The sequence below is a fragment of the Poromitra crassiceps genome (assembly GCF_964638095.1).
Source record: "Poromitra crassiceps genome assembly, contig: HAP1_SCAFFOLD_287, whole genome shotgun sequence".
NCBI classification, from domain to species: Eukaryota; Metazoa; Chordata; class Actinopteri; order Beryciformes; family Melamphaidae; genus Poromitra; species Poromitra crassiceps.
In genome coordinates, this window is record NW_028152113.1 from 6058 (window position 1) to 141669 (window position 135612).

The window sequence follows — 135612 nt, forward strand, 5'->3', positions numbered from 1 at the left end:
ACCACATGTCAATCACATGTGGCATTTCAAAATCACATGTGACTTCCACATGTGGCTTGACATGTGAACATCCACATGTGATATTAAAACATGTGGTTGAGTCACACGAAACGTGTGTCCAAAAACCACATATTTCAAAATCACATGTGATTTCCACATGTGACTTTTTCGTAAGGGTAGTCCCAACGTATTTTTTGGCAGTGAACGGAGAGTACCATGTGACTGTTTCAATAGATTTAATTTCTGGCCAATGGTAGTAATGATTAGTCAGAGTGAGAGTGTTTGAATCATGGATAACAATGGGCGAAGGGCACTGTTCTCTTATTTATTTAGGATACTTTTTTTGCTGTATCCAATTACTTACTGCTAAGTTTTCCCATCACCAAAAGACAGAAACTTAGCAGGAGGTAAATACAATAATGAAAATCAAAGTTTAAAATAGCCACAAACAAACCAAATCAAATGATATCTAAAAGCAAGATGATGTATTGACTATATATATAAATACGTAACCAAACATAACAACAGAGACTGTACAGTATTGACTATATATATAAATAACATAACATAGACTGCATTGACTATAGAAATAAAATAACAGAGACTGTCTTGACTATATACTGTATACATAAATACTTACCCTACTGGCAGGCTCAAGGAACCTCTTCATGGTCCAGCTGAGAGCAGGGGAACCCTCTCCCTGCTTTGCCTTCACTGTTGGGGAGGGACTCTTGGAAGGGACTCCTGCAGATTCAGGCAATGTAAAACAAATCCTGATGAGTTTGATACCCAAAACTAAACAACAACCCTGAACTGACCTCTAGCATTCCATTAAATGTAAGTTGAACATTGCATTTCAGCAGCCAAAATAACCTATAAAAACATGATTGAGCAAGAGTAAATAAAAGAGTGAGACGAAGTAAAGACCTAAAGTGTGAGATGAGTGTCCGTCCTTGCTCATGTTGTCCCTGTGTGTGGATCGAGCTATAACATGGTCCATCTCCTGCTCTGATACCTGGGGAAAGACAAGTCAAACTCACACATACACTAACAAAAATACCTGGGGAAAGACAGGCCAAACTCACACATACACTAACAAAAATACCTGGGGAAAGACAGGCCAAACTCACACATACACTAACAAAAATACCTGGGGAAAGACAGGCCAAACTCACACATACACTAACAAAAATACCTGGGGAAAGACAAGTCAAACTCATGCATACACTAACAAAAATACCTGGGGAAAGACAGGCCAAACTCACACATACACTAGCAAAAATACCTGGGGAAAGACAGGCCAAACTCACACATACACTAACAAAAATACCTGGGGAAAGACAGGCCAAACTCACACATACACTAACAAAAATACCTGGGGAAAGACAGGCCAAACTCACACATACACTAACAAAAATACCTGGGGAAAGACAGGCCAAACTCACACATACACTAACAAAAATACCTGGGGAAAGACAAGTCAAACTCACACATACACTAACAAAAATACTTGGGGAAAGACAGGCCAAACTCACACATACACTAACAAAAATACCTGGGGAAAGACAGGCCAAACTCACACATACACTAACAAAAATACCTGGGGAAAGACAGGCCAAACTCACACATACACTAACAAAAATACCTGGGGAAAGACAGGCCAAACTCACACATACACTAACAAAAATACCTGGGGAAAGACAGGCCAAACTCACACATACACTAACAAAAATATGTGGGGAAAGACAGGCCAAACTCACGCATACACTAACAAAAATACCTGGGGAAAGACAGGCCAAACTCACACATACACTAACAAAGATACCTGGGGAAAGACAGGCCAAACTCACACATACACTAACAAAAATACCTGGGGAAAGACAGGCCAAACTCACACATACACTAACAAAAATACCTGGGGAAAGACAGGCCAAACTCACACATACACTAACAAAAATACCTGGGGAAAGACAGGCCAAACTCACACATACACTAACAACAAGAACGACCGCAACGTGGACTTATGCCTCCGCCATTAGTTAATTCTTAAGTCCAAATCACCATTTGAGGCAAATTGGAAGAAATTCCCTCAAGGCACTCCTGAGATGTTGCGTTACAGAGCTTGGAAATTGGGTGTGTGAGGTCACAGTGACCTTGAACTTTGACCACCAAAATGTAATCAGTTCATCCTTGAGTCCAAGTGGACGTTTGAGGCAAATTCGAAGAAATTCCATCAAGACATTCCTGAGATATCGCATTGACAAGCTTGAAAATAGCATTCGAGAGGTCACAGTGACCTTGACCTTTGATAACCAAAATGGAATCAGTTCATCCTTGCGTCCAAGTCGATGTTTGAGCCAAATCAGAAGAAATTCTATCAAGCCGTTCTTGAGATATTGCGTTAACCAACTTGGGAATGGCGTTCGTGAGGTCACAGTGACCTTGAAGTTTGACCACCAAAATGTAATCAGTTCATCCTTGAGGCCAAGTTAATGTTTGAGGCAAATTTTATGAAATTCCGTCAAGGCATTCCTGAGATATGGCATTAACAAGCTTGAAAATGGCGTTGGAGAGGGCACAGTGACCTTGACCTTTGATCACCAAAATGTAATCCTTTCATCCTTGCGCCCAAGTCGATGTTTGAGCCAAATTGGCAGAAATTCCATCAAGCCGTTCTTGAGATAACGCTTTAACGAACTTGGGAATGGCATTCGTGAGGTCACAGTGACCTTGACCTTTGACCTTTGACCATGAAAATCTAATCAGTTCATCCTTGAGTCCAAGTCAATGTTTGAGGCAAATTTGATGAAACTCCGTCAAAACATTTCTGAGATGTTGCGCTAACAAGCTTGAAAATGGCGATCGAGAGGTCACAGTGACCTTGGCCTTTGACCTTTGACCACCAAAATCTAATCGGATCATCCTTCAGTCTAAGTCGATGTTTGAGGCAAATTTGATGAAATTCCATCAAGGTGTTCCTCAGATATCGCGTTTACTCATTGGCTGCCAGCCACTTCTGGAAAACGGATGCTCCCAGTGCCAGCCCTTTCAGAGCATTTTCAGTGATTTCTCAAGACCCACAGAATATTGTGTGATATTACTATGTAAACACCGAACACGCCCAAAGAACGATGAGACTCTCTTGTATCATCAGCAAAAAAAAGTTTATTGATATAATTTTCCGTTCTTTAGTTATCAGCAGTAGAAGATAGGTTGGTTTCACCAAAAACAGACGCTTCAAACTAGAAGCTGAGATAATGAGCCTTTTGTGAAATGAAGCATTTCAAGCACATCACTGACTCTGAAGCTAATATTTTCTGATGTAGTGACACCTCAAAAATAATTTCCTTCAATAAAACAGCGAAAACAAAGGAATTTTGATGGCAAAATAATATTTTTTAGCTGCAACCAGCAGCGCTGGCCCCTGCGTGCGCAGACCCTACACCTTCTTGCTGGTCTTGATTTACTGCTGGTGGGCATCAGGTATTCTAGCTTGTGTTTGCCAATCTGTCCATCGAGCCTGCTGTCTGGGTGGGTGTTGTGTGGTGCCCTGCGTGCCCCACCCCCCTCGGCTGCAGGCTCCTCCTCCGTGGGAGTGTCTCTGGTGGCTCTGCTCGGGTCTCTGCTGCCTGCGTCAGGCGACGGATCTTTGCATGCTGGAGCTGGCAGAAACTCACTCCCACACTAACACACAGCCTGCATGCCGTTGCTGGCAGAGACTCATCCCCACACTGACACACAGCCTGCATGCTGGAGCTTGGAGAAACTCACCCCCGTGCGCTGCAGCGGGCGTCTGTTTTCGGATCCCTCCGCCGTTTTTGTGCGCCCTCCCAGCGCGACACCGAAAAGCCAAAGGTTTGGCTTTTCGCCAGGGTTTGGCTTTTCGGTGTCGGGTGCTCCTTTTCTGGCGGCTGATCGTGTGGAGGGACTGTCGCAGCGGAGATGGAGGGGCTCAGTTGTGGGAGCGGATTGGCTGCTGTTCGCAGCTAACGTTGGCTCCAGCCAGAGCAATCTGTGCCGCTCTGGCTCCAGCATGCATCGGTTTCCCTTTCATCACGGCATCTTTGCTGTTTTTCCTCGCCCTTCTCTAATCTGGAGAGCACTGTCGCCACCTAATGGGTCCGTAAAATAGCTTATACACCTTCAACATCCCCCATATTTTTACAGGAGATGCATCAGGCTTTGATCCACGTCCCACCGTCAAAAAACGCAATTGACGTCTTTAGACGTCATTGGCACTCTACGTTACTATTTGAATTGACGTCTTTAGACGTCATTGGCACTCAATGAGTTAATGAACATCGTACAGACGGACATACGTACGTACGTACGTACGGATGGACAACCCGGATCCATAATGCCTCCGGCCTGGCTATTGCCGGCAGAGGCATAAAAATACCTGGGGAAAGACAGGCCAAACTCACACATACACTAACAAAAATACCTGGGGATAGAAAAGCCAAACTCACGCATACACTAACAAAAATACCTGGGGATAGAAAAGCCAAACTCACGCATACACTAACAAAAATACCTGGGGCTAGAAAAGCCAAACTCACGCATACACTAACAAAAATACCTGGGGAAAGACAGGCCAAACTCACACATACACTAACAAAAATACCTGGGGATAGACAGGCCAAACTCACACATACACTAACAAAAATACCTGGGGATAGACAAGCCAAACTCACACATACACTAACAAAAATAGCACCAGTGGCTCCTGCATTACATTAGCTACTAGAGGAAACACTGGGATCTCATCAACATGCAACAAGATCCCTGTGGAGCATTTGTTGCTGAATCCAGACCTACTAGCTATGTGTACCTAATAAATTGGAAATATGAAGGGAGAATTAGTAAATGTATGAGACATGGAGCACATTGTACCTTGGGGTTGGGATGTCTGCTGATAATGAGGCTGACTGGTCCAGGGCCACATTCACTGAGGACGGCATAGGCTTCGCTCAGAGCGGCATGACGAAGACTGACCGAGTCCACCTCCAACACCTGGTCTCCACGACTACACACAAGCAGGAATGTCAGCACAGCACTGCCAAAGACTACATGTCCAATTCCAGGGTATATGCAGGAATCCTGAAGTTAAATTCAATATTTTTTAAGACCTTTTCAATATACCGGTATTTTAAAACCTCAACACCACTTCCATCACATCAGTGATAGGGATGTAAATCACACGTTTAATCACAATCTAATAATATATAGGTTATTTACCTCAATGCCACTTTCGTCACATCAGCGATAGGGGGGTAAATCACAAGTTTCATCACGATACAATAATCTATAGATTATTTGGCCAACGATATGATATTTGCTGATATCACAGTCTGCCACAATACAATTTTGATTCAATTCAGGGGTCCAAGGCACGTGCAGAGGATGTTAGAGGGGCAGGGGCAGGGGCTCATTGTATCGGGGGTGCGTTGTGGAGAAGCGTGCATCTGTCTTGTGTTGTTAACGGGAGCGCATCTCCACCAGTCAATTTTCATGATGAGCTGGGAAAATTCCTGTTAAAACTTTCAAAATAATATTACTTAAAGTCCCTGGAAACCAGAAATATTTTATTATTATTTAGCATTTTGAGTTCATCACATCACAGGAATCTATGTTAATAAGCCACCAGCCAAATTTGAACGATGATGAACGTCGCAAAGTATATAAATTTAGGTTTGACAACTCATGAGAATCAATTATATTTTAGAGTGTATTTTCTCCCGCGGACTGTGTGGGCGTGTCCCGTCTGCAGCAGAAATGTCCCTCTCTCAGACCTCTCTCCTCTGCTCCGAGAGGGAGAGAGGAGAGAGAGAGAAGGAAATAGAGATTGTGTGTGTGTGTGTGTGTGTGTGTGTGTGTGTGTGTGTTCGCGCGTTGCTCCCATAGACTGTAAAAATAAGGTTGCTCCGCGCAGCGCATAGCGTACTGACTGACGGTCATCTGTCTATCTGTCTATCTGTCTGCACGCGCGCACACACACACTGACACACACACAGCAGCGCCACAGCAGGCAGAGGAGAGAGCTCTCCCTCTCAAGGTTCCTACACACCGCCGACGAGTCTAAGCGATAAACTCGCAGATAGACAGATAGATACATAGATAGACAGATAGATAGATAGATAGATAGATAGATGTTGGTTCTTAAAAGAGCCTTTGTGTTGATGCAATGCGTAGTTAGCTAGCTGCAAAAAGGTGTGGGACCACTAGAACTCTGAAGAGAGATGGAGGCAGAATGTGCGGGACTGCGGGTTGCGCGCGCGTACAAAGGTTATATAGAGCTTATGACGTCATAAGCTCCTGCATTTTAGCACCTCGCGCACTGCTCTCTTCAATGAGGAAGTATCTTGTAGAATCTTGTAGAAAAGTGTTGATTTTAAGGCTTTGGGTTGAAAGTAATGCATAATAATTTCGGAGGCACATAATTACTAACATAAGACCCTAAATAACATAGTTAGAACGTTTTTGTGGATTTTGGTTTCCAGGGACTTTAAACAAAAGTAAATAGCTTATTGATGGACGTTGGATGAGAAAAAGGTATTTCAACGAACAAAGCAGCAAACCTTGTATCAAAATACTCCTGATGTTAAGATTACGAGTGAAACTGTGGCTGTAAAGCATTACACAATATTAATATTAATGCCAATGTTACAATAAGGGTTTTATTTTGAAAGCCCTAAAGCAGATGATTCATGTACAAATACATGCTTCACAATCACTAATATACAGCCAATATGCTACTAATATGCATGCTAAAAAGCAACTTGTTACAGTGAATATTTGTACCTTAAAACTACTACTACCCCCCCCCCCCCCCCACACACACACACACACACACACAAACACAAAAGGGGGGGGGGAGCCAGCATATAAATTGTATCATCACTGCTTGGTCACATACACACACACACACACACACACACACACACACACACACACACATTATATAGAAAATGGTATAGAAACTATAGAAAATGCGCTGCGACAAGGATGACTTGCTTATTGAGCATGTGCATTAGTATGCCACCTTTTTCTCCATATTTCTGCCCTGGGGGCAGCATTCATTTTTGCCCAACTTTCCAGAGCTACTATGAGGAACAGCATGGATTGTGCTGAGAAATAACTATGAATCAACATCAACACTGGTAAGTAGTAGCAAACAGCGCTAGACTTTAGAAAATGTGAAGTATCCCTTTAAAAGGTCCTATCCGTAAGTTCTAACTATTACTGACACTGGTGGCCATTAGAGTAACTGCAGGCAGTGTGTGAACGAGCTGACGCGCGGGCACCATACTCGCATGCACACAAGCAGCTGCATGGCAACAGCAGACTGTTGGTTGCTTTGTAACTCATAAAGAAAACGGCAACCTGGACAATTTATCGGTCAGATCAGCCTCGAGATGCCCAGGAAGGATTCTCGATGAATTATCGGACACTATTGTGGCATGTTTGGTCGTGTTTTGGCTTGCATTGGCTGCGGGGAAATGCATAAAGATATTCATGTTAGCGTGAGCCAGGAACTACCCTGCTTCCCCAGTATTATACGGTACCATCTAATGCCTGGAGTTGACCAAACTGAACAGTCAAACAATGTTCGCATAACAGTAACGTTAGGCATATTTACGACTGTTACATTCATTACCCACACAATACGGTAACGCTATTAGTGGAGCTGGGTGGTAATTTCTATAAATGTAAATCAATATTAGTTAGCCGCGATTAGCATCAAGCTAACATTATAATAATGTGCAGTCTCACTGCAGCTAACTGCATTCAGAGCCTGCTCCCCCGGTACCATCTAATGCCTGGAGTTGACCAAACTGAACAGTCAAACAATGTTCCATAAGCATAACAGTAACATTAAAGGAGAATTTCGTTTTTTTTTAACCTGGACCCATCTCCTGGCATTAATTGTGATTTGGCCACTCACCCAGCGATCTCCGCTGCGTTTCTGGCCGTCCTAGCGTTGTTTTGAGATCAATAGCGTCCAAGTCAGTCGTAAAATGGAGCTGATTTGGGGCCAAGTGTGAGCCTGTCTTTCCTGCATCTAAATAGCTATTTTTATTCCCGTTTTAGCCGCATATCGCCATAATCTGATCCGTCAACATCCACCATAGTGATATTTCCCCCCAGGCTATTTCCTGGTCTCTCCCAGGGACCAAATTACCTCAAACGTGATCTCGGTCACCAAGTCTCGTGAAGTCCCGCGATACTTTCCTGCCGACTGGTCAACTAAACAGGTAGGACGCTTTGCGGTGGTGGTTTTAGCGTAACCTATGTGGGGTTTGGCGTAACCTATGTGGGATTCGAAATAACGAAGGTTATGCCAAACCCCACATAGGTTACGCTAAAACCACCACCGCAAAGCGTCCGACCTGTAGTTGACCAGTCGGCAGGAAAGTATCGCGGGACTTCACGAGACTTGGTGACCGAGATCACGTTTGAGGTAATTTGGTCCCTGGGAGAGACCAGGAAATAGCCTGGGGGGAAATATCACTATGGTGGATGTTGACGGATCAGATTATGGCGATATGTGGCGAAAACGGGAATAAAAATAGCTATTTAGATGCAGGAAAGACAGGCTCACACTTGGCCCCAAATCAGCTCCATTTTACGACTGTCTTGGACGCTATTGATCTCAAAACAACGCTAGGACGGCCAGAAACGCCGCGGAGATCGCTGGGTGAGTGGCCAAATCATAATTAATGCCAGGAGATGGGTCCAGGTTAAAAAAAACCGAAATTCTCCTTTAAGCATATTTATGACATTATTTACATTCCTGACAGACCGCCGCCAGGTGGTGAGAGTGGGCAACCTCACCTCCTCCCCACTGACCATCAGCATAGGAGTGCCCCAGGGGTGCGTCTCCAGCCCCTTCTGGTACGACCTCTACACCCACGACTGCGTGGCGACTCAATATTCGAACACCATCGTGAAGTTTGCAGATGACACAGCAGTCGTGGGGCTGATCTCCAAGAGCGACGAGACGGCCTACAGAAAGGAGGTGGGGGCCCTGGAACAATGGTGCCAGGACAACCACCTCTCTCTGAACATCTCCAAGACCAAGGAGATCATTGTAGACTACAGGAGGGGGGGGGGGGCACACACCTCCCAATCACCATCAACGGCACAGTGGTGGACAGGGTGGACAGCTTCAAGTACCTGGGAGTCAACATCCACCAGGACCTGACATGGGCCAGCCACACCGCCACTGTTGTCAAAAAGGCCCAACAGCGACTACACGGACTCAGGCGCCTAAAGAAATTTGGGCTAAGGCCAGAACTCCTCAGGGACTTCTACAGAGGCACCATTGAAAGCCTGCTGACTGGCTGCTTCACCACCTGGGAACTGTACCACCATGGACCGCAGGGCGCTAAGAAGAGTGAGGCGCGCGGCCCAGCACGTAACAGGATGTGAGCTGCCAGAACTGCAGGAACAGTATAATCAGCAGTGCCTCAGGAGGTCCCTGAAGATCATCAAAGACACAAACCATCCCCACAACAGCCTGTGCTCCCTGTTACCCTCAGGGAGGAGATACAGGGTCCCAAAAGCACGCACAAATCGCTTGAGGGACAGTTTCTTCCCGCAAGCCACGAGACTCCTTAACATACACAAATAGTGTAGTAGCTGTACTGTACCGTACTGTAGCTGCTACCATTACGTATGTCTAATGTTTAATTGTATGTTTAATTAGGTATATGCTATTTGCACCTGTGCAAACAGAACGTCAACTATGTTTAAGTATGTCTAAAGTATGCACATGCCATATGCACCTATGTGCAGTGAATATGCCACTGTCTCTGACTTGTCTTATCACTACACTGCCTTATTGCTTGTTGTGTGTCTTGTTGTTTTCCTGCACCCATATGCCCTGTTATTTTTGTACTATGTTGTAAACAGAGTCCACAGCACAAGAATTTCACACGTGATACTTGTACTACGGAGTGACAATAAAATCTTGAATCTTGAAAAAAAAAACTTCATTATCAACACGTTATTAGTGGGGCTGGGTGGTAATTTCTATAAATGTAAATCTATTAGTATAGCATCAAGCTAACGTTATAATATTAGTCAGTCTCACCACCACAGCTAATGCAGTCAGTCAAACAATGTTCCATGACCATAAGCATAACGGTAGTAACATTAGGCATATTTGCGACTGTTGCATTACTTCACACAAGACGGTAATGTTATTAGCGGTTTTTGACCAGGTGGTAAATCCATTAGCAAGCAGCTAACGTTATCGGCCAAAACAACATTACAGCTGCTACAAGCAACAAGGTCCCTCCATGAACCAAAAACACAGCCCAGACTCTAGTTTCCCCCGATGTCGGTCACATTGCTACTGTCCGGCCAGACGGGCTTCACTAGATAAATATATTTCTACAACAGCATGAGTGAATACTGGATTCTGATTGGCTAGCAACAGTGGTAAATAGGCCAACAATCTACAGTTCGGCTCCAACCGCAGTATCACTCCGCTCCCTGATGAATGAAGAACACCTGTGCTGACTCCGCCCACTGTTAGCCTGTCAGTCTACAAATCTCTAACAAGGAAATGTCCGATTTCGTAGTAACGTTTGATTTACTGGGTGGATTGAGTTTTGAGCAGTGGTTAGATGAAGATGAAGGTGAAGTGAACAAAGAACGACATGGTGAAATTGGGGAGAGAGAACTGGCTGAGCTTGAGTTGTCACGGAGTGAACCTGGGACGTCAATGGAACTATATTCTGTGGCGGAAGGATAAATGTATTCGCCGAGTGCCATAAACCCTGTACCAGTGGTAAATGTGGCCACAACCCCCTTCCTCGAGTGGTAAATTTCTTAAATTTCTTTTTGCGTGGACTTTTTGCTGGAGTCTATGTTGTTGTTTGTTTTTGCTGGAAGCTAGCGACGAATGTAATGTTAGCCACTTCCTGTTGGTATATTTCGTGTGAGTTTCCACAAGATGACTTTCTCTACCACCTTTGTACATCAACACATACAGTATGCCGCTTTAAGGCCCAATTATGCTCAACGTTAAATATGGATACCCATACGGCTCTGTCCGCACCCTGCGTTCATTTCATGTGTAATTCTGCATGTTTTCCGAAAGCTAAGTATGTACTCGCTTTTGGTAGTACCTGTTGGTTTTCCACTGCAAATAGTACCCCCTCAATGTGCCCACCCCCTACAACTGGTTGTGAAAAGTATTGCCTCAGCTTGCAGGTACTTGCCCAATGGAAAACCAAAAAAGGCGAGGCGAGGCGAGATGAGCCAGTACCATGCAGTTGAAATGCATCTATACCAGTGGTTCTCAGTTTGAGAACTACTTGGGCTGGAAGATCATCTGAAAAGTGCAACCTGGGTCAAAAGTCAAATATTTACTGCTGAGCACACCGAAAGCCACCGAAAATATGATCATGTGTACCAATCTTAATGAATCAAAGTGGAAAGACTAAATTGTGAGCATGAGAGAGTTTTGTGTTTTGTTTGAGTGCATCTTGTGTATCTGTTTTCAGATTTGATTGAATTGTCCTGAAGCGCCGACTCTTACCTGAGCCGGCCGTCCATCTTGGCCACAGAGCCGGGGGCTAGGCTGTGGATGTAGATGCCAGGAGCAGAACGCTCCAGGGTCAGGCAGCAGGCACCGATGCCCAGGCCAACACCCGGCTCTGCAACATCAACACACAGAGACGCAGGAAATCACAGATGGGAAGTAACTAATTAGAATCAGAATCAGAATCACTTTTATTGCCACAGTATGCAAGTTATATACGAGGAATTTGTCTTAGTGTCTGTATGCAGCGTAGGGGTCACATCAATATACAGAGATAAGAAGTAGGAAGATAACTAAAGACAATCACAAAGTTGCAAGTGCAATCAAATCGAGTAAATATATACAATATGTACATGAGCGGTGAAGTGTTCTGTGGATAATAAATATGAATTTACGTTGAATTTACATGAGATTTACAGACTGAGTTAAATAGACGTTAAATAGGCAGTGGATTTACATGAATTTACAGTCGGAGTTAAATAAGAGTTTACATTGAATGTACATGAAATTTACAGTCCCAGTTAAACAGGCATTAAATTAGATATGAGTTACAGTTTATGGGGGAGGAGTTCAGTTGAGTTTAGGAGGAGGTAGTGAGTTTGTGTGTGTGTGTGGGGGGGGTTGTTGGTGAGGTCCTTGGCGGAAGGGGTTTCCGGGCCTTGTTGGTGAGGCTGATGGCGGTTGGGAAGAAGCTGGTCTTGTGGCAAATACTTTGTTACTGTACTTAACTCATTGAGTGCCAGCCACTTTTGGAGAACGGACGCTCCCAGTGCCAGAGTTTCAGAGCGTTTTCAGTGATTTCTCGAGGCCCACAGAATATTGTGTGATATTACTATGTAAACACCGAACACGCACAAAGAACGAGGAGACTCTATTGTATCATCAGCAAAAAAAGTTTATTGATACCATTTTCCGTTCTTTAGTTATGAGCCGGAGAAGATAGGTTGTTTTCAGCAAAAACAGGCGTTTCAAATTAGAAGCTGAGATATTCAGCCTTTTGTGAAATTAAGCATTTCAAGCACATTCACTGACTCTGAAGCTAATATTTTCTGACCTGAAACATCTGAACAGTAATTTCTTTCAATAAACAGCACTCACACCCCCCTCAACTCCAAACTCCTCCTCCGTGGGAGTGTCTCTGGTGGCTCTGCTCGCTCTGCTGGCTGCTGCGTGTGTCAGGCGAGTCTCTGCTGCCTGCTATGGCAGGCTCTGCTGCCTTACGGATCCACGTTCGGATGGCGGCCGCTCGTCGGGGGAGTCTGGATCGGGCTCGCGTTCGTCTGCGTTTCTGGGGTTTCGGTTGTGAGCTGGGATGAAGCTGCGTCCGATTATAGGCTTTCTGCTGCGCGTTTCAAAGTGCGCTGCACCCAGTCTATTTTCGGAGCGCTCAGCCTTGTGCGCCGGCTCCCAGCGCGACACTGAAAAGCCAAACCATTCTCATGAGAATGGTTTGGCTTTGGTTTTATTTTCTGGCGGCTAATTGTGTGGAGAAACTATGCAGCAGAGACAGAGGGGCTCATTTGTGGGAGCGGATTGACTGCTGTTCGCAGCTAACGTTGGCTCCAGGCAGCCAGAGCAATCTGTGCCGCTCTGGCTCATGCATCGGTTTCTCTTTCATCACGGGGCTTTTTCTGCTTTTTTTCCTCAACTTTCTCTAATCTGGAGAGCACTGTCGCCACCTAATGGGTCCGTAAAATAGGTTATACACCTTCAATAGCTACAATATTTTTACAGGAGATGCACGAGGCTTTGATCCACGTCCCACCGTCAAAAAACGCAATTGACGACTTTAGTCGTCTTTGGCACTCTACGTTACTATTCGAATTGACGACTATACTCGTCCTTGGCACTCAATGAGTTAAGTAGGATTTTCAGTTATCTGTACTTTACTGAATATTTATTTTTCTGAAAACTTTTTACTTTTCCTCTCTACATTTTAACACAAATATGTGTACTTTCTGCTCTTAAAATTTTCAAAAAAGGTTTGTTACTTTTGTTTTAATGCCCGACTGACAAAAACCATGTAATGTTGTTTGTCTCTCTCGTATAGCGTTCTCCCAGGAGGGGCGGGTGCGTGGAGCCGAAATCCTACAGTTCCCACAATGCACTGGGCTCGCGTGGCCTTAGATTCCACGCCCACGCCTCAGGCATTTGGCTGATATCAAACTCCAGTAGGTGGCGGTAATGCACATATATGTTTGCCAACCGCCATAAAACTCAAAGAAGAAGAAGAAGAAGGCTTCAACATAAAAACATTATGAGAAGAAGAATAAATCAAAAATAAAATTGCCTCCAAATTGCACCAAATTTAAACCGAAGTATATATGTCGGGAGATGTCTTCAAAAAAAAAAAATCATGCATTTTAAGGCATTTTCCAAGGAGTTACGCGCATCTGATATTGTAACTATTTCATGTAAAAATGTGTAAAAACGGGTACATTGCTCAGCGTTGATTTTGTTACTAGATGTAAAATTTGACGAGCTTTCCAATGCCGCCAGTCCCATGTCTGTCCGTGCTTCCGTTTCCGAGATATGGTCTCTTTGCAAGGAGCTATGGAAAGCTAATATTAGCTACCATAGGCTAGGCGGTGGAAAAAGATGGCTGCCTTTTGTTTTTCTTCAAGACCTCTGAAGGGGCGTGGAGGACCTCTAGAGGCGGGACCATGGCAGCACAGGCCCACAAGTAGTGTAGTTCATAGGTGCTCGACTTCCGCAAGGCGGACTTGGCCCAGATGACGCAAAACGCGTCGGCTGGGCCAAAAAATATGTGAGAGATGGTTGATAGCTTTGGCTGTGAAAAACCAATTTCAAAAATTTCAACGGATTCGAAAACCTTAGGGGCGTGAGATTTAATATATATTCATATTCCCCACGGAAAAGCCGTCCTTTAAACTGCAGTGAGATTTGAGGAGCATAATAATATTGAATAATATATATGGAGACAGATGGGGATGAAAGAGGAATTGGAGCATGAAAGGGAAGCTTGTGATTTGTTTACTGCAGTTCTCCAATCAGGACGATGTGAATAATTCTACGCTTAAAAGGCGTGGTTTGTTTTTTGCTCTGGACTTTATTAGTTAGTTAGTGACCTTTATTTAACCAGGAATAAAAACTCATTGAGATTCAGAATCTCTTTTGCAAGGGGGTCCTGGCCAGGACAGCAGCACAAATAGTTTCACATAAAATAAACGTAGAGAAAAAAAAGCAAAAACATAAAACCAGTTACAGAACTGAGTGCAAGCCACATCATTACATCATAAGCATCATAAGCATAAGCATTTATTCGTAATGGACTTGCCTCTTTCTTTCCCTGGAACTGTGAATTAGTGGCTGACTAGCAGAATACCTTCCTGCAGTGACGGGTCGTTGTTTGTATTTATTTAGTTTGTTTTTATATTTTTATATTTTTTATATTTAAATGTTGATAAATTAAACTGAAAATTCAGGTTACAAGGGTGCACCCAAGATACTATAGATTTACCCAGAAAATGATATAGTAAACTTGAAATCAATTGCTATTTTTTTTATATCAAAGCACCATTGTTGATATTATTGTCTTTTTTCTGTCTTTGGTACCAACAACGTTGTTCAAATCCTTTTATTTATTTTTATTAATACAAGAACATGGCATATTTCACATTAACTCTTGTCTCTGAGTCTCATTTAAACATTCCACTGTGCTCCAGTAGACGAAATGGTCAATTCCATTATATATTACAGTTTGCAGCATTACCTATCAGCTTTTATATTATTATAATAGTCAAGTCAAGTCAAGTTTATTTGTATAGCACATTTCATACACAGAGGCAATTCAAAGTGCTTCACATAAAATGGTTGACAGGAAAAGAAAAGAAAAGAAAAGAAGAGAATAAAATGGACATTTAAAAGCATCACAACAAAACTTAAAAAAAAGAGTATAAAAAGTGCATTAAGCAACAGGCGCAGCAGTTGCAAAAAGAGCTAAAAACTTATAGAGGACTCATTGGGTTTGCATAGTAGCTGTCAGCAGTTAAAAGCGACGGTAAACATAAAAGTCTTTAGTCTATTTTTAAAATAGGTGTTACAGAGACACACAGAGAAAACCAGAAAGGACTAGAACCCAACTGATGCATCAGCTCATATCTCCTGTGTCATTTGAACACACCACAAACACGATGGTCAACTAGCATGTAGCTACGTGCTGCACCTGGGTGACACCTGATTCACGAAACAACTAGCATGTAGCTACGTGCTGCACCTGGGTGACACCTGATTCATGAAACAACTAGCATGTAGCTACGTGCTGCACCTGGGTGACACCTGATTCACGAAACAACTAGCATGTAGCTACGTGCTGCACCTGGGTGACACCTGATTCACGAAACAACTAGCATGTAGCTACGTGCTGCACCTGGGTGACACCTGATTCATCAAACAACTAGCATTTAGCTACGTGCTGCACCTGGGTGACACCTGATTCATCAAACAACTAGCATGTAGCTACGTGCTGCACCTGGGTGACACCTGATTCACGAAACAACTAGCATGTAGCTACGTGCTGCACCTGGGTGACACCTGATTCACGAAACAACTAGCATGTAGCTACGTGCTGCACCTGGGTGACACCTGATTCATGAAACAACTAGCATGTAGCTACGTGCTGCACCTGGGTGACACCTGATTCATGAAACAACTAGCATTTAGCTACGTGCTGCACCTGGGTGACACCTGATTCATGAAACAACTAGCATTTAGCTACGTGCTGCACCTGGGTGACACCTGATTCATCAAACAACTAGCATGTAGCTACGTGCTGCACCTGGGTGACACCTGATTCACGAAACAACTAGCATTTAGCTACGTGCTGCACCTGGGTGACACCTGATTCATGAAACAACTAGCATGTAGCTACGTGCTGCACCTGGGTGACACCTGATTCACGAAACAACTAGCATGTAGCTACGTGCTGCATCTGGGTGACACCTGATTCACGAAACAACTAGCATGTAGCTACGTGCTGCACCTGGGTGACACCTGATTCACGAAACAACTAGCATGTAGCTACGTGCTGCACCTGGGTGACACCTGATTCACGAAACAACTAGCATGTAGCTACGTGCTGCACCTGGGTGACACCTGATTCACGAAACAACTAGCATGTAGCTACGTGCTGCACCTGGGTGACACCTGATTCATGAAACAACTAGCATGTAGCTACGTGCTGCACCTGGGTGACACCTGATTCATCAAACAACTAGCATTTAGCTACGTGCTGCACCTGGGTGACACCTGATTCATCAAACAACTAGCATGTAGCTACGTGCTGCACCTGGGTGACACCTGATTCATGAAACAAAGCAGCATTTGCCTACCCATTTCGCTCACTTAAACGGTTTCGTAATATAGCTACTTCTAATCAAGAATGTCTGATAAAAAGTTGCAAATGGCATTGGCGTTTGTCAGCCCTTGTCTGGTGTTTTGCTTGTGGGAGAACAAAGGAAGAGACAGAGGTATTGTGCAGCGAGAGGGTCGAGGGGCTTTCGCAAAGGCACGTTGTTGTCGAACGTTTTGGCATGATCAGATGAGCTAAAGTTGGAAAATGAGCAGAGTGTTTTGTGTGTGACTCCTCTCTTCTCCTCTCTGACCAGCCAATCAGTGATTTCTCTATCCCTGACCAGCCAATCAGTGATTTCTCTCACCAACGACGATCCAACATGAATCAGCCAGAAAAGCCACCGACAAGCCGCCATCAAAGCCGACAAGAGACGACACACCGCAAATACTAGAGCGACTGACGCCCAGACATGAGGGTTAAACATAGCCTAGTCCAGACTCCTTACATGTTAGTCACTAGTGATTGGTTGGGAAAAAGTCAACCCCCCCACACAGAAAATGTATAACATGGAGGCAATGTCAGACTGAATAATAATGTTCTAGAGCAGGGGTTCCCAACCTTTTTTGTGCCAAGGACCGGTAGATACATGGAAAAAAAAGTTGCGGACCGGTTGTCAATTTTAATGGTTTTAGTTACATATATATTTACTCACCAGTACATACATACAGTACAACACAAAAGGCTGTTATTTACCCTTTGTCGCCCCCACAAAGGGTAAATAACAGCCTTTTGTGTTGTACTGTTATGTAGCCTACAGTATTTATGTTTTTGTTTCAACTACAAACATAAATAAACGTCAACTTGAAACTATGTTTCAACTACCACACACAGCCTATAATATCGTAGCCTATGTATTTTTTTAATTTTTATTTATTTTCTACCGGGTACCAAATGCATTGTGGCCCAGTACCGGTCCGCGGCCCAGTGGTTGGGGACCACTGTTCTAGGGTGACCAGATGTCCCAGTTTTCCGGGTTAGGGTTAGGTGTTTTTCCCCCAGCTGGTGACTCTAACTCTCTAGACAGCATTATATTTCCATGGCAGGTCCAATGACTGTCATTTTGAAATGACTGAAATGACCTACCTACTGTCTTAAGTATGAGTGAACTCTCCGAGAATTCCGATGTCTCAATGGCTTATGGGAGACACTTACTTGTACAGTGAAATGTTGTTTGTGTATTTCTACGGTGTATTGCTTTTATACCTACATGTTTGCTATGTGGTTTTTATGCTTGCTGCAGCACAAATCGCCCTTTTTGTGAAAAATAATAAACTTGAACCTTGAACCGACTGTATATCGAAGGAGATCATTGTTTCAGTTAACAAAGACTGAAATTATTACAGGTTGCAAAGTCATATAATTATTGATTTACTTGGTCCAAAGATGTTATTTATATGTTTGTCTCGTCGCTATTTGGGTGGGCATGTCTGACTTCTGACTGGCTGAACCTGATGTTGTTGGCACTGACTGTCTAATTGAGTGCTCTGTAATAAGCCATCAATGTGTCATAGATAGATAAATAAATAGATAGATAGATGGATGTGGGCTTAAATCAGGAATTATCACAAGAGAAGACTCTCACTCTCACTCTGTACTCACAACCCTAATTTGGATAACTTGAGATTCTAACCTTTATTAAGGGTGACCTCCATGATGATACAGTCTTTGGGCCCAGGGCCTTGGACCCTGCGGCCGTCAACCTCTTCACACCCTGATGGGATGGGTGTTCCCCCACTGGCGTTGGAGTTGGGTGAGCTGGAGCGGCTGAGGAGGGTGGGGGTCGGACAGGGTGTCAGGCTAGGGCTGCGGAGGCGAGTCCGGACTGTCAATGTCACCACGCCCTTTTTTAGTTGCTGTGAGAAGGCACAGGAAGTTAAATCAGGCTCACCACCATCTTTTTTAGGTGCTGTGGGAAGACACATAAGGTTAAATCAATCAATCAATCATCAGTATGCCTAAACCGGAAGGGGGCGTAACTTTGGCTCTCTATAGAGCTACACAGTCACGTGATGATTTATTCCGCTTTTTATTTTTTGTTTTTGCGCCAAGTGAAATGTTTTACGATTCACTAGGTTGCTGGTTGGCTTGGTTCCACCCTCAAAACTTGTTATATAAGGATTTTTCTAAATGTCTATGGATAAAATGAATGGGGAACTCTTTCACATGACTGGTCTATAGAGTACCGCAGGGATGACTTATTTTTGTAGGCTTACCCAGAAGTCCCTGCAGTTCCGGCTCTTACGTGTAAAAATCGAATGGGATTTTTGGAAGGGAATTTTGGTTAAATGCATGAAATTATGTTAACAAAAGTTTATGAAACAGCTAACTTTGTGTTCAACAAGATAATCTTCACAAATGAGGACCACTACTACTGCTACTTGCTGAATAGCATTGTTTACAACTGTTGTATAAAGCAATATCACGCTCAAGCTCGTGCTGTTGTATATCAGCATAGCTGTGGTTATGTTTACAGCCGTGCTGATCTACAGTACAACAGCACTTTCTCTCGTGTGATATTCACTTGACTTCACTTACATCTACCTAATAAAGGCAAAAGATGCCAGAAAATAATAATAATAAAATATTCTCCTCCTCCAAGAAAGATGGTTTATAAGAAGCTTTCTTATGAAGTTAACACTTTTTTTCCCATCCATCCATCTTCAACCGCTTATCTGGAGCCAGATCGTGGAGGTAGCAGATCCAGCAGGGGACCCCAAACTTCCCTTTCCCAGGCCACATTAACCAGCTCTGACTGGGGGATCCCAAGGCATTCCCAGGCCAGTGTGGAGATGTAATCCCTCCACCTGGTGCTCGGTCTGCCCCATGGCCTCCGCCCAGCTGGACATGCCTGGAAAACCTCCCTAGGGAGGCGACCAGGACGCATCCTTACTAGATGCCTGAACCACCTCAACTGGCTCCTTTCTATCAGGAGGATCTACTCTGAAGGGAAAATTATGCTCGTGCGAAATCGACGGCGCTGACTGCGCCGAGGGGGTCGCCGCAGCTGGGCGTCCTATCGGCGCAGCTCGGGGTAGGGGGCGTGCAGCTCCTCGAAAATGTCACTCTGAGCCGTCTAGCGCCGTCAACTCTTTGTTGTGAGGAATGAGGAAATGCCATTTCCTCATTTAACAGTGCTTGTCCCTCATCTAGCAAAGCCTTCTGCAGGCTCACCGGGACAATAAAATGTTCCCCCACCGACATGATTGCAAGTTCTTGGTAAACGACACGATAACGTTTTGGACGTGTTTTGAACGAGTTACGTTCGAGTATGCACAGTCTCGCTGTCGCCGCTCGGCGGCGGCACGGCTCCAAGTCGTGGCTGCGCAAAACCATGCCGGGCGCTTGAGTCTCGCCATTGTTACCATAGAATTGAATTACGAACAGGAACCATTATAAAAGAAATGCCAAGATAACACTGCGAAACAGAAATGCCAAAGATCAAGGGCCCTATCTTGGTACAGGCGCTATCCCCTATTTGCACTTGTGCACCTGTTTGTGCGTGCCCAGTGCAATTACTCGCGGGGGAGCATAACTCATCACAACAACGGGCGCAAACACAGATTAGAGGTGTGCCAAATCCTTTCTGCATGGGGCAAGCAGGATTTGGGCGGTGTTAACCACCAGAATTATTCACAGGTGTGGCCTGGCAATGCCTGGGCGTCAATCAAACCAGATTCCCGTCTTGCAGTCCCTGTAATATAGTTTGCGTGAGGCATGCTGTAATTCTCCCCATGTGTAATTTGGATAGGTGTAGGCCTATTGACTGTATATAGTATCCCAATCTCATAACGACACCATCACATCATATACCTGTTAAAACATCTGTGTTTTGATGCAATTCGGGTTATTTTGTTGACTGGGGTGGGACAATAGAAACGTGTTTGCAGCGGGTAAACGTTGGAGACAAAATAAAAGATTGGAGGATTTACAGTGGACTCAATTAAAACTCGGCGAAACATTGAGCTGCCGACTCCTGCTGAGGACAGAGAGAGATGGAGAGAGCTTGTGACAGATCGGCTCTGTTGCCAACGACCCTCCAGGTTGATAGCAGGTAAAGGTGAATAGCCTATTGCAAGTAGGCTACAATGTACAAGTTTTCTAAATTCATTTACCATAACCCCTCCTGGCAATGTGATAAAAGTTTCTCAGTGAATTATAGTTGATTGCCTCAGCGAATAATCTGCTGGTTACCCAATTTTAGCAGCAGAATTTGTATCTGTCTGTATTTTTTATTATGTTTTGTATTCTGTATATTTTTTTATTGTGATGTACTATGGACCGCCTCTGTGTCTGGAATAAAGTGTTGATTGATTGATTGATGTCCTGGCGTGGCACATCCGTGCGTAATGACGTTTCTGCGCTGTGCAGCGCGAAGATTATGGTGCGCTCAAGCGCAGCGAGTGTTTTAGCGCCTAAGAGGTGCTTCTCAAAGCTCTTAGCACAAAGTAATTGCACGCTGCTGACGATAGGATAATGCCATCTATCCCCACATTTTAGCACGCATTTGAGCACGCCTATGCCCAGTACAATTATAACAGGCATGCGCTTGTGCCCGCCCCCAATTTGCATTGCGCGCAGGGTTAAACGAGCGCAAGCGCTAAATTACCACTTTTGCGAAGATAGGGCCCCAAAAGTCCTAAATGACATGTCAGCAGACATGCTTTCATCAGGGTATACAACTATCCCCCCCTTTTCACTGTCTTTCTGAGTGAGAAACCATTGCCAAATGTTCTTCTAACAGTATTAGAATTCTTCCTAAACTACTTATCTTGGCATCATGGTGGTAGTGATGGCAAAGAGGTGGTTTACCTTGAAGGTCTGGATGGCCTGTTGATGTGTAAGTCCTTGAAGAGACTCTCCATTTACTTCCAGAAGCTCATCTCCTATAAGATAAGAATTGGATTGAGAGAGATAGTTATAGATATAGTTATAGATAGATCAATCAACTGTTAATTAATTGTTGTATATGTGTTGACATATCAATTGTATAGCCTATTATCGTGCTCGATTCCTAGGCTCACCCACTGCGCGGGCTCGCCTGCCCTGCAGCTCGCCGAGCTGGCCCTGCAGCTCACATACGCAGCTCAGTCGCGCAGCGGCAGCTCGATCGCTGTGCGGGCTCACTTGCTCCCTTGCCCACCTTGCAGCTCACCCGCTGTGCAGGCTCACTTGCTCTTATGACATCACTGATGATGTCACAACTGTGCATCACTGATGACATCACCATTGCTCTTATGACATCACTGATGATGTCACAATGCCTATGATGTCATCAACGATGTCACAATGCACAATTGCTCAAGTGACATCACTGATGACATCACTTTCAGGACTTTATGAGATCACTGATGTCATCATCACGGATGACATCACTGATGACATCATCACTGATGATGACATCATCACTGATGGCATCACTGGTGATATCACATCATTAGGTGATTAAGGCAATCACCTAATTAAAAAATCCGGCTCCGTCACCCGCACGGGTGAAAGTTTCAGCCCGATCGCACGTGAAACGGCATAGCTGTGGCCGGGACAAAAAAAAACAAAAAAAACAGACATTGCCCACTTGCTCCCGTTTAATATAGGAGGATCACTGTCATTTGGATTTGTTGACTTTGCTTTGGCAATATGTACTTTCGTATTTCATACCAATAAAGCACCCTTTCATTGAAAAAGATAGAGAAGAGAGATGGTCATAGTGAGTGGGCCAGGTGGAAATGGACAATCTGCTTTGCTACATGCTTCCTCAATGCCCTTTAAAGATATCGGAGAGAAAACTAGCAGTTACCCTCTTTCAGCCGCCCGTCAGCTGCTGCAGCTCCGTTAGGGAAAATGGTCTTGACGAAAATCCCCATTCGACCACGTGCCGAGTCCTGCCCACCAACGATACTGAAGCCCAGGCCCTACACAACAGTTCAAAGGTCAATGAAACAAGAAAACAATAGCAACTGCACACCTAATAGAAGGTCCCCACTCATGACATTCGCATACCAGAAACTGTTGATGAAAGGGTTACATAATAATAATAATAATAATGATAATAATAAACTTTATTTGTATAGCACAATTCATGCATGAGATGCAGCACAAAGTGTTTAACATCAAAAGCAAACAACAGTATTTATAAAAAGGGAAAAAAGCAATAAAGCACAATAACAACAGCAACAACAACAACAAGGAAACAGAAAAAGCAATTATGAAAAGATGTGTCTTAAGATTTCGCTTGATTTAGATTTAGAGCCCCTGAGACTCTCTGGCAGACTGTTCCACAACTTAGAGGCGTAATAAACAAATGCTGCCTCACCGTGCCTCTTGGTCCTGACCTTAGAAACAACCAAGAGATTAGAGTCAGAGGACCTAAGAGACCTAGCAAGCACATACATCTTAAGCAGGTCAGAGGGCAGAGCCATTTAGCAATTTAAAAATCAATAAAATAATTTTAAAATTGATTCTGTAACACGGGCAACCAGTGTAGAGCTTTCACGATTCGGGTAATGTGAGCTCTGTATGGTTTTTGTGAGAACCCATGCTGCTGCGTTTTGCACGAGCTGTAACCGACTAGATGTTTTCTTAGGCAGACCAGACAGTAGCGCATTACAATAGTCCAACCTACTGGAAATAAAAGCATGTATACATTTTTCTGTGTCTGTCTGGGAGAGAAACGGTTTAACTCTGGTGGTAATATTCCTCAAATGGTAGGACACTTTAGTCACATTCCTAATGTGACCTTCCAAATTTAGCTCAGAGTCCATGATGACACCAAGGTTTTTGACCTGCTCCTTGGTATTCAATCCAAGTAATTGTAGCTGTTAAGACAATTTTTCCCTTTCAGCTTTTGTACCCAAAGACCATAATTTCTTTATTTAGCTGTAGAAGGTTTTCCGACACCCACAGACCAATATCTGCGATACATGCAATTAAGTCGCCGACAGCGGTGTAGTCGTTTGAGCCTACAGAGATATATAGCTGAGTATCATCTGCATAATTATCGAAGTTGATGTTGTGATTTCTAATAATATTGCTGAGTGGTAACATACACAGATTAAAAATAATTGTACCTAGGATCGAACCCTGCCACGTCAGGTCATCCATGAATCTAAAAATCTCATTTTTATTGTAAAAGATAGGGAGGGCTTAGCCCTCCTAGCCCGTTGATATCAGCCATCCCTGTCTATGATAATAGAGCTCAACACAAATGGCATACATTGTTTTGAAGGACAGCTGAGCTTGATGCAGCCTACTGTCAGGAGTCTGGAGATAATGCCCATACAGACAGAAAGACAGACACACAGACACAGACAGGCAGGCAAGCAGGTAGACAGACAGACAGACAAGCACGTGGGCAGTATGACAGACAGGCAGACAGAAGTGTGCAACCACCTTGCCCTGGCCTTTCATCACCACTATATTGGAGATAGCATCCACACAGACAAAGAGAGAGGCAGACAGACAGACAGGCAGGCAGACAGAGAGGCAGACAGACAGACAGGCAGGCAGGCAGACAGACAGACAGACAGGCAGGCAGGCAGACAGGCAGACAGGCAGACAGACAGACAGGCAGACAGACAGACAGACAGACAGGCAGACAGGCAGACAGACAGGCAGGCAGGCAGACAGGCAGACAGACAGACAGACAGACAGACAGACAGACAGACAGACAGGCAGGCAGGCAGGCAGACAGACAGACAGAAGTGCACACTCACCTTGCCCTGGCCTTTCATCAACACTATATTGGAGATAATGGATGGCTGGGCCAGTCGCCATGGCGACTCGACTTGAACAGTGCTCAGGGAACGAGCTGATTTCTTAATTATTTGATATTCCTAAAAGAGAGATAAAAACAAGCATGAGAAAACAGGCATGGAGCATGCAGCAATGTCATTTTTCAGGCATTTTTAAATGTAGAATTCCAACCTATTGGAATGGAAGACTTTTTGTTTTGCTGCCTTGCACTGCCAATCCCTGGTGGATTTGGCACTTTATTTTGTTGCAGCTGCGGATGGGTGCAGTGGAATATTACTAGCCGGCTTCCCTCACTGTTGGGATATTGGATACAGACAGCCACTCTGGCTCTGGCTCTCCTCCTGTCTTTTTGTCTCCATTTCTCCATTAGCCTCTCATTAATACAGCGATTAGCACAGCCACTGTTACCATGGTAGTCAGGGGGCAGGATGAGTGGTCATTGATGTGTGTGTGTGTGTGTGGGGGGGGGGGGGGGGGGAGTGAAAATGACAGAAAGCTGTGTAGTATGTGATGACTTGGGTTGGATTCATACTCCTTTACCAAAAAATTATGTGGAAAAATGTTTGCCACTTAAAGGAGAATTACGTTTTTTTACAACCTGGACCTTATTTCCAGCTTTAATTATTATTTTTAACTCACCCTGAAGGTTTTATATATACTGTATATATATATATATATACAGTATATATATATATATATACATATATATTAGGATGCACCGATCGATCGGCACGTGACCGGAAATGGCCGATTTCCACGTGATCGGCCTCGACCGGTGATCTGCGCCGGTCACTCTAAATAGCCGTTTCTGTGAGCCGATTTTCACGTGACGTGCGCGCACCCGAAAGCAGCGAGACCGAGACGGATGAGTTGCAGCCAAAACAAAAGCAGCCACTACACACATGCCACAGATGTCTTCGTCGGTGCGGAAATGTTTCACCGTCAGTGAAGACGATACAAAGCTTGCAGTTTGTCACACATGCAAGTCGAAAATAAACCGCGGAGGGGCAGGGTAGGTTGGAGTCCACTCCAGTCTGAGCAGCTCGCTTTACCCCACCGCAGTCACCGGCCCCTCTTCCCCGACCAGCTGCAGTCCACATCACTGCTGCTGCTGCTATCTGACAGTCACGTTGTAACGTGGATACAGGAGAGGACTATTTGTTGCGTATTGCGAATATAATAATAACACGCATCGGACCAGTGTGCAAGGTTTTCTGTGCGAGATGATTTTTTTTCGAATGGCGGATAAAAAAGAACTGACTTCATTTCCTCATCTACTCAATACAGCCAAATCCACAACTGTAGAGTGGGCATGGCTTCGAAGGTCGCTGGGCTCCAGACCTATAGGCTATAAACTCCTTGTCCAGGGATAACATTTTGACGTTTATTTATTTTGTTTATTTGGCAGGGACATAATATACAAAAAAAACATTAAACACCATAGGGGAAGATATGCTTTGTAACAGATTTAGTGAGATCGTCCTACCTCATGCAAATGATAAGAAATGTGACATGAATGTTAATTTTCTATTAAAGCAAAGTAAAAAAAAAAAAAAAACGTCAAAAAATAACCCGTCAATTATTGTTCTTAGAAAGAAAATCGGAATCGGCCAAAATCGGTATCGGGCTTTTCAGGGTGAGTTAAACATCATAGTTAACTCATTGAGTGCCAATGACGACAATCGTCGTCAATTCGTTTACTAACGTAGAGTGCCAATGACGACGATTGTCGTCAATTGCGTTTTTTGACGGTGGGACGTGGATCAATGCCTAATACATCTCCTGTAAAATTTTGGGGCATGTTGAATGTGTATAACCTATTTTACCGACCCATTAGGTGGCGACAGTGCTCTCCAGATTAGAGAAAGTTGAGTAAAAACAGCAGCAGAAAAAGCCGTGATGAAACCATTCTCATGAGAATGGTTTGGCTTTTCGCTGTCGCGCTGGGAGCCGGCGCACAACGGTGGGGGGCTCCGAAAATAGACTCTGGGTGCAGCACACTTTGAAACGCGCAGCAGAAAGCCCAGAAAGCCCAGAATCGGACGCAGCTTCATCCCAGCTCACAACCGAAACCCCAGAAACGAGCGAGCCCGATCCAGACTCCCCCGACGAGCGGCCGTCCTCCGAACGTGGATCCGCAAGCAGCAGAGACTCGCCTGACAAGCAGCACAGCAAGCAGAGCCACCAGAGACACACCCACAGAGGAGGAGTTTGCAGTAGAGGGGGGTGGGGGTGCTGTTATATTGAAGGAAATTACTGTTCAGATGTTTCAGGTCAGAAAATATTAGCTTCAGAGTCAGTGATTTGCTTGAAATGCTTAATTTCACAAAAGGCTCAATATCTCAGCTTCTAGATGGAAACGCATGTTTTTGCTGTTTTTGACCTATCTTCTCCGGCTGATAACTAAAGAACGGAAAATGATATCAATAAACTTTTTTTTGCTGCTGATACAATAGAGTCTCATCGTTCTTTGTGCGTGTTCGGTGTTTACATAGTAATATCACACAATATTCTGTGGGCCTCGAGAAATCACTGAAAACGCTCTGAAACTCTGGCACTGGGAGCGTCCGTTCTCCAAAAGTGGCTGGCACTCAATGAGTTAAAGCTGGAAATGAGGTCCAGATTGTAAAAACCGTAATTCTACTTTAATCCACAAAGTAGACATTTTATTTTGTAATATGAAACAAAATGTTATAATAACAATAATAAGTAATTATTTGTACGGTAATTACTGTACATTGTATTATGGAAGTTCCATCTAAAGCCCTTTTCAGACATGCAGTGAACTCCTGAAGATATCCAGACATTACTCGGATGAGGTGTATATGTATGAACACAATTATCCGTTGTGAGCACGCGGTCATGCTAACGGATTTGAACCACCCAAACCCCTAGTACTATGTCCATGTCACTCACAGAGCAGCTCATGTTTGAAAACATTTAACTCATTGAGTGCCAATGATGACTTTAGTCGTCAATTCAAGATTCAAGATTCAAGATTCAAGATTCAGAGCCAATGACGACTTTAGTCGTCAATTCAAGATTCAAGATTCAAGATTCAAGATTCAAGATTCAAGATTCAATTCTGATAGTAACGTTGAGTGCCAATGACGACTAAAGTCGTCAATTGCGTTTTTTGACGGTGGGACGTGGATCAAAGCCAGATCCATCTCCTGTAAAATTTTGGGGCATGTTGAATGTGTATAACCTATTTTACCGACCCATTAGGTGGCGACAGTGCTCTCCAGATTAGAGAAAGTTGAGGAAAAAAAAGCAGAAAAAGCCCTGTGATGAAAGAGAAACCGATGCATGAGCCAGAGCGGCACAGATTGCTCTGGCTGCCTGGTGCCAACGTTAGCTGCGAACAGCATTCAATCCGCTCCCACAAATGTCTCTGTCTCTGCTGCATAGCTTCTCCACACGATTAGCCGCCAGAAAATAAAACCAAAGCCAAACCATTCTCATGAGAATGGTTTGGCTTTTCAGTGTCGCGCTGGGAGCCGGCGCACAAGGCTTTCTAGGAAATCGTGTGGAGATAGATAGAAGCATAAGAGCTCAGTTGTGAGCGCGGATGCAGCCGAGCCCACTCTCCGCTGTAAACAGAGCAATATATACGGCTCTGGCAGAAAGCATGCATCGGTTTCCACTTTCATCACGGCTTTCTCCGCTGTCTCCTGTACAAAGTAAAGGATCTGAGGTGGGTGGAGCAGCTCCTGTGACGATGTTTAAGGTGGCGCCGTGTGATCCCTTGAAGGGATTCATGCTCACTGGCTAGGTACGACCTTAAACAGCAGAATTATGGAATAATATGAATTATGATTTTAGGACGTCCACAGACGTCCTTGGCACTCCTCGTTACTTTTTTTTAGGACGTCCACAGACGTCCTTGGCACTCAATGTGTTAAAAGTCGACTTTGGCCAGCGAATTTCGAATAGTGTTTTTGCTAGAAATGCCCATCCCTACCACCTAACAAAAGAAAGTTTCGAGAGGAGTGGAGGTTTGGCGATAGCGGCGTTTCAAGAGACTGGCTACAGTATGATGCTGGGGCTGTAGTGATGAGTTGTTCCGTGTGCCGCAAGTATGCCAAAAAGAAAAATAGAAACAACACGTTTGTCATCGGTAGTAAATCAATGAAGCTGGAAGCCGTTCGTGACCATGAACAGAGCCAGTGTCACATTGGCTGCAACGAGGAGAAGTAGAGAGAGGGTGAGGAGTCTGAGGACCAGGCTAAAAACAAAAGGCGACAGAGCCTTCGAAGTGACAGCCCCGAAGCTCTGGAATGCCCTCCCCCCTGATCTGAGAGCCGCTCGCTCTGAGCTCTCGTTTAAAAAACTATTAAAGACCCACCTGTTTAGACAGGCCTTTTAGTCATTCCTAGCCATTGTTTTTACCTGTTCATGCTCTGTATATGTTCTTATGTTTTTGCCTTTTTCTTGTATTATTCCTGCACTTATATTTCTGTGTTGCTATTTTAATGTGTAAAGCACTCTGTGCATTCGTGCTGAGAAGGGTGCTATATAAATAAAATTTTACTTTACTTTACTTAGGAGTTATGTTTACAAAACCTTCAAATTTACTTCTGTTCTGTTAAATCCTGCAAAGAGGGTAGAGAGTGAGGAGTCTGATGATGTTTAACATTAGGTTACAATTTAAGCTCAAGATTGACTTGACATGTATTGATAAGATTGACTTGACATGTATTGATTAATCAATCATCAATCAATATATTAAAAATAATTAGCTTCAAATTTTACTCTGGCCTCTTATTTAAGTGTGTATTATTCAACGTAATACCTTATCTACTTCAAATGTACTGAAAAAAATGTATATATATGGATATATGTGACACAAAAATGCATTTTTTTTTTGGCCGGTAAGAAATATGCTTGGCGGGTAGATTTTTTCCATCTACCCGCCACTGGCCGGTGGGTCAAAAAAATTCGGGCCCTGCATGGGCGGCTGTAGCTCAGGAGGTAGAGCGGGTCGTCCACTAATCACTTTGGATAAAAGAGGTCGATGGTTCGATTCCCGCCTCCTCCAGTCTGCATGTCGAACTGTCCTTGAGCAAGATACTGAACCCCAAATTGCTCCCGTTGGTGTGCCAGCACCCTGCGTGGTAGCCTGCCGCCATCGGTGTATGAATGGGTGAATGTACCTACTGATTGTAAAGCGCTTTGGATAAAAGCGCTATATGCAGGCCATTTACCATTTACAATTTACCATTATGTTCCTGTGCAATTTCATTTTGTTTCATAGTTAATGTTATGTGGCTGGATTATTTGGAAGAGAAAGAGTAAAAGTAAAAGATGAATGGTTTCTTTTCCTCCGGGTCTGCCTGTTTGAATAAAAAATGCTACAAGAACATGATGGTGTTGCATTTAGGCTATATGGTATTCGCCAGCTGGTATGGGTCATTAATGCTTGTTAAGGGGTTGTGCAAACTGGACGTGTGTATTTGAGAAGCCCATGCCTCTCTGCAATTCATTCTCTATGGTAAAGATGCGCTAGGAGCGCTCCTCTTTCAAGGACCGGATCTGGCATTTAAGCGCTCCTGGGGCCAGTTGCACCAACAGGGCTTAAGACTGGGTATAAGCTAAGTCGGTAATAACTTTACGACCTAACAGTTACGCCCAGGGCCGCGGGAAGTCATTTTGAACAGGGGGTGCTGAGGGGGAGGGACTTTGACGTTTTTTTTTTTACATTTTTTGCCATATTTAGAGGAATATAATTTACCGTAAAATACCAATTATTAGCCCTGGCGTTAATTGACAAAATATGTAGCCAGACCCCACGTCAATATGGGACCTGTGGCAGTTTGGGACCTGCTTTAATTATTTTTGTACAAAAATATTGCTCAGCAAAGATTGTAAATAGTATGAAATTGTCTATTTAAACCATTTATTTTAATCAGTTGGCTACAGCCCCCCACACGATTGCTTGTCTATGGGGAGAGCCGCGCCTCCCTCTCAGCGCAGCAGAGCACATTGCATGCCAGTTCTGGCCTGCAGCCTACATGAAATCAAATAAAATTTGAGCTGAACTGTGACCTACCGGTATTTACCACTAAACTTTCTCCGCTGAAGGTGAGAGAACATGATCATCATGTGAGCAGATTATTTGTTGCATCATCGCTGCCTCCTCCGCTGGCAGGGGAAACATTATAGCCTACTCACATTTCTCAATCAGAGATGTCGGATTTGTAGGCCTACAAAAATCTTCAGAAAATGCCTACACAATTTTCATAACTGTCAGGTGTTGCTGGAAAACGAATTTTTAAAAAGTTCATCACTCACGGAGCCTACCCTCTTCAGTAGCGCACATGTGAAAGTGCCGTGAAATACCAATTAGAAGCTGACTTCTATGCCCGCTGGCAGGGAAACATACCATAGGCACATTTCTCAAAATAATTATTACACCAGAGATGTCGGTTTTAGTGTATAAAAATCTTCAGGAAATGCCTACACAATTTTCAGAATCATCAGATGTTGACAGAAAACGAATTTTGATCAGCAAGTTTTGTGCATGTGTTTTTTTTCCTCGTTGTTCCTCGTTTCCTCGTTGTCTTCATTGTGTTTGGGAGATGCATTCAACAGGATGTTGCAAAGGTAAAAAGAAAACATTGAAAAAACTAACCGGGCGTCAAATTGGAACCTGCTTTTATGTACAAAATATGTATCCAGACGGCGCTTATATATGGGACCCGCGGCAATTTGGAAGTCGGCTTCTAATTGGTATTTTACGGTAATTAAATTAAATAATAATTAAAGATTATTATTAAATTAAAGATTTAATAAAGATAAAGATAATTATTAAAGATTATTATTATTAATTAAAGATTAAACAATTCGTATTGGTTGTCTTTCCATAGGCTACATAAAACATAGGCCTACAATAACAATAATACAGTACTGACCAAAAAAGCAGCAACTGCATAGCCAGGTCTCTAAAACACTTAATGCCTAATACAAAAGCTATTCAATTGCACAATAAATTGCTCAAGATATCAAAAAAATCAAAAAACGCTCTCAACTCAACCAATAACTGGGTGCTAAATCCTACAATGTCAAGAATAAAAGAGAAGAGGATAGCACTCCAAGTTAAACTTTTTATTGCCTGGAATAAATTGCTCACAATAATGCCACAACATTGCAATACACAGTCCAAAAGCGCATTGTGCACAGCACACAAGGAGAAGGGACACTTTCCCCAGCTGGATAAGGATATCTGCTTTTAAAAGTCTCAGGCCCTGAATAAGTGGTCAACTTTAACTTACTCATCACTTCAAAAAATATTAATTCGATCATTTAACGAACTCAAACATACTCCATGGTTAAAATAAATCAAACAATAAATAAATAAAATAAATAAACAAAACGAAAAACCATATAGTCAAATAAAGTTTATAGCCTATAATTCAACCAGCCAAAATTAGGCTACTGCCCTGCTGCATCAGCAGTTCCTGCGCACCAATTCTGAATTGGTTCACTATATTAAAGAAATTAAAATCAAAGTTATAATACAGTGTTAGCGGGATCAGTGTGATATTAAAATGTACAAGTGAAATTAACATTAAACTGATGAGCGCCGGCGTGCGCCGCAGCATTACACCTGACTGACCAAATGTAAATCAAAACACACAGGGCGCATTTGCGCACACAAGAACATAAATCCAAATAGGCTATGCACTTTTTATCTTTCTTTTCTTTTTAAAGCAAAGCATGTAGGTTACAAGCTATTGATGGGCACAGACAACAGCTCCAAATGCCTATTGCGCATGCAACATAAAACTGCATACACGTTTTTCTTTTTCAAGCAATGTTACAAGGGGTATTGATTGATTGTCAACTGAATATTAAACTGCTCCGCGGCAGCTTATTACACACCAAATGTCTTACTTTGAGTTGTGGGCGTGGGCCAGGTGTTCAGTGGGCAGGTGCTACAGGTGTAGCCTCACTAGCGGCCTGTGGTAATAATCCAAATGTGGCCTTGCGCTCAGGGGTTATGGAAATGAAGGCTCTCATGAGGGCATGGATGTCCAATGAGTTCAAAATGTCATTGTGGACATGCATCAGTGCGAGGTGACTCAGTCTCTTCTGGGTCATGGTGTTGCGTAACCATGTTTTCAAGCGACGCAAGGTAGAGAAGGTCCGTTCGGATGAGGCCACGGAGATGGGCAGGCACAGACATAACTCTATGAGTTTTTCAGCTTCTGTAAACAGGGATCTTGCTTGTGGATGGATCTTGGAGAGGCATGTTGCTACATCTTGAACTGTGACACAACGAGACTCTCTGGTGACATCGCCAAGCATTCTGAGCTGGAGATCAAGGCGGGCTGCGTCCAGCTCCTTGGGGAGGTGAAGGGGCTCCAAATCAACTGTTTCACTTTTCCCCTCTGCTGCCTCTATAACTGCCCTCTCTCGGTTCGCTGCTACTGTCATACTCTCCTGATCAAATCTTCTCTTCAGCTCCGCTGACACCAAATCAACGGCCTCGTAAAAGCTACGTCGCCAAATCACTGTTGCTGCGTCGTGCGCAACTGCCTCTGGCTCTGTGGTTTGGCGAAAGCGAGCGGGTTCTGCTCACTCTTGGAGTGGTGTCTGGCATTTTCAGGCCCATTTGTGAGCCACGGGTTTCAACCTGGCGGACCATGTCATCCACGACGGCATCATCCCGGAGTTTGGCTATGCGTACTTTGAGCACATTTGCGCATTCAAGCGCACCGAGGGCACTTGCTTTGGGACTCTGCAGAGTCTTGGCGACTATTTCACATGGATCGAACAGTGCATGGCAGCAGAGAAGACCGAACAATGTTCTCCCTTTTAGAGCCTGTTTGTGTAGTCCAGCGATCTTTGCCCTGCCCTCCCCTCTGACACTCTTGTCATCTTTTAGCGTATTCAGTGTGGCCAGGAGAGTGCTGTATGAGGAACATACGCGTTTGATTGCTGAAGCGCGGACGCACCACCTGGTCGGGCACAGGCCAAGGATGTTGACAGCCTCCTCGTCGCAGCCAAAAAGCGACTGATAAAGCTGTTTTCGCTTTGACGATTCTCTAATCACAACAGAAACGCCTTGCACAAAGTTCAAAGTGTCGGCCACAAGACTGACTTCACGTGTGACTTCTTGGAGAATCAAGTCCAGTGAGTGGTTGCTGCAGTGCACATAGAGTGACTGAGGGCTTACTTCTTTAAGCCGAGCCTGAACTCCAGAAAAACACCCGGACATGTTGCTTGCTCCATCAAAGCAATATCCTGCAAGGCGTTCAATAGGGATATTCAGCCTTAAAAATATGTCCTTGATGCATGTGAAAAGAGTTTCCCCAGTGCTGTCAGGAGCATTATAAAATCCCAAAAATACGCAATGGGGCTCCAGGCTGCTACTTTCAACAAATTGCAGATTGCATGAAAACTGCTCCATAGTGCTCATGTCAGTCGTGCCATCTGCAGTTAATCCATAAAATCTGCATTTAGATGAACGGGTTACAATATCCCTCTGGATAGCATGGGCAAACTGTTGAATGATTTCGTTTTGTACTTTATCAGACATCCAATTGTCTCTTTTTTGAATCCATTGCCGTTCTTCTGGACGCTCATATGCACGCTCAATCATTAGTTCATAAAGTATTCCATCACGTGTTGTGTCACCCCTGAAGGCGATTCCCTTGCTGCCCAGGAATCTGATCGTTCTGAAAAGCATCTCCAAAACGTGTCGCGCAATGCCTTGCTGTTTGTCAGCAGCATCAGACAAAAGGGCATTGATGGGTACATTACACAAAGCAGCATGCCTTTCTATTGCATCGGTGTGCAACTTAGATCTCTCGTGCTCTTTGAATTTTTCAATTGCTTTACGCCAGTTTGTAAAGCCTCTCTTCAGGAAGGGATTGTCTGCCCTAAAACTGTCTTCAGCAATCAGTTTTTTTTCCACTGCTTTCACACAAGTAAAACACACAACGTGATCACTCTCCGCCACGTAATGAAGCCACTTCCATTTCGAAAACCAAGTTGCTGTGAATGCACGGCTGAAAGTTTCTTTCCCAAAACGTCTGGCAGGAAAATTGTAGTCGGATGGCTGGAAAGGCTCTTCAAATCCTGCCAAGTCAGCTTGACAGCTAGGTGGAGGTGCTGGTGGCGGAGGTCTGGCTGGACCGCAGGTGGGCTCCACGTTGACATTGGCCGCAGTGCGAGGCCTGATCCTCGGGGTGTTGTCACCTGTGCTCTCCGAGCAGCTACAACCAGGCGAAACCGATGGAGTACTGGTCGAGCTGTTTTCCTGGGCTCGCTGGTGCTGGACTTCACCAGCTGTGCTCTTTTTAGAAGCTGGTTGTTTACCAAAAAAATCTACAATACGTTTTTGTGTCATTATTTGTGACAGATTTTTTGTTTGCGATCATTTAGCTACAGCAGGAAATGCTCCGTTTCAACACGTGCGCACCGCGCATGCGCGCTTCTTCTTCTTCTCTAGCCTATAGCATGTAACTTCCTTGATTGGAAGGTTGATCTATTCTATTTAAATAGGCTACATTTTCAGTATATCAATAATGCAATCATTTCCCAAACAAGAAAGGAACACAGTGCACTGCAAAAAAAAAAAAGAAAAAAAAAAAAAAGAAAAAAATATTTAATCAAAAAATCATAAAAATCATCTCTCGTTACTAGGGGGTGCTGCAGCACCTGCAGCACCCCTACTTCCCGCTGCGCTGGTTACGCCAGTTGCACCAAGAGGGCTTAAGCCTTCTTTTGACTAAGCCCAGGCGTAACTCTTACGCCTGGCCAGGAGGAGGCGTAAAGTGCCTGTGACTGTAACAGAGATCTCCGTGGTAGTCTATCAGCGGAGACCTGCTGTGATTGAGTCCTCACGGTCCTCATCGTCGTCAAGTCGCCTTCGAAGCATGACGTGCGATTATAACAAACTAGTTGTGTGGCTTAGCCTTCCCAAATGTTGAGGGAACGTTACATTCAATTTCATTCAGACTGCCTGGCAGTCAATCGCCGCCATTTTCCCCCAGAGCTTCCACAGGAGGAGGGAGGGTGGGACGAGGGAGGGTGTAGTGACGCACATACAGTAGTGGCCATATGGCACAGTGACGCTCCAAGCAGGTCGCGAGGCACATTTTTGGGCCAATCAGGGGGCATTCCCCGGCAATTCACATGGACGCGCTTTGCTATGCCCGACATAGTTACGACCAGGCATAAACCGTGTTGGTGCAACCGGCATAAATCCACTCTTAAGACTGGTTTTAACAACGACCGGCATAGGAGTTATGACCAGGCATAACTAAGCCCTGTTGGTGCAACTGGCCCCTGGTGGCTAGTGTTTTTGGGCGGAGCGCTCTGGGCGTCTCAAGCTGAGAAAAGTTGAACATTTGGAGGAAAGCGCGCTGCTCGTCATGTCACTCCTCCTACCCCTTCTCCTGGCAGAGGGATCTTCAAACTCCGCTGCTCCCATAATTGCCGATAATCTGGCTTTCATGTTTACAGTGTGAACAATCAACAACAACAAACAGACGAAACTACTGTATCTGGCTACCGTCCATTTGACCGCTGTGCCCTGCGTGCGACGGCAGAGAAAACAAAACAAAACAGAAAGGGCGCTCCATGCGCTGTCATCTGTGCGTGTTGGAAGCGCTCTGGGCATGATTTCCAAAGCATTCTGATGTGAAAAACACGTTCCCAGTGTGCACGGCCGCTAAGGCTCTCAATGTGATTCTCCATGGATGTGCCCTAGTGGCCCTTGAAGCCACCCTAAGAGCAACATCTGTTCACTTCCGCATCCAGAACATCCAGAATGATGCGTTTTGCAACTGATTTATGTTTCCATCATTATTTGATGTCAGTTTTGTGAGTGCGGCAGCCTACTCCGGAGAGTAACTCTGAACCATGACAAGTGGCGGTAGCATCAGTGGAATGGAGGTTAGCCTACCTAAGGGGTCCTTCGGTGTTTGTGGCCAGCTCAGGCCATGAATGGTAGCGCTCCGTCTTGGCGAGTACTATGCTGTTCATTTCTTTACATAAAACAAATAAGATGGAACTCCTACCAAACATAATGTTACACTAGAAAAGTAGCCGCGGTCTTCTGTTTGGAATCACATGGGAAGAGCGAACACCGGTTCCCCAGTCTATGTATCCTTCTGTTTGAGTCACTCCCTTAGCTAATGCCCCTTTGTGATGACACAGCCACAGGACAGACTGTACATACTGTACTTTACCATGACATAACTAACTGTAACACTAGAGTAATATGATCAAATGTTTCATGTCCTCTTTCACTCCAGACAAGTGATGTGTCACTCACCTGTCGCACGCCGGCAGTGTCGAGCTGTTGCGGTAGGGAGTGTTTGCGTCGAGCAGGTGTCGGCTTCCCTGCCATGTCACAGCTAGCCTCATCATTCTCCACCATCAGCTCGTCATCCGCACCCACTGACCCCCCAGACGACTGCCCCCCCCTAGCCCACAAAACAGGCATCAGAATCAGAATTTATTGGCCAAGTATGAAGCTTCTTGCAGACATTTTTGTTTTGCAAAGAGCTTTCTCATGTGCTGTCATTTTCTTGTCCTCTGCATTTTTTGGTGAAACTTTGTTGTTAACACATTGAGTGCCAGCCGTTTTTTCAATGCTGTAGGTAAGTTGTGCCAGGTTTTTTTTTTGAGGATTCTGGCTCATTTTACAAGAGCCGAGGATTCTTTTCTGTTAAGACTTCGTGAACACCAATCATCTAAAAAGAACTAATAGAATGTGTGCTTTCTCTGTCTAAAAGAGTTAGTTTGTAGAGTTAGTAGTTATGTAGATATTAGCCGTTGAGTACAGCATGGTTTCAGAGATTTTCAGAGAGTTTTGAGATAAATGGATTTTTAGAACCACCTCACGTGCCTGTGATTATGGGTGCCCTTGGACAAGTCTGTATACTGTTTTGTGTGTGTGTGTGTGTGTGTGTCTGTGTGTGTGTGTGTGTGTGTGTGTGTGTGTGTGTGTGTCTCCAAACTCCTCCCTCCGTAGGTGTGGCTTTGCAGTGTTTTGTCACAGGCGAGTTTCTGTTGCCTCACAGATCCCAAAAAAATAGAAGGGAATCGCAGGAGCGGGGAAGAGGAGAGGCGAGGGGGGGGGGGGGTTAGACACGGGAGAGAAATTCCTTCGCGATCCCCTTCTTCCAATCTTGAGGCAGCCTACTCCGCTCTGCTGCTGCTCCTCTGGGCTGCTGCTGCTGGCGGCTCTCGGGCGAGTCTGGAAACAGGCTCGTTCGTTTCTTGAGGTGTCGGCTGAGAGCTTTGAAGAAGCTTTTGCGATTCTGGTCTTATTTATGCGCAAAGGTACTCGAGTGTGTGTGTGTGTGTGTGCGCGCATGCGCGTGTGTGTGTGTGTGTGTGTGTGTGTGTGTGTGTGTGTGAAATCGAAAGAGTTTTCGCCCAGCTATTTCCTTGAAAATTAGAATGGCTTTCTCCCGCGGACTGGCTTTCTCTCTGTCTGGAGAGAACTGTCGCCACTTAGTGGTCGGTAAAATAGATTATACACATTCTCTTCCTCCAATATTGATATAGAAGACGTAAAAGGGGTTGATTGATGTCCCACCGTCAAAAATTTTTTTTTTTTATGTAAGACGAGATATCTCGTCTTTGGCACTCAACGGTTGGATTATGTAAGACGAGATATCTCGTCCATGGCACTCAACGTGTTAAGTTTGTTCTTGTTTTTCTGTCTCTTAGTTTAAGTGTTTCGCTATTCCTAGCCATCGAAACTTGACCTGTTTAAAACCTGTTAATTGCTCACAGCCTGGCCTGAGGTGGCCAGCCACTGTGGTTAGACGCTGATTCCTGGAAGGTGTGGCCTGACTCCCTGTTGAACCAGTATTTCTCAGCATAGTCAGTCTAGAGCGGCAGCTCTAGCAGCAGCCTCTGGGCACGAAGACTCTGGGCACAAAGGGAGTCTATCCCGTCTCGTCTCTTTCGGGCTGGCACACAGGAACGGGGTCCGGGACCAGGATCGATAATGTTGGTCACGGGTTTGACTACGGCGAACAACTCATCCATGTTCGCTCTGCCCTGCAGCAAGGCGACCAGCTCGTGCAGCGCGCCGAGGGGCGTTTCAATGGCGTTTCTCCTCTCTGCAACGGGAAGCGTTTCTCCGTTTTCTGTTTTTCCTCCTGCTCCATTTCAAAACAACAGCTGGGGTAGTTGTTTGTTCACGTGTTGTCGGCTTGCCTTTGAGGCCAGGTACCTGATACCATGTCACAGGCTGGGGAAGTCTTTGAACTACGCACTGCACTAATAAAAACAAAAACACGTCAAACACGTCTTTGGCGGGGAGGCACATTCTTGATAAGACGTTAAAGACGTCTTTGGCCATGAATGAGTTAAGAAAACTGAGACCATCTCAGCTCATGCTCTATCTCAATCCCTCCACTTTCTAGCCCTCACAGATACCTAGATCATACCTGAAAACACTGCACTCTCTGCTGCTTACTCTTTCTCTCACACCCCTAGAGCCTCATGGTCGCGGGGGGAGGCACAGGTCTCCTCATCTCTCCCAAATGGACGGACACTGTCACTCCTCTCTCTTATTTCTCTATATCCTCTTTTGAGTCCCATGCAGTTGCCGTATCCCTACCTATCAAGCTCAACATTGTGGTAATCTACCGCCCGCCTGGTCCGCTTGGTGAATTCCTCGATGAAATGGACACCCTCCTCTCCGTCTTTCCTGAGAATGGTACGTCACTCATTCTTCTGGGTGATTTCAACATCCAGCCGGTAACCTTGCAATCTCTGCCTTTCCTTAACTTCTTCTCATCCTTCGACCTCTACCTCTCTCAATCTCCTCCAACTCACAAAGCAGGGAATGTGCTTGACCTGGTCTTCACCTGCTCCACCTCCAACCTCACTGTGACTCCTCTTCCTGTATCCGACCATCACTTTATAACCTTCTCCCTTCCCATCTCCCAACCCACCTCCCACCCATCACGCCCTCACTCTATCACCCCCCGACGCAACCTAAAAACTATCTCACCTAACTCCCTCTCTTCTGCTGTACTCTCCCTGCTTCCCTCAGCCGAGCAGTTCTCTCTCCTGTCCACTGAGGAGGCTTCCACTACTCTTCTATCCTCTCGCTCCTCCGCTCTTGATTCCCTCTGCCCACTCACCACTAAGCCTGCCCGATCCTCTCCCCCTGCTCCTTGGTTGACTGAAGCTCTGCAAACTCATCGAACAGAGCGAGAGGAAATGGAGAAATCGTTTCTATTGTCCCACCCCAGTCAACAAAATAATCCGAATTGCATCAAAACACAGATGTTTTTAACAGGTATATGATGTGATGGTGTCGTTATGAAATAGGGATAATATATACAGTCAATAGGCCTACACCTATCCAAATTACGCATGGCGAGAATTACAGCATGCCTCACACAAACTGTATTACAGGGACTGCAAGACGGGAATCTGGTTTGTTTGATGTAACGCCCAGGTATTGGCAGGCCACAGCTGTGAATAATTCTGGTAGTTAACACCGCCCAAATCCCGTTTGCACTGTGCATAAATGATTTGGCACACCTCTAATCTCCACTTGCGCCCGTTGTTGTGATGAGTTATGCTCCCCTGTGAGTAATTGCATCCCCACCATATTTTGTGGCTGTTTTAACTTAAAAAGAGGGAGGTCACGTCTACCCAAACAAATATATCATTTTTAAACAATTATGTTTCTGTATAAATCATTACAATATGCTCCCGTGAGGTGGGGATGCGTTTAGCTGCTGCCGGGGGATGCAAAACTCAGCATAACACCTGGACACTAGCGCAAGGTGGACTGCAAACTTCCCTGCCTTAAGGCACGCGCAAACAGGTGCACAAGCGCAAATAGGGGATATCGCCTGTACCAAGATAGAGCCCTGGGTTGCTAGAGGCTTTAAGTTCCAGGATATTTCATACAATAGCTGTTTTAGAATTTAACACCTTGATTGCCAGCGACGAGTGTACTCGTCAAACACAATCCAGCTGTTAACTGCCAGCGACGAGTGTACTCATCAAAAAAATCGATTTTTTTTTTTTGACGGTAGGTTGTGCATCTAAGCCTTTTACATCTCTTATATAGGTATTGGACGTGTACAACGTGTACAACCCATTCCACCGACCCACTAAGTGGCGACAAGGAAGGAGGAAGGGAAGCAAAAAGCAGTGTGACTGAAGCCATTCTCATGAAGGTGGATTGGCGAAGGCGCTTTCATTTTCGCGCTGATTGCTGGCGGTGCGGGATTGCAGATTTGCATAGTGGATTGCGGGTGGGACACACTTTGAAACACGCAGCATAATATGACCAGAATCGCAAAAGCTTCATCAAAGCCCTCAACCAAAACTCCAAGACGCGAGCGAGTCCAACCAGACTTCCTCAAAGAGCGGCCGCACAGACAGGCACACACCCGCACAGCAGCAGCAAAGCAATGGTGACAAGCGGGGACTGCCCCCTAGTCCGACACCAAATTGGAAACAAATCCCATTCTAAAAGGCTTTTAGAATGGGATTTTCAACCCATTCTTTTTTGTTTCTTTTTCGCTATAATTTAGAGTAATTTAATTTCTATTCAGAAATTTATTTGAGAGGTCGAGAGTATGAGAAAGTGCATTTGCAAAGGTAGGAAAGTGCTTGTGACACCGCTGCAGCAAAAAAGAAAGCCCACAGGAGGGAGGAGTTGAGCAGAGGGAAGTTTACTGCTGTTATGGAGGAAATTACTGTTCAAACTATTGTTTAGGTCTTACTGATGCCAAAAATGAATGGTTAAAGTGACTGTTCTATCGAATTTCACAAAAAGCCGTTTATCTCTAAATATTTTTTCTGATGCTGAAACCATGCTGTATTCAAGTGCTAATGCTTACATAACTACTAACTCTACAAACTAACTCTTTTAGACAGAGAAAGCACACATTCTATTAGTTCTTTTTAGATGATTGGTGTTCACGAAGTCGTAACAGAAGAGAAACCTCGGCTCTTGTAAAATGAGCCTAGAATCCTCAAAAAAAAAACTGGCAGAAGCTACCTACAGCAAGAAAAAAACGGCTGGCAGTCAATGTGTTAAGTCATAAAATCAATATGATGCAGATAGGCAAAAGACACTATCTAACATTGAATCAGAGTTAAAAGTGCTAAATCTAAAACGTAGTGAATTCCTAGTGCATAGAGCTAGGCAATCCAGTTACCTAGATGGTAGCAGTCCAAGCTTTTTGCTGGCAAGTAAAATTTGGATGAATGAACGACTAGCTGACATTCTGACTATAATGAGCAATGATGGTATCTTACTTAATGACCCACTTCTAATTAATCGTGAATTTCAGCTTTTCTATAAAACCTTATACACATCTGAATTGGATGCACCAACAAAGGAATTGGAAACCTTTTTTTCAGGCTTGAATCTACCTAAACTTACAGCCAATGACATGATCTTTCTGGACTCTCCTATAACATTACAAGAACTATACGACTCTTTAAAACTTATGGAAACAAGGAAAATCACCAGGATGGGATGGCCTCCCTCCAGAATTGTATTTGTATTTTTAGGATGACCTTGGCCCATTGCTGTTGGATATGATATACACAGCTATTACTCAAGGGGGTTTCCATAGAGACGTAAATACTGCCATTATTTCATTGTTACATAAGAAAGGAAAAGACCCCACTTTATGTTCCAGTTATAGACCCTTATCACTTATAAATGCAGATATCAAACTATATGCCAAGGTATTATCCCGTCGACTTGAGTCAGTACTACCAACAGTAGTACATCCCGACCAAACAGGTTTTGTGAAACATAGGTTATCATCTGATAATATCCACCGTCTTCTCCATATTATCCATGGCGCATCCAATCAGCAGTCACCTTGTGCAGTGATGTCAGTCGACGCTGAAAAAGCGTTCGACAGGCTTGAATGGCCTTATCTTTGGTACACAATGAATAATATGGGATTCGGTGATACTTTTATGAAAATGTTAAAAATATTGTATCATAATCCTATGGCAATGGTCCTAACAGGTAATCAGTGCTCTCCACAATTCCCTATTGCACGTGGCACAAGACAGGGTTGTCCCGCCTCTGCACATTTATTTGCAATTTCCCTCGAGCCATTAGCCCAAAAAATTAGACTATCTGAGGCAGTGAAACCAATAATAATTAATAATTCACATCATAAAATATCTTTATATGCTGACGATGTATTATGTTTCATGGACCAAGTACCTACAACACTCCCAGTTGTCCTGGATTTATTTACAAAATTTAGTGCAATATCTGGCTATAAAATTAACCTCACTAAGTCACTAATACTACCCTTGAATGCAGCAATGACAGATTTGGACATATGTACAGAGATTCCGATTGTACAAAACTTTAGATACCTGGGAATAGATATACACCCATCTTTAGAGAGAATTATAACTCAAAACTATAGAAGCTTGCTCAATTCTATAAAGGTGAATATGGACAAATGGGCCAATTTAACATTATCCTTGGCTGAACGTATCTCAATATTGAAAATGAATATTCTGCCAAGAGTAAACTTTTTCGCTAGTATGCTTCCACTGTCACCACCTGTTAGATTTTGGGACAAACTTCAAGGTTGTGTCTCAAAATACATTTGGAAAGATCAGTTCCCTAGAATTAGAACAACTATATAAACGATTAAACGATTTTCAGACGGCAGCCCGTCTTTATTGTCACACAACACACTACAACACATGCACGGAGGGCCACAACACACACATGCTGACGGTGGCCGGTGAAATTTGTCCTCTGCATTTAACCCATCCTGGCTTTGTCCTTTCCTCCTGGGGCAGGCCAGGAGCAGTGGTCGCTTTCTCGTACAGCGCCCGGGGACCGACTTCGGATGTTGTCGTCACTGGTCGGATGACGATGACGATCTGATCTTCTGCATGTTTTTAGTGGGGGGGGTTATATACGGAGGAACCCCCCTGGGGGAGCACGGGGAGAACATGCAAACTCCACACAGACAGAAAGGCCCTTACGACGAGATACCCCACCTGGGCAGTAGGCACTGAAGATATGGGGGGGAACACAACCACAGCGCCCGCAGTGTCCCAGGCGAAAATCGAACTCAGGACCTTCTGACTGCGAGGCGACAGCTCTACCACTGAGCCACCGTGCCCCTATTATAGCATGATAGAATGTCTGGAGGTCTAAATGTGCCAAACTTTGAAATGTACTATTATGCCTTCATGCTTCGCCCTTTAAAGAATTGGTTCAATAATAACTCTAAGGTGTCGTGGGCAGAGATTGAAAAACAAATAGTGTCACCACTTGTACTTAAAGATGCTCTGTTTTCTGATTTATCTGACCACTACTGTCTTGAACACTTTAGTCCAATTGTTGCTCACTCTATTCATATATGGAACTGTGTAGAAAAGCTTGGCGATTGGGGATAGATCTGGCACCTCGATATGCCAATATTCAGGAATAACCACTTGAACATTGGAGAGAAACCCATCTATTTCCCACAGTGGCAGAATCAAGGGATTCATACCTTACCGGATGTTATGAATGATGAAGGATTAAAGTCCTTCCTAGAGTTAAAAAGAGATTTTAATTTGTCTGGTTCATCTTTTTTTTCTATTTGCAACTCCGGGCGGCTATGCGCACTTGTGGTGTGCCATGGAATCAGCCTCTCAAAATACACCCAATGGTGGAAATGCTTAAAACTCCCCAGCCTGGGGTGGGTTTTGTGTCACATGTATATAAAAAGATGCAACACAATACTCAAAGCTATATGGGAATTGTTAAAGTCTGGAATATTGATTTGAAAGATTATGGACTGATAATAGACTGGAAAAGAGTATGGAGGAACATTTCTGCTACTTCCCGCAATTATAATAATCAACTGTTACATTATAAAATGATTCATAGATTATATCTATCACCTAGAAAGTATTGCCAATTACAGATAACTACCACCCTTTTTGCTTGCTATGTCCACAAAAGTCAATTGGCACCTACATCCATATGTTTAGGGAATGCTCAGGTGTGAGATCATTTTGGGTACAGATTGCACTGATATCATTGGCTCTAAAATACCCTGTTTACCCAATGTTATGTTGTTAAATGATGATTCCTCCCTCAATATGTCTGGTAAAACAAAAAAAATATTTTTCTCTGGCCTTACAGCTGCAAAGAAGATTCTGGTAATGAGATGGAAACCACCCCACGTCCTTAAAGTACAGTAGATCAGTGGAGTCTTTATTTCATAGTACTCTTGTTTTAGAATCATCCATAGCAAGGGTTAGGGTTAGGGTAAATGGTGCAAAAAGGGAAACAATTGAAGCTCTTACAGATGCAATCGAATTAGTAAAACGATATAGCCTACGTCGAGTGGTGTAAAGTGTATCATATTGTATAGCGTGCTTGCATGCATGTGTATATCTGCACTTTATATGTGATTGTATGTATGCTCTTTTATATGTTTTGGTGTGTACAGGAGATGGTGAATGGGGAAGGGGAATGAAAGCAGCCAACATGTTAATGTGAATGTTATATCTATAATGTCATAATAAAAATTTGGTCATAAAAAAAAAAGAATTTAAGTCATTACATATTCAATAAAGCTATAATTGCATACACATAATTAATGGTATGAGTTATTAGACATGGACAGGCAATAGGCAGACACTATCTACAGACAGACAGCTTATCTGTCGTGGCATTGAGAAGGTCAAGGTGTACATAGGTCCAAGCAGATTTCACCCTCTGCCCCACAGCAACATGTCATATCACATGTGGCTGACCTTGCTGCCACACACAGAAACATTAGATCATCCCCGCCCCCTTGTGCCTCTCCTCTCTGCTCTCCTCTTCTCTCTCTCCTTCTCAGGTGTCCTTCATTGACCTGATGTACACCCCCGCCGCTGCAGCCCTAGGTCCGGTCATCATCGTCCCAGCTACCTGTCGTCACTCTAGGCCATCTACCCACTACTCCTTCTCCTGTCTGACACCCTGACACCCCGGGCTCATCATCACCACCGACCCCTATCCTCATCATCCTGGTCACCTGTCGTCACTCCGGCCTACCTACCCACTACTCCTTCGCCTGCCTGCCCAGGGGAAGGGGGGGGACATCCTCCCTCCCCCTTCCCCTGGCCTCATCATCACCTCCGACCCCTATCCTCCCCTCCTCTCCTCTTAATCGATGTCACCAATGCGGACTCATGGATTCCTCAGATCATCCTCGTGGAACTCCCAATCTTTTTACCCCTTTTTCACCTAGCTAATTACGGTAGCTAGTATTCTCTGAACCTACGGACACTTAAAGACTATACGAACACTTAAAGACTATATCTTCTATTTCTTTTTGGACTCTACTTTTTACATTTTCAACTCTCTTCCCTGATCTATTCCTTTTGTTGGACTCCTTTTTACATTTTCAATTTTCTGTTGTTTTGTAAATTTTATTTCCATAATCTGAAACTCTGTAAATGGTTTAGCCCGGCATCTCTCGGCTTGTCTCGGAGGGGGGTTCTCAGATGGGGTCCATAGCTGGACCCCTACAGTACATCGGCCTCACAAGGTCCTCCTTGTCCTCCTCAGCCAAGTCACTGAGGCAATCCATGTGGCAATCCATGTGGTGGAAAGGTTTTCTTGCGTGCACTGGGGGTGAGGGGGTGCCGCTGTGCCCCGGCCTGGCCTTCTCTCCCACGCCTTATGTGTGTGGGGGCCGGGGGCCAGGGTGGGGGGCATCGGTGCACACCATCACTGGTCGAGGGCTGCCGGTAGGTTAGAATAGCTTAGGTAGGCGATAGATTAGCTACAGCCTAACTATAGGCTGACCTGTTATAGTGTTCAGGCAAAGTTCGGACTAGAGCAGAATAGGACAGGCCAGACTAGGCTGTAGATTAGCTAGATCCCCTGTGTCCTAGTTAGTTCTGGTTAATGTCTAGAGTAGTCAGTTTGTCTGATCTTCTCCCCCCCTCTCTTTCTCTTTCCCCCTTCCCCTGCTCCTTCCCCACTTCCCCCTTCCTGTTCTCTCCTCTCCCACATTTCCCATTCCCTCCCCACCTCCTCTCTTTCCATGCTCTCTCCTCCCCCACATCCCACCGCTCTCCCCCCTCCCCTGTCCCTCCTCTTTCTCCCCTCCCCTGCTCCTTCCCCTCCTCCTCTCCTCCCCAATTTTCCCCATTCCCTGCCACTTTCTGATCTCTCCTCTCTCACATTCCCCCTGCTCTCCCTCCCCTGCACCCTCCCACCTCTCCTTCTCCGTTTTCTCCTCCCCCACATTTCCCATTCTCTCCCCACCTCCTCCCTCTTCCTGCTCTCTCCTCCCCCACATCCCCCCGCTCTCCCTCCCTCCTCCCCTCTCCTGCTCTCTCCTCTATCCCCCTTCCCCCACTATTCTAAAGCATAGTACCCATTCTACTCCAAAGCATGGCACCCATTCTATCCCCTCCCACTATTCCGCCACTATTTTAAAGCATGGCACCCATTCTACCCTAAAGCGAGGCACCCATAAGCTCTATATGTGAACATGTGTTATTTGGCAAAGGGATTCACAACTAAAGGCCTGCAGCAAATTAAGTTAAGCATAGTTTGGTTGCTAAGAAATCGACATATGTCCGTTTGCAAAATGTGTGTCTATATTTCTCTATCATATGATTGTTCGATGTGTTATTATTACTACTGTAATTTGTTACTGTTGTGTCAGCTAGCCCTCCTTTCCCTGTTCTCTCCATATAGTCTCTCATACTCCCCCTGCTCTCCCTCCCTACATCCTCCCGTTCCCGAACACCCCCCCCCCTCCACTTTTCTAAAGCATGGCATCCATTCAATTTTAAAGCATGGCACCCATTCTCTTTCTTTCCCCTTTCCCCTGCTACTTTCCCCAACTCTCCTTCTCCGTTCTCTCCTCCCCCACATTTCCCATTCTCTCCCCACCTCCTCCCTCTCCCTGCTCTCTTCTCCCCCACATCCCCCCGCTCTCCCTCCCCTCTCCTGCTCTCTCCTCTTGCTCCTTCCCCACCTCCTATACTCTCCAACATTTCCCATTCCCTCCCCACCCCATCACTCTCTCACATTCCCACTGCTCTCCTCCCTTCTCCTGCTCTCTCCTCTGCTCTATCCTATATTTCTATATTTTCTATATTTCTCTATCAATTGTTCAATGTGTTATCTTTATTCTGTAATTTGCTACTGTTGTGTCAGCTAGAATTAGCTAGACATATTCTCTGTGAAGCCCTCTGGGACATGCTTGTGAATTAGGGCTATACAAATAAACTTGACTTGACTTGAAAGTACATGACAAGTGTTACATCTTTACTGCATTCTATGACCATCTGTACTCTATACATCATGTACAATGTGATACTTGCAGTCCTCCTGTAATTAAAGTGTAACTTACCCCCAAAACACTTTTTTTCAGCTTTTAACCAATATGACTTTGGGGGTGGTGTGTGAAGAATTCTGTTCAGAATTTCCACATTTGAGACCAAACTGTTACCATTGTACCATTTGTATCATGTATTTCAGCTGCATAAGTGATCTCTATGGGTTCAACACTGCTTTTTTTTTGCCCTCAAAACTGCACAAAATGTGGTACAAGCTGACGTCACGTTGTACCCAAAGACTATGGGATTTCAAGATAGAAACTCCCCTACTCGCCCTGTACCCTTTCCCGGCTCCTCACAACTCCAAGCCTATTCCCATGATGTCACAAGCATTTTCCTACCAATATGGCACTACAATACACACAGCTCATTGGCTGTTTGTGTCACTTGACCTGTTAATCACCTGTTAATTGATTACAATCGCCTGTTATTTTCCTACCAAGATGGCCATGTGGTGATGTAACACAATACTATCAATAAACGCCACTATAATCATAAAGGGAAGAAAATGGCATTGTGTTACTGTAAATCATTCCCAACCTTTTTCATAGTAAGGAGCCCTAATTGAGTTCATATTGGGGCAATGGACCCCCAACCTCTGCAGAAGAGACGAGAGGAGCTGTGCCTGAACTTTGCACTCAAACTCCAAAGGTCCACAGATTTCTCAAGCTGGCTCCCACCAACGTGCGCTGAGAGAGAAGGAGCAAGGACAAGACAAGGAGCACGGCTGAGAGACATCAAGTGTAAAACAGAGCGCTACAAAAAGAGTCCTATACCGTCCATGGTCAGATTGCTGAATGGACACAAATAAGAGCAATCCTGTGTTACTGTGTTTCTGGCTTTACTGTGATTTTTAGATATTGAACGAATTTTAATATTTAATATGTATTGTGCACTGCAATTCAGTTTGCTCATTTTAAACTGCCAGAGTGCATTTTGATGACACATGTATTTAAATGTGTAAATAAAGGACATATATTTGGTCTCTCAGATGCAAATCAGTTTATTTTTTATTTTTTATGTAGCCTAAATATGATTTTGTCCAGAATTCCATATATATTAGGTTGAGAGATAACAGAGAATCCTGGAATCCTCTCATCCTCATCATTGCCACATTATCCACGACAGGACCACTGGTGGTCACCGGACCCCACATTGAGAACCACTCAACCACTTTGATTGTGCAGAGAGGAGAGAGAGAGGACTCGTCTGTGCCCCTTTTTCACAAAGTGCAGCTCTGCCCCTGTCTGTGACTAGCGGCTTGTCTAGTCGTATGTAGCAGTTCACGCAAACAGATGCGGGATTCCCGCAATCCTGTACCCAATTTCAGACACTGATTGTGCAGAAAGGGGGGGGGGGGCGTCGCCTGGGCGCACACCAGCGATTTTTGTTTGTGTTTGTTTGTTGTTGTTTTGTGAGGGCTACAGCCAAACTGGCGCCACAGGCAGGAGGCTGTTTCGCCTGTACTGTAGGGTGAGCAGCAGGGGCCTGAGGGGGAGAATGTTCCGTGGCCCGCTGCGGCTCTGCTCTGCGCTCGTGAGGAAAAAGCAGAGGTGCACTACACTTTTTGTCAAGAATCACGAAAAAGGGAGAAACGAAAATTAAAAAAGGACTTCATGGCGGTGTAGAGGATAAGTTGGACAAGGGAATAACGTGGAGAAGTCTCCCATTGTGATTACATGAGCGTGTTGAGAGCGGGGGGTTTTGTCCTGAGTATTGTGCTGTGCTGCGATAACCAGGCTCGCGTCACTAGGCTCTTTTAATGATACTTAAATGGGAGTCAATGGAGTCAATTTCTAGTTCGCCACTGATTCACTGAATGACCAAATTGATATAACTTTCAACCATTTTGAGCAACACTGTTTCCATACAGGCCACCAGCTAGTTGTGGATATTTATAAAGATTTTGGAGCTCTCATATAACAATAACAATGCCGTCTGAGGACAGCCAAAGAGTATAGTGAGACAAGAGCAGACGTTAATTTCTTGGTTTTTCCCATAGGTTTTTTCAAATCAAGCAGCATGCCGTTTTGTTACATATCTGGGGGGGTAAGTCCCCCTTTAAGTTTTTTAAGACAACTTCCCGACTCCTGGCTTCATTCAATTTGTTTCATATTGGCTGAAAATGTTGTTGATTATGCGGGATGAGAAGTGAGAAATTAATTTCCATTACAATAGCAGAATCCTTTTTGGGGCTATAAAGACCCCATTTAGAAAGGTTCTTAAAGTACCAACCTTGGGAGCGGCTGCAGAGCTTCATGGGTGTGGGGCTGCGACAGGGTCCTTTAGGTGCCTCTCCCCAGCCTGGTTCTTCGAGCTTCTCCAGGTCGCTCAGCTGCCAAGACAAAAACAAGTCAAGGCTTTACTAGTATCAACGCCAGACCCATGAGAGTTCTTAGGCTGTTAAACTAGGTTACTGCATGCTGCAGATCTCTCTCTGGGTCTGGGACACTCCTCTCACCAAACTGGGAATGGAATCCAGGCCAGTGATTGGCAAAATCAGTTACGACTTTGCGATCAAGGAGGCCCACCCACCCTGAGACTGCCCATCTAGATTGCTCCTTCAAAATTGAGCATTTCGAACCACTCTCTCATTGGTGCTACTACCTGTCACTCATTCAGTCTCAAACCCCTACACCCAAAATAGGCGTTCCAGCGCAATGTGTTAGAAAAAGGGGCCTTGGGTGCTCTAAATTGTAATGCCAGCAAATAGCTGGTCTTAGCGCAAACAACCCCACTACGCCAGGCGTACGCCTGAGCGCAGACAGTATTCTCCGTGCAGTGCAGGAAATCCTTGCTTGGAGACATACGCAGGGCATGGATGTATCTCTCTCTCTCCAACACTTCGTGCACGCAGACACTCTTCCCTCCTCAGAATGCCACATTGATTTTCAACTATAGCCTACATTGCAGAAAAAACACATCTTGATTTAAAAATGAGAATTCGTTTGTCTGGTTTTATTAGGCTACATAATTCTCGACCATACAGGTCTGTGGTGTAACATTAGATTACTTTAGGTAGGAGAGGGTAGGAGAAAATAAAAAGCAAATGTTGATCTTTTCCAACCATTATACGTTTAATAGCACCGCAATAGCCCTCTCCACTTCCCTCGTTGGGGGGAGAGAGAGAGAGACACGGGGCATACTGCCTCACCTCGTAATAGCCAGGAACCTATAGGCCTAGCTACAAAAGTTAACTGTTGAAAATTCGATGTCTGGTTGTGTCACGAGTAGCCTACAGCTGAAGTCCCTCTCGCCATCAAGCAGACGGAAGCATGTGTCTTTATGTGCGCCAAGGGGAAAATGACGGACTAAATTGGTGGGATTCGATGTATATATTAATTAATTAATTAATTAATAAAATAGAAACAAATAGAAAATAGCTGATTAATAAAATGTGTGCTGGTGGAACGAAATTCAACTTCAAATAGAGCAGCATCACTCATCGCGGCTCTCAGTACACTGCGTAATTAAGCATGCAGTATAGCCCCGCAGCGGAGATGCAGGAGAAGAGAGCCTGAAAAGGGATAAGCATACGTCCATACAGACGTTTGGGCAGTAGCCCTTTTTCAGCGTGTGAAATGGCAATACTACACAGCTGATTCACAAGTGGGCATGAGCACGTTATTTGATTTCTATGCATGACAGCCTCACATCTCTCTCTCTCTCCCTCTCCCCATCTAGGCTATCTTTTCTCTCTCCCTCTTTCTCTCTCTCACTCTAGTCTCTCTCAGTGAGGAGGAAGCTGCTGACGTGACGCTGTGGTTTTATGGGCATGACCACACCTCCACAATGCTTTTGGGCATAAACACGCCTATACGGAGATGTTAGGAATTTCGTTGCCGAGCCATTTGCCGAAAACTGAGCTAGGGTTAGGGTTAGGGTTGGAAAATGAGATTTTTTCCCGGTGCTCGGATTGGCTCGCGCATGGTGTCGTTGGATTCCTGGTCGAAAAGGGAGCCAAAAAAAAGTGGGGCACTTTTCAGGTAGAAAAGTGGCTGTACCCACCAAGGTATGAGTACACATGAGTAGAGTTTACAGAACATTAATTTGAAAAAAAGGGGGGGGGGAACAACCCCATCATCACAAGAAATGTAAACAGATATGTTGACATATTTTTTTCATTCTCATACTTTTTAAGCGGTACACCCTCTATGCGTGATTTTGCTCGTATGCACCTGTAGGTCAGCAGTTGACCTGGGCAAATCCATGTTGTGCTAAAAAGTGTAGTCACCTCTAGGTCTTCCACAGTCCATAATGTCCCTTTAACTTCCACAATACCATAATGTACTTTTAACTTCCACAGTACCTAATGTCCCTTTAACTTCCGCAGTACCATAATGTCCCTTCAACTTCTACAATTCCATACTGTCCTTTAACTTCCACAGTACCATAATGTCCCTTTAACTTCCACAGTACCATAATATCCCTTCAACTTCTACAATACCATAATGTCCCTTTAACTTCTACAGTACCATAATGTCCCTTTAACTTCAACAGTACCATAATGTCCCTTTAACTTCTACAGTACCATAATGTAATTTAACTTCCACAGTACCATGATGTCCTTTAACTTCCACAGTGCCATAATGTCCCTTTAACTTCCACAGTACCATAATGTCCCTTTAACTTCCACAGTACCATAATGTACCTTTAACTTCCACAGTACCATAATGTCCTTTAACTTCCATAGTACCATAATGTACCTTTAACTTCCACAGTACCATGATGTCCCTTTAACTTCTACAGTACCATAATGTCCCTTTAACTTCCACAGTACCATACTGTCCCTTTAACTTCCACAGTACCATAATGTACCTTTAACTTCCACAGTACCATAATGTCCTTTAACTTCCATAGTACCATAATGTACCTTTAACGTCCACAGTATCATAATGTCCCTTTAACTTCTACAGTACCATAATGTCCCTTTAACTTCTACAGTACCATAATGTCATTTAACTTCCACAGTACCATAATGTCCCTTTAAATTCCACAGTACCATAATGTCCCTTTAACTTCTACAGTACCATAATGTCATTTAACTTCCACAGTACCATGATGTCCTTTAACTTCCACAGTGCCATAATGTCCCTTTAACTTCCACAGTACCATAATGTCCCTTTAACTTCCACAGTACCATGATGTCCCTTTAACTTCCACAGTACCATAATGTCCCTTTAACTTCCACAGTACCATAATGTCTCTTTAACTTCCACAGTACCATGATGTCCCTTTAACTTCCACAGTGCCATAATGCCATTTAACTTCCACAGTACCATGATGTCCCTTTAACTTCCACAGTACCATAATGTCTCTTTAACTTCCACAGTACCATGATGTCCCTTTAACTTCCACAGTGCCATAATATCATTTAACTTCCACAGTACCATGATGTCCCTTTAACTTCCACAATACCATAATGTACTTTTAACTTCCACAGTACCTAATGTCCCTTTAACTTCCGCAGTACCATAATGTCCCTTCAACTTCTACAATTCCATACTGTCCTTTAACTTCCACAGTACCATAATGTCCCTTTAACTTCCACAGTACCATAATATCCCTTCAACTTCTACAATACCATAATGTCCCTTTAACTTCTACAGTACCATAATGTCCCTTTAACTTCAACAGTACCATAATGTCCCTTTAACTTCTACAGTACCATAATGTAATTTAACTCCCACAGTACCATGATGTCCTTTAACTTCCACAGTGCCATAATGTCCCTTTAACTTCCACAGTACCATAATGTCCCTTTAACTTCCACAGTACCATAATGTACCTTTAACTTCCACAGTACCATAATGTCCTTTAACTTCCATAGTACCATAATGTACCTTTAACTTCCACAGTACCATGATGTCCCTTTAACTTCTACAGTACCATAATGTCCCTTTAACTTCCACAGTACCATACTGTCCCTTTAACTTCCACAGTACCATAATGTACCTTTAACTTCCACAGTACCATAATGTCCTTTAACTTCCATAGTACCATAATGTACCTTTAACGTCCACAGTATCATAATGTCCCTTTAACTTCTACAGTACCATAATGTCCCTTTAACTTCTACAGTACCATAATGTCATTTAACTTCCACAGTACCATAATGTCCCTTTAAATTCCACAGTACCATAATGTCCCTTTAACTTCTACAGTACCATAATGTCATTTAACTTCCACAGTACCATGATGTCCTTTAACTTCCACAGTGCCATAATGTCCCTTTAACTTCCACAGTACCATAATGTCCCTTTAACTTCCACAGTACCATGATGTCCCTTTAACTTCCACAGTACCATAATGTCCCTTTAACTTCCACAGTACCATAATGTCTCTTTAACTTCCACAGTACCATGATGTCCCTTTAACTTCCACAGTGCCATAATGCCATTTAACTTCCACAGTACCATGATGTCCCTTTAACTTCCACAGTACCATAATGTCTCTTTAACTTCCACAGTACCATGATGTCCCTTTAACTTCCACAGTGCCATAATATCATTTAACTTCCACAGTACCATGATGTCCCTTTAACTCATTCACCGCCAAAGACGTCTTTGACGTGTTATCAGGAATAGCCATCCACGCCAAAGACGTGTTTGACGTGTTTTTGTTTTTATTAGTACAGCGCATAGTTCAAAGACTTCCCCAGCCTGTGACATGTTATCAGGTCCCTAGCCTCAAAGAAAAAGCCGACAACACGCGATCAAACACATACCGCAGCTGTTGTTTTGAAATGAGCAGGAGCAAAAACAGAAAACAGAGAAACGCGCTTCCTTGTGCACAGAGGAGAAACGCCATTGAAACACACCCCTCGGCGCGCTGCACGAGCTGATCGGCTTGCTGCAGGGCAGTGGACATCGATCGTTCGCGGTAGTCAAACCCGTGACCAACATGATCGATCCTGGTCCCTGGACCCCGTTACTGTGTCCCAGCCCGAAAGAGACGAGACGGAGTCACAACTGTGTGAGGAGGAGAACAGCAGCCTCGCCACAGAAATGGCTTTCACACAGAGCAAAGCAGCACGGCCACTTTCCTGTCGAGGGCGAGGAAGACTGGATTCCAATGCGACAGGACCCGGATGATCTCGCGGTAAGGAGTGTGTGTGTGTGTGTGTGTGTGTGTGTGTGTGTGTGTGAGAGAGAGACTAGACTGATCTCTGCATTCTATTCTATGATCACACTCACTCACACTGAGTAAACTGTATTGTTGAATGTAAAAAAAGCACTTCATGTATATATATATATATATATATATATATATATATTTGTCATTTGTGTCATAACAAATAATATTTACATGTCTGATGTCAATACAGTTCAAAATAAAAGAATTGAGAGTGAGTTCTGCCTGAGATTGTGTGATTTACAAAAATGCCATTTTCTGCAATTTCTTTCTCAGAGAGACCTTTTTGGTGAAAACAGGGTGTATATAAATGGCTATAAGTAGAGTACAGAACATGCTAAAAGCTCACTTTTTTTTCCCTGGTGAACCCAGAGGTGTACATCTTCATTCTGAGGTATTGCAAATCACTTTGGTGCTAATAGATAATTTACTGTGGGTCTTGAAAGATGACCAACAATTATGAAAATCTTTGGCCTGTGCTAAATATTGGCAGTCCTAAACTGGCCATGAATGAGTTAACTTCCACAGTACCATGATGTCCCTTTAACTTCCACAGTACCATAATGTCCCTTTAACTTCCACAGTACCATGATGTCCCTTTAACTTCCACGGTACCATGTCCTTGTTTTAAACAGAGAGCAGAAACACTTGGTGTAGCTACAAAACCATGAGGTTTTAAACCGTGGTTAATAGTGAAATGGGTTCATCACTGCATCCCTAATACAGATCCATTCAAGCCAGGCTCCCAGGCTAAGGAGATTATGTCCTTACCAGGCTGTTTGGGGGCAGGCCTGGTGGCAGGGCAGAGGTACTGCAGGTGCTGAGCAGGTCCGGCAGGCTGCTGGACGGGAAGCGCTGGAAGTCTACCTCTGACTCCTCCTAACAGAATCGGGAGAGAGCACCAGTCAAATACACAAGAGCTGTGTGTGTGTGTGTGTGTGTGTGTGTGTGTGTGTGTGTGTGTGTGTGTGTGACTGAGCAAGAGGAAGGGAATCCACACAGATGCTGCCTGATATATTTTTAACTTCCTCTCAGAAAGACGCCTGCATATTCCAACAAGGCCATTAAGATGTCTCTTCAATTTTTCAGATCCCCCGAGGGGAGGCAATGCAACACAGCATTTCCATCCATCTAAAAATAAAGGATAAAACCATCATCCAGTACAGGCCAGCAGTAGGTTCAAACAGTACAGTACAGTACAGTACAGTACAGTACAGTACAGTACAGTACAGTAAAGTACAGTACAGTACAGAACAGTACAGGCCAGCAGAGGTTCAAACAGGTCCCAGATAGTTGAGAACTTTCTAAACAGAGATCATTGTCCTCATCATCAGCCACACCTGAAAAGAAGGTGAAGAGGAGGACTTCCATTCCTTCAAAATTAGTTTTTTAGCTACAGTTATCCCCAGTGTCAGAGATTGCTGCACAGCTGTAGGTGTAAGTATTTGGTTGTAGAGTCGGTCCCCTTCCAGACTTTCTTTGTTGTCTGTTTTTCAATCATGAATGCCCACTTGCAGAATGAGTGGCTGGAAACCCGACCAATATGTATACTCATATTATTATTAATGACAACAACACTGGCATAAAGATAGACTATATACTTATATAAAGAATATACTAGATGAATAAATGCATCCAAAACCTTTATTTAAAGATACTAGTGCAGTGCCCGTTCCCCCATAATAATACATTTTTATTTGAAGGCGCCTTTCCTGACACTCAAGGTCACCGTACAACAAAAACACAATAAGTACACAGTTAAAATATAGTACAATAAACATAATAATAACAGTTTGGCGGACAGAGGTTATGACAGAGTTAAATAAATGGAATTAGAGGGAGTAAGAAAGTTTAAATAGATGGGTCTTTATAGCAGTCTTAAATTCTGTGATGGAGTCCAGTGTGTGAATATGGGGGGGAAGGGAATTCCAGAGTGTAGGTGCGGCATGTGAGAAGGACCTGGCACCCATTGTGCTGAGCTTGACGGGGGGTATTTCTAATAGAGCTGCTGATGAAGACCGGAGGGAACGGGCGGGAGTGTAGGGCTGAAGGAGGTCTGTGAGGTAAGTGGGGGATAGATTATGGAGAGCTTTAAATGTTAGCAGTAGGACTTTAAATTTGATTCGTTGGGGGATAGGGAGCCAGTGTAATTGAATGAGCAGGGGTGTTATATGATCAGTGGATTTTGAGCGGGTAATGATCTGTGCTGCAGAGTTCTGGATGAGTTGAAAACGGTGGGTGAGTTTGGCAGGGATGCCTGTTAGAATGGCGTTACAATAGTCAATACGGGATGTGACCAGGGCATTGACAAGTACTTCAGTTGACTGTTGTGATAAGGTGGGGCGTAATCTGGAGATGTTTCGTAGATGGAAGTAGGCGGACCGGGAAGTGTTATTTATGTGTTTGGAGAAAGAAAGTGTACTGTCCAGGATAACACCAAGGCTCTTGACCTGTGTGGAGGCAGCTATGGTGGTCCCAGCAATGGGGAATGAGCAGATGTTTGTTTTGGTGAGTGTTGATTTTGAGCCAATGAGAAGTAGTTCTGTTTTGTTATTGTTCAATTGTAGATAGTTGTTGGTCATCCATTTCTGTACGTCTTGAAGGCAGGCAGTAAGAGTGTTGGGGGGAAGGGTGTTAGTGGGCTTGGTAGACACATAAAGCTGCATATCATCAGCATAGCAGTGGAAATGGATGCCATGTTGCCGGAAAATATTACCAAGGGGGAGGAGATATGTGATAAAAATAATTGGACCCATTACTGATCCCTGGGGAACACCATGTTGAACTGTGGAGCTTTTTGACCGGGATTTTTGAATCTGGACGAAATGTGTTCTGTTGGCAAGGTAGGAGGCAAACCATTGGTGGACGATGCCTCCAACTCCAACACTAGCCAGGCGGTCCATGAGTAATTGATGGGATATGGTGTCGAAAGCTGCGGTAAGATCCAGGAGAATGAGAATGGAGAGCAGTCCGGAATCAGCTGCGCGGAGGAGGTCGTTGGAAATCTTAACTAAGGCTGTTTCTGTGCTATGATTGGGACGAAAACCGGATTGGAATTGTTCAAAAAGTTTATTGTCATCAAGGTGAGTCTGGAGTTGGGATGCGACTACTTTCTCGAGGATTTTTGAGATGAAAGGTAAATTGGAAATAGGTCGGTAATTATTTAGGTCACTTGGGTCTAACCCAGGTTTTTTCAGGGTTGGTCTGATTATAGCAGTCTTTAGTGATGAGGGAACTGTACCAGTGGACAAGGAAGAATGTATGATGTGCACCACCCTGTGGGTACTTCCCGCCCCGCACACACACTGCACTCTGTCAGGTCCCCCTAACCGCAAGTTTGAAGTGGATCCGACAAACGGTTCTCAAGATACGCGAAGGACAGACATATGATCGTTATGAGAGTTCTGGAATAAGTCCAAATTGCATGAAATTGCACGACACTCCATCGGGGTCTGAGCAGCACACTCCCAAAGTTTGAAGTCACAATCAAACAAATGTTTCTCGAGATAAACTGCTTTTTGTGTTGCCAGTAGGTGGCGCTATGCCAAATTGCATGGACTTCAGCTCCCTGCATTCCGTTAAGTCCCCCTAAGTGCACTCCTCGAGTTTGAAGTCGATCGGACGAATGGTTCTCGAGATAAACCACTTTTTGTGTGGCCAATAGGTGGCGCTGTGCCTAATTGCACAAATTCTGCACTGCACTGTGTCGAGTTCCCATCAGCGCACTCCCCAAAGTTGAAGTCGATCGGACGAACGGTTCTTGCGATAAACAGCATTTTTTATGTTGCCAGTAGGTGGCGCTGTGTCCAATTGCATGAAAACAGGGCACTGCACTGCACAATAGGGCACACTCCCAAAGTTTGAAGTCGATCCGACCAACGGTTCTCGATGGCATGCAGCAGATGATGCTCATCCATAAGCAGTGGTGGAAATGGCCAGGTTTTACTCTGGGAACCCTACTTACACAGGATGGGGGTTCCCGGAAGTGGCGTGGCCCTAGAGGATATTATTTCTGAATGCGTGACTCGTTATAGCCTACCATTATAGCCACGTAAAAATCTCTTAGAAATCTCACTTAACTAAGATCACTGAGCTCTACTGATTATTTCCCCTTGATTTTAGTCATGACAGGCTTGATGACACATTAATATTAATGCTGCTTATTCAGCTTACAAATACATTCTCTGCTCATTTCATGCTGCCCGCTTTGCAAGACATTTTTTAATTGGAACCTGAGGAGGGATGCTGCCTCCCCTAATTTAGTCACATCAAAGTAAACACAGGGTCGTTGACAGGGTCGTTGAGATTGACGACCCTGTGTTGACTTTCTCAGTTAGTGTCAACGACCCTACTTAAAGTTGGGGCTTAGGGCTTAAAGGAGCAGAACTGAAGACAAATATTCAAATATCGAACGTGTTTCGCTTCCGAATCGCACGAAAACAGGGCACTGCACTCCGTCGGGTCGCCATCAGCTCACCCGAGTTTCGATCCGACCAACGGTTCTGGAGATACGCGAAGGACAGACAGACAGAGAGAGAGAGAGAGAGAGAGACAGACAGACGCTATTGTCATTATAGTATAGATAATCCATAAGATTTCAGTTTTGTTCTGTTGGGTGACACCTATGGCGATGAGTGGTAATTGCAGTTGGGATCATGGGCCATAGGCTCAATCACCTACAGGGCTCGACGTTAACTTTTAAAAGTGGTTGCCGGAGGGGCAACCTGGCAAGAGCTTTTGGTTGCCCGAATAAGAATATGGTTGCCCAATTTTAGTCGCCTTATATTTTGAGTAATTAAGATACTATGCTGTCATAAGCCGGTTTAATAATGACGATGTGACAGAAAAGTATAACAGTCTATAGTATATAGTATAATAGGCCTATTCAGTGTGCGCACCGGGTGTAGTAGTAGTAATAATGATAATAATAATGATAATAATAAATTTGTGTCATTTCGTTTTCTAAACAAATCTTATTTTTTGTTTTTATAATGCATTTGCACTGAAAGGATTAGTTTAACTAATATTTGTGAACTTTCATTTTCATATACAGTATTTTTTAACAGTTATTGTCATATTGTGCTTCATTTATTAATTAAAAGCGTTATTGATAATGAAGTACCCTATGCCTCCTCATGTTCATTCAGGGATACTATGATGACAGTGGTTTGGGGCCCCCACTCTGATGTTGCATAGGGCCCCAAAGGGCCCAGAAGCGGCCCTGCAATCCCTCTCTCAGCCCGTATGACAGGCTGACAGGCCAGGGATGCAAATCATTCCTCAGCACATATACGCGGTGGTAAAACGTTTTTGAAGGATGTCCTGGTCGAGGTGTATGTTGTAGGCTTGTTGTAGGCTACATGCTTTGCAGTATAGCGTTATGCTGGAATTATGCTTGAAGTTTGGACTGTCGCACAGAAATGAGAGACACTGAATCTTGACGAGGAAACGTGTGGAGCTTTTATACACTGTGTGGGTTTCTGCTCACGGAAGTGAGCGGGAGTCTTGAAAACTCCACTTTGTCCGCCCAGCCGCGTCCACGTAGTTACACAATTCGGGGTGTGCACGGCCAGGCGAAAACCGTCTGCACAGGAGCCTTGTGGAGGGGCGCGTCTGCTGATTTGACTCACTTTTCCATGCGGACACTCACGGTCCTCACCGATGCGGGAAGCAAATGAGACCTAAGCGCTTGTTGTAGGCTACATGCTTTGCAGTATAGCATTATTTTTCCCTCCCGTTCAAAGACGCACGGGTATTTCACCTCGATGACAATTTCCTCGTCCTTTGTTTCTGTGCGGGGCTGCGGGCGGACGCGGTTCTTCTTGCGTCTTGCAGCCGCTGTGATTGTGTGCAAGCAGCCCCACCTGTCCGAGTCAGTACTCGTTAAACACACCGCACGTGCAGCATACATCACGTAGGTTCCGACTGGTAATTAGTAACATCGTTCCGATTGTAACAGCAATAAAATGTCACATATATGTCACTCACAACAAGTATTAAAACATATTTATTTGGTGTATATTTTGCTGTTTGCTGCTATACATATTTTTTTGCATGTTAAAACATGGTTGCCCCTGGGGCAACCAAAGGCCAAGAAATGGTTGCCCTATTTTTTTTCTGGTTGCCCGGGTCAACCGGGCAACCGTTAATGTTGAGCCCTAACTCAATATCAGCAGAGATGGGAAAAGTACTGACATTCTGTACTTGAGTAGAAGTACAGTTACTTGTGTAAAAAACTACTCTGGTAAAAGTAGAAGTACTGATTCAATTATTTTACTCAAGTAAAAGTAAAAAAATACAGGCTCTGAAATGTACCCAACGAGTAAAAGTAAAAGTATTTTTACTGTATCTTTCTGAATTACTGAACCTCACATCATAGAATATAATTTGAGGATAAAAGATCCCCTACAAATGTTTTACACATCTTAAAACTCTACTTTAAATAGTGTGCTATGGTTTTTCCACACACAAAAAACCCCATTAAAATCATATCTAGTCCTCCCTCATTAATATTTCCATGATATATGAATGTGCAAATAGTTAGACAAGTTTAACTGCTGGATACAAGGTGTCCCTTACAAAGTGCAGTATCACAATACTCGAGACTGATACGATACTGATACCTAATGGATAAGGAACTGAATGTCCACAGGTTGATCACATTCACAAATTCAAGGTTTATTATTAAGACAGAACTGTCTCTGGTGTTAGAACACCACCATATTCCATATTAGCTGAATGTTGACAGTGCACAAACTGAATGTATGTGTTAGAACAACACCATAAGGGGCCATGCACACAGGGAGCGGTTATTTAAAAAAGAACGCTTGGAAAAGCCAGATTATTGGCAACTCTGGAAGCAGCAAGATGAAAATCCTCCTCTCCTGGGAGAAGACACGAGGTGGGAGGAGTGAAGAGGAGCAGGGCACTTTTCCTGTTAAACTTTCCTCTCCTTTCAGCGCCCAGAGCGCTGCGCTAAAAAAAAAACACCACCAGCTTTTAAACGCGATGAAATGCTTCTTGAAAGAGATGCGCGCTAAGCGCGTACTTATAGAGAATGAATTGCAAAAAGAGGAGCGCTAATAAGTGCTGGCTGTCTGCACGGCTCCTAATGTCTGCGTGTGTCTCCCCTCAGAGAAAATCCATGTTTCTCATCTTTGTGCTTCTTTGTCCACGCCCCGGAGGAGTGCCAGGTCATACTATTGGCGGAGCTGGAATGAGCTTTTATCAGCAGCGCAGGGAAACTCGTCTATTACTTCTGCTCAGTTCTCCCGTTTCTACTCGTTTTTAAATGACATTCTCAGGCATTTAAACAAAAGTAACGAACCTGTTTTGAAAATGTACACAAGTAAAAGTACAGATACTTGTGTTAAAATGTAACGAGTAAAAGTCGTCAGAAAATTAAATACTCAAGTAAAGTACAGATACTCGAAAAATCTACTTAAGTACAGTAACGAAGTATTTGTACTTCGTTACTTCCCATCTCTGAATATCAGATAGATAGTGACTTAAGAGACTTTTATTTAGATAAAAACGTTATGGCTTATAACTTTTACCCTAACAATTACAATTACCCTACTTTATAACTTTTTTCTTTTCTTTTTCTTTTTTTTCGGTTACCGTTTGATTGGCTCCGCTAATTTGTGCGGTATGGAAAAAGTCAATAATGTGGCAGCCCTACACACACACACAAGCACACACACACACTACACGTTTGTGACATCGGCCCAGCCTGACCGATAACACACAATACAATACATACACACACACAACGCAACAACAACACACACACACACACGCGGCCCGGGGTGACCGACACCACACAACACAAAAACACACACAAAACAACAACACACACACACCACAACAACATCAACAAAGACACAACACAAACACACGCACACACTAGCCCAAAACCTTCCAAATAAAAGCCCATATATCTTCAAAATAAAAGCCCAAAACATGCACAGACCTTCAAAATAAAAGCACCAAACACACAGACCTTCAAAATAAAAGCTCACATCCCTTCAAAATAAAAGCCCAAAACACACACAGACCATAAAAAAAAAAAAAAACATAGACCTTCAAAATAAAATAAATTGTATAAATGTGTGTGTGTGTGTGTGTGTGTGTGTGTGTGTGTGTGTGTGTGTGTGTGTGCGCGTGTGCTCACCCTTGTGGCGACCACCAGCTGCACAAGGTAGTAGAGCGGAGGATGTCCACAGCATCGTGGTGAGACAGACCCACCAGAGACTGACCATTAACCATCAGCAGCTCGTCACCTGGGCCAAGACGACCATCCCTACACACACACACACGCACACACACACACATACATGCACTCGCACGCACGCACACACACACACACACACAGACACACAAACACAAACATGCACATGTGATGACGTTGCATCTTGCATTGGTGCACTGGATGGCAATGCACAGAATGAATGTTTGATGACTGGGAGCAGTGTGGACGGGAGCAGCGTGGACGAAAATCTTCTAAACTTAGCTGTGCAAGTTGGGAGATGTGGATCCAGTCGCCCTATTGAATACATTATTTATCCTTACTTTGGTGTTTTGCTTGTTCGAGGGAAAGTCAAACGTGTTTTATTTTGAAAGTGAGAATGGGAAATGGTGTTGCTTGGACTCGGTAACTTGACGTGCAGGAAGTGCGGCAGCCGGCAGCTAGGGAAGCGTTGAACGTGGTAAACAGACTGCATGTGTTACGGCAATAAAACAACATACACAAAAGATTATAGATGAATAAGAAATGGAGGAATCAAGGGAAGATACGACCTGACCCTGCAACTTCGGGCGACGTCATTGGGGTAACGTGTGTCCTGCGTGACTGCGTTGCTTGGGGAAACCCGGAAACGTGGGAGTGTTTGTGTTTTGTCTGAGGAAGGGCAGGGTGCTGCCCGAAATGTTACCACGGTGCTGTAATAAATACTCTACTTGGAGCTCTGCAGTGTTCTCTACTTTGCAGTGTTTGTGTTTTGGCTTCGCCTGAGAGTATTTCTGTCTTCTGCTCGACTGGAGAGATGGCGAGTGGGATCTCTCCCACTCGCCATCTCTCTTGGATGTGTGTGTCCCCTCACGGGACTGCTGGATGGGCAATAGACGATGAACTGCTTAGGCACCGGCACATAGAGGCACGTATCGCTGCATGCCTCAAAGACATTTGTGCCTGGATGTCTGCCCACCATCTCAAGCTGAATCTTGGTAAGACAGAGCTACTCTTCCTCCCTGGGAAAGACTGTCCTCTCACTGACATTTCCATCTCCATTGACAACACTACGGTGTTTCCCTCTCAAACAGCTAAGAACCTTGGAGTTATCCTTGACAACCAGCTGTCCAACTCTGCCTGCATCGCAGCTACTGCTCGCTCCTGTAGGTTCTCCCTGTACAACATCCGTAGAATCTGTCCGTTTCTCACGAGGGAAGCGACACAACTCCTGGTCCAGGCACGTCATCTCCCGCCTGGACTACTGCAATGTTCTTCTGGCTGGGCTACCTGCCTCGGCCATCTGACCGCTTCAGCTCATTCAGAACGCTGCAGCCCATCTGGCGTTCAACCAACCTAAATTCTCTCATGTCACTCCCCTCTTCGTTGACCTTCACTGGCTTCCCATCTTGGCTCGCATCAAATTCAAGACAGTGGTACTGGCCTACAGGGCAGTCCACATGACAGCCCCTCCGTATCTGCAATCTATGGTCAAGATCCAAACATCACATCGCTCCCTCCGCTCCTCCACCTGTCCAGATCGCCTCGCCCCTCCCCCGCTACGTCGGCTCAAAAGTCCCTCATTCCGATCGCGACTCTGGCCAGAACGGCCAAATCGCTGCCAATCTTTCGGCGGAGACTAAAAACTCACCTTTCCAGGCTACACCTGGGCCCTTCTTGAACTAACATATTTTAATTATAAAAAATATATTATATATATATATATATATATATATATATATCAGTCAAGTCAAGTCAAGTCAACTTTATTTATAGAGCACATTTACAACGACAAAGCCGACCAAAGTGCTTCACAGATAAAACACTAAAATATGGAAGAAAACGACAAGTACAGAATACACTGCTACAGAGCAAGGTGCAGTACAATGCAGCAGATACAAGTCATAAAAACAAAGTGACGAGGTAGGTTGCCAAGAGGCAGGCTCAACTCAGGTCGAAGGCCAGGAAGAAAAGGTGCGTTTTGAGCAGGGATTTAAACGCCTCGAGGCTCTGGGCAGATCTAATACGGAGGGGGAGGCTGTTCCAGAGCCTAGGGGCTGCTATGGCAAAGGCTCTACCCCCTCTGGTCTTAAGCCTGGTCCTAGGCACCACCAGGAGCAGCTGGTCAGCTGACTTTAAGGCTCTAGATTGGGTATGGTGGTGCAGGAGCTCAGTGAGGTATGGTGGTGCCAACCCATGTAGTGCTTTAAAAACATTCAACAGTAATTTAAAATCAATGCGGAAGCGGACGGGGAGCCACACAGTGGAGTGAGGCCAGGATTGGCGTGATGTGCTCTCGCTTCTTGCTGCCGGTTAGGAGACGGGCAGCCGCATTTTGGACCAGCTGCAAACGACGGAGCAAGTAGTTGCAGTAGTCCAGCCGAGTTGTAATGAAGGCATGGATCACCCTCTCCAGGTCGCTCCGGGGAAGATAGGCCTTGGTCTTGGCTATATATATTCCTTCTCAAACTTATTAATGCTACATGTTACTTATTCCGTCTCAAACTACTTCCTACCTACATGGTGCTACTCTAGTCTATCAAAATGTCTTAGCTGTCATTGATTGTGTTGCATAGTTGTTTTCTGTACCGTTTATAAAATGTGATATTGTAAGTCCCTTTGGACAAAAGTGTCTGCTAAATGACAGCATGTAATGTAATGTAATGGACCGCACGGGAATGGCTGGCACATTGACCCGGGCACATGGAGCTGGTCAGCTGACGAGAGAAACCCCGATGCTGCAGATCCTGGTGGTGTTTGATTGAACAAGTCGCTCTCCGAGATGAAGAGCTGTAGATCAGTATCCATGGTGAGATTGGTGAGTGATCGACTAAAGATAAGTTTGCTTGAGCTTGGTCTGTCTGGGAGCACAACATGAAATGTAAAACACATGAACGAGAGACGTGCTGCTTGCGAGCTGAGGTGCTGAACAGGTCAGTATATATAGGTAAAGCCATAGGAGGCGTGGCTGAGGTGTAGCCCTGCTCCTGAACCCTGATAAACTTTGATTCCTAAGGTTCTCGTGAGAGACAGACCTAAAACCACGTAAGAGCCAGACGTAAAACCACGTAACAGCCTGGGCCCAGGCCGCGTGGGGTCGGGCCCCCCGGCCCGGCCGACATCATGAAAGTGACATCGGGGCTTCTGCCCCATCTCACTTTCGTGACACAAAACGTGACACCGCCTGCCCGTCCACCTCGGCAATTTTATTGTAGGATGCAGGGGAAAAGTCCACCTGGCTGCCCCCGGCATGCAACGCTACCTTGAGGACGTCTGAAATCAATTCTTTCTCTGTCACCTACATTCAAACCAGGTACCTAATTAAGGAGGTACCTAATTAGGAAGCTAGGTGATATACAGGTTCCTTGCATTTCATATACAGCCTCTGTGTTTTCCAGGAAGTAAAAATAAAGGGACTCACTATACTATGGGTTCGAGTTTGTTTGCCTTTATTGTGACTACTTGTACCTCTGGGTGGTGCCCCCCTCCTCAACATGGGCTATGATGATGCCGTGGGGGGAGCGCTTGGAGCCCCGGCCCCCGGTGATCTGGATGCCCAGGCCCTCCTGGCCTTTGACCATGTGCATCTTCCAGATACGGCTTGCCTCTCTGGGCTAGAAAAGAACAGAAACAAAACAAACAAAAACAAAGCTGAAACAATATCTTCTCAAGCAGTGTGGCAATACAAAAAGGTCACAATACTACACACATAGATCCCTAAGAAAAATGGAGGTTAGAGTTCAAATGTGATATGTGAACTGGGTCGCAAACTTTACAAATCATCAATATCGCATTTTCTTGTCAAAGCCTTTGCCTTTATTGCCTTTGCACGAGTGGAGTATCTCCATAAAATTTAAAATGCAAGTCCCCTTCAAAAATGATCCAAGGCACACTGTACGATTGGTGCAAAATTAAAAAGCATTTATTTTAAAAATGTATTAAAGTGACTAACCAAGTGTTGCAACCAACATAGGTCTTGAAATTAACTTCTTTCTCTCTCTAAAAAAAAAAAAAAAAAACTTAACTAAACTTTACCACTATTCCTTCAGAAGTTGTAGTTCTCATAGACTGTGTTGCATAGTTGATTGCTCTATTGCTGACAAAAATGTGTTATTGTAAGTCGCTTTGGATAAAAGCGTTGTCGCCAAATGACATAATGTAATGTATAATATGAGCACAACGCTGCCAATATTTAGGAAGAAGGTGAAGGAGGCCAGCTTGTCTTGTTGGAAAAGAGGGCTTCTATTTTTTACTAGCATTGTATAAATGTAGCTTGTATAAATGTTGTAGCTGCTATGATGCTACTATTTGCTATTATTTTTTATAAAACGGCTCTCTCAAATCAAGCAATCTGATTGGTTCACAGCCATTGTATAATTCCAGTAACCGAGTTCAATAACCCATGGCCATGGGTTATTGGTTGCCATGGCAACTCTCTTACTAAGAGAGTAATAATAAGGCTTACCTCAAATGACAACGTAGAAAAAAAAATGGTGGAGACAGCTGTCAGATCCTTGTGAATCGATCTTCGCTTATAACTTTACTAATACTTCGCAGAAAATGATGTTTTGTACAAGAATAGATGCGGGCTAATGTCTTCTTTGCAAAAGAAAGGCTGTTAACCCTGCATTTAACCCCGCATTTAACCCCGCATTTAACCCCGTAACGTTAGTTGGTGTCGGGCTTTGCAGCAAGCATTCAGCTTCTCAGCAAGCGCTGAGAATGCAACGCTGCGCTCGAGCTGCCTGTCGGGGTTTCCAGAAAGCTGTCAGCTACTCAGCAAGCGCCAGGATTGGCCAATGTCAACTTCAGTCTCCAGAACGATCCAATCAAATCACCCGCATGTTCTTGCGGTCCCGCCTTACAGTAGTGTTTCAACTGACTCTATCAGAATGACATGCCAGTCGGAGTCGGACTTATAGTATTATTATTATTATTATATTATCATACTTGGAAACCGTTTTATAAAAGCAATATAGCACTCGAGCTGCGTGTGTTGTGGAATATATCCCCCTGCTCAGCAGTTATCGCACTCGGCCTGCGGCCTCGTGGGATAACAGCTGATCAGGGGGATATATTTGGCACAACACACTGGCTCTCATGCTATATTGCTTAAATATACACTCTATATTCTGTATATACTTGCATGTGGGGGTATGGATGTTTGGTTCTGTGTATATGGATTAGGGCTGCTCAATCGTCCCTATTTTCATATCGTCCAATGGTGGCCATTAGAGATTGGCGATAGACGATCAGATCGCTATAATCTATTAATTAGCCGTCATTTTTATTTTTTATTTTTTTTTAAATCAAGATACCTATTCCTATTTAATGGCATTAATAATTTTGAGGGGAAAAAACAATCGATCATAATATATTATTAAATGCAGTCTGTAGAAGAAGAATAAATGTAGATTATGCATTTAGATGAGAAGAGACTGGAGACCGACCCCAGTCGCCTCCCTCTATTGGCCTCATTCTTGCTGAACTCCATGACTTTGCAGGATTTAACATCGGCTGTCAGGTCAAGTCACTGTTGCACTCTGACTCTTCATCATAGAAAGTAACACAACATGATTTAACACCGGCTGTAAGGTCAAGTCACTGTTGCACTCTGACTCTTCATCATAGAAAGTAACACAACATGATTTAACACCGGCTGTCAGGTCAAGTCACTGTTGCACTCTGACTCTTCATCATAGAAAGTAACACAACATGATTTAACACCGGCTGTAAGGTCAAGTCACTGTTGCACTCTGACTCTTCATCATAGAAAGTAACACAACATGATTTAACACCGGCTGTAAGGTCAAGTCACTGTTGCACTCTGACTCTTCATCATAGAAAGTAACACAACATGATTTAACACCGGCTGTCAGGTCAAGTCACTGTTGCACTCTGACTCTTCATCATAGAAAGTAACACAACATGATTTAACACCGGCTGTAAGGTCAAGTCACTGTTGCACTCTGACTCTTCATCATAGAAAGCAACACAACATGATTTAACATCGGCTGTCAGGTCAAGTCACTGTTGCACTCTGACTCTTCATCATAGAAAGTAACACGACATGATTTAACACCGGCTGTCAGGTCAAGTCACTGTTGCACTGTTGCACTCTGACTCTTCATCATAGAAAGTAACACAACATGATTTAACACCGGCTGTAAGGTCAAGTCACTGTTGCACTGTTGCACTCTGACTCTTCATCATAGAAAGTAACACAACATGATTTAACACCGGCTGTAAGGTCAAGTCACTGTTGCACTGTTGCACTCTGACTCTTCATCATAGAAAGTAACACAACATGATTTAACACCGGCTGTAAGGTCAAGTCACTGTTGTACTGTTGCACTCTGACTCTTCATCATAGAAAGTAACACAACATGATTTAACATCGGCTGTCAGGTCAAGTCACTGTTGCACTCTGACTCTTCATCATAGAAAGTAACACAACATGATTTAACACCAGCTGTCAGGTCAAGTCACTGTTGCACTGTTGCACTCTGACTCTTCATCATAGAAAGTAACACAACATGATTTAACACCGGCTGTAAGGTCAAGTAGCTGTTGCACTCTGACTCTTCATCATAGAAAGTAACACAACATGATTTAACACCGGCTGTAAGTAGGGATGCACCGATTGCCATTTTCTTGGCCGATTCCGATTTCCGATTTTTGAATAGCCTGACTTGCCGATACCGATTTTTGCCGATTCCGATTTTTTTTTCTAAAAACAACAATTGACAGCTTACACAAACGTTTTTGTAACTTTGTTTAAAAATTAAGATTCATAGAACAATTCTTACATCTAATGGGGATCCAAATAAACAAATAAACAATTCTTATCATTTGCATGAAGTAGCCTAGGACCTTCTCACTCAAACACATCTCAAAATAAAAGTGTTCCAGGTTAGGCTACTGGACAGAGCTTTTTTGTGCAAATACAATGAATACAAAAATTAAATTAAATCCAATAGCCTATATCCCACAGCTATCATGCATTTACTTTTCCAAAAGAAAACAGGTGCAACAGAACATCAAAATGATCCATGGACAAGGAGTTTATAGACTGGCTCCAGACCAGTCCTCTTGAGTAGAGGGGAAATGAGTTTATGAGTTACAGTAACGATCTTCAGTCTGAATATCAGGCGGAGTTTACACACAGTCCGAAGTTTGGTATGCGTATTTTTATCTGCCATCCGAAAAAATATCGTCACGCACAGAAAACGTTGCACACTTGTGAGTCCGATGCATTTTTATTATTATGTCCGTCGTTCTCATGTCGTTCTATTTGCAATACGAAACAAATAGTCTCTCCTGTATCCACGTCACGTTACAACATGACTTGACAGGCTGAGGCAGCAGCGCTGATGTGGAATGGAAAAGCAGGTCGGGGAATGGTATACTGGACACACTCGCCAAGCCGGCTGTGCGCGGTGGCGGGTTGCTGGAGCACCGCTTCCCGGGGAGAGAGAGCAGAGAGAGGGGGGCCAGTGAGGTGAAGCGAGCCGCTCTGACTGGACTCCAGCCGAGCGGGACACGGCCGCATCTCTGTCTCCACGGCTTATTTTCGACTTGCATGTGTGACAAACTGCAAGCTTTGTCTACTTCACTGACGGTGAAAAAAATCCACAACGAGGAAGGTATGCTGGCGTGTGTGGTGTGGTGGCTGGGTGCCTGTCTCGGTGCTTTGGGGTGCGCGCACGTCATGTGAAAATCGGCTCACAGAATCGGCTATTTAGAGTGACCGGAACAGATCACCGATCGAGGCCGATCACGTGAAAATCGGCCATTTCCGGTCACGTGCCGATCGATCGGTGCATCCCTAGCTGTAAGGTCAAGTAGCTGTTGCACTTACACTCACATGGAGGACCACAATGGACCACACACTCTCTTACACATGAGCCGTTTTCCCACATGCGTACCGGAAAATTACCTGTAAGTCAATATCGGACATTTCCCTTCACACCTCTCCTCTGGCATGTGGGAATCTATCAGCGAAATTGCCTGTATGGGGGGGGGAGGGGGAGGGGGAGGGGGAGGGGGAGGGGGAGGGGGAGGGGGGGCGGCACTGCAGAGCGGGTGGGGAGTGACGTGTCGGCAAAACTCCGAATGGTGAAATAAGTTTGCTTGTTTATCCGTTCACCTGCGTAGCGTTGAAGCACTTTTTACAGACTGGCTTCATTTGATGTGTCCGGGCTTGCCTTGGCTGTCGGCAACGTTGCTTAGTCCCTGTCGGACTGTGACTGAAGGAGGAGGACGGACTGTGGCCAGAGAGCGAGCAGAGAGGAGAGGGGAAAATCAGCACAGCACACCCACACATGAAGCTGACATAGGCTACTGCTCTTATTATCACAAGATCATTTCGCCAGTTTGCTTTAATGTGCGCTAATGATTAGATTATGCCCGCTGGAACATTAAGCAACGTGTGTACACCTCGCCCATGAGAGTGTCGCGCAGAATATGAAGATAGACTAAACCGGGGACAGATCATGACTGATGATTATGTACCTCTGCGCTGCTGCGTGAGACTAGAGCCGTCTGGAAGCGAGAGAGACCAGGAGGGAATTTATTTTTGGAAGATGCTCTGAACAATTTTGACGACGTGGAATGGAAGCGTCATTTTCGCATGTCCCGGTATTACGTGCTGAGTCTGGTCCGACCCGCACGCAAGATCACCCGGTGGCGAAAACCACTGGAAGCGCGTTTGCGACTGGCAATAGTCCTTTGGTGGTACGCAACACCAGGGGAATATCGAACAATCAGCTGTGTATTTGGTGTTGGACTGTCTACTGTGTGCATTGCAACCTGGTCCACGAAGTCACAGCCCACTGATAGCGGAAAATGCCTTCGGAAATCAGCAAGCTGACATACTGCTCTTATTAGGCTATCACAAGATCATTTCGCCAGTTTGCTTTAATGTGCGCGAATGATTAGATTATGCCCGCTGGAACATTAAGCAACGTGTGTAGGCTACTCCTCGCCCATGATTGAAGGACCGCTGTCGCGGAAAATGACCTGAACCGTTTCCACTTGCGTCCCCTTAAGACCATACCGCTCTTGTGACTGGCACGAAACTGGTGAAATGTCGGGGACGACGGGGTCGCGCTTATACCGGCACGGCGCCTTTCTCACATGCAGGCATTAGACCACGTACCGGTCATTTTGCGGTACAAAGCGCATGTGGGAAAAGGGCTATGATGGAGGACCACAATGGGCCTTCACTGTGTTTTTATCCTTTTGATTCCTTTTTTAACTTGTACTAATGAAATTGTACTAATGAACTTGTACTTGCACTTTAATTGAGTCACTAAATGTGACCTCTTGTATCGCCTCAGTCATATGATCAGCGATGTTTCAACTTGTTGACAGGCAGCCAACATCCTTCCATTTTGTTGCTTTTTGTTTTTCTCCCCCATATAATTATTGCTGTATTACATTCTAGGTTTTTCTCTCTCTCAACTCCCATGACCTTTGACCTTGTATGCAAATAGAACATGATGCTGGCCCATGAAAACTGGGCCAAAGCTTCACCAGCCTCTTGTTCATTTGAACACTTTTGATGTGGATTCATTAGCATCTGAAAAGCCTCTTGCTCTCCATCTTCAATTTCTGAAAGAGCAGGCGGCAAGAGCGTGATGTCACACTCTCCTCAGACCAGTGGGCAACAGAATTAGGTAATGTATGAAGCCAGTCGTGAAATTCCATTAATTCGAAAAGTCCGCAGGGGGGCGCACGTCAGGTCCGGAAGTGACGACACGTACATTGGCTCCAATGTAAAAATGAGCCGACTTCTCTCTCGTTCTGTGTCTTAAATAAACATTTTCCGAATGAGCTTATGGTCTGAATAAACAATTTCAAGTCTTTTTCATGCTCTCCTGGGCTCCGTTTTCTAAATTATGGTCCCATTTCGAGTAAAAGAGCCGATAAAAATTATAACTTTGGGGGCGGGATTTTCTTTGACACCAGCCAGCCCAACCAGTTGCCAAGGCAGGCTAGCTAGCTAGCTAGCAACGTAGCCAGAGATTAAAAGTAAAATAACAGAAACAGCGTTACCCTTATGATATTTTAATGATGTTAGTAGACACACGTAATAGTATAGATCCCCGTTATGAGGTATGTTGATCAAAAGAACACCTAAAACGCTATATCGAAATCGGGTTTTAGTGGACGGGCAGCTCTGAAGTTGGGGCTTCAGAGCTGATCTGCGGCTAGCTAGCTAGCAACGTAGCAACAGTATAGAGCCCCCGAGGTCTGTTGATCAAAAGAACACCTAACGCTATATCGTTATGTAATGTGACTTGTGACATGATCACCACATTTCAATAAATATAACGTTTTTGCACATTTGAATGCTGCTGGTCGTTTGTTTAATGCTGTATATATTGGACATTTAAAGCTGATACACAATTGTGTTGAGGTATTCCGCAAAGCTCAGTTAGAAATATAACGTGTAACACTTGAAACAATCAAATTTAACTTTTTCACAGCAATACATACAGTCCAGCCCACCATGGTATGGTTAAGGATTGGAACCATTGTTTGAATTATATCGAAATATATTTGCATGGTGTAGCATGTAATGCAGTCTGTTAAGATACTGTAAACATGCTAGATACTCTGTGACACAGAAAGGCAGACGAGCTAGCAGCAGGGATCTTGTCACCCTGATTTCAGATAAACTTGTCTGTCTAGTAGCTAGACAATATTACTGTACCATAATACCACAAGCTAAAGGCAGCATACACCAATGGAAGGATGGGTAGCATTTGTCATCCAGGCTATACAGTAACGTTAGACTATTATAAAGTTATGAAACGCTGATTCAGACGTTACAATAATATGACATAATATGAGCCAGTTAGCCTAGCTAGAGAGAGTAATTTCAGACCACCATATATCACCATATTTCATTTCAATAAATATAAAGCATTCGTTGATTGAAGCAGACTGCTGATCGCTTGTTTCTCCGTCGTCATGTCCTCATGGTCCAATCTTCGGTTCGTAGTTCGTGTTCACTCGACATCAACAATCTTTATATCACATCTGATCATTTTATCCAACCTGCCTCTGACCAGACAACTAATGGATCGTTCTGCGCGATCATATTTGCGACATTCAGATACATGATAATATACAACAAGGCTATCTTTGTTGACAATGTTTATTGACAAAAGCATTAAAACAAGCAAATATAACAATATTCTAATCCTCTGTTGTGTGTCCCATCGGTACTGGACGGCGCCTACCCCTGGAAGAAACGAATTAGACACTGTTAATCACTGTATAACGTTAATGTTTGCTTACCCAACACTACGTGCGATTGGTAAATACTGTAAATGCAGAGGTGGATAAAGTATCCAGAGGAGTTTAACCCCCTTGTTCCCCCTCATTGATTTTTTTTTACAATTTTATTTTCCTTTTTCATAAACATACATTTATAAAACATTCAGTTATCACAGTTTTGATTCATTTGCATGTTCATTAGTTTCACCCTTAATCCCCCCCATCCCAACCCTTATACATAAACATACATACATCAAGTTAAAGTAAATTAAAGAATAATACACACACAAAATTATATTAGTTACATTTGTCTCAACTTCACGTTTTCCCTTTTTTTTTCTTTTATTTCACCTCATCAGATATTCCCTAACTAAATAAACAAAACAAAAAACAAAAAACACAAAAATACCTGTTGCATAGTTTACGTATCAAGTAAAGATGTAGTCGGTCCCACACTTTCAATTAGCTAATACAGGTCCCACCGAGTCACTTTCCAAAAATTCCAAGAAACGTCCCCAAATTGCTTGAAAGACTTTAGGTTTTCCCTTGATAGCAAAAGTCAGTTTTTCCATAGCAAGACAATTAGATAGTTCCCTGAACCATTGATTGATCTCTGGTTTATCTGGATTTTTCCAAAATATTGCCACTGTGTGTTTAGCTTGGAGAAGACAGCATATGATCATTTTCTTCATGTTCTTATCAATATTTAGCTCCTTCGGGATCAGACCTAGAATGCACAGTCGTGGACATATAGGTAGCTTCTCAGATACTATTTGTGACAATATATCAAGTACTTCATTCCAAAATTCCATGATTCTTGGGCATTCCCATATACAATGAAATAGTGTACCTTTCTCCACATTACACTTTACACATTGGTCTGGAATATTGGCATCAAAATGATTAAGTAGAGCCGGAGTAATATATGTTCGCATAATCCACTTGTACTGTAATAATCTGAACCTTGTATTGACCGTCTGAACCTGCGCATTATAACAAACGTCTTTCCATTCATCATCGTCTATCTCTATATTCAGATCATTACTCCAAGCCAATCTTTTACTTTCTGAGGACTCCTGAGACATCTCAACAAATGTGCTATATATCAGAGATACCTGCCTACGACCTCTAGAGTAATCTATCATCATCTTTTCCAAATCAGAAAGAGGTGGCAGTTCGACTGAGTTGTTCTGTGTCTTTGATATAAAGCTTCTAATCTGCAAATATTTAAAGAAATGTCTTGGCGGTAAATCAAATTTTTTACAAAGATCAGCAAAGGTCAAAAGTGTCTCTTCATCATCATACAAATCCTTAATTTTACGTATACCTTTGTTTGCCCATGATTTGAACCCCAAATCATGTGTCCCCGGTGTAAAGCTTCTGTTTCCCCATAAGGGTGAGAATTGTGAGAGTTTTGCATCCGAGTCAAAATATTTCTTTGCTTTAAACCATATCTCCACTGTGTTTCTTACAAAGGGGTTTTGTGTTTTTTTCTTTAGATTCTTAAGAGTATCAGAATACAGGTAGAGATTCAGAGGCAGAGGTGATGTTGTATTCCCTTCTATTTGCACCCAGGGTATAGAAGTTTGATTTGAAAACCAGAACATTGCTGCTCTTATTTGGGCTGCTAAGAAATACCAGTATAAATTGGGTAGTTTAAACCCACCTCTTTCATATGGCAAGTAAAGTAAAGTCAGGCGTACTCTAGGTCTTCTGTTGTTCCAGAGAAAGTTGGTGATAATTTTTTTCATTTTAGCAAAAAACATGGGAGGGGGATTTAGGGGTAGGGATTGAAATAAGTACAGGAATTTAGGAAGAACGTTCATTTTAATAATGTTAATACGGCCAATTAGAGACAAGGGGAGTGATGTCCATCTGTTGATGGATTCTGTTACTGAAGCTATTATTGGATCATAATTTGATGGGATCAAGTCTTCTATTCTGGGAGTGATCTTTATTCCTAAATATGTAAATCCTTGTACTGAGTTATGGAAACCTGTATTAATCGGTGGTGTGAGTCTTTCAGATTCCTTTAAAAAGAGAATATTGGATTTAGAGTTATTCACCTTGTATCCCGAAAATTCACCAAAGCTTTTAATCAGTTCTAGGAGAGACGGCAGGGACTGAGCCAGATTTTTCAAAAACAGCACTATGTCATCAGCATAAAGAGCCAGGCGATGTTCTATACCACCTATTGTGATCCCCCTGATTACAGGGTGGGTTCTAATCGCAATGGCAAGAGTTTCAATTGCGAGCGTGAACAACAATGGCGAGAGAGGGCACCCCTGCCGAGTCGACCTAGATAGCCTGAAGGGGGCAGATATCATTCCATTAGTCATAACCTCTGCTGTTGGGTTCTCATATAGGATCCGAATCCAACGACAAAACTTTTCCCCAAATCCAAAGCGAGATAGTATTTCAAAGAGATACGGCCATTCCACCCTGTCCCCCCTCATTGATTGATAGTTGATCTAACGTTAGCTAGATATATAACGCTATAGCTGGTAGATCATATGAGTATGCTTTGAGTCTGCCTCATCTCAAAGAGGTAACCTAGGTAAACAGAACTGCGTTTGTTTTCTGTCTACGTCCGAATATGTGCAGCATGCAATACTAGACACTGTTAATCACTGTATAACGTTAACGTTTGCTTACCCAACACTACGTGCAATTGGTAAATACTGTAAATGCAGAGGTGGATAAACTATCCAGAGGAGTTTAACCCCCTTGTTCCCTCTCATTGATTGATAGTTGATCTAACGTTAGCTAGATATATAACGCTATAGCTGGTAGATCATGAGTATGCTTTGAGTCTGCCTCATCTCAAAGAGGTAACCTAGGTAAACAGAACTGCGTTTGTTTTCTGTCTACGTCCGAATCTGTGCAGCATGCAATACTGTTTAACGTTGTATAACGTTAACTTATGCTACTCTAGTCTAACGTAGCTAGCGTTAATGTCATGCTATGTAATTAGCGTTACGTTAGAAAATAAGATTACCTCGATTTTGTGGAAGATGCAAGCGGCAGGCTGGTGACGCCGCGCGAGGTCTGGAGGAAATAATACTCTGGTTTTTCTTCGGGCTATTGTATTCAATGTGAGAGCAATGGAGCAAGGCTAGCAATAGCAACTAACGTTAGCAACATTTGTTAGCCAAGCTAACGGCTAGCAGGGAAAATAACATGAACAAGATGGATGCCGTGGCGGAGGAAACCCTCCCCCGAGTCCCGTCCACGCTCACGCCCTTTCCTGTTTTCCCGGCTCCAGGTTTGAACAGATTTCCCACAATGCAACAGGAAAATCCATTCATCCAATCAAACGAAATCAAACAATATCGGGAAGTGAGCTTCATTTTGCCGTGTCAAAATCATATAGCTAAGGTGGTCCAGATATTATGTACTGTCAATGCCTCAGACACATGACAGAGCGTGATGTCAGCAACATTGACTACGTTTACATGCACACAATATTACAATATAGCTTTTTGCCCATATTGGGAAAATGACAATATTCCGACTACGGTAAATGAATAATCCACTAATATTCCCGTTTACGTGCAGCCGTAGCTCGCCCTCCCCGACACGTGAGGGAGGGGGGGGGGGAGAGAGAGATGCAGGTAGTCCGAGCCACAGAGTTTTTCTGTTGAGAATAAACAGAGCAGCACTATTCTTACGAGCATCACTTGGTCCATTTCAGGAGCTTGCTGCTGAAAAGTTTGGCATTGAGCATCCAAGTCTTTCATAAAAAGTAGTAGCCTACGTTATTACCTTGCAGGCTCGCAAGCATTGTGGATTTCCATGGGCACTGGGCACTATAGGCTACTCTCTCTCTCTCTCTTTAAATCGATGTTTCTCATCTCCTCCCGATCAGAAATGTCGGCATTTCTTTTTGCATGCCAGAGATGATGGATTATTATGATTATATTGCGCTTTCTAGCACACATCAGCTGACCACAAACGGGCAACATGCATCGCAAACTGCTGTAAAAACCCTGATTGAGACGCATATTCCGAATGCGCTGTATACATGATGAAAGAATCCTCCGAAAACCCGAATAATACTGGAATAACCCAGATGTCTTAATCGGAAAATGCAAAATTCGGAAAAAGGACAAATTTTTGGGACAAAACGTAGTGATTGAGGATATAAGTCGCGTACAAGCGTTATTTTGTCCAACCAGATATTGGCTTATTTAGATATACAGTAGATCTATTGCTAATGACACATGTCACACAACAGCCTGTGCAACAGCCTGTGCTCCCTGTTACCCTCAGGGAGGAGATACAGGGTCCCAAAAGCACGCACAAATCGCTTGAGGGACAGTTTCTTCCCGCAGGCCACGAGACTCCTTAACATACAGTACATAAATAAACTCCCAACAATCATGTAGTAGCTGTACTATAGCTGCTACCAGTCCATTACGTATGTCTAATGTTTAATTGTATTTAAAGTATGTCCATGCCATTTGCACCTATGTGCAGTGAATATGTCACTGTCTTTGACTTGTCTTATTGCTTTACTGCCTTATTGCTTGTTGCTTCTCTTGTTTTCCTGCACCTAGCCTATATGCCCTGTTATTTTGCAACGGAGTCTACAGAACAAGAATTTCACACGTGATACTTGTACTACGGAGTGACAATAAAAATCTTGAATCTTGAATGTCATATATTTTCAATTATTGTCAGTATTACTCTAAAACTGAACATATTAACCCCTCTGGAGTCGATGGATGCGGCTGTCAAACATTAAGAACAATCTCTACTAGTATAATTAGAGAGTGGCACGGCGCACAATAGAGAGCCGCAGAAATAAGTCTGGAAAACATGGATGCTGGAAAACACATCCGGGGTCTTCACTGTTTTTGCCTATGGGATTTTTTAATGGGTTTTTGGCGCACTGCTTTAAATAAGGTCTGTTTAGTTTAGTTTAGTTTAGTTTATTAGGATCCCCATTAGTCGCAGCAGGATGCTACGGCTATTCTTCGTCTGTGGTTAACGCAAGCTTATTCAAATGCAAACCAGTGTTCAGCATGATAATCTTCACACATGAGGACCACTTTTATGAGTTTTGAACTTTTACGTGCCGTTAAAAGGGCAACCAGCTAGTTTAAGAAAAAAAAACGGCTAAATGAGACTACACTGTCGACGGGGATATTATACGTCGTCATGCCAAAGATCGAACACGGACATTCTCTTTCCCTCACCTGGTTCAGTCCGGGTTCAGTCAGTTCAGTCACACAGCTATTACCCACTCGCTCTTTCAAACTAGATGTATTAGTAAAACTCACACGCTATATCAATGCACAGCAGCACAACAACTCCTGTCACCTAACCTCGTGTCACCATGCTCTCTCAGAGGAGACTCAGGAGACCCCAACACTCAGTCCCGCCCAGCCGCCCAATTAGCCAATAGCAGTTTAGAGAAACGTGAAGTACCTCTAGACTAGGGCTGCCACGGCTACTGACTGCCTTTCCGAAGCCCTGCCACTCCGAACGTTAACTTCCATTATTCGGACTGGCGGTCGTTCACCTTAGAAGCCGCAATGCCGACCTTAGGTTTAGGCGTGGGGGTGGGAGAGGTTAGGTTTTGGGTTAGGGTCTGGGGGAGGTTAGGTTTAGGCATGGGGGGAGGTTAGGTTTGGCGTGAAAAACGGGGAATATAGAACCCGGGGAACATAGACATGATCCCTTTCTGAGTGCCGATATTTCGGAGTGGCAGAACGTCGGAGTGGCAGCACGTCGGAGTGGCAGCATGTAACCGGCTGCCACAATTAGTCGACTAGTCGCGATGACGTCGATTACCAAAATCGTCGCCGACGTATTTGGTAATCGACGTCATCGCATGTTTTTTTTTATCTGAAAAAAAGAAAAAAACTTTTGTTTTGTTTCCCCGAAGCTGCTGCTGGCGGTGGCCTCACTGGCTGGCCTGGCCTCCAGGCGTCTCCGTCCTGTCTTTGATGCACATGCGCATGCGCAGTCATCCGGGGAAAACGTGACATCACCGGAAAAACAAGCAGCTTGCTCCATAGAAAAAATGTCTAGCCATCCTCGTACGTCCAAAGTGTGGGAGCGTTTCACCCACAATGATGTGAAATGCAAAATCTGCTAAATAAACGGAACTCGCTTATCATGACAGCACGAGTATGATGCGCGAGCATCTCAAAAGGAAGCACGTTGCGGCGAATGCAGACGATGATGGAGATGAAGGCTAATTAGCTTGTTAGCTCACTCACAATTTTTAGCTGCTAACATTAGCTATTGACTAACAATATTAACATTAAAAGCCTTGCTGTAATGTTGTCATCATAGCGACGTTAAGATCATGTGTTGCTGACGGGAATACTGGAAACCTCATTTTACTCAGCAGTTTGCACTCTCTACTTACTTTTTTCGTTTGAGGCCTGAAAAGACTGAAACAATTTATTTTTGTTGATATTTTGGTTGCAGTACATAGTGAATAGTTTTTGGTTCCATTTCCATTCCACGTAGTAGTGCCCTAATTTTATTTTCCATTATTCATTCAATGGATAGTAGATATTTCATTGCACTATATGTTTTCAATTTCAATGTGTACTATTTTGCAATTTGCACTATATTACATTTATTACATGCAAGTACAGATTGATGCCAGATATAAATATGCTGCTACATGCTCTAAACTTTAAAGTTAATTAAAAGATGATTTCTGAGTGAATTATGATCTTAATTGTCTTTATTTTTAGTTGGCACATGCTTAAAACAACTTGAAGCTAAATGTATAAGCTGATGATAGTTAAATCAGAGCGATTGAGTAATTGTGCGATAAGCTGCAATTTATGATCCGATTAGTCGACTAATTGTTAAAATAATCGGTGACTAGTCAACTATCAAAATAATCGTTTGTGGCAGCCCTACTCTAGACTGACCAATCAGAAGAAGTTAAAGACGAGCAATACTAGCAAGTTAGTTTGTCACACGTGTGGAGCTGTTTGACAGTGTTACCAAACTATAAAGTGATCTTGCAATGGTCCCACACACTGCTCTCTGTCAGCTCACAGTCACAACACTCTAACACTAAAGGTTGAATTTGGCTGTGGTGACGTGACGTGGAAGCCTATGCGACACTGTGTGTTAGTTCTGGAATAGCTTAGCATGAGCTTTTTACTTATATGGCTCACATTTATGCTTAAAAACTCATGAAAGTGGTCCTCATGTGTGAAGATTATCCTGCTGAACACAGGTTTGCATTTGAATAAGCTTGCATTAACCACAGACCTTATTTGAAGCATCGCGCCAAAAACCCATTCACAAATCCCATAGGCAGAAACAGTGAAGAACCGACTACAGCGAGCGACTACAGAAATACGTCATCCCTGCGGTATAGCTCAACTGCGCATGCGCGAAGCGGGTGAGCGCATGCATCTGCGAGAGGGAAAACCAACGAGGTATGGTAGAAATTAGCGATGAGGAGGAGGAGGATGGGAAGGACGATGACCACAGGAATGACGTATTTTTGTAGGCTCAACCAGAAATCGCTGCCATTTTGGTTCATCAGTGGAAAAGTCTATGGGGTTTTAGAATGGCTGGCCCACATCAGGTCCTGGTGGATGTTGACTCCCAGGTACTTAAAGCTGTTTACCCTTTCCACCACTGTGCCGTTGATGGTTACTGGGGGGTGAGTCTTCTTCCCCTTACTGTAATCTACAATGACCTCCTTGGTCTTAAGAGACGTTCAGTGAGGGGTGGTTGTCCTCAACCCCCATCTCCTGTCCTGTCTCTGGGGAGAGACCCAGACTCACATCATTCAGCCCTCTATATTACTCAGGACAGGAAGTGGTAGATTAGAGCAGCTCCTTGGAGCTACTGCCCCCTGGATCTTTGAGGGAGGTATTACAACAACTTCTAAATTCTCCACAGTCCCCTTTACGTCCAGACGGAGGGCACAACAGGGTGTGTTTGCCCGCCAGAAGCTCCGTTGCACTTTAACATTTTAACCAGTTTTAAGCTATAATCGTGCGTGTACCTTTTAGCTATTTTTTTGTGTACTATCAGAGTTTCACACCCGGCTTAACGTTTTTGTGATCGAACACCTGGATCGCATTATTCTGGACCTAAACAATCCTCCGCCTGGAGCTGCATCATTGACTCAGCCCAGCTAGCTTCGGAAGCTAAGCTAACCCGTAGTTGGATCAGAGAGCTCAGCCCTTCACGGGCATATTCACATTAGTTGGAACTTGTTTTTGTTTGCCGTGTGTGGGGAACTCTCTGTTACAGAGCCCCAACCGGCCGGACTTTTCTAATCATCAAACAACAACTTGAGCTAAAGCTAGACTAAGCTAAGCTAGGCGAGCAGCCTAGAGGGCTAGCAGCACCTGGATACTCCCACTGGCCTGGTGGTTTGCCTGTAACCTAGATAGGCTAGTGGTGAGATTTATTCTATCTCTCTGTGTACAATCATGCCATACGATCCATCATCATGTATTAACTGTAGTCTTACCGTGATTGAACTGGTCAAAGATGTCTCCCGGTTGCAAGTGGAAATCACAGTGAAGAATCGGTCCATCAGGAAACTCACATCCACACTGCAGTCATTTAATTTAATCTCAACAAATGATGTTGACAGTTTGGGCATCGGAGATGACACCACTGTTCCGTGGCTTAGAGAATCCCTCCACACCAGCAATGTTTCTCATGGGGAGGATCTGTGGCGTAGGATTGGTACCAAACCCAAGCAGCCAGTCTGCTCGACCCCCTCCACTGCAGCTGCTGCCGCTACCTGGGTCCCAGCTAGCCGTTGCCGTGATCGACCCCGAGGATTTCCTAGCCTCCAGCCCCCCTCATGGTCTCTTGAGCTTGATAATAGATTCAAACTCCTGGAGGATGAGATCGAAAACCCGCCTGATCCCCTGTACTCCTCAGTACTTCCTCCGCTGAACGTGCCTCCCAGCCCGGGGGCGCCATTCAACATACGGAGCAGCGCCCAGTTTCCACCGCTGTCCGGGCTTTCGTCTCCGTCGTCTCCTCCGATGTCGTCTGCAGTGCCTGCTCGCCCTGCTTGGTCCCTGTCCGGCAGCGCCCAGCTTCCACCGCTGTCCGGGTCTTCGCCTCCCTCGTCTCCTCCGATGTACGCCGACTCGCCTGCAGTACCTGCCCGTCCTGCTTGGTCCCTGTCCGGCAGCGCCCAGCTTCCACCGCTGTCCGGGTCTTCGTCTCCTCCGACGTACGCTGGTTCGTCTGCAGTACCTGCTCGTCCTGCTCGGTCCCGATGCGGCACCCGACTCCGGCTGCTGAAGGAGGCCGCCTCCAATCGCCCTGAGCAGACCAACAGGAGTATCCCAGCTCGCCCCCTCTCTTCTCCCGCTGTGGGTTCTGGTGCTGGTCCTCTCCCTCCGCCCGGCCCTGGTCCCCCTGGTCTTACGGGGATGTCACCGAACCCGCCCTGCTCGAGTGAAGTGGCCGCTATCGTTGGTTTGATCACTAATGTCGTGCATTTTACACCGGCCCTGGGGGGAGCTCGTGTCCCCCCCCTCTCACAGCCACTTCCTCCGCTATTACAAGTAATATCTCCTTCAATGTCCGCACCCCCTCCATCCACTCTTATTATTGGCGATTCAATTGTAAGGGGTTTTAAAAAGAAGTCTGTGGCCACGTTCTGTTTTCCAGGGGCCAAGGTAACAGATATCACGTCAGAAATCCCCAGCATCCTGGCTGACCACGCACTAGTCCAAGACGTTGTCATTCATGTTGGCTGCAACGACATCCCAAAAAGGGCATCAGAAAAGCTTAGAAGGGATTACACAGCTCTCCTGGACTTTCTCTCGGTCCACAACAAACGTGTGTTTGTTTCTGGCCCGCTCCCCCCTCGTAATCGCGGGGTGGAACGATTTAGCCGCACATTGGGTTTTCACACCTGGCTCGAATCAACTTGTGCAACTCGCAACATAGTTTTTATCGATAATTTTAACCTTTTTTGGAATCGCCCTGCTTTCTTCCGGCCTGATGGCATTCACCCCAATGCCTTGGGCTCACGCATTTTAACTGATAATTTGTTTTATAAGATCCACACCAGCCGAACATGACTAGCCACCTCCATGCGTCCACTTCCGGTCACTCCTGTCCCACACCTTAGAAACTCCCTCTCCACCAAGGATCACGTTAGTTCCCCCCCCCCGCTATCGTCAACTCCAGTCGCCTCCCCCACTGCATTGCAGACAACAGCTTTGTCAGTCAGTCAGACACCCGATCATCGAACAGTAAGAAACATTCCCCTCATTCACATCTCCCGGGTGCGCCTCCGACGCCGCACTTCACACTCTGGCATTAACCACAACAACTTAATAACGGTTCCTACCAGAAATCCCCCTATTTTTCCCAGCAGCACACGGACAAAACTGGACGATCTGGCATCTACACAAGAGTTTCAGGTCGCTAATGGCCTGAAATTCATGCACCTAAATGTTAGGAGTTTACTCCCCAAACTGGACTTGGTAAATATTTTAATCAATGATGCCTCTCCTGACGTTTTAGTGATTTCAGAGTCATGGCTGTCCCGCAGAACTGAGGATTCTGATGTTGCTATTATTAATTTTAATTTGTTTCGTGTGGATAGGAGAGCCAAGGGAGGAGGAGTTATAGTCTATGTCAGAGAGCATTTAGTGACACATGTGTTGGCATCCTCCTCCATTCCCAAGTATTATGAGTGCATTGTTTTGGATGTTTGCACGGGAGGCGATTCACACATAACGGTCGCAGGTGTGTACCGCCCCCCCTCCGCCCCGAGCACGGCCATTGATGACCTTGGAAGGGTCTTCTCACAACATATTAACTCTGAATTCATTCTCCTTGGCGACTTGAACCAGGACTGGCTGACTGAGTCCTCCTTCAGTCTAAAACAGCTCTGTATTCAGTTAGATTTAACACAGCTCATTCAACACACAACAAGGCCGAATACAAAACACCCCTCCAGATCCACTTTGATAGACATAATTTTGACCAACAGACCACTCAAATATCCCCAAAGTGGGGTATTCGCTCAAGGCATCAGTGATCACTGCCCTATAGGATGTATCAGACAAATAAAAATTAGTAAATCTAAAAGTAACTATATAAGAAAACGTTACTTTAAGCACTTTGTAGAGCAGGGCTTTTTGCATGATCTTTATTACGCGGATCTAGAGAGGCTGTGTCTAATTCCTGATGCTGAATTAGCCTCAGCTCATTTTTCTTTTGTTTTCAACTTAGTAGCTGATAGGCACGCGCCGTATAAAAATCTAAGAGTGAAAAATCGCTCCAGTCCCTGGTTCACACAGTCTGTGAAATCTGCCCTACGTCTCAGGGACTCAGCCTGGTCCAATGCCAGATCTTCTGGTAATTCAGCAGACTGGTGCCACTTCAGGATGAGAAGAAATAAATGCACTGCCGTAATCAGAAAGGCCAAATCTGATTATTACTTAGCCTCACTCAATGATTCCCAGCAAAATTCAGCAAAATTTTGGAAAATAGTGAAATCTTTAAAACATGCACCTAGTTCCGCCCTTCCCCCTCAGATCACCGGCGAGCACGGTTCTATCACCGATAAACAGCAAATGTGTGACGCCTTCAATCGTCATTTCAGCTCTGCCGGGTTTGCATTTGAAAGGTCATTGGCCAATTCGACTTCCGCAACAACATTACCCCCTGTTCCACCCTCCTTGGATCCTTTGATTCCCCCTCTCTTCCACGACCGATTCTCTCTCAGCCCGATTAGCATTAGTGAAGTTCAAAAGGCATTGTCTAAATTAAATGTTAAGAAATCAAAAGGAGAGGACGATATTGCCCCCTTCTTTCTTCGCCTTAGCGCACAACTGATCGCCTCCCCGATTGCGCATTTATTTAATTTAACATTTACTTCGGGCGAAATTCCTTCCATTTGGAAATTCGCTCAAATCATACCTTTATTTAAAGGTGGCGACCCGAGTATTCTTGACAATTACCGTCCAATCTCCAAATTATGTTGTCTTGCTAAAGTCCTGGAAGCTCTAGTAAACGAGCAGCTTCGAATATTCATGGCCTCTTACAGTGTTCTTCAAACGCAGCAATCAGGTTTTAGACCAAAATATAGCACAATAACGGCTTCCTCTCTTGTAATAAACGACATACAAAACTGTCTTGATGCCCGCCAGCACTGCGCGGCTATCTTTATTGATCTGTCAAAGGCGTTTGACACGGTAGACCACAATATACTTCTGAGTAAACTGTCCTCCATTGGCTTAGACAGACAATCAATCACATGGTTCTCCAATTACCTCACGGGGAGAAAACAGTCCATAGTTACAGACAGTACGCGGTCTAACACTCTTCCTATTAATAAAGGGGTCCCTCAAGGTTCTATCTCAGGCCCAACCCTGTTCACGCTCTATATAAATAACATTCTCTTTCCTAGTGAGCTCTGTAATGTCCATTACTATGCAGACGATACGATCTTATATTGTGTCGGGGATACCCCCGCCCAGGCCGTCGCAAGCTTACAATCTGCCTTCAATGCTTTTCAAAATTCCCTGTTTAACCTCAAATTGGTTCTAAATTCCAAAAAGACAAAATGGATGCTTTTTTCCAGGTCCCCTTCCATCATGGACAGCCTTAGCATAGTAACCCTACAAGGCGAAGCTATTGAAATTGTTGAATCCTATAAATACCTTGGTATCTGGGTGGATAGCAAACTATCCTTCAATGAGCACATTGAGCACCTTGTAAAAAAACTTAGGAGGAAAGTTGGATTCTTGTACAGAAATAAGTCATGTTTCTCTGCATCCTCTAGAAAACAATTGGTTCAATCTTTAATACTGTCTGTTTTTGACTATGGTGATATTGTGTATATGCATGCCTCATCTTCTGCCTTGAAGTCACTTGACGCCGTGTATCACAGCGCGCTGCGCTTCATAACTGGAGATAAATTTCTTACTCACCACTGTGTTCTGTACGAAAAGGTGTGTTGGCCCTCTCTTTCAGTCAGAAGAGAACAGCACTGTCTTTTGTTTATTTATAAAGCCCTAATCGGTCAGCTTCCTCCATATCTGTGTTCACTTCTCACTCATGCAAGCAATCGCAACGGCACACGCTCACAGTCTTACATCAGGCTGCGTGTCCCGCGTGTGAGGACCGAGCAAGGAAAGACTGCTTTCTCGTACTATGCACCGGTCAAATGGAATTCACTGCAGGACATTATAAAATTGGATCAATTACTTCCTCTGGTCTCGTTCAAGGCACTCCTTCGCGACACCTTATGTGAGAGATGCACATGTTTTTAGCTAATTGTTCTATTGTCGACGGACTCTAGTTGCAATTTGCTCTGTTTTGATTTCTACTTGCTTTAAATTGACCTTGTTGTTTTGATTGTTCTTATCACTTGTCCTGTTTGTCTGAAACTTTTTGTACATGTACTTTTGTAGCAGGGCACTCTTGAAAATGAGGGCTTGCTCTCAAGAGGCTCCCCTGGGTAAATAAAGGAAATCAAATCAAATCATGGGCATGCACAGAAAGAACACGGCCAGAGAGGAATCAGTTTACATAACATTTTTCTTTTGATCGGTTTATGAAAAGGTTTAAACTACCCCTCTGCAACCCATTGGAATGTCAATGGGTTGGGGCCTGTTTAATCTGATTGAGGTGTTTACAATATACATGTATGGAGCATTTTTAATCTGTTAAACCTATTATAATCTGATTATTAGGCTCCATATAATGTGCTCTACTGACCATGATGAAGTCCAGCCATTAGCGGCACGGTGGGGTGACAGGGGTGGAATATGTGAGGGCATTATCCTGAGGGAGGGACCCTTTAACAATTTAGATAGGAAATCCTGATCTTCCAGGCTTATACACTTAAAACCATGATTTCTGATGGCTTTCACAACAGATTACAGTTGAGAGCTAGGTCAGTGTAGTTAGGTCAGTGCACGCTTGGTCAGTTACACAATCAGAGCTTGGCTGACACAGTCACTGAGCGTTCCTGGAGCTTCAAACACCATCAAGCCACGATGATCTCATAAGAGAACATCTAGATGATCTTATGGACTGAGAGGATCTGAAGTCTCACAAATGGGCAATGGTAGCTAGTACACAATTAGGAGTTTCCACATAATTATTTGCCAATTTCTACAGAGGCACCATTGAGAGCCTCCTGACCAGCTGCTTCACTACCTGGTACGGGAACTGTACCACCATGGACCGCAAGGCGCTGAGAAGGGTGAGGTGCGCGGCCCAGCATGTGACAGCATGTGACAGGATGTGAGGTGCCAAAACTGCAGGATCTGTACACTCAGCGGTGCCTCAGGAAGTCCCGGAAGATCATCAAGGACATGACCCACCCGCACAACAGCATGTTCTCCCTGCTGCCCTCAGGGAGGAGATACAGGGTCCAGAAGGCACGTACAAACCGTCTGCGGAATAGTTTCTTCCCGCAGGCCACGAGACTCCTTAACAGATAACACACATGCATGCACACACACACACACTCACACACACACACACACACACACACACACACACACACACACACTCACACCCTTTAGGGCGATAATTCCACTCATGTTTGAATACAAATCCAATTGCTGGGTACAAGTTGGCTAGCATAATTACTAAAATAAACAAAAGACTAATATTGGTTGCATGGTTGAGCAATATTGATCCAATGAAGCCACATTAGCGTTCATATATTACATTAAGGAACGTCCGTGTCCATCATTTATTTCAATGTCCGCTATCAAGAGCCATTCAGTTGGTTAATGAAATGGCTGGGCTGGGCGCAGAGTGTTTGGTGTGTGTGTTTGTGTGTGTGCTGGGCACAGAGTGTTTGATGTGTGTGTTTGTGTGTGTGCTGGGCGCAGAGTGTTTGGTGTGTGTGTTTGTGTGTGTGCTGGGCGCAGAGTGTTTGATGTGTGTGTTTGTGTGTGTGCTGGGCGCAGAGTGTTTGGTGTGTGTGTTTGTGTGTGTGCTGGGCGCAGAGTGTTTGATGTGTGTGTTTGTGTGTGTGCTGGGCGCAGAGTGTTTGGTGTGTGTGTTTGTGTGTGTGCTGGGCGCAGAGTGTTTGATGTGTGTGTGTGTGTGTGTGTGCTGGGCGCAGAGTGTTTGATGTGTGTGTTTGTGTGTGTGCTGGGCAGAGTGTTTGTGTGTGTGTTTGTGTGTGTGCTGGGCGCAGAGTGTTTGGTGTGTGTGTTTGTGTGTGTGCTGGGCGCAGAGTGTTTGATGTGTGTGTCTGTGTGTGTGTGTGTGTGTGTGTGTGTGTGTGTGTGCTGGGCGCAGAGTGTTTGGTGTGTGTGTTTGTGTGTGTGCTGGGCGCAGAGTGTTTGATGTGTGTGTTTGTGTGTGTGCTGGGCGCAGTGTGTTTGATGTGTGTGTTTGTGTGTGTGTGTGTGTGTGTGTGCGTTTGTGTGTGTGCTGGGCGCAGAGTGTTTGATGTGTGTGTGTGTGTGTGTGTGTGTGTGCTGGGCGCAGAGTGTTTGGTGTGTGTGTGTGTGTGTGTGTGTGTGTGTGTGCTGGGCGCAGAGTGTTTGGTGTGTGTGTTTGTGTGTGTGCTGGGCGCAGAGTGTTTGATGTGTGTGTTTGTGTGTGTGTGTGTGTGTGTGCTGGGCGCAGAGTGTTTGGTGTGTGTGTGTGTGTGTGTGTGTGTGTGTGTGTGTGTGCTGGGCGCAGAGTGTTTGGTGTGTGTGTGTGTGCTGGGCGCAGAGTGTTTGATGTGTGTGTGTGTGTGTGTGCTGGGCACAGAGTGTTTGATGTGTGTGTGTGTGTGTGTGCTGGGCGCAGAGTAGACTCAGCCCTCAGTCTTAATCCGTTTCACTCCTGTAAGACTGAGAATATTACTATTTAAATCTTTGCATAATATTAGGTGGCGCTGTTGGAAGCCTTGCATCGGAGAACCAATCATGAGTGTTGTGGGCGGGCCTGCTTTCTGGGGGCAGTGACGCTCATGCAGAACCAGTGTTTCGCAAAACATCGCCGCGTTTGCGGAGCAACATATTAATCACTTAGAAACAAACATAACCTGGTAATAGGACGTGTTTCATCCGGCCCCGGTGGCTAGAGGTCTTTTCCCCAGCGATAAGCCCGACTCCCGAGGCTAACGTTACAGAGCCTGCTGATGACTCACAGTAGCAAGCGGACCACTTCCGGGTAGGAAAAATTATAGTAAAATAAACAACAGGTATAAACTCTCTTTGCAGCACATCGGTGTATTGCTCTATATTGGAACTATGATAAATGGCATTGCCGCTACCAAATAAAATTCTAATAATAAATGTAGGCGTGTCTGCTGCCGGCCGTTCTCGCCGGGCTCGGACAGACAGTTTCTGACAGTGAAATTCCAAGACGTTTGGTGGCGCAGCTCACCAAACGTCTGGGAGCCGAGACTAGGCGCAGAGTGTTTGGTGTGTGTGTGTGTGTGTGTGTGCTGGGCGCAGAGTGTTTGATGTGTGTGTGTGTGTGTGTGCTGGGCGCAGAGTGTTTGATGTGTGTGTGTGTGTGTGTGTGCTGGGCGCAGAGTGTTTGATGGTGTGTGTGTGTGTGCTGGGCGCAGAGTGTTTGATGTGTGTGTGTGTGTGTGTGTGTGTGTGTGTGTTGGGCGCAGAGTGTTTGATGTGTGTGTGTGTGTGTGTGTGTGTGTGTGCTGGGCGCAGAGTGTTTGATGTGGGAGATTCAAGCTGTCAAAAGGCAAGAGCTGTCAAAAGGGAACAAAACGCTCGCTCCTCGCCAATCGCGGCGCTTGTCTGCTGCATAGGTGCGTAGGTGCGTAGGTGCGTAGGTGGGCGCAGGGCGTGGTCTGCCCGAAACCACGGTGGGTTCCATAACGCCATTATTACAAAATGCAGAGAAACTTATTTGGAACACTGGGAAAATAATCCAAATGGAGATTTGAATATTATTTGGCCAATAAAGAGTGAAAATGAATTAGTGGGTATGAATAGCTAGCTCTATACTATCAGAGATAGAAAGCAGAGACATATTCTAACCAAGTATAGTCACAGTGACCGCCAATAAACAATTGAAACAGGTACATGTAGACATAGGAAATGTTGGCAAGCCAAAGAAAACAGAATATGTGGTTGCAGGGTTGAGACCGAGATGCAAATGTGAAAAACTCAAACCACCCAGAGAATGTACTTTAACAAATTCAGCTCCCAAATGATGAACTCCAAAGAGCTTGATGATGAGCCCAAACTAGGAATTGTCCTCAGAGAAGGAACACAACAGATCTGGCTGCACAATATGTACTATATGTGCTCCTGACTGAAGTACAGTCACCGGCCGCTTCTTTTCACCTGATGGCAAGGGTTTTCATCAGCAGGAAGTAGCAACTAAGCTGGAATAAATTACAATTTTGATTAAATTTACTCCAAAATATATATTTTTTTAATTTAACGGGTCAAAATTAGCATGACAAATTCAAATTTATGCAATTCAAACAATCTCTGCTGGCACTAATACCCATTTCCCATTAACATATATGCAGCAAATTCTGGATTCTGGAATGGATTCTATCAACAAAGGAGCCAGGTTTAGGCAGTTTAGACACCATTTTTATTAATCTGGCAACATTTGCTTCTTGGACATGGTATTAATTTTCATGTCAATGTATTTCAAAATTGTACTTGTTTTGGTCCATTCTCTGGATCTAGCAGTTTGAACTCTGCGTGTCTGTGCTGTGTCTTACCTGGCTTGATGGTTCGTTGCTGAGTGAATCTCCTTTGCATTCTGATAGGCGACTATGAGGCCATGCAGGTAAGGTGGCAGCCAGCCTGTCTTGTGGGAGACGGGGAACAGTTTTCATATGAGGTAAGTTGTCTGCTGCTGCAGGTGTGTCTGTGTCTGTGGAAAGTTTGCAGCTTGTGTCCTCTTCTGGAAGAAGGACCTCTGCATCCATGCAGACAGAAGAGCTGTGGCCATGGTAAGCTGTGGTATGTTTGCTATCCTTGCTGTCTCGATTGAAGGACGATCGGGATATGACCCCAAACTTGCGCGTCCGTTTGCCGTTCTGCAGCGGGCTGCCGGGTGGCTCGGAGGAGGTGGAGCTACACTGCTCCTCTGCATAGCCGCCCATCCCATCGCTCAGAGGAACACTGGCACTGCCATTACACGGAGGGGGAGGAGCCTTTCGCTTGATTCGCCGCAGCATTATCAGGTAGATGCAACCCCCATTCCAGCACTGGTCAGCCAGGTAACTGTAAAGAGAGGAGAAAAGAATCATGCTGTCAATACAGTGTTATTACGGACTCCTGGCAATCTAATTATCGAGGGCCCCCTGTGGCTAAAAATGGAGGCCAGCTCTATTGCATACTTTTCCCTGTCAGGCATGTTATTTTCTAAGCTAGAGATGCCTGGGGCTTTAACAAATTTAGGTTTTGTTGTGAAAAATTCTGTCAGAACCCTAAGCCAGGTTAGAAGCGTTTTGAATATACCTGATGTTTCTGTTCATACACCAATTTGTTTTAATCACTCTTTTTTGTCAGACAGAACCGTGCCTGGAGTGAGAAAGGACTGGTTTCCATCAGAGACCTACTGTATACATAGATGGTTATTTTGCATCCTTTTATCTTCTGAGGAGGAAATTTTAATTGCTCAACACACATTGGCTTGGATACCTACAAGTAAGACATTGGGCTCTATCTTCCGACAAGCGCTATCCCCTAATAGCGCTTGAGCACCTGTTTGCGCGTGCCTTAAGGCAGGGAAGATAGCAGTCCGCCTTGCACCGTCCGCCAGGTGTTATGCTGAGTTTTGCACCCCAGCGCCGGCAGCATCCCCACCTCACGGGAGCATATTGTAATGATTTACACAGAAATTTAACTGTTTAAAAGTGATATAATTGCCTGGTAGACGTGACCTCCCTAATTTCTAAGTTAAAACAGCCCCAAAATATGTTGGGGATGCAATTCTCGGCCGGGATGCGGAAACGTTCACGGCACGAGTCGCAGACGCAAATTAGAGCCATGCCAAAATCATCTGCGCCCCAAAATGCCTGCGCAAACGGGATTTGGGCGGTCTTAACTACCAGAATTATTCACAGGTGTGGCTAGGCAATGCTGGGCATTACGGCAATCAAAACCAATCAGATTCCCGTCTCACAATGGCTGTTTGTGCGAGGCATGCAGTATGCTGTAATTCTCTCCATGCGTAATAGAGTGTACTCAAACGTGCGAGGACAGAGAGAGCTTATTGAAAGATCGTCTGTGGTGCCAACGACCCTCTGGGTTTTGAAGGTAAATAGTAGGGGTGTCACGATATTTCGTCGCACGATATATCGCGATATCGAAACGTCACGATATGCGTATCGTCAGAAAAAAATTATATCGGAAAAAAAAAAAGAAAAAAAAAAAAGGTTTTGCTCCTGAATAATAATAGAACAAATTTAGCAGAATCAACACACATGGGTGAGGGGGCAGACTACTACTGGCATGGCAAAACAGCTCAAGGGGTACATAAGATTACATAAGTTTAGGGACCATTGAGCATGAGTTATTTAAGAAAATTATTTACTTTTGTTAAAAAAAATATTGTTAAAATATCGTATCGTATCGTTATCGTGAACCCAATATCGTGTATCATATTGTATCGTGAAATTAGTGTATCGTGACACCCCTAGTAAATAGCCTATGTCCATTGTCCAACAAGTTTTCTAAATGAATTTCCCTCTTTGCGATGTGATAAAAGTTTCTCAGTGAGTTATAGTTGATTGCCTCACTGAATTATCTGCTAATACCCAATTTTAGCAGCATAATTTGATGTCCTGGCATGGCAAGGCTGTGTGTAATGACATATCCAAAAGGAATTCCACTTTCCACTGCGCTGCACTGCACGGAGATTACGGCTGCGCTCCCAGCGCAACGAGGTATTTGCGCGTAAGAGGTCCTTTTCAAAGCTCTTAGCGCAAAGTAATTGCTCGCTGCTGACGATAGGGTAATGCCATCTATCCCACATTTTAGCGCTGAAACGCCTGCTTTGGCATGGGGCAGCCAATGCCCAGTGCAATTATCACAGGCATGCGCTTGTGTCCGCCCCCAATTTGCATTGCGCACGGCGTTAAACGAGTGCAAACACTAAATTAGCGCTTTTGGGAAGATAGGGCCCATTATGTTCAATCCAAGATTTGTGATTTTGAAGATCTACCAAATGAACATTCTTTTTTATGTTTTGTTAAGCCCCCCTCACTCCAGGCATCTAATTTCTAGATTTGTGTGTATATTTGATGGCTGCATCAGGGCCCCCACTGAGAGGAATAGAGAGGCATGGCAGGGGGAGCTTGGTGTTAATTTATCTGAAATTATATTGGACAGAAGTCTGTCTGTGGTCCAACTCTGCTCAATTAACAGCAGACACCAGCTGATTCAATTTAAAGTCACTCACAGTGTATTCATTATTCCAATTCTAGGCTGCACAAGATCTACCCTTCTGTCTCACCACTATGTGATCACTCATATCACCATATTACCATATCCATCCAACATCTAACACCATATCTAGTCTCATTCTCATATTACCATATCCAACATCTAAGACCATATCTAGTAGTCTCATAGAACCATATTACCATATCCAACATCTAAGACCATACAGTATCTAGTCTCATAGAACCATATTACCATATCCAACATCTAAGACCATATCTAGTCTGATATCACCATATTCCAATATCCAAAATCTAATGTAAGAGAATATCTAGTCTCATATCACCAGATTACCATATCCAACATCTAAGACCATACAGTATCTAGTCTCATATCACCAGATCGATATATTGCCCAGCCCTAATTGTGATATACCTAGCATGACTACACGCTAGCATGACAAGGTTGGTACCAATGGATTCATGAGGTCTTCTAGTTATATGAGGGTTAGGGGTTAGGGGTTAGGGTTATATGAGGCCAGGCTCTTCACTCCAGCTTTACAAATGAGCTACATCCCATGTACTACAGCCTTTGAAAGATAGCATTGTCACGCCGCAAGAAGTAGAATAGTTCAACCTCAAGGGTGGGCAGAAAATACAACCATACCCCCCCGCCCCCGCACCAGCGGACAGCCAAAATATCTAAAACCCCCAGTGAACATAATACAGCTGTGGGACACAGAGAATCAGAGATACAATACACACAAGGTGCTTTAGCTCCATTTCATGCAGGGGTGTTTGATTTCACAAAGCCAAATAGCTCGTAGACTATCAGGGATTATGTGCATGTTTTAGTCAGATTATGCGGACTACATTTTGATACATGAAATCTGGCTCAAATAACAGATGCTGTTTATCATGGCATTGTCAAGTATCAAAGCCTCCTGTCATCTCCTGATATGCTGGACATTTGCTGAACAAGAAAACTATTACTATTACTATTACATTATGCATTTACACTGAATTCCACTGAAATTAAAACAGCAAGCAAAGGGAGGCAACAGATTTTCTCCAGAAGCACTGCATGAAGGGTGGAAAAAGTTACTGTATACATAAACTACAATGTTTACACATACAGAAAAAGACGATGCCATAAAAGCACGTTTTTGTTAGTGGCAATGAATGAGAAGAAAACAGTCAAGCACACACCTTGAACTCTGCTCTTACATTTGATACAAGTCAAAGGAGTCCTCCTCCCTGTCCTGTCCACTCTGAGCCCAGGCAGCAGACAGGCATTGCGGTAATGTCGTGCGCTTCAGTTTGCTTCGTGCTTTAACTCAGCAGCTATTCTCTCTGTCCTGCAAAGGTCCTGACTGCTGACTGACAACACTGGTGCAACCTTCCCAACAAAGCATTTGCTTACAACCCCAAATGGAGTGGCAGACAATGATGAGAGGCCAAAACTAATGTGAAACAAAACCGTTTGAAACAAAACAAAACACTTTTACAGGCCAACCAGGAAAGGTCTGTTGACAAACTGTCTCCACATCTTTTGAGAAAAATGAAAATCAACTACATACTAAAGAAGAGTAAGAATAGACATTAAACTGGCTGTCTAGAATGAAAGTTGTACTTGAAAAATGCTTTGTAATTCAGGAAGAACAATAACAGGTTACCAGCGTGTGATCAATATTCACTGTGAAGCACTATAACAGGTGTGATCAATATTCACTGTGAAGCTCTATAACAGGTGTGATCAATATTCACTGTGAAGAACTATTAACAGGTTACCAGCGTGTGATCAATATTCACTGTGAAGAACTATTAACAGGTTACCAGCGTGTGATCAATATTCACTGTGAAGAACTATTAACAGGTTACCAGCATGTGATCAATATTCACTGTGAAGAACTATTAACAGGTTACCAGCGTGTGATCAATATTCACTGTGAATAACTATAACAGGTGTGATCAATATTCACTGTGAAGCTCTATAACAGGTGAGATCAATATTCACTGTGAAGCACTATAACAGGTGTGATCAATATTCACTGTGAAGAACTATTAACAGGTTACCAGCGTGTGATCAATATTCACTGTGAAGAACTATAACAGGTGTGATCAATATCCACTGTGAAGCTCTATAACAGATGTGATCAATATTCACTGTGAAGAACTATAACAGGTGTGATCAATATTCACTGTGAAGAACTATAACAGGTGTGATCAATATTCACTGTGAAGAACTATAACAGGTGTGATCAATATCCACTGTGAAGCTCTATAACAGGTGTGATCAATATTCACTGTGAAGCACTATAACAGGTGTGATCAATATTCACTGTGAAGAACTATAACAGGTGTGATCAATATTCACTGTGAAGCACTATAACAGGTGTGATCAATATTCACTGTGAAGCTCTATAACAGGTGTGATCAATATTCACTGTGAAGCTCTATAACAGGTGTGATCAATATTCACTGTGAAGAACTATAACAGGTGTGATCAATATTCACTGTGAAGCTCTATAACAGCTGTGATCAATATTCACTGTGAAGCTCTATAACAGGTGTGATCAATATTCACTGTGAAGAACTATAACAGGTGTGATCAATATTCACTGTGAAGCTCTATAACAGGTGTGATCAATATTCACTGTGAAGCTCTATAACAGGTGTGATCAATATTCACTGTGAAGCACTATAACAGGTGTGATCAATATTCACTGTGAAGAACTATAACAGGTGTGATCAATATTCACTGTGAAGCACTATAACAGGTGTGATCAATATCCACTGTAAAGAACTATTAACTCATTCATGGCCAGTTTAGGACTGCCAATATTTAGCTCAGGCCAAATATTTTCATAATTGTTGGTCATCTTTCAAGACCCACAGTAAATTATCTATTAGCACCAAAGTGATTTGCAATACCTCAAAATGAAGATGTACGTCTCTGGGTTCACCAGGGAAAAAAAAGTGAGCTTTTAGCATGTTCTGTACTCTACTTATAGCCATTTATATACACCCTGTTTTCACCAAAAAGGTCTCTCTGAGAAGAGAAATTGGAGAAAAGGGCATTTTTGTAAAGGACACAATCTCACGCAGAACTCGCTCTCAATTCTTTTATTTTGAACTGTATTGACATCAGACATGTAAATATTATTCGTTATGACACAAATGACAAAAAAAATAAATATATATACCGTATATATATATACATGAAGTGCTTTTTAGGCCGGTGCTTGCACTGGCCTATAGGAGCAAGTGTGTCCCAATCGCTCCTGTCACCCTTCCTGGCACCCTTTCATCAAGATGGGCTTTTACTTTGAAATTTGTTTTATTTGACGAATGTCAGGTTTCGGACTTCCTGTCTGCCCTGGTCTGATCTTGTTTAGCTTGACAGAGTCGCTCACGGCCGGCGCCCATGTTAACGTTACACGCGACGCAACAAATAAACAAACACACATTTCCCAGTGTCTCTGGACATCAACAGTAGCGGGAGACGTCTCCCCTTCCAGCAAATATACATGAATGTTATGCATAAGGAACATGAACATCTTACCGCGAGGCAGAGAGCTAAGATAAGTAGCTAACAGCTGAGCTAAGTAGGCTATTATAGCGTGTTAGCTGATCGGAAAAGCATGTAAACAGCGGTGAGATCTCCTTTATTAAAGTATGCAACCATTTCCAATGAACAAATGACATGTAGCCTTCAACTTTAAAACAAAACAATGTGCTTCTGCTTACTTCTTACATTCAACTCTGTATGGCAGTGAGTGCAGACAGTGCAACACCAGTGGCATGTAGCCCTCAAGTATTTTAAACAAAAACAATAGTGCTTCTGCTGCTTACTTAGCCTCCATTCAACTTTTTATGGCAGACCTGTTCAAAGAATTCAAGGTGGGTTCATTCTTCTAAACGGTGTAAAATAACACGTTTAACAACATATCAAACGGACCTTATCCAGTCACATTAGTTTTTGAGATAGCTGGCAATGCATTGTGTAACCAAAAAAACGTTTGGCTAACGTTAACGTTAACGTGTATTGTAATGGAATCTTTATGGGACACGGCTAATACCTGGCACAGCGTTAGCTAGCATAGTGTAGCACGTGTGCAATGCAAATGGAATCATTATGGAACTATGGCTAAGTTTGGCTCTTAGCCGTGTCCCATAATGATTCCATTACAAATATTGCATTGCACACGTGACATGTTATTTTACTAAAAATAATACATTTTACCATCATTTCAAGTAGAATGATACCACCCAAGTAAGAATATGTCAAGTGTTTCAAGTGCTTTACTGAAATATTTGGACCATATAATGATAATACAATTATCTCAACCTTAAAAGGTTACATATAGGTGCCAAAAAGCCATAAATTCACATCAAACAACAAAGAAAAACAACAATTATAATTCAAGTTTAAACAGTAAGTGTGCAGCTGCAGCATTTATTTAAAAAAAAAATCTTTATCCTGCATCCCTAAACACAAACAGGGAAAAAAGGTGGAAAATCAGATGACGGCTTATATGTGCTCTGTTGATTGTTAAAATGTGTATGGGTATACATGGGTGATCCCATGCACCGGCCGTATGCCAGGTTTCGACCTGGCCTTGTTTTACATTCAACAATACAGTTTACTCAGTGTGAGTGAGTGTGAATGTGTGTCTCTTTACATTACATTAGTGGAATCAACTGTGGAACATCATCTACACAGATACACCCTTGCAGCAGTAGAGTAACAACACACACACACACACACACACACACACACACACACACTAACTAAAGCCCTTTTCCCACATGCGCTTTGTACCGCAAAATGACCGGAACGTGGTCAAATGCCTGCATGTGGGAAAAGCGCCGTGCCGGTATAAGCGCGACCCCGTCGTCGCGGCCATTTCACCAGTTTTGAGCAAGTCAGAAGAGCGGTATGATAGACAGACAGGTGAGAAAGGGGTCCAGTCATTTTCCGCTATCAGTGGGCTGTGACTTCGGGGACCAGGTTGCACACAGTAGACAGTCCAACACGAAATACACAGCTGATTGTTCGATATTCCCCTGGTGTTGCGTACCACCAAAGGACTATTGCCAGTCGCAAACGCGCTTCCAGTGGTTTTCGCCACCGGGTGATCTTGCGTGCGGGTCGGACCAGACTCAGCACGTAGTCGAAAGTACACCAGGACATGCGAAAATGACGCTTCCATTCTACGTCGTCAAAATTGTTCAGAGCATCTTCCCAAAATAAATTCCCTCCTGGTCTCTCTCGCTTCCAGACGGCTCTAGTCTCACGCAGCAGCGCAAAGGTACATAACACTGTCATGATCTGTCCCCGGTTTAGTCTATCTTCATATTCTGCACGATGTTGAGCGGAGAAGACTGCGTGCGAACATGAATCTGTTTCTGTTCGCACGTATATCCCTTTCCATTTTCGCCTTAATTTGTCTGCGTCGCTGTCTACGTTTGAGGAAAAAGCGCGTCAGCAATATTATCAAAAGAGTGGACGCCGGCTCCATGTTTGTTTGTTTTTTTTGACTGGCCTCAGTGGCCTGCAGCACAGACCCCAGGCCACTCTCCTCCGCCCCCCGCCCGCTCCGCCGCACCCCACCCCACCCCCCAACATACCGGCTATTTGACGACTTAGATTCTCACATGCGAACGCTGAGGTGTGAAGGGAAATTCAGGGAAATGTCCGATATTGACTTACAGGTAATTTTCCGGTACGCATGTGGGAAAAGGGCTACAGAGAGAGAGTTCTGTCCACAGCTGCTGCTGGATCGCACCTCCTTCCCAGGGAACACTATTGATCTCCCCACAAATTAGCATAGGAGGAGAACACCAAACTGGTCTGAGATCAGCGTCTAGCCTCCTCTGCCTCTGCATCGTTGGCAATGCATATATATCAACAACAAAATGTGTGGCGAGGCTGCCAAGCTTTACGGGCTTCCCGAACTACAATTTTGCGTGATCTGTGTTTGAAAGAGCCTATAGTCACTTTCAATGTAATCCCGGCGGGTCTTCGCACGGCGCAAATGCGCTCTGAAAAATGGCTCCTGTCTGTTGCTGTGTTTTCCTCGTTCTACTCCTCCTCCTCTCGTTCGGGCTGGGACACAGGAACGGGGTCCGGTTTGGGTTTGGGACCAGGCGCTGGAACCGGATCGATCATGTTGGTCACGGGTTTGACTACCGCGAACAACTTTGAGGCCAGGGACCTGATACCATGTCACAGGCTGGGGAAGTCTTTGAACTACGCTAAGCTCTAATAAAAACAAAAACACGTCAAACACGTATTTGGCTGGGAGGCACATTCCTGATAAGACGTTAAAGACGTATATGGCCAGGAATGAGTTAACAGGTTACCAGCGTGTGATCAATATTCACTGTGAAGAACTATAACAGGTGTGATCAATATCCACTGTGAAGCACTATAACAGGTGTGATCAATATTCACTGTGAAGCACTATAACAGGTGTGATCAATATTCACTGTGTTCCCTGAACTATAACAGGTTACCAGCATGTGATAATCTATACTGCCCCCTAGTGGGTAAAGTTTAAGTCTGATCAATATTCACTCTGTTCCCTGATTGAAAAACAGGTGCAAGGAAGACATTGATTGGAGCCCCGGCACTGGAACACGAACACCTAAATGGGTCCAGTCGCAGGGCTCTAATCAATGTCTTGCTTGCACCTGTTTTACTTCCTGCCTTTAGACACAAAATCATCTCTTGAGACTGTTTTACTTCCTGCCTTTAGACACTAAATCATCTCTCGAGACTGTTTTACTTCCTGCCTTTAGACACGAAATCATCTCTCGAGACTGTTTTACTTCCTGCCTTTAGACACAAAATCATCTCTCGAGACTGTTTTACTTCCTGCCTTTAGACACAAAATCATCTCTCGAGACTGTTTTACTTCCTGCCTTTAGACACAAAATCATCTCTCGAGACTTTTACTTCCTGCCTTTAGACACAAAATCATCTCTCGAGACTGTTTTACTTCCTGCCTTTAGACACTAAATCATCTCTCGAGACTGTTTTACTTCCTGCCTTTAGACACTAAATCATCTCTCGAGACTGTTTTACTTCCTGCCTTTAGACACAAAATCATCTCTCGAGACTGTTTTACTTCCTGCCTTTAGACACTAAATCATCTCTCGAGACTGTTTTACTTCCTGCCTTTAGACACAAAATCATCTCTCGAGACTTTTACTTCCTGCCTTTAGACACAAAATCATCTCTCGAGACTGTTTTACTTCCTGCCTTTAGACACTAAATCATCTCTCGAGACTGTTTTACTTCCTGCCTTTAGACACAAAATCATCTCTCGAGACTGTTTTACTTCCTGCCTTTAGACACTAAATCATCTCTCGAGACTGTTTTACTTCCTGCCTTTAGACACAAAATCATCTCTCGAGACTGTTTTACTTCCTGCCTTTAGACACTAAATCATCTCTCAAGACTGTTTTACTTCCTGCCTTTAGACACAAAATCATCTCTCGAGACTGTTTTACTTCCTGCCTTTAGACACAAAATCATCTTTCGAGAGAATCGAGACAGACTTTCGACTTGCATCGAAAATCTGTCTGCAAGCTCCATGAAAAGCTGCATAACAGAGCTCAAGTGGGCAGTCTCACATGCTGCACTTTACCCAATCAAAATGGAGTAGAAGTGACCAAGTCAAAGTAAAACTCATCATTTTCAGCATGTAGCAACGAGCTAGTGTTGTTGTTGCACAGCGGCGGAGGCATTATTTGAGATCAAGCGGAAAGAAAATCCATAAATGGTCAGAACCGGTGGGTCGGAGGCAATGACAGAGCTTGCAGGGAGCGGAAAGGGATTTTCTTCTGCTGCCGACTCTGGGGGAGCCCCTTTAGTTCCGGTTATTCAGGCATTCAAATGAGCCTGTCCCCAGGTTACAGAAGATATATATATTTGTAACCATTAACCAGAATGGTTGATTTGGGTGGCATGTGAAATAAGCTAATAGCATTGAAGATGGATGTAAGTTGCCAGTTTGCCCAATAGACCCATACGAGAACCATGAAGACTTACCTCTAATTTAGTGCTACACAAGTGAATATCATGCGGGTTATCAATGTCGAGCCACATTTTTCATTCTGGTTCTACTGTTGTGTTCAGTAGTAATTGTTATACTACATTATACCACAAGGCGGTGCTGTGGGCTAAGGCCCATTAAGGAAGAGTCAGGAAGTAGAGTAGAAGAAGTGTGTTGTTGTTGCCACTACCTGTCAGGCCATGATAGAGCCAATGCCTTGCTTCTCTTATTAAAATCCTTAACCATCCTACCAGATTCTGATTCCTTCTTCTACATTAACCCATTGATACCTGATGCAGCATTTGTGTGTGTATCCCTTTAAGGGATACGCACACAAATGAGGGATATACACGCAAATGCTGCATCAGGTATAAATGGGTTAAAACACTACATCTACAGACTGGAAAACAAGGAAATAACTGGGAAAATTCCAAAGCAGGAAGGAGATTTTGCTGTCCAATGTGTGTCACTCAGTTTAACAAATGATTTAATTATCTCTCTCTTTCTTTGGAAATGGCCTTGAAAAGCAAATGTGATGAAACATGTATTTTCGAAGGTAACGCCACTCCCTTAGGGTTAGGGTTAGGTAACGCCACTCCCTTGGCCCACGCATGTTGCAATGAGTCTGCAGCTATAAAGTACATGTTGTAACCTGTAGTCTATGCTTCAAGAACACAACAACCCCATCCCTCTCTTCCCTGTCTCTCTTCAACACCCCATACCCCCTCCCCCCACTTCTATCTTAAAATTGCCTTTATATTGTGTCCAATGGAACCCAAATGACGGAATATGCCAACAGAAAAAAAGAAACGAAAAAAGGCGTCTCTCGGATGAGACGACTTTCCAGCATTTACTGAACCAATTTACTGAACCAAAGTAGGTTTTCCGCTTTAGGGCATTCAAAATAAAAACCTTAACCTTAATATACATCTTTGAGTAATGATTTACAGCCACAGTTTCACTCCATATGTAATCTTAACATCACAAGTATTTTGCAACACAGTCTCACAGAAAATTGTAAAATAGCAACGGTTTGGACCAACGTTGCTATGTTACAATTTCGGCTCCAAAATTGTAAAATGGTAACGTTTTAGGTTTAGGGTTAGGGTCTGGGGAGAGGTTAGGTTTAGGGTTAGGGTCTGGGGAGAGGGTAGCTTTAGGTTTAGGGTTAGGGTCTGGGAGAGGTTAGAGGGGTCGGAGACCACCAATTTTTGGCCCCGGTGCGGTGATGCACCAGGGGCCCTAATAATGACTCACATTATGCACAACTCTATGCACGACAATGCTCAATGCTCCACACATGGTCACGTCTCAGTGGCGGCCGGCCACTAGAGGGCGCCGTCCCACCTACCCACATGAGGGAGGGGGCTTCCACCAGTGCTGCAGCCAGGATCTGTGCACATGCGCTGTTCACTCTCAAAACAAAGGGATTTGGGAGGGCTGTGGGCGCTCGCTCGTACCTAGTGACCAGGTGGAGGTGGGGTCAGGTAGAGCGACGGCAATGCATTCTTGACGGACTCGATATTTGCATGCACGAACGTGCACGGACATACTAACGTTAGTAAAAGCACAGATGGCAGACCCAATGAAAGACGGACCCGAGGAGGATCATTTTGTATTGCCCCTGGATGCTCAAATGAGCACTATTGTCTAAAAGACAGTGGTAAAGTCATTTGTTGTTCTTCATGAAGAAGGTGCCCCGCAACTGCTCTCGTCTCAGCCCCTCTGCAGTTGATCTGAAAATAGGTGAGTAAACTCTCTGCCACATTTCAAAAACGTTTATCCTCCCCCGTTTATAATTGTCTTGACCATCAAAATTGCACTTGTGAAATTAATGAATATGCTACAACACAGCACAGCGAATCCCACACTAGCTGTTGTAAACAGTAGCATCCATGGTGGTACGCTAGCTACATAGCAATCCTACGCTAATATAACAAAATTATATGCTCAACACGGAAGGTCAAATCGCGATGCCTTTAAAGGACTATATGTATTTTTTCACCCCGAATCTAATGCTGCCACCCACGAGTCTCTATGGGTTAGGGTTACGGAGATACAAGCCGTTCGTCGGCTAGCAGCTAGCTTTAGCGATTCTGCATTGATTCACAAATGTCAAAAGTCTATTATTACATTATCTACATTTTCTGGGAAACGGATGGTCAAATCGCGATGGCTATAAAGGACTATATGTATTTTTTCGCCCCGAATCTAACGCTGCCACCCCCGAGTCTCTCCGAGTTACGGTTACAGAGATACAAGTCATTCGTCGGCTAGCAGCTAGCTTTAGCACTTCTGCTTAACAAATGTTGAACGCTCCGGTGGAATGGTGTCCAGCCTGTTATTTTGTGTCCTGTCGCATCATCAAGGTTCTGCTTCTGGCACCATGCATGTTTATATGATGGATGCTCAGTCAGGTGATATGTTTTGACTCGTTCTTTATTGCAACTTAACGTCAGTGAAGCTTGTGCTTCTTCTTCTTCTTCTGCACTTTCCACTTTTACTGTGGCTTTCCTGCATTCTTGGAACCCTGACTGCCACCTGTTGGCTAACTCTTGTAACAGAGGGCAGCATTTGTATTTAAAAAATATAATGGAAATAAATGCATTTGTTTATTTTAATTATGGATCATAATACAATGCAATTCCAAATTAACTTTATTTTGAAAGTAGCCACACAGTGAGAAAAAACTAAGTGAATTCCAAATGAACTTTATTTTAAAAGTAGCCACACAGTGAGAAAAAAATAAAGTGAGAAAAAATAAATCATGTATTGGGGAAAAAAGAAGTGATGCATCGATTTAAGATGCATCGAGATGCATCGATAATCGTTTTATAGTCGAATCGTAGCCCTCTGAATCGTAATCGAATTGTATGGCTAGTGAAGATTCACAGCCCTACAAGGCAGGCATTTTAACAAGCTAAGATAAGCACAATTGTGGTTCAACAATTTGACAACAGTGGTTGAGCATATAGTTTTGTGTGGCAAATATATCGTATATAGTTTTCTATTATTAGCCTAGGATTGCTATGTAGCTAGCGTACCACCATGGATGCTACTGTTTACAACAGCTAGTGTGGGATTCGCTGTGCTGTGTTGTAGGCATATTCATTCATTTCACAAGTGCAATTTTGATGGTCCTCCATCTGTGCTTTTAGTTAACGTTAGTATGTCTGTGCTCCATTTTTACCGGTGAGTAAACAACAAGCAGCGCTGCAGCCTGGCTGCATACACAAGAGCTATAATGCGTGTGACGTCACCATCTAGCTTTCAACAACATGGCGGCGCTCAGTGGCGAAACAGGGCAAAAACAGGGAAATACATTTTAGTTTTGCAGCCAATGAAGCTGTAATTCACATTTGATTGCAGGGTTCTGTCTTACCCAAGGTACAAAGCAAACAAACCACACTTGTATTGTTCAAATCAATGCTTCATCTCCACTTTAAATCCATACATGTAGCTTTTAAACTGGTTAGGAAATCATGTTGCCTCTATGCAAAAGTTAATTTCCAACACGGACAGGCTAAAGCTGGGGATTGGCAAGGACCTCATGGGTATAAAGGTAAAAATTCCTCGGTCCTAGTGAGTTTCATTGATGCTTCTAAGGCATTTGACCGTGTAAACCACCAGAAACTATTTATTAAGCTGAGGGAGAGGGGAGTGCCTTGCAATTTGATCAGAATCCTGGCATACTGGTATGCAAACCAGACTATGCAGATCAAGTGGGGCAACGTGGTCTCTGCTCCTTTTGGGGTTGGGAATGGTGTCCGTCAGGGAGGGCTTCTTTCTCCTGTGCTCTTTAATTTTTATATGAATGACCTTTCTGTGCAGCTCAGTAGCTGTAGAACTGGATGTGTGCTTGGTAACACTGTCATTAATCACTTTATGTATGCTGACGACCTGGCCATACTGTCGCCAAGCAGTACGGGTTTCCAACAGCTGCTACATATTTGTTCTGACTATGGTGTACAGTTTGATGTAAAGTACAATGCTAAAAAGAGTGTCATTATGATCTTCAGGACAAGAGATGATAGGGATCTCTCCTTCCCATCCTTTTATTTGTCAGGACATGTGCTGGATGTGTGTAGCAGTACTAAATATCTGGGCCACATCATTAATGATCATATGAGTGATGACGATGACATGTATAGACAGCGACGCATGTTGTATGCACAAGCAAATATGCTGAGAAAGAAGTTTCATTTCTGCTCTGAAGAGATTAAGATAACCCTGTTCAAAGCCTATTGTACATCACTTTATACTGCCCCCTTGTGGGTCAAGTTTAAGCAGGCTAGCATTCAGAAACTGCAGGTGGCCTACAATGACTGTATGAGAATACTGCTTGGGAGGCCAAGGTGTTGTAGTGCCAGTGAAATGTTTTGTGGGGTAGGGGTCAATACCTTTCATGCCCTACTGAGAAACCTGACCTATAAGTTCATTTGTCGTCTGAATGTTTCTCAGAATATCATAATCTTGCTTCTGACTCAGCCCTGTCTTAGTGCAATTAAGTATCAGTCCAGCATTTGGGCTCATTGGTACAGGCTCTTATTGTAGTATTTTTTGATGTGCTGATGTTAATTGTGTAATTTTTTGATGTTGTGTTGCTGTTTTCTACTGTGTGTTTATATTGGACCTTGTGTCTGCTAATAAAGATTGATTGATTGATTGGTATACATGGGTGACGATACCATGCACCGTGTATACCGGGGTTCAACCTGGCCATGTTTTTTTTTACCATTTTATAATTTTGGAGCCGGAATTGTAACAGAGCAACGTTGATCCAAAACATTGTTATTTTTGGGCTGGTATTTTGATACAAGGTTTATGTTTTATTCCTTGGAATATAATTTCTTTCTCTCCAAAGGTGAGAATTTAAATGCCTTTTATTCTGAAAGTAAATTGAGGTATTTCCGTTGCTAGTCTGGCATAACTGTCACTCTTTTAACACAGCCCAAATATTACTGCCGTGTTTCAGAAAGGTAACGTTAGTTTAAATTTCGATGTTACATTGATTATATTGAGGAACTGTTTGTCCGTCCATGAACATTTTGTGGCGCTGCCACAGTTGATGTATTGGAGACAATGTCAGGTCAATCTACTGGTTTAGTGTCTTGCAGGCTGCAGCCACAGTGAGTTCATGCATTGAAACACCCGCTGCGGGGGGGCGGCTGAACATTGGTTGGTGAGGCGATGTGAATGTGTCAATGGCAATTACCCCATGCTGCGGCTTACCTGTTAAAAAAAACATGGCTGTTTGTGTCATTTGATTGTAATCACCTGTTATTTTCCTACCTAGATGCCCATGTGGTGATGTAACAGAATACTATCAATAGAAAGCTGTATCCATAATCATCTGCTGAAAGTGGAAGGTTTCTCCGGGCTCACTGAATAGGCCATTTTCAACCAGCATGATTTGTGACATCACGAATACTGGAGCCAATCCCTGTCCAGTATTCAGCAGTTAAAGCCATTGTTTGTATGCTGTGATTGGCTAGTTATGTTCTAGAATGATAACCCTGATTGGTTGCTTTGGAATTTTTAATGAGGCAGAAGGAGGGGAAGTCATTTTAAGGATTTTAACAAGATAATTTAAACTTTTTGTGTGGGTAAAAAACTATCAGAAACAAATTATTATTCATACTATTAGTATTTTATATACATAATTTGTCTTTAACCAATACATAAATATTGTCTTTAATCAAATTATTGCCAAAATATATGAAACACCAATGTGGACTATATGAACCAAAAGCCACAAGCTTCAGTACACCTCAGCATACTTCAAATGTTTCCTGACGGGATGCGGCCTGAAATTCATTTACATTTTAGATTTGATTTCAAACATGTTAAAAAAAGAAAAGGAAAAAGATAAACAATAAAAGAAATATAAGTAAGAAAAGAAATATAGGCAATAACATGCTAAACAAGGGTAAACAATTGAATTCACAATAAGCATATACAACAAGAATTCATTCATTCAGTCATTTGATGTTTTGACAATGGTGGTGGAAAACAAAGTCTCAAGCACTCATCCAAAATGTCCAACATCAACCTACAATGTGTCAAATCATTTGTGACTAATTCCTTCTTAAATAACATCCTGCTCTCAGACATGCCAAAACAGCAGTCTGCACTGGCACCAGATAGCAGCGTGAACATATGGCAACATCACATTAAGAACTTCATCTGGCCCAGGAATGCTCCCTATCCCTTTGGCCCAGCTCCTTTGAGTTGTTGAGTTGTTGTTTGAGTTGTTGGCCCAGCTCCTTTGAGTTGTTGTGCTCGATGAGGTGGGTCTTCTCCCTGAGGTATTTGGAGATTAAGCAAGAGCTCCACATGTCCCACCCCAGATAACTGTGCTAATGTCTTCCTGCCAGACACACAGGGGAGGAAAGGCTTTGGCTTTTGTTCCAGAGACCAAGGAGCAAAAGACACAATTCAAAGCAACTGCAGAACTTAAGGGCCAAAATTGCCCCCAAGATTTTTCATTCAATTAATTTTCCATCTCTAACACACACTCAGCACCTGCAAGCTGGTTGCCAGAAGAACACACACACACACACACACACACACACACACACACACACACACACACACACACACACACACACACACACACACACACACACACAAGCTGGTTGCCAGAAGCACACACTCACACAAGCAGCACTGTTGTTCACACTACGCTTTAGCAACCTTATGCACTCATTTATATTTTTTTAAAGTGCCCCCCCCCACTTTTTTGTAAATGCCCCCATTTTTAGACAGTGGGGGCAGAAGTTGTTCCCAATACAGAAAAGGAGCAACAGCCTCCAAAAGTAGACATTACAATTTGAGGATAGAACAAAAATGACGAGTATATTTATCAAGGCAACATTTAACTGACCTGTATTGAATAGGAATCAGCTTTACTTACTTTGCGAAGTATATTACATCTCCAAAGGAGGTGTGAGTGCAGTGTCAACAGTGTTACGCCAAAACCAAGGCTGATGAGCTTCTGAACTCCATCCACTGATTCAATTAAGCTCTCTATTCAGGATCATTTCTACCCCCGTTACAATGAAAGCCAGTCCTCAAACTCCAGCTCATTTATCCAACAGCACGCCTCAGACACAGGACCTCTGTTTGACAGTGTAAAAACCTGAGCAGGAGAAAAAGCATGCGTTTTGGGTAGTCGTCATTAACACATTCAGTGCCAGCGACGCCATATGGCGTCATTAGAAATTTACCGTAGAGTGCCAGCGACGCCAAATGGCGTCAATAACTCGAATTTTTTTTTTTGACGGGGGGGTGTCGATCTATGCCTCTTACATCGCCTCTTACAATATCAGAGGTATTGAATGTGTCTAACCTATTTTACAGAACCCTTAGGTGGCGACAGCGCTCTCCAGATGAGAGAACGTGGAGTGAAACACACAGAAGAAGTCATTGGGGGGAAGGAAATCGCATCGCATCCGTCCGTATGCAGCGGCTTCATTGAAGCAACGTTTAGCTGTGCCCCTGCAGCAGCCAATCTGCTATCACAATTGAGCACCTCGGTGTCCGCTGCAACAGCCTCGGTGTCCGCTGCAACACCCATTTGCATGATCAGCCGTGGATTTGTTATTATTCTCAACTTGAAGCATGGGAGCTGGTACACGCGGCTGTAAAAAAGCAGGATCTAGCGGACTTTTTCAGTGCTGAGCACAGGCAGAGAAAACAGCAGAGCAGAGAGACACTCCTCCCACAACGGGGGGGGGGGGGGAGGAGGAGGGGGGGAGGTGGGCACGCAGAGCCAAGTACACAACACAGACCCAGACAGCAGGACAGGGTTGGCAAACGCAAGCCAGAATATCCGATGCCCACCAGCAGCAAAAGATCAGCAAGAAGCTGCAACCAGCAGCGCATGCAGGCGCCAGCGCTGCTGGTTTCAGCTAAAAATATTATTCTTCCAAACAAAATTCCCTTGCCTTCACTGTTTTATTGAAGGAAATTATTTTTGAGGTGTGACTACATCAGAAAATTAGCTTCAGAGTCAGTGATGTGCTTGAAATGTTTAATTTCACAAAAGGCTCATTATCTCAGCTCGTAGAAAAAAAGCTCTGTTTTTCGTTCAATCAAGCTATCTTCTCCGGCTCATAACTAAAGAACGGAAAATGGGATCAATAAACTTTTTTTTGCAGGTGATAGAAGAGAGTCTCATCGTTATTTGTGCGTGTTCAGTGTTTACATAGTAATTATTAAAGAAATTATATGACTGTTTTAAAATGCATTGCGGCCTATGTGGCACAGCAAGCAACCTTTTGCCCAAGGGCCGTGGCACTGAAAGTGTTAAGGGAGGTCCTAAGTCCCTCTGCTGACACCATCTCACATTACAGCTATAAAACAATGTTCTTTTTTTAAAGAGCTTTTAAAGGACAAAGGTTCTTTCAAAGCTAAACATTAAGTCCAGCATGATTTGGTTGTTAGATTTGATTGAGTACTGCACACCACCACATGACTTTTGATGTTGAAAAGAGTGGGGCGAGTCAGAGCAACGATCCCGCTCTCTCTTTCTGTCTCCCTGTTGGAGGGAGGGAGGGCTGCATGTTAAAACAGGTTCAGGTGTCAACCTGTTTCTGAAGGAGCACTCAACACCTCTGACAAAGCCAAATAACAAGAAAACAAGCATGAGGTGCAAGCCTTCTTCAAGGTTAGACTTCACACCATCTGAGATGGACTAAATAAGCTAGACTTCACACCATCTGAGATGGACTAAATAAGATAGACTTCACACCATCTGAGATGGACTAAATAAGATAGACTTCACACCATCTGAGACTTCACACCCTCTGAGATGGACTAAATAAGCTTGGCTGCTTTCACCAAGACATAAGCCACTTTCAGACATGAACTCTGGACTCTGTCCGTTGAATCAGGTCTGGACATTCCCTGTTACCCTTTCAGACAAGAGCCATTGTTGTGTGTTCACACATGAGGACATCCTCCAGTGTAGAGTAGTGATATGATGTAGTGCAGTGATACTTAACTTGCGGCCCATGATAGGGTGCCAAGTGGCTCCCTGGCCATTTTCTAATTCACAATGAAAACTATAAAGTTGGACTGAGCTCCAGCTAAATTCTCAAATATTGCCACCTGCTCACCACCCAGGTACTTATATGTACTAACAAACTTAACTTAACCTATCCTGTGTGCACAAAATTGTTAGACTAAACTCCGGCTGACACCCTAAATACCTACAATCCGCTACAGAAAATTGTATATTATTAATGTTTGTTTATTAACTAGCCCCTGGCCTCCTGTCATTTTGCATAAGTGGCCTCCGGGCAAAGCAAGTTGAGTATCCCTGATGTAGTGTGTTGCAGGAATCGCAGTGTTTATGCGAGACAGAGTTTTCATAGTTTTTTTCAATGTAGACTACATCAGTCCCTAACCCATCACCTACATAACCCTAACCCTACATCAGAGATATATTTCAGAAAGCAATTCTCCACTCCATGAAAAAAACTTTCTATGCATTATTCTGGCGATAGGGTTAGAAAGCGTGGGCTTGCGATGTGCCAAAAAGTGAGCACCTGTTTGCACAACGCCCAAAAGTCGGCTGCCAAATAGTGATCGTGGTCACGTTAAACGCGGGAAAAAGCAATTTTATAAATGGCATTCAAGTCATATCTGACTTGTTTTCAATGTATTTCTCCCCACAAAAGTTATCTCTCAAATATATAGCCTATAAGGCCATGGCCACACTGATCCATCAGAAAATGGACAGAATTATAAAACGGATGGATGATGTTCATTGCATGTACAAGTAAACTACTTGTACAGCAGGTGGCGGTAAGCACCTTGGAGATGTCAGCGACCTGCCTATAAACCAAGAGAAGATGCTGTGCGCTACATTACTTATGTACCACTGAATGACCAGTTTGATGTAACGGTCAGCCAGTTTGAGTCACGCTCTTCCATAAAGCCCACCAGCTTTGATATCTGTTGGCTAGTTGTTGATATTTATAATGGTATTGTGGCTCTAAAATAGCATTTTTAAGCGGTGCCAGCCACTTCTATAAGTGACTCTGTGTGTTTGTAGGCGAGGTTTTGGGAAGACTCACCAGGATTTGGGAGAAACTGTGTGTGTGTGTGTGTGTGTGTGTGTGTGTGTGTGTGTGTGTGTGTGTGTGTGTGTGTGTGTGTGTGTGTGTGTGTGTGTGTGTGTGTGTGTGTGAAACTGTGTGTGTGTGTGTGTGTGTGTGTGTGTGTGTGTGTGTGTGTGTGTGTGTGTGTGTGTGTGTGTGTGTGAGAGTGAGAGAGAGAGAGAGAGAGACAAGACATGATACAATGACATTATGAGTGCTACTCCTCATCAGTGCAGTTAAGAGACAGGGAGATAAATTAACCATAACAACAATATCACAGAAAATAGGTAAAAATATAAAATAAGTCAATAGAAAATAAGTAAAATAAGTATATACAAATACAATATACAAAATATACAGTATACAATGAATTAACAAATTATGTTATGACTTTTCATTGTATGCCATCTCTTTTTCACTTTGAATTGCATTACATATATGAAAACATGCTATATAAATAAAAACTGCAGTATGCATTAGTCAGCCTACCTGAAGCTGTGATGGTGACAGTGCTGTCATTGTTCTGCCTGGAGCTCAGAGTTAATCTGCTGTAATCCGCTGTTAGAATCCCCTGAGTCCATCCTTCTTTAATCCCTCAGAGCAGCAGCGGAGAGGAGAGCCCGTATGGACTCTGTGGACAGTCTAGGGCTGCAACTAACCTTTATTTCCACTGTCGATTATTTTCTCGACTAATCTATTAGTTGTTTGCTCTATACCAGTGATTCCCAAACTGTGGGCTTTGGCCCACTAGTGGGCCGTGGAGGTACTGCAGGTGGGCAGTGAGCGGTCAATCAAATGGCTGTAGCAGGGCCAGTTTTAAAGCTACAGTGGAGATCCTGTTATCAGAAGAAACTAGAAGACCTAAGGGACCCATTGGCAAGCATAGCATATTATGCTAGCTTGTCGGCAAGGGGACTAAATAACGCTCCAAACCTAGGTTGAATTTGGGCGAGGGAAAACTATTTCAAAGGGGCCCCTTGACCTCTCAGCTCAATTTATTTGAATGAAAAGTGGTTCAATGGGTACCACAAGTCTCCCCTTTACAGATAAGTTAGCATTTTTCACAGCTTAGCATTAATAGCTTGTGGATTGATTTCTTCTGTTGTTGCTCATCACATTTTGTCTCAACAAATGTGTTATGCATGCAAATACTTCTGATGAGTAAGGGGGGAGAAAATGTTGGCAATCTGCTTTTGAGTAATTTGCTGAAATGTTTTTGTGGATGGATTATCAATTTCCTTTATGTCCAAGTTTAGCAAGTTCACATGTTCACATGCTCTGTTAATGAAATAAAAAATATATCATATAAAAAAATATAGGGTTAGGGTTAAGGCCCCTACACATGATCTGTGCCCGGCTGTGGGGGACAGCGTTTCTGCTCCACTAGGTGGCAGCACTAACCTTGGTGACGCACAGCTCGATTTTGACACTTTTGCCCAGAGTTCAAAATATCTCAACGCTGACCTACGTGTCACTGACCTTTCATGAGCGCAACCAATCAGAGGAGGAAAAGAAGATAGCCGGTGCTCGCGCAGTTGCTGCTTGCACTAAATGCAATATTCAGCTCTACTAGATGCCAGAAAACCACTATTATACATTTAGCGAGTGAGGAGAGTAATATTGTTTTGAGCAGTGAAGGAAGCCGCACCAATCCAATAAATATAATGAATAGGCTAATAGTTTGGTTGATGATTACATTTTATGCAAGAATAGGAGAGTTAAACAGACCAGTTTCCTTAAAGACCCCCTAAAGCCATATTTTAACATATATAAATACTCTACTTTGAATAATAATTTGTCTGATGATTTCCCCCACAAAAAATGGTTAAAATATCTTGTTCGTTCAGCCACGGCTATCGCTAAAATGAAATGAAAGACCACCTGTGAGGCAGTCAAGTTGTTATATCTCAACAAATTGACCATGGGTTGTACTGCACGACCACCTTGTATTTTTGGGCTTATGGTAAATGGTAAATGGCCTGCATTTATATAGCGCTTTTATCCAAAGCGCTTTACAGTCAGTTGGTACATTCACCCATTCACACACCGATGGCGGCAGGTTACCACGCAGGGTGCTGGCACACCATCAGGAGCAATTTGGGGTTCAGTATCTTGCCCAAGGACACTTCGACATGCGGACTGGAGGAGGCGGGAATCGAACCACCGACCTCTTTTATCCAAGGCGATTAGTGGACGACCCGCTCTACCTCCTGAGCTACAGCCGCCCCTGGCTTACTTTAATTTAAATTCATTTTGTTTGTTTGTTTTACAACTGGAAGCACATAGCCCTATTTCTTCACAGCACACCTGTTCAATCAGACTCTGGCCTGACAAAGGTAGCCTGGTAAACCGCCCGTCACGTGAACTCACATTTCATTTGGTTCTCCGTGACGGTCTGGACCCGCACAGGCAGTTAAGATGATTGGTCGAGCCATGCCGGCCCGACGAATCAGCGGCGGCCGTAGGCGGGCTTAGGCTCGTCTGGGCAAGTAGTGGGTACATGGTCTTTGTAGTTCTTTTCACTCGTCAACATGGCTGCCGCCGCGGAAGTGACAGGCAGTCTGAATGAAATTGAATGTAACGTTCCCAATTCTATGTATTAAATTCTAAAAAACGACCCTCAACATTTGGGAAGGCTAAGCCACACAACTAGTTTGTTATAATCTAACTAAATGCTTCGAAGGTGACTTTACGACCGTGAGGACTCAATCAATGAATTCCACGGAGATCATCCACAGGCACCTTCGGCGATCTGATTGGTTGAAGTTAACACCCACCAGCGGTGATAGACAGATGGGTCATCCAATCACCTGCCAAGTAGCTTGGAAAAAGTGCCCGCCTCCGTCAGCGGGTCTGGTGACTTCATTCCCAGATCGACTGGTTTAGTGAAACCTATGTGGAGGTATACCGTCCATCTGGCAGCGTCAGGTTATGACAAAGGCCATTTGGCTGAAATGCAGACTTACAGCAGAAATACAGACTTTTGTCTGTAACGGAGCCCACAGCATAAGAATTTCACACATGCATACTTGTACTACCGAGTGACAATAAAAATCTTGAATCTTGAATCAACAGTTTTCTTTCCTTCCTTCCTTAAACTATCTCCCTTCCTAAACTTGTGTGCATTGGTAAAGAGACCATGCTATTACAAGCCCCTTTTTTGTCAATTGTCCCCCCTCCAAGAGCACCTTGCATACAAAGGTAAATGTACGTACAGTATGTACAGAGCACGCACGCGCACACACACACACACACACACACACACACACACACACACACACACACACACACACACACACACACACACACAGTGGTAGGGTTAGGGTACAATATGTACAGAGCACGCCAGCTGAGTGACTCTTTTACCACACAGAAGAAACATGACTTTCATTCAGTTATTCCCTACTTTAGCCAGGCAGCACTTACTTGGCATTCCACACATTCCAAGGCCAGATAGTGGGGGTTGGAGGAGGTAGTGGGGGTTGGAGGAGGTAGTGGGGGTTGGAGGAGGTAGTGGGGGTTAGAGGAGGTAGTGGGGGTTGGAGGAGGTAGTGGGGGTTGGAGGAGGTAGGGGGGTTAGAGGAGGTAGTGGGGGTTGGAGGAGGTAGTTGGGGTTGGAGGAGGTAGTGGGGGTTGGAGGAGGTAGTGGGAGGTTGGAGGAGGTAGTGGGGGTTGGAGGAGGTAGTGGGGGTTAGAGGAGGTAGTGGGGGTTGGAGGAGAACAGGTAGTGGGGGTTGGAGGAGGTAGTGGGGGTTGGAGGAGGTAGTGGGGGTTGGAGGAGAACAGGTAGTGGGGGTTGGAGGAGAACAGGTAGTGGGGGTTGGAGGAGAAGCGTTCATAACTCCCATCCAAAAGAGTCAAGTGGGGGAAATGCCGCACATGAGAGCACATTTTGCACAAAATGAAACCAATGATCATCAGGGAGCTGAGGAATTGAATGTTGTAAATTAATTCAAATACTTAGGTGTTATGTTAGACTCCACACTCTTGTTCAGGAGTCATGTCAAAATGATCTCGAAAACGATTAAATTTAATTCATGTAATTTTAGACAAATAAGGTGTTCCTTATCTAATAGTGCTGCTCTGATGTTCCTGCATTCCATGATACTCTCACATATGAGCTACTGCTTAACCAGTTGGTCTATGACAGGCTCAACAATTCTTAAACCAATCGAATCACTTTACAAAAAAGCATTAAAAATCCTAGATAAAAAACCCTTCACCTATCATCACTGCAATATTCTAACCAAATTCAACATGCTAAGCTTTGACAACTTCAGGAAATTCACCTCTGCCTGCTTGATATACAAAGTCCTGCATGGCCTAGCGTCTCCACCTCTTTTAACCTTTATTAAATATAGATCTACTGCCAATCCGACCCGGCTAACTAGAGCCATCACCAACAGGGATTGTGAAGTTCCGCTCAGAAGAACCCTGTTTGGTCAAAACGTGCTATCCTTTAAAGCAATGATCCTCACTATTTCTTCGATGAGAGCAGCACTGGCAGGACAAAGTCAATAGGAGAGCCACTTTTACCGCAAAACACCAAAAGCCACCCCAACCAAGCACATCTGCCTACCATTTTTTTGTTTGATTGTTTTCCACACACACACACACACACACACACACACACACACACACACAGAAAATCTTTCAGGCCTGGAGGGATTTCGAAACGTACCCCGACCGCAACGGTGGGGGCCATCGCTGGCGACGCTGAAGTTTTATCTAACCTGTTCACATCTATGTGTTCGCAATGGCATCCCTAGTATCATCATACTATTATGGGATGCGATGTGAACAGTTGTATTATGGGATGTGCGTTTCCCAGGCAACGACACACGTTGACACGTTTTGGAACAGCGCTGCACGCTGGCACAATACTCCTAAAAGCAAAATGCTTATTGTTTTGAATGATTTGGCACCTTCTATTACTGTCAACACCAGTATTGTTGTATTGTAATAATATGCCATAAAGGTTTATTGACATTTTGGGGAGAGCAGGGGGGATGAAATCTTAAAAAAAAAAAAAAAAAATTTAGAGCCGCCAACTAAAGCTTCGAGAGCCACGCAATGAGGAGCTAGGCTTTAAAGGAAGCGCTGTATGGAACAGCCTACCTCCCTCTATAAGGGGTAGCTCCAGCTTGGCCACCTTCAAGGGCCATCTGAAGGCGTGGCTGAGAATTAACCAGTCTTGTGACCATGTGTGATTGTGCAGGATGCTCACACATGTACTAACTTTTACATTAATCATTTATTTTTCCTTTTCTCTCTTTTACTAATTGTACTATTACTGATATGTAATGTATATGCAATGTGTATCATCACACTGTTGAGATGACTGGAGGTTTCCCAGGTCATTTTTCTTATTGCATTTATACTATACAATGGCGTTCGTCCTTTCGCTAAGAAGTAGCAGCATTATGAGCAAAGGCTTGTTGGCATGTTGTCTCCTTACTGTACTGATCAGTGAGACAGCCCCTTACACCAGGCAGCATGTTGGACTGAGAGACAGAGACAGTGGACCATAGTCTTTTAGTGGCATCTGCTGGGCGGAAGTTGAAGAACACATTAGGATCTAATTCAACATCCATTCTCCTGTGTGATATTTTTTAAACCATTGAGAGGTCTGAGATTTGCTGCAGGGTATTGTGCATCATTTCATCAATTCCCATAAATCTAGTGCTTAAAATCCAACCAATGTTTGCACCGCTGTAGAACACCGCCAATGCAGACGACTGGCCAGATGCGCTGCATCAATGGACCGAGTCCGACTTCCGCTGGAGTGTTGCATCGGCCCTCACGGTTTCTCCCGTGTCGGGGGTTGGCTATATTCTTTGGTTGCTAGTAGGGATGGCGAAAATGAAAAAACTAAATTGACCACAACCAACCCGCATTAACCGATCATTAATCGGTTAACCAAGAACATTAAAATGCGCTATTTGACTGTCTGTGACCGTCTGAAATGGGAATCTTTTTTTATGTTAATTTTTGCTTGCACGTTACAAATATACATACTTCAGCATGCGCTGGGAGGCGTCAGCAGTGATGTTAACTGGGGTCGTAAGGTGTTTCGGGTCTGTTCAACATCATACACCCTCGCCCAGTAGACCCAGCCGAGGCCGATTAAGCCCCCGACCCGCATCCCAGAAGCAGCCGCTCACGGATCAGCCTTCCTACTCTGTCTGCAACGTTGCCCGCGGAAGGGTCGATCACGCCCAATCCACTGCAATAGAGTCAGTGCTACACCGCAGCATTGCAAGACCCTTCGGTGCATGGAGGCAAGTATGCTGACACAACCACAGTAAATTCTTCACTTTCCTGAGAGTGATTTACATACTTAAAGTCGAACTGAACCTGTTCGTCACGTGCATAATGCGTCCGTTTCAGACTGAAAACATAGTTTGTCTAAGATGACAGGTTGAGAGGCGGGTCATAGTATCATGTCGATGATTTTATTTGACAATTCTGGGGACTGGATTGGGCTTTGGCCAATCCTGGCGTGTTCCGCCTCCAAATCGAGTGGGATTCAGTGTGTTGTGGCGCTCCCCTCGGGAAGACCCTTTTGACGGGAGGTTAGTGGCTGAGTGGAGCTCAGCGACCCGCAGGCAGCCAGCTGCCTTCGTGTTGCTGAGCGGAGAGTGCAGCACGTCGGCCTAGAATCTCCGAAGTGCGACCCCTAACAACCAAGCTCTCGGATGCGCACGCCATTATCGCTACGATATCCCTGGAATGCGCGTTTTAACGAGCCAGTTACATTTCTTTGCATTCTCAGAGATTATAGTTTTTGTTTTTTGTTCATGTTTCTAACAATTGGCCAAGTTAGTAGTTAGTTTATGGGATAGGAATTCTGCCAGATGACAGGCACTAGGCGCCATTTTCTACTTCATTTGGAAGAGAAAATTATCCAGAAATGAAGATTTGATTGACAGCTGCATGTCGTGATATGATTGGTTGAAATGGGGTAGAAATTTGATAGTACTAGGTGACGTCAGCAAACTGTACATTACTGTTATCAATGAAATCTTGAAAAATGAACTTTTGATGTGAAAAAGTGTGAAAAACTAAAGAAATTACCGGTAGATTGTTGTGATTTTGTTTGCATACATTATTAAATACCGTAGGTGCACTGCATACCCAGGTATTTGAACTAAAATAAAATAAAAGTCATTTTTGGGTTCAGCTCGACTTTAAGAGTAAATCCACTCAGAGTTTGAGCACAGAAGTCTCAAATTTGAGTTTGCTTAAAACCTTAGCTTGAGAGTGTGCTATTATCTTTGTTTGTGTCTAGCATTGAGTTATTACAGTATGTATTCACCTTATGTAGCCGCACCCATTTGACCCAGCTGTAAGGTCTGAACATAAGGTGTATACTGTGTTCATTTGTCAAACTTCTGTAACACTTATTTTCAAAATACTGGGGGGGGGGGGTGAATATTATGAATAAAGGACTGAGAGGTTGATGTGCTCTACACTTCCTTGTTCTCTCTCCCTTTGCAGCAACAAATAAGACACTCTTACCTGTAGCGATAATATACAGTGAGTGGTGGAATGAGGGTCGGCAGCAGGGCAGACTGGCAAAACTGTCTGTTTATCTAACTGTTTACCAAAAAAAAGGGGGGGTAGGCTATTCGGGAAATATTGCAATATTTTTCAGTTACACCAGAAGTGATCCTACCTGGCTCCGCTGACGTCCACTCCAACCATCAGCTGTCCATTGAGGGACAGGAGTTCGTCTCGGAGTTTGATGGCTCCACAGCAGGCGGCCGGGCTCCTCTTCCTCACCTCCGTCACCCAGAGGCAGCCCACCTCCAGGACGGGCCCCGTAGGTCTCCTCCTCCTCCGGCTGCCCTTTGGCCTTCCCTCTGGGTCCCCAAAGATCGGGATGTTCCCAAAGCTCAGGCCAAACTCAGCCACGTCCCCTCCAGACTTATGAAGGCAAACAGCACAGACTTCCACCTCTACAGCCTCCCCGGATGAGGGGGCTCTGTCAGCCTCCCTGGAGGAGGGGGGTTTGTCAGCCTGGGTGAAGTTGAGCTGGATGTACTCCACCAGCTTGTGGATGGCAGCCAGGCAGAGGACCATGTCCCCCCCAGTAACACTGCTGGAACTGCTGCTGCTGCAGACACTATCAGGCTCCCCATGCTGAGAGGACTCCTGGAGGAGGGAGAAGAAGAGCAGCCACATGCTAGATGAAATGTGATGACATTGTTTCATGCATTAGTAGGACTGGATTCCTGCTAGTTTGCTTAGCACACTGGTGTACTCACCACATTATGAAATAATAAGTAAGGGTTAATGCACGACGAGGTGTCCATTATCACTTTTTAAGGGACGACGCGAGAGGCGTGAACCGGTCCGAGGCGCCAGCCGAGGAGCGGTTTGTATGTAAACATACTTGGCCAATAAAGCTGATTCTGATTCTTCTTGTCTTACTATCGGGAATATGGCAAATAGGTGAATCTCCCAAAATGTTGGCGTGCTCCTTTACATCCCCTCCATGCGTTTCTGAGTCATATTGTAAACGTATTGTAACATATTGTAACGTTATCAATAATCAATAATCAACTCAAGGCGGATTCCATTTCTGCACTTAATTTCCAAGACGTACAGCTGCTGATGGCTTGGCCGCAGTCACGCCAAATCCTACGCCAATCCCGCAAAACCCCGCTAGCTCTCTCTCCTTAGCTTCACACCACCGCCCTCTTCTCCTGCTCCACAACAACTCCCTTCAGTTCCTCTGCCCTCTCCCATTCAATCCCCGGAGGAATACAACACGTGACTAGCACTACGCAGAGAGACGTTCAAGACTATACAGTCTTAAATCTTAATGTCTTAATCAGTCTTAATGTATGGATAAATAAACCCCACACAAACCAGCCCTCTACAATATTATTTGACAAACAACTTAATCTTCTGCTGAAGTTCAAAATGTTAAAGGTGCTGGAAGCGGTATTAAAATAAAATAAAATAAAAATACCGCATCAGATGTACAGATGTTTGGTGTTTCAGGAGTAACCAACATCGCCATTTGCAACATTTTGTGTTGCAAAGAGCTTTCTTCTGTGCTGCACTTTCTTGCTGAAACTTTGTTTGTAAGTTTTATATGTCTTGTTTTTTCTCTCTGTTAGTTTGAAGTGTGTAGATATTCCTAACCAGTGATACTTGACCTGTTTAAAACCTGTTCATTGCTCACAGCCTGGCCTGAGGTGGCCAGCCACTGTGGTTAGACGCTGATTGCTGGAAGGTGTGGCCTGACTCCCTGTTGAACCAGTATTTCTCAGCATAGTCAGTCTAGAGCGGCAGCTCTAGCAGCAGCCTCTGGGCATGAAGACTCTGGGCACAAAGGGAGTCTATCTGTGGGAGTCCATCGAGGGTAGGCCAGAGAATAGAGTTTTTGTTACTTCTCTTTGTCTAACTACTTGCTCATCTACCTAACTATGTGTCTTTTCCTCATCCCTGTAACCTCAGCCCAAATCTGGGCGATTTCAACATCCAGACCAAGGTAACCTTGCAATCTCTGCCTTTCCTTAACTTCTTCTCATCCTTCGACCTCTACCTCTCTCCAACCTCACTGTCTGTGACTCCTCTTCCTCACTGTGACTCATCCGACCACCACTTTATAACATTCTCCCTTCCCACCTCCTCCTCTCTCCTCCAAACCATCTCACCTGACCTATCTCCCTTCCTCACTACTCTCAACTCCTTTCTGTCCTCAGGTCTTGTTTTGGCTACTCTAAAGACTGCTAGAGTCAAGCCTCTGCTTAAGAAACCCTCCCTTGACCCTACTGCTATTCAGAACTACAGACCTGTCTCTCTTCTCTCATTCCTTTCCACACACAAAAAAACTTTACCACTCTATTCCTTCAAAGGGTCAGAGAGTGGAGGTTGTCCAGGAGTTTAAATACCTGGGTATTATTTTAGATAGCAACCTCTCGTTCAAAAAGCAGATAAAGAAAACTGCAGGGACTGTCAAACGTAATCTTCGGCAATTTAGATTAATTCGATGTCAGCTGAACACAGATGTGGCGAAACTGTATCTTCATTCTTTCATTTTATCACATCTGTCTTACTGTGCCACTACTTGGTCCCAGGCCAATAAAACAACAACGCAGCCACTCTTTACTCTATTCAAGCAAGCGCTGAAGGTCCTGGATAAAAAACCTAACAGTTATCATCATTGTGACATTATCAAGAAATATAACTTTCTAACACTTGAGAATTTTCTGTTGATGGCAAATGTCTGTTCCATGGCCTTGCCCCCCCCCCCCCCCCCCGCCTTTCAACAAATTATTGACAAATCGCAACACCAGTGTGAGAACTACAAGAGCCTCCACTAGAGGGGACTGTTGCGTGCCTTTTAGATTGACTAAATTCAGTCAATCTGCTTTCACAGTCAAAGCGGGCGGCTGTGGAACACCCTGCCAGCAGTAATTAAAGGCTGCAGTACTCTCAGAGGTTTTAAATCCTCTATTAAGAAGTGGCTGAGAGAGGGTCAGTCTTGCGGCCACCTATAGTAGAGCCATATGAATTCTGTGTTTTGCTTTTTACGCTAATTTTACCATCAGAAATAGTGTCTAATATGTGGGGATGAATAAATGTCCACAATTTAATAAGATATAACAATCAATTTACACACAGTGTAATAGTGCACAATTTTTAACAAGTGATTCAAGTCAGAAATACAGTAGATGACTGTACAAAACATTCTATATCATTTTTATGTTTGTAAAGTGCTTTTAAGCTTCTCATTGTGTCTCAACAACTGTAAACAAAACATTCACTTCAAACATAAGAAGATGGTTCAAATACTATTTTATTTTGAAAGTTATAACAGGAAGTGGTGGTGTTTATCTTTGCTAACTTGAATGAGTCAACGTGAGTTGAAAACGGCAAGTGTCAACTGAATAAGAATACACAGCCACAATTGAAACTTTTCCAGCTTGTCCATCATGTGCAAAAGTGGATATTTTTCATCTTTCATTCCCTGTTGACATCACTACAGTCGGAAGGCTTTGACTAGGAAGGCAAGTAACATCAACACTGAAAACTGTGTCTACAAAGTATTGAGCTAACGTGATCAAGACAGTCTGCAAGTAGTTAACGTTATGCTAACGTTTTAAACGAACAACATAACAGAATTGAATAGAATAGTGAGAAGGTCTAACGATGCAGAATCATTCACAGCTGACATCTAACGTTAACGTTATAGGCTACTTCACCGCTATTGCTGGAATGCTTGGAATGCACTTGTTAATGCACTCGTTAACTATAGTTACGTTACTGCAGAGTGACAGAGTCCACTGTATAGCTGCGTGTGAGGGAGAGAGTGTGTGAGACGTCACCTTATTAACATTATATATTGAATTTCAGCCCAATTATGGCAAATTCTGCAGTATTCCACGTTTTACAGTGGATTCCATTTTTATTGGTCAATTCCGTGATTCCGTCCGCGATTCTGTTAACACGGATTTCATATGGCTCTACCTATAGTCATTGGTGTGGTCTCATATACTATTTCTTTCTGTGCTATGACATTATTTATTTTTTACCACTACCTCATTTGCCAATGTGTGATTTTAGTGGATTGCTATCTACCTCTATGTGTTATATTTTACTGTTATGCGCATTGTATATGTATTATCTTGCTAATAGTAAGTATCATTTTTTGTCATGTATCTTGATTGTTTAGACATTAGGATTTTTTTTTAATTGCTGTATTTGATATGTACTGTGTGCGCACAGGACTCTGTGTGCCCAGGGACTACAGATGCAAATTAGCTTTTAGCTATCTCTGGTGCCATATATTTATTGTGTACTGTCCCTGCTTAAATAAACAATAAAGATAAAGATAAAGGTTGTAGCTGTCATAGATTATGTTGCATAGTTGATTTCTCTATTGTTGACAAAATGTGTTACTGTAAGTTGCTGTGGATAAAAGTGTCTGCCAAATGACGTAATGTAATGTAACGTAATGTAATTTGCCGCGGTGCACCACGACGGTATAAAAAATCTAGGCTGCAGTAATACATGGAGAGGATAGGTGGCAGCAGAGTACTTGAATCCTTTTAGGACGATACACTCTGTGAGCACAATGGCAAAGTGGCGCTGTCCATTTTTCGGTTCATTGACTCCACAGGAAGCAATATTTTTTTTCGGATGATGGCGAAGGCTGGAAGCACCCTCTCTGCCTGTGATTGGCCTAGCGTCAAACGGTCATCCAATCACATTCGCTTGGCTATCCTGCGTCTCTTTCTACTGTCTGTGGTCAGACAGACAGCAGTTTTGCTTGGTAGCATATAGGCATGGGTCGATTTCCGGTTTTACCGGTTCGGTTCGGTATACGAGCCCAAACCGGTTTGATCACGTGCAAACCGGAAAAACCTTAAAGTCCCTGGAAACCAAAATCCACAAAAACGTTCTAACTATGTTATTTAGGGTCTTATGTTAGTAATTTTGTGCCTCCGAAATTATTATAAATTACTTTCAACCCAAAGCCTTAAAATCGACACTTTTCTACAAGATTCTACAAAGTACTTCCTCATTGAAGACAGCAGTGCGCGAGGTGCTAAAACGCAGGAGCTTATGACGTCATAAGCTCTATATAACCTTTGTACACGCGCGCAATCCGCACCCACCCTCCTTTTTTTATTTTTTTAATTAACAATATAGATGTACAAAATATGTCAGACAGACAATCACACATCACCATACTTAACACATTGAGTGCCACAGCGCTTCAGTAAAATTGTCTGGAGCCTGTGCCAGATTCACTTCCATTCAGTTGAAAACAGCTATAGAATTTTTTCTATTAGGGCTATATTGACAGGGCTGGACTCTAATGAAACATTGGACACTCCTGCTTCTTCCAAAGAAGAAATTTTGTTTCTAGACAGTTCCATTATGAAATGACAGCCTCTGAAAGAAGAGCACTTTCAAGGGTTTTCTGCTTTTTTTTTTTACTTTTCAAGATAAAGTCACTTTTATGAATACTTTTTGCACTCTAATTTCAAGCACATTCACTGACTCTGGCTGGTGTTTTCTGATGTGGTGGCGTGGTGTGGTTCTGTGCAGCCTGCGTGCCCCCCCCCCCCCCCCCCCCCCTCTGAGCTGCGGGCTCCTCCCCACACGCACACAGTCTGATTTCGCTTCCTCCGTTTTTGCCCCGGGTGGATCCCAGCGCAACAAGGAAATGGCAAACGGGAGTTACGGGACTGAAGGAAAAGGTTTGGCCGTTCGGCTTCGGGTGCTGCCTTTCTGGCAGGGAATCGTGTGGAGGAACTATATGCAGACGGATGGACAGAAGCAGAAGAGCTCAGTTGTGGGCGCGGATGCAGCCAACTGTCAGCTGCAGACAGAGCAATCTATATGGCTCTGGCTGCAGCATGCATCGGTTTCCCCTTTGATCACGGCTTTTTTTTCGCTTTCTCCTGCACAAAGTAAAGGATCTGAGGTGGGTGGCGCAGCTCCCGTGTAGATGTTTAAGGTGGCGCCGTGTGATCCCTTGAAGGGATTCATGCTCACTGTACGACCTTAAACAGCAGAATTATGGAATAATATGAATTATGATTTTAGGACGTCCACAGACGTCCTTGGCACTCCTCGTTACTTTTTTTTAGGACGTGCACAGACGTCCTTGGCACTCAATGTGTTAAGAGCTATAAACAAACAAATGAATAAGACATACACCCACCCTCCTTTTGTCCGTTCTTTGCCCCCAGTGACAGCGTTCCCTCGCTGTCCGTCTCCCTCCCACTCTGTGTGCCGTCGTGCCAAGCGCTATGCCTCTCTCTCTCTCTCTCTCTCTCTCTCTCTCTCTCTCTCTCTCTCTCTCTCTCTCTCTCTCTCTCTCTCTCTCTCTCTCTCTCTCTCTCTCTCTCTCTCTCTCGGGACTAGTGAGAGAGAGAGCACAGAGAGAGACACACAGGCTGGTGACGCGAGGTTACTCTCTCTCACACACACACACAAACAGACACAGTAGCAGCAAGTCTCTCTCTCTCCCTCTCCGAGCAACGAACACACACATACACACACACACACTCGTGCTGTGGACACACAGCACGAGTGCTGTGTTCGACACACAGCACTCGATCTCTTTCTCCGTTTCCCTCCCCCCCTCTGTCTCCACTCAATCTCTTTCTCCGTTTCCCTCCCCCCCTCTGTCTCGTGCTCTCTCTCTCTCGGAAAACCTGCTGCAGACGGGACACGCCCACACAGTCCGCGGGAGAAAATACACTCTAAAAAATAATTGATTCTCATTAGTTTTGCCACGACTGTCAAACCTAAATTTATATACTTTGCGATGTTCATCATCGTTCAAATTTGGCTGGTGGCTTATTAACATATGGTCCTGTGATGTGATCACCTCAAAATGCTAAATAATAAAGAAATATTTCTGGTTTCCAGGGACTTAAAAAAAAAAAAAAAAAAAAAAAAAAGATTTTTTTAGTTTTTATTTGCCAGTCCATTCTGATTGCACTATTGTTCGTATTAGCCTCTTCTCAAGTTGCACTAGTAGGCAAAAGTCTTATTTTGTTTATTATGTTGATGTTTGAAGAAAAGTTAAGCTGAATAGTTATGAGAAATAAAAACAGTGTGTTGTTACAGTTAAAATGTTCTGCTTATTTGTATTCAGTGTTCGTGCTGGTTGGCAGCATACCAGCTTAGAGGTGCATTATCGCCACCAACTGCAGTCGCTTTGATACGTTTTTTTGGGGAATATCGAACCGGTTTCAAAATGTTCAAACCGACCCATGCCTAGGCCCTATATTGTGTGAATTTGTGAGTTTTGAAGTTTTGAAGTTTATAAGGCAGCTCAGCTGTAAGCCAATCCATTCTGATTGCACTGCTTGTGTTTTTATTAGCCTTTTCTCAAGTTGCACTATAGGCAGAAGTCTTATTTCATTTATTATTTTGATGTTTAGAAGAAAAGTTGAGCTGAATAGTTATGAGAAATAAATACAGGGTGTGTTTGTTACACAGGTGTCCTGCTTCTTTTTATTCAGTATCATTGCTGGTTGACAATACCAGCTTAGAGGTGTATTATCGCTATCAGGTGGACTGAAGTTGCACTACAGACAGTTATGGGCCACACGGGAGCCCTGCTTAAATTTTTTTTTTTTTTTTTTTTATTACAAAAAAAATCGGTATACCGGTTCGATCCGGTTTAGACGGCAATATCGAACCGGTTTTAAAATTTTCAAACCGACCCAGCCCTAGTAGCATACATGAAAGACGCCACTGTGTGTTTATGTTTTTGATCTCTGGTTTATAATGCTGCCGCTACTCTTGGCAGTGCACGTATGTAGCCTACAGACAAAAAGAAAAGAAAAGATAAAATATTAATGAGAATTGATCAAGGGTTATATAAAAACAGTGTCAATGCCCATTTACTCATTCTAACACAAGAGTGACATGTATTTGAATTGAAATATTAATCAGAGCAACAATGTGATTGAATTTGGAATGACAAGAAACAAATACACGTCTGTGCAATAGGCTAAGTAGGCCTAAATAACTCAGATATAGGGTTTGCAATTGTAACGTTCCATATAATGAAGTATCTCATGCTTGTTCATTTAATGATTGTTTTGCACCTGCTGCTCACGTTATGAACAAATGCTTAGATGACCATAGCCTCAGCAACAACTAACTGCAGTCATGTATGAATGTTAGCTGTCCAGCAAACACTAATATCTATAGGAATCATGCTTGGAAGTAGCCTACTTTTCCCCCTGCTGCATCGTGACATTGAATGAAACTATGTTTAGGCTCGTTTGAGATACTTCTGGCTCGCCTGGAAAGAAGGTGGGAGCAGCCGATTACAGTCAGCCAATCAGAGGCAGAGAGGGGGCGGGTCATGGCTTCGCCTAGCCTTCGCCATCATGGGAAAAAAAATATCGCCCGCAGGAAGTGAAAGAAGAAGTTAGCCAACCCTATTTTTGTTTTTCTTCGGTTGCTAACAGAAAGTTAACAGAAACATTGGAGATGGATGGATGGATGGATGGATGGGGCAAGGGTTCTGAGAGTTGGGGAAAAGTCTGAGCTGGTGTTACTTCAAACCAAACCTGGCAAGGATGCAGTGGATTTGTTTAGCATTCACGTTAGCTGTGGCTAGCGAACGTTAGCTCTGCTGACGTGGCCTACACAGGCAGCAGCAAATGAAACGTCCAGGGATTCTGTCTTTAACTCCAAAAACAACCCTCTAACTGCTAACCGGGAGCTAAGTCCGACTATAAACCATAATATCCGTATCGTTTCACCTTTGATTGATTTTTCTTACACCAGATTAAAGAAAACATGTATGTGATATTGACTGATGCCCTATTCGGTCATGGTTTATAGTGGGACTTAACATGCCTGGCCCATTCACTTCAATAGAACTGGCCCCAATGCTAAATTCAACACTAACATGTCTGTCAACATAAAGGCAAAAAGTGGGACGCCTTTAGACCCAGGGCCAGTCATTGCTACTGGTTAGGGTTAGTCAGTCATTGCTACTGGTTAGGGTTAGGGTTAGTCAATCATTGCTACTGGTTGTTCATGTAAAAGAGTAGCGAGGCAGGGAAACTAATGCTATTTCTTTATCTAACGTAGCACATTTCAAACATAATGGCACTTACTGGGCTTTACAAAAAACATATACAAGCCTATGTGTCATTCATTGTTGGGAGGGTTAGGCTACTTTTCAAATATATATTCCACTACAGAACACTGAATACATGCCCTAAAATGTATTTTGTAATGTATTCCATTAGAATACTCAAGTACCGGTACCTATTAGGAATACTTTGGAATACTTAGATTTAAGGTTTTAAGCTTTAAAACATTACATAATAATAATAATAATCATCATCATCATCATCATCATAATAATAAAAAATACTAATAATAAAAAAGAAAATGATAATAATAATAATAAAGACATGTATAAAAAAAAAGATACTTTAGTACTTTAGCATAAAGAGATACTCAACAACCCAAATCAGAGGTATCAGCTCAGCCATTGGTCATGTCAGTTTTTCAAAAAGGGGCGGGCAGGTTTGAGACTTTCGAATCCGCCCACTCCACATTTGGATAGGATGAACTTTTGTGGGGTGGGCAAATTTCAGAGCCAATGGCAGACCTCTGTGCAGTTCCTGCTCGCGCATGTGTGGTTTCATTCACAGCCAGCCTCCGTTGTAAACAGACTGCTCCTCCAAAACTGATCACAACAACAGCAGAGCCAGGGCAGGCTAGCCCTAGCCTAGCAACATAGATTGATAGTAAACTACCAGAAACACAGTTATCTTTATGATCTTTTAATAATGTTAGTAGAGGCAAATTTTAAGAAATTCCCTCAAGGCATTCCTGAGAGATCACGTTAACGAGCATGAGTTGTCATGATGGTGGTGGGAGTCTGCTATTTTAGAAAGGGGGGAAGCAGTTACCTTGTAGTGGTTGTTGTCATGACGGTGGTGGGAGTCTTGGTCAGGTCTTGTGGTCTGAGCCCTGAGCCAGTCCTGCAGCAGTGGGAGGAGGTTGTGGGCATTGTCCTGAGTGATGGGCATCCTGGCATCCTGCCAGGACCTGCAAGCACTTCAACAACCCCTGGTGTCTGCGTGTCAGGCCATCTATACACAACACAGATGGGAAAGGTACACTCATTGTAGAAGTACAGTTACACTTACTTGTGTAAAAAAATACTGGTAAAAGTAGAATTACTGATTCAACAGCACTTTGAGATTTATCTTAAATGAAAAGTACATGACAAATAAAATGTATTATTATTATGTCTACGCAAACAAAAGTAAAAAAAAAGTACAGGCTCTCAAATGTCTGTCGGCTGTTTCTGTGCAAAGCCAGGGATGTACACATTCACGCCACCGACTTTGTCCCAGTCAGGTGTAAACGGTGTATAGGGCAGAGCTCATTCCTCTACACAGCAGCTGTGCTGTGGAACAGCCTGCCCACAAACATTAAGACTAGTTTATCTTTTTCCTCTTTTAAATCTTCTGTAAAGAGCTGGATCAGGAGCAGCAGATCCTGTTTTTTAGGTTTTTTTACTGACTGTTTTCATTAGGCTTTTATTATTGTGTATCATATTTTTAGTCTCCCTTGTTTCTCCTTCCTCCAGCGTGGTGGACACACACACACACACACACACACACACACACACACACACACACACACACACACACACACACACACACCCCCATAGTCTTTGACACCTGCACTTTAAAACATGCACTTATATTCTTACACACTCACACGCACCCATACATTCATTCACCAGTTCATATTCCACACTGACACTGTAGCGAAGCTTGTTGGCTTGCTGGAGGCGAAGCGTTTGGGCTTGCCTCGTGAAGTGTGCTGGATCGTGGATGAGGGCTCACGCGCTCTGATCGGTCAGAATCACATAGATGGAGATAGGGACCGACATGTCGGTCCTGGGACGCGGTTGAAATACCACTGGGATGACTGGGTGTAAGGCAATCAGGCGCCAGGGCCTGGCCGGTTGGAAGATGGCCAGGATTCAGTTCGGGTCCGGATTTAGTTGTGCTAATGGTTGACATCGTGAAGGAAAGGGAATCTCTGGAATCAAGCTGGAATCTCTTGGAGGAGGTTAGTCAAGCTGTCAAGTAGTGTAGCGTCACAGGACGCCTGGCTTATATGCCCGCGTTTTGGTGTATGACATCACGTCATTGGTGATGTCACAACGTTCTAGGGAGCTATGACATCATCGATGTTATGTCTGACATTGCCGATGACCTCACAGGTGAGCTCTATGCTATGACATCATCGGTGTCATTGTTGATGATGTCATCATCATTACGTCGTGGCGCGCCGGCTGGTGGGTATCGACTGCCCCAAGAACAGGCTTGACGGTGGGCCATTATGGGCCCTTTTCTACAGCCGCTCCCAGATTCCTGTGGGGAATCTGTATTCTTCCAGAAATGGCCGGAATGGCCCTCTAGTCCCACCTGGTATAGGCAGGGCTTGGTTGATTATTCTGGGAGTGAGGGGGGCTGTGGTCCGCCTGGTCACCGGCCGCACGCCGTTGTCCAGTCCCGTACATCACAAGAGCCAAGATTTGGTGACTGTCCTCGTTGGCCAGGATGTGTGTGGGATCCTACTGCAGTAGCGAGCTGTAATGGCCTCTGGGGGCTGGAGCTTCCAGTTGACGAAACTCAGCGGCGTGAGGTCGGCGCGGGAGCCGCTCAGGAGCCAGGGGTCTATCCATCCTACCCGTCCTACCCAGCTACTGCGGTAGTGGGGAGCCTCTGGTTCTGGTGGCTTGCGTTTCCAGTCGATGAGACTCAGTGGCGTAGGGTCGGTGCGGGAGCAGTTTGTCTGCCCTCGTTGGAGGGAGGCCTCTGCCCCTAGTGTCTCGTTGGCCGCCCCGTGGAGCGCCGGTGTGGCATCCTCACTGAGGGCACCGAAGGTCGTACACTCCTCCGGCTTGGGGGGAGCCGACCTGAGGCCACCGTAACTCGGCTTCAACTCCTCGCTCTTATCCGCAGTCGTGTGGAGTCGGGGTGTCTTTGGCCAGCTGTCTGGGTTGAGAAGAGGGAAGGGGGATCCGCAACCCCGCCTGCTGGTGGTGAGTGCGGGAAGAGGCCTTCCCCACGCAGTGTCGACCACAACAGCTACCTGTGATTGCGGTGGGTCGTCCTCCCACTCTTCCCAGGCCTGCAGCAGCGTCTCAGGTAGGACTGGATCATCCCAGCCTGGTTCCCATTTCCATCGGTACTGTACGAGCAGGATAAGATGGATCCTCCCGAACTGATGGAGGGGCAAACTCCTCGGGGGGGATTCCTGCTGCAGGGCGGTGATGGGGTAGGGTTGCTCGCCTAGACCAAGGTTCGGTTCCGCAAGGGCTCTCTTGGTGCAATAGGTCTGCTCTGGGCGACTTGCCGGCGAGACGATGAGGGAGACGGCCGCCCCGTGAAGCATCTGGGGCTCCTGCCTCGCCGTCCGCCAAGGCATGTCCACTTGCTCCACTTGCTCGGACCTCTTGGCCTCCCTGGAGGCCTTGGCTGGAGTCGTCTCCGCGAGCCCGGGCAGGGCCAGGAGGTGAATTCCGGGAATAGGTAGTTGAGATGGCTGGTCCCGTCCTCTGGGGGGGTCCCAGCTGTCGTGTCCAGCCATCTTGAGGTGGTTGATGCCGTCCGGCTGACTGTGCCCTGTGCTGTTGGTCTCAACGTTCGCCATGCCTCCCTGAGTCTGGTGCATCTCAGTGGCGGGCTTGGCCGCCCCGTTGCACTCTATGGTATGCTCAGGGTCGGCAACCTTTGCCGGCGGACGTGTCCTGGGTGCGGGTGTTGGTGGCATCTGTAATGGCCATTGCCTTTGTCTGGGCAGTGGAACCGGGGGTTCCCTAGCCTGGGGCGCTGGCTCTGGAGCCGCCGTGCTGACCTGACCCTGGGGTGAGGTGAGAGGCACAGGTGAAGTGGGTGGCGCCCTCCGGGTTGCTAGCCCTGAGGCCGGTACGCACGCCTGTCTCTGGTCTTGGGGGGCGAGAGGCACAGGTGGAACTGCCGGGTCCCCGGCAAGTGGACGGGCGCGAGGCCGGGCCGCTACGTGCTCCTGCTCGATTTGCAGCCAGGCACGAACCCGGGCCTCGAGGTGGGCCAGCTCAGCTTCCCGCAGGTGTCGGCTTCTCTCCAGGCGGCGGGTGAACCGCTCTTTACCTTGGAGGGCCTGTGCCTGGATCTGCTGGCCTTCCTCTTCGGCCTGTTGGGCCTTTGCTTGGACCTCTGCTTTGACCCGTTGACAAGGTGCCCCTGCTTGGACCCGTTGAGCCTCTTCTTGGACCCGTTTATGGGCCCGCTGGGACTCTCTGGCGAGCTTTGTCAGCCGGTCGTACTGCTCATGGGTTTCCTCCTCCTCCGCGTGTTGGCGGCGAAGGTTCTCAGTCGCCACGATCATCTCCTTGAAGTATTCAGTGATGTCCCGGTTGGTCTCCCTTTTGCGCGCGATCTTATGTTCGAACTCGGCCCTTGTCTGGGCTGCCTGAGCGGGGAGTCGGTGGTGGCTGCGGATGAGTTCCTGCCCCTGGTGGATCTTCTGGTCAGAGTGTAGGGGGTCTCGCCCTTTAGTACTACTCCGAACGCTGGATACTTGGCTGTATCCAGTATCGATCTGGTGGATCTTCTGGTCGGAGTGTAGGGGGTCTCGCCCTTTAGTACTACTCCGAACGCTGGATACTTGGCTGTATCCAGTATCGATCTGGTGGATCTTCTGGTCGGAGTGTAGGGGGTCTCGCCCTTTAGTACTACTCCGAACGCTGGATACTTGGCTGTATCCAGATTCGATCTGGTGGGGGAAGGGTTGCTCCTCTGGTCGGTGGGGTGCCGTTACCAGAGCGAGCTCACCTGACTCCTGCTCCATCTCTGAGCGTCGCAAGTCCTCTGATCCGCTCGAAGGACCAAATTGTAGCGAAGCTTGTTGGCTTGCTGGAGGCGAAGCGTTTGGGCTTGCCTCGTGAAGTGTGCTGGATCGTGGATGAGGGCTCACGCGCTCTGATCGGTCAGAATCACGGAGATGGAGATAGGGACCGACATGTCGGTCCTGGGACGCGGTTGAAATACCACTGGGATGACTGGGTGTAAGGCAATCAGGCGCCAGGGCCTGGCCGGTTGGAAGATGGCCAGGATTCAGTTCGGGTCCGGATTTAGTTGTGCTAATGGTTGACATCGTGAAGGAAAGGGAATCTCTGGAATCAAGCTGGAATCTCTTGGAGGAGGTTAGTCAAGCTGTCAAGTAGTGTAGCGTCACAGGACGCCTGGCTTATATGCCCGCGTTTTGGTGTATGACATCACGTCATTGGTGATGTCACAACGTTCTAGGGAGCTATGACATCATCGATGTTATGTCTGACATTGCCGATGACCTCACAGGTGAGCTCTATGCTATGACATCATCGGTGTCATTGTTGATGATGTCATCATCATTACGTCGTGGCGCGCCGGCTGGTGGGTATCGACTGCCCCAAGAACAGGCTTGACGGTGGGCCATTATGGGCCCTTTTCTACAGACACCTCAAGGACCGCAAAGGAAATAAGCTTCTAGCTTTATTGTGTTTATCCTTTTGATGATGGTGTTTCTGACTGTATATCTAATGTATACATGTTTTTCATTATCAATAAAGATGTCAAAATCTAAATCAAAGGTTATGGAGTATTTATTTATTTATTTTTTATTTATTAGTTTAGTTGTACAGGGACAGTGCACATCAATCAACATTGCTGCAAATGTGCCAGTTTTAGCTGGATACCTAATTTTCAACTGCAGTCCCCTGGGCAAGGTGTTGATTGCCGGATAAAAACAGTAAAAACAAAGACGAATGTCAGATGTTGCCTAGTCTTCCTTGGCCGGCCCGTGGGTGGGTACGCCAATCACCAAGGTGTGCTCTGATGCAATCATCATCATGGTTGTAAAGGTATTTTTT

The 135612-nt window shown here is 44.3% G+C and overlaps 1 protein-coding gene across 1 annotated transcript; it reads right to left on the reverse strand.

Moving 5' to 3' along the window:
- Nucleotides 1–640: 640 nt before the first annotated feature.
- On the reverse strand, nucleotides 641–121288 carry LOC310770981 (PDZ domain-containing protein 2-like; the record flags this gene model as incomplete). The annotated part of the gene is given in 17 exon segments (XM_083663675.1): nucleotides 641–744; nucleotides 928–1015; nucleotides 4894–5026; nucleotides 11552–11669; nucleotides 18559–18781; nucleotides 21738–21811; nucleotides 22723–22837; nucleotides 24638–24757; nucleotides 36967–37098; nucleotides 37101–37117; nucleotides 50259–50358; nucleotides 55929–56036; nucleotides 63331–63359; nucleotides 63362–63459; nucleotides 66853–66998; nucleotides 92333–92840; nucleotides 120856–121288. Coding segments are annotated over 17 exon segments (2520 nt in total), but the record flags the coding sequence as incomplete, so codon positions are not given.
- Nucleotides 121289–135612: the final 14324 nt, after the last annotated feature.